The 143141-nt window shown below is 35.9% G+C and overlaps 9 protein-coding genes and 1 pseudogene across 19 annotated transcripts; 8 read left to right on the top strand and 2 right to left on the bottom strand.

Annotated features, from left to right (window-relative positions):
- LOC109728055 (calmodulin-binding protein 60 D-like) lies at positions 16344-25069 on the top strand. 3 transcript variants are annotated; one of them, XM_020258332.1, is made up of 12 exons: positions 16344-16518; positions 16617-16683; positions 18003-18055; positions 18896-19377; positions 20876-21036; positions 21519-21725; positions 22129-22300; positions 22676-22812; positions 23521-23614; positions 23702-23778; positions 24241-24352; positions 24461-25069. In XM_020258332.1, exons 1-12 carry the CDS (start codon positions 16430-16432, stop codon positions 24781-24783), a joined length of 1974 nt encoding a protein of 657 aa, XP_020113921.1. In that variant the 5' UTR covers positions 16344-16429; the 3' UTR covers positions 24784-25069. The 3 variants fall into 3 exon arrangements, with proteins under 3 accessions (XP_020113921.1, XP_020113920.1, XP_020113922.1); XM_020258331.1 differs by having other exon boundaries at positions 16345-16518; positions 24241-24361; XM_020258333.1 differs by having other exon boundaries at positions 16347-16518; positions 22688-22812; positions 24241-24361.
- On the top strand, positions 39322-48789 carry LOC109728056 (calmodulin-binding protein 60 D-like). Of its 2 annotated transcripts, XM_020258335.1 has the most exons (8): positions 43735-43874; positions 44337-44533; positions 44934-45105; positions 45501-45610; positions 47223-47316; positions 47407-47483; positions 48015-48093; positions 48202-48789. In XM_020258335.1, the coding sequence occupies exons 2-8, from the start codon at positions 44414-44416 to the stop codon at positions 48534-48536; spliced, it is 987 nt and encodes a 328-aa protein (XP_020113924.1). In that variant the 5' UTR covers positions 43735-43874; positions 44337-44413; the 3' UTR covers positions 48537-48789. The 2 variants fall into 2 exon arrangements, with proteins under 2 accessions (XP_020113925.1, XP_020113924.1); XM_020258336.1 differs by lacking the exons at positions 45501-45610; positions 47223-47316; positions 47407-47483; positions 48015-48093; positions 48202-48789 and adding exons at positions 39322-39495; positions 39629-39698; positions 41002-41054; positions 41901-42385 and having other exon boundaries at positions 43714-43874; positions 44934-45067.
- On the bottom strand, positions 50591-59005 carry LOC109728168. 3 transcript variants are annotated; one of them, XM_020258516.1, is made up of 5 exons: positions 58687-59005; positions 54608-56295; positions 53814-54189; positions 52114-52912; positions 50591-50881 (listed from the first exon to the last, which is right to left on the bottom strand). In XM_020258516.1, exons 2-4 carry the CDS (start codon positions 56292-56294, stop codon positions 52582-52584), a joined length of 2394 nt encoding a protein of 797 aa, XP_020114105.1. In that variant the 5' UTR covers position 56295; positions 58687-59005; the 3' UTR covers positions 50591-50881; positions 52114-52581. The 3 variants fall into 3 exon arrangements, with proteins under 3 accessions (XP_020114105.1, XP_020114106.1, XP_020114107.1); XM_020258517.1 differs by lacking the exon at positions 50591-50881 and adding an exon at positions 56519-56725 and having other exon boundaries at positions 52451-52912; XM_020258518.1 differs by lacking the exon at positions 50591-50881 and having other exon boundaries at positions 52643-52827.
- LOC109727957 (heparan-alpha-glucosaminide N-acetyltransferase-like) lies at positions 75464-85209 on the top strand. Of its 3 annotated transcripts, XR_002220875.1 has the most exons (17): positions 75464-75902; positions 75984-76121; positions 76669-76750; positions 76937-77013; positions 77554-77660; positions 78144-78276; positions 79501-79617; positions 79709-79800; positions 80553-80619; positions 80706-80784; positions 80904-80995; positions 81496-81639; positions 83200-83288; positions 83394-83442; positions 84505-84729; positions 84821-85099; positions 85148-85209. XR_002220875.1 is itself a non-coding variant. In XM_020258194.1 (16 exons), the coding sequence occupies exons 1-16, from the start codon at positions 75600-75602 to the stop codon at positions 85046-85048; spliced, it is 2022 nt and encodes a 673-aa protein (XP_020113783.1). In that variant the 5' UTR covers positions 75464-75599; the 3' UTR covers positions 85049-85204. The 3 variants fall into 3 exon arrangements, 1 of the variants encoding a protein (XP_020113783.1); XM_020258194.1 differs by having other exon boundaries at positions 84821-85204; XR_002220876.1 differs by lacking the exons at positions 84821-85099; positions 85148-85209 and adding an exon at positions 84299-84405 and having other exon boundaries at positions 75469-75902; positions 84505-84632.
- On the top strand, positions 88039-91531 carry LOC109727961 (transcription initiation factor TFIID subunit 13). The gene is made up of 5 exons (XM_020258202.1): positions 88039-88351; positions 88991-89028; positions 89854-89913; positions 90746-90820; positions 91071-91531. Exons 1-5 carry the CDS (start codon positions 88183-88185, stop codon positions 91179-91181), a joined length of 453 nt encoding a protein of 150 aa, XP_020113791.1. The 5' UTR covers positions 88039-88182; the 3' UTR covers positions 91182-91531.
- Positions 92728-120003, bottom strand: LOC109727959 (dnaJ protein ERDJ3B). 2 transcript variants are annotated; one of them, XM_020258198.1, is made up of 11 exons: positions 119989-120003; positions 98855-99030; positions 98597-98745; positions 98367-98493; positions 97550-97664; positions 96859-96975; positions 95894-95980; positions 94998-95057; positions 94825-94902; positions 93656-93727; positions 92728-93258 (listed from the first exon to the last, which is right to left on the bottom strand). In XM_020258198.1, exons 2-11 carry the CDS (start codon positions 98923-98925, stop codon positions 93100-93102), a joined length of 1035 nt encoding a protein of 344 aa, XP_020113787.1. In that variant the 5' UTR covers positions 98926-99030; positions 119989-120003; the 3' UTR covers positions 92728-93099. The 2 variants fall into 2 exon arrangements, with proteins under 2 accessions (XP_020113787.1, XP_020113786.1); XM_020258197.1 differs by lacking the exon at positions 119989-120003 and having other exon boundaries at positions 98855-99057.
- Positions 104128-112861, top strand: LOC109727958 (AMSH-like ubiquitin thioesterase 3). The gene is made up of 14 exons (XM_020258196.1): positions 104128-104411; positions 105857-105921; positions 106107-106182; positions 106376-106540; positions 106961-107064; positions 107866-107971; positions 108056-108102; positions 108474-108798; positions 109001-109090; positions 109171-109233; positions 109680-109754; positions 111453-111515; positions 111763-111815; positions 112403-112861. The coding sequence occupies exons 1-14, from the start codon at positions 104298-104300 to the stop codon at positions 112581-112583; spliced, it is 1527 nt and encodes a 508-aa protein (XP_020113785.1). The 5' UTR covers positions 104128-104297; the 3' UTR covers positions 112584-112861.
- Positions 117499-123009, top strand: LOC109727960 (craniofacial development protein 1-like). Of its 3 annotated transcripts, none has more exons than XM_020258200.1 (5): positions 117499-117618; positions 120280-120369; positions 120605-120726; positions 121249-121431; positions 122422-123009. In XM_020258200.1, the coding sequence occupies exons 1-5, from the start codon at positions 117615-117617 to the stop codon at positions 122788-122790; spliced, it is 768 nt and encodes a 255-aa protein (XP_020113789.1). In that variant the 5' UTR covers positions 117499-117614; the 3' UTR covers positions 122791-123009. The 3 variants fall into 3 exon arrangements, with proteins under 3 accessions (XP_020113789.1, XP_020113790.1, XP_020113788.1); XM_020258201.1 differs by having other exon boundaries at positions 120602-120708; XM_020258199.1 differs by having other exon boundaries at positions 117500-117618; positions 120602-120726.
- On the top strand, positions 126290-132869 carry LOC109727760 (ABC transporter I family member 6, chloroplastic-like). Its single transcript, XM_020257939.1, has 6 exons — positions 126290-126647; positions 126750-126800; positions 128741-128962; positions 129606-129728; positions 130671-130847; positions 132602-132869. The coding sequence occupies exons 1-6, from the start codon at positions 126330-126332 to the stop codon at positions 132689-132691; spliced, it is 981 nt and encodes a 326-aa protein (XP_020113528.1). The 5' UTR covers positions 126290-126329; the 3' UTR covers positions 132692-132869.
- On the top strand, positions 136088-136743 carry LOC109728376 (annotated as a pseudogene).

Genomic DNA, 143141 nt, shown 5'->3' with positions numbered 1-143141 from the left:
GAAATTGTTTATATATAAATAAATGTCTATTAATTTTATCACATTTTTTTAAAAGTTAAAAAACTAAAAAAGAATAAGTTTTAAATCCTTGGATGAGTGGGTGTGAAAGGTACACCCCATTTTTGGATATCAAAATAACATTTATTTTTTTGGGACAATTGCTTGTATATCCCTAAAAAGTTTCTGGCTTTCTAATTTATCTCTCTTAGAAAACTAATATTGAAAATATTTTTTTTATGTTCTAATCTATTTTAAATATATCCCTAAAGTTAAATTCTATTAATAAACTGTTAGCAATATATATTATCTATATAAAATTACTATTTTGCCCTTTTAAATATACTCTTCCACCATGACCGCCGACTTTTCTTATTTCCCCTTAAGTTAGGGATACAAAAAGTATTTTAATTTTTGGTCTTTGCAAATATACCTTTCTGCCATTACGAACATTTATTATTTGCCCTTAAGTTAAGGGCAAAAAAGTAATTTTGATATATATTTTTTTAATTCTTGTAGATATTTAACTAATGTTTAACCTAAGTTAACTTAACGGGTGGTAATTGTAAGGGTATTTTGGAATAACGAAGAAACATATGAGGAATATTTTGAAAAGAAAATAAAAAATATGAGTAAATAAAATATTTTTGAAGTTTTGAGGGGCATATAGACAATTATTTCTTTTTTTTCCTTTTATAGGACTCTAAAATTAAACAACAAGAGCAATGATACCTGTACCTCCAAAAGTGATGTAAATTTTATACTGTACCGATCCAAAGATTATACATAGTCAAACCACAACTCTAAATTTTTTAATTTTTAATTTTTTTAAAAAAAAATGTTTGGACTCTTGAATCAGCGAGTTGTAAGATTTATGCATCTCTTTTCTCCTTTCAGTGTACATATAAGCATTTTCTCAAATAACAAAAGACTGTAAAGTGGCTATACTATCTGTACACCTAAAAAACCAGGTGTAAATCTGCGACCTTTTCATCAAAAAACTGTTTTTGTTACACTAGTCTTATCAATCTTTATTTTTTATATTAACAATTCAAAGAGGCATCTAAACTCTTGGACTAGAAAGTGTAAGACTTGCGCTTATTTTTTAGATATATAAGTAGCATTTCTCTCCTAAAATTGAAATTAAGGGGAGCACATATGTTTTTACAGTTTATTATAATGTGAGCAGTACTATCTGTACATAATAAAAAAAAAAGTAAAACTATCAATTTTTTTAGCCTAAAATTTTTTAAAAATTTCTAAACCCTCGAATGAGAGTGGGTACGAGTTTTAAACCGCTTTTTGGGTGTACAGATAATATTTTTCTTATAACATTGACTTCTAGGATTATAATAATATTATATATAGACTATGAAATTTAATAAAGAGTAGGTTCCTAAAAAATCGACTTCTCTACTACAGCAATAAAGCTTCAGTGGGAGCTCCCCAACAATGCCTTGTTTGTGAACCCCAATCATCTGTCGGTCTGTCACGTATTATTAGTTTTGCCTTTGTCTAATAGTTTATTGATATTATTTAATATTAAAATTCAAGAAAAAATTTTAAACCACAAAGGAAAATATTACATTTTTGTCTATCAAGGGAAGGGAGGCTTTTTTTTTTTAGTTTTGCTTAGATTCGAGATGGGTTTCAAAACCCGAACCCGACTACTAAATCCGAACCCAAATTTGACGTATTTTAAAAAATTCATATCTAAATCTGAATCCGTCTAAAAATTTAAAATTCAAACCCGAATCCAAAAATTCAAACCCGAAATAATTATTTCTCTTTATAATATTTCAAAATAAATTATATTAACTTTTAAAATACAAATTTAAATACAATATCAAATATTTATATACGTATATATATATTACATAATGTAAATTTTATTCAGGCTCAGATCGGGTTCGGAATTTGGTTAAGGTTCATAGAGGGTAAAATATAAATTTTAAAAAATTAGGAAGAGAAAAAAGTGAAAAAAAAAATATACTTATAGAGAGATTTTCGTAATTTAGTCTATATTATAAGTTTACCAAATAACATATATTATAGGGAAAACTTCAAAAACCCCCCTTGTGGTTTCACATTTTTTCACTTTAGTATCATGTGGTTTAAAATGTATCAAGTTAGTACCCCGTGGTTTCTCACTTTATCACTTAAGTACCCTGTGGTTTAAAGTGTATCAAGCTAGTACCCTGTGGTTTTGCACTTTATCACTTTAGTACCCTGTGGTTTTAATTTTGTATCAAGTTAGTACCCTATAGTTTTTTAAATCACAAGGTACTAAAGTGATAAAGTGTGAAACCATAGGGTACTAAAGTGATAAAGTGCAAAACCACAGGGTACTAGCTTGATACATTTTAAACCACAGGGTACTAAAGTAATAAAGTGAGAAACCACATGGTACTAACTTGATTCACTTAAAACCACATGGTACTAAAATGAAAAAGTGTGAAACCACAGGGGGGTTTTTGAAGTTTTCCCTATATTATATATATAGATATATTGAGAAAGAGTGGGGTCTACAGTGGACCTCTCTCTTACGCGGTCCATGACGTGACTTTCAGCTCATGGACCGCGTAGTTCTTCGCTTCTCATAATATGTAAATATATTTTCGTTAAATGTTTTTTTTAATGCTGAATCAAATATTTTACAAATTATTTTTGGACTGAAAAATAATTTGAGTCTATTTTTATATTAAACTAAACACATCTGAATGAAAATGCGAGTTTTCTCTAAAATATATAAAACTCTCTTCATCATATTTCAAAATATATTACATTAAAAGCTAAATCACAAAAAACTCCCTTATAAATATTCGGTTTTTCACTTTTCCTCCCTAACCTGCAAAAATTTATATTTTACCTCCTCGACATTTCAAATTGTTGCATTTAGGCCCCTTCCATCAAGGTTATATTGCTATTCCGTCTATTTTTTATAATTTATACTAAAAATGCTCTTCAAAATAATATAAATATATTAAAAAATATTTTTTTCTTCGGTCATTTTGTGCTCTCCATAGATGACGTACTCCCTGAAAATATTTTAAAAAGTTTAAGGAGGCAAAATATAGATTTTAAAATATCAAAGAGAAAAAGTGAAAAAATGAATATTTATAAAGAGATTTTGTATAATTTAACCTACATATTAAACTTAAATTTTCAACATACAAATTCAAAGATAACACCCAATATTTATATACACATTATGTAATATAAAATCAATCTGGATTCTGGTCGGATGTGGGTTCGAATCGAGTACAGATAAAATTCATATCCGAATTCAAATCAGTCGAATTTTTATTTTTATATTCATTTAGTATAGAATAAGTTCGTACATACAAATTTAAATTTAAATAAAAATTTTAAATTTTTAAATAAAATTTAAATATCTCGATCCGTTGACCCATCACAAGTGGGAAGGCACGCTGAGAGGTGCACTCTCCACGTAACTACCGTCGGGCAAAAAGTAACCCAATAGTTTGTTTTGCTTCTAGGCCCCTCAAAATTTATTTTTTTATAAATAGGTCCATAAAATTTATATTTATAAAATTGACTCTGTTCTCGCCACGCAAGCGCCACGTAGACGTAATGACTGATTAAGTTGAATACTGTAAATCATTCACTGTATTTGAATAGAGTAAATGATTCATCGTATTCTTTCTGAAACTAAAATTTCAAATATCATATAATATTATGATAAGAAAATAACGGAATACGGTAAATCATTTACTTTGTCTAAATACGGTGAATAAATTAGTTCACCGTGTTCAACTTAACCTATACCACCGTTCATGCTCGCGTGATGCTCGTGTGACGAAAACAGTGTCAATTTTACAAATATAAATTTTATAAGACTATTTACAAAAAAAATTTTCGAGAGGCTAAATGCAAAAAAAAAAAAAAAAAAAAAAAAAAACCCCAAAACTAACTCTTTTTTAGTCATGCTAACTGCCACGTGTCACCCCAAGGACACCAATATATTTGGGGAGAACAACAATAATAATATTGCACAGCTTACCCAAAATGTACCCCAAAAGCCCCAACATCACAATGATGGGGCGATCTCAGTTATTTATCTAGATTCTGTTTAGATGCATGAATATCATGTTTGGTATATCTCTTTGATTTATTTAGGAGATTTATATTTGAACGTAGAGAAGTGCGTACAAATGTTTAAAATGAATTATCATAACTGACCTTTAAATATATATTTTTTGGAATAAAAAAAAAATATCTCGTAAGCAACATATACTATTATATTGAATTATCGATAACAAGAGGAGCCTTTAAAGAAATAAAAATCAAACTCTTTAGTTACAATCATATTAAAAAATTCACATACCAAATAAATTATATCCGGATAACTTATTCTAACATTCAAATAGGACCTTAGGTAAAAATATATAAAGCTTGCCTGAAATTGCAAATAATTTGGATTTGAATCAACCTTTCAATTTATAAGATTTAAGTAATTTGATGACTATTTAGATACAAAATTTAATCTAATTATTTATTTTAATAAATATAAAATATGCTAATAAAATCCATAAAAATAAACATGCATTCAAAATTTGAAATTAAAAAATCACTAATTGGCTTAAATAAAAAATTAAAAATAAAAGATCAAATGGTAAAATCAAAATTTTAAAATATTAAATCCAAAAAGGTGGTAGTTGAGATAAGTTTTATTTGTTTTTACCAATAATTTAAAGAAGATGAGTTTGATAATTCTTGAAAAAAAATATGCATCATTTCTTAATTCTTGTAAATTACAAGTTTTATTGAATTTTTTTGTATTCAGTATTACACTATATATATATATAGTCCGGATGGGTACTATCGATAGCACTAAGGATTTGGTGTTATCGAGTTTTCCACCGTTAGATTTAACCTTTTGATTACTTTTACCCGTTAGATTATACAATTCAACCAACTACTCACTCAATCCTAGGAGACCCACATCATCCTAACCATCTATTTATCAATCCAAGGGCTAAAAAATCAATAGCACCAATAACTTTGTGTTATTGATAGTATTCCAGATATTTTTATATAATATATATATTAATATATATAATATATATAATATATATATATATATATATATATATATATATATATATATATATATATAGTATATATATATAGTCCGGCTGGATACTATCGATAGAACGGAGCATTTGTGCTATCAAGTTTTCTGCCGTTAGATTTACCTCTTTTTATCATTTTCATCCGTGTACGCCCCGGGGTCCTTTCAGTTTAAAGATAGCGGAAAGGCGTCGAAATTTTTTTTTTTTTTTATATTATCTGACCCCAGGTATTGCCAGATCCACCACAAATAACAGGAGACCATTGTTCACACGGACAGAGTCTCCCCTGTATTTGCACGGCGTCGCACACAGTCAAGAGTACAACCATGATACAATCACAACTAGAGAAGTATAAGATAACTATACATTCATACATTCACCATTCACATCACAGTTTTACATTCAATGTTTAAATAGAAATCCAAAAAATCTTTTGAAAACTGTTTCCTACACGGAAACCTTTATTCTTTAGAAATGCTACACGACGGGGTAGAAAACCTTTTAGTTTCCAAAACCAGAAATCCTTTATTACATTCACTGAAAATCCACATTTTCAAATGTAAATAAATACTGACCATACAAGCTATCTTGCCATAAAACAGAATATAAGGGTAGAAACTAAACCAAACAACCTGGGTCGAAAGATCTATCGACGCTACGTACGTATCTCGCGTCTCGTCCCAATACACAACCGCTGCGATACCTGAAAAATGGATGGGGGAGATGAGAAATGTAAACATGTCTCCCCTTCCAAGTGGGTTACCGCAAGCTGAAGAAGGCGAGGAGTACTCACCGATCAGGAAGAGCTATACAACAACACGGGTCAGTGGAAATACAGTAGGAACAATAGTAAGCGAAAGAGATGTATGAGTAATGAGCAGATATACTAAATACAGTAGCAATACTGAACAGAAAGTAAGAACTAGACTGAACAACGGCTACCGCTACTGTAACTGGAACCGAAAGCATACATGAATATCTACTATAGTAGCATGACAACTATAAAAGTAAGAACTGTAAATATGCATGCACGACTGTACTATAGACATATGCGTCAACTGACGATAATCTCAAAAGTACCCAATCTTCGTTGCCCTATTGGTCGACAAGACGCGAGGCCCATGCCACATATTCAACCTGTTCCTGACCGTGCAATGAAGCGCCAGGTCAGAAGCATAGTACTGACCCTCGCCAATGAAGCCCTTGGGTCAGAAGCATATAACCCTCGCAATAAAGCCCCTGGGCTCACGGGTTGGCAATCCAACCACTTTTCCGGAAAGAACACACTCTTGCGGTGGATCAGACGCTGGTGTTCGTGAAATGCGTACCTGCAGTGGCGATCAATGTAGTAATGCTCAAAGATCTTCCATCGGCAACTTAGCCGACAATGCCAGACCCTCAGGGCACACCGACCGTATAGGCTATCAACAACTAGTCAGCTACGTATGTCAAGATAGAACTGTAACAACTCGACCCGAATAGGTCATAGATATCAAAATAGGGGAACCGCCCGCAACCAAATCACAGATATAGTGAACAGATAAGTCGACTCTACTCGTAAGCATGATATCAACAATGGAACCATCGACCGCATGGGTCATCATGTAACCAAAGACCAACCAGGTCACAAGTATAGCGTATGAACTCGAACATCATGTCACACAGTATAGGATATGAACTCGACAATCATGTTACACAGATATAGGATATGAACTCGACCAATCATGTCCAGATATCATATGCTGATGAAATCTACTCTACTCCTACACAAGATACTAAACATGGAAACAACCGAGTAGAGTAAATATGGATAATACGGGTGCAAGGCTCAATATGTATATGCACACAGATAGTAGAAGGGCAAGGGTAGAGAACCATCACCGAACGTGCACCACTACCGACGTCGCGATCGAAGTAACCCCCTGTACAACTGTCGCGCCTGTCTCCTGAATGCAAAAGAACGTCAACCGGACCTAAGGAGGGTCCACTGGGTTAGTGGTCTAACCCACAACTAAGAAACCCTAAAGCACAACCCACAAATAAACCATGAGAATCGATTTCCCAAAACGATTCCGAACAAGACGAAAGTCCCGAAAACCGCACCGGAACTTCACCGTCGCTCACCGTCGTTTCCAAACCACACAACGATCGCGTGGACCAGCCAACAAGGCTTAGCGATGAAACAAAATGATCCCCAAGTACGTCGTAAGAATCGAATCGAACGCATTCTATCGGCGGATTTCCCAAAAACGCTCCGGAAATGCATTCGGTCATCGCAAAGGTCCGGGGCCTTGGACAATCAGTCCGGAGGGTTATCCTCAACCCATACTTGCTGCCAACAGCAGCCACGACGGACAAAAGTTGATAAAAGCCCATTCGAATACCCGAAATCACTTAATTTTATGTGTTTCGGCGCTTTTATGGTCCGTCCCGCAAACCAGAGGTCAATCAGCGAGCCAGATACCCACCGACAGGTTTCGACGTGCCGGAGGCCATGCTCACCTTCGAGCAATATCGACCACTGTGGGACGCGCACGAGCAACACGAAGTTCAACGAAACAGCGCACGTGAAACTAAAACACATGTAAATAACTCATCCGGAGCTCGCTGACCCTACGTGAGGTGAGCATTGTGATCAGGACTGATGACGATCACCGTGCTCACCTCCGGGGGCACGGAACAGCCCGGGTCGCCGGAACAGTGATCTCAATAGGAGGACTAATGCACAGAAAGGCTGAAATCAAGCTTACCGGCCAAGGGAGAGCTAGGGCTGCACGACGGCTGCGGACGGCGGGAGCTCCGGCGGCAGAGGGTTCAGGCGATGCAGGAGGCCAAGGTGCATCACGGTCGGGACGCGGCGGCGACGGCAGGCATTGATGCCTAGTCACCAACCGAGGAAGGCATCTGCCTAGTTCGGCCGACAGGAAGCTCCGGCGGCGGGGGCGCGGCGGCGGACGAGTGCGGCCTGCCAGGCAGAGCCGCGTGCTCGCGCGGACGGCGGCGGAAGGCGGGCGCGGCATGCCGGACCAAACGAGCCCACACGGGTTCACACCGGGCTCCAAAGGTAGCAGCGGACCATCGCGGCGCGGAGGAAGGTCGGCGGGCACGGCGGCACGTCGCCGGAGGTCGAGGAAGCGCGCGCACCATGCTTCGGTGCGGCGACGCGGGAGCGGTGGTCGAGAAGACCAGCGTCTCGGCCCGTTCAAGTTGGCGCCGCAGAGAGGGAGAGCGGCGGCCGGCGGGGTCGGGAGCGGCGGCGATGGCGCGCGGGGGCACGCCGGAGGTCACCGGAGGGCGGCGCGACCGATGGGGAACGGCGGTGGCGCGCGGAGGCAGGGATCACCCAGGCTCGACCTGGGTGACTGCTGCTGGCCGCAGGGAGTTCGGGCAGCTCCGGCGTGGCACGGGGACGGCGGAGGCCGGCGGGGACTGCGCCGGGAAAGGGTCTCGGCCGAGGGAAAGGCTTCCTAGGGTGTCTTGGACCTTCTCTGATGTCGAAGGCCGAAGGGGTGGTGGCAAGGTGGAGGAAAGAGGTTGACCAAGCAATTCCGGCGGCCGGGGAAGCTCGCCGACGGCCGGGGTGCGCACACTGCTAGAGCATGGGCCTGCAGATGGCGGCTAGGGCACAGATGGGGCGCTGGGTCGAGTAGATCTTGGGTTTCATGCATAGAAACCCTAGATGCACATTGTATACAGAGTGCAATTTTGCACAAAAGTCCACCGAAGCTTGGTATTTCATACCTAGCCCTTCATAGTGGGTAACAATCGCGTATTCGCACCTCCATATTCGATCTCGTGCAATTCGGTACATAAAATAATACGACTTTTGCGAATTTCCCGATTTTCCACTCTCGACCCCTTAGCGAACTTATTGCAATTCCCAAAGATCCGTCCATCGGATTTCCGATCGGATCACGCCAACGCGTTCAGCACGTCGAGGCATCGAATCTAGCATTTCGTTTCGTCAGATTTGATCTCCGATTCACGACGAAATCCATTCTCTCTCCAAAAGGCCAAAATGATGCACAATTACATAAGAAACATGTAATTTTAGATTTTCTCGAAAACCGTACATCAGATCTAAAATCCGTCAGTGCCATTGGTTCCAGAATAGCTAAACCGTTCAAAACGAGCTATTGGATCGCTATGAACGGAGTCCGATACGCGCCGAAAGCCAACTCTACTCCTTGGCTTCTCCGGAAAATCGGAGTTACTATTCACTTAAGTGAAACTAATAATCGCGTAACTTCTCCATTCTAGCTCATATTCTCCTGAAACTTGACGAGTGCTTATGTAATTAAATTACACACATAAACATCATCAACAGAGAGTTTAATTGCACTGTCAAAATCTCAGTCCCTACAATCCGTTTGATTATACTGTTCAACCAACCACCCTGTAGTGTTTCTGAGCTTCGGATAGGATTGGCTTCAGTATTAGTGACTGGTCGACACATCTGGAGAGTGTCGGAGTGAGTCGGAATCGTTTTTGCGCGAAATGGATGCAGAAATGGACTTGGCGCACTCAAATAAGCAAAACTGGAGTTTTGCCATATTCGGGCGCCCAGAACTGGTCTTGGGTCGCCTAGAAGTTGAGTGCAGATTTGATCAGAACTGGAAGCCAATTCGGGTCCATGTTTCGGGCGTCCGGATGAGGGTCCGAAAGTTCACCTCGTGTGTATCGTTTGCGCTGACACGTGGCTGGAGGTAGGTGAGGTCCGCCGGAGCCGGTTACGGGCGCAGCGCACCACGGGCTGAGGAGCCGAGGGGGGCTTTTGTGTAGCCAGGAGGATTCGAAAGCCCAGAAATAAGTTTTGGGCGCCCGAAAGTGGAGACTTCTGCAGGGGTACCAGCTTTACAGCAATTGTTCCTGAGGGTTATCTGACCGCTCCAGCACCCTATAAATACCTAGTATATGTCTCCTTTGAGCTCTTTTCACCTATTCTTCACAGAGATCCTATATCTTGCATCATAATCTCTCCAAATTACTCCATTTGCATCAAAATTCCACAACTCCAAGATTTCAAGGTGCAGATTCTACAGTTTCCCAGCGACAATCTTCAGTGTTTTGGCTCATGCGCGACGTAGGGAGGTCGGATTGCGACGAAACTTGGTTTGCTGGATTCTAGACTTCAAGAGGAATCCACGAAATCTAATTTTGCAGATTTTGGTTGAGGTTAGTATGGTCGAATTAATATTTTTCTCGACTGTTGGTAACCTTGAGCTGAAAATCTATTTTCTTGGGTTTTCTTGATGCTATTCTTGAAAGGAGCTGGATTTTGGACCTAAGATTGATACTTCATCATTATTCACTGGATTTGGAACTTGCCTCATCTGAATTGGAGATTATTAGTTGAGTTTTGACATTGGAATTGAGACAACTAAGCTTTAGTGCTGAAATAGTGATAATTGATGGAATTCAATATGTAGAGCTTGGAGATAGCTTGATTTCTGGTCTTGGAGGATTTCGGTTGATCCGGCAGGGATTAGCATTGGTTCGAGACCCTTCTTTGCTGCCAGGATTAGCAATTAAGGTGGGTCTTTCATTGGGTTACTTCTAAGTGCATATATAGTCGACGTGTATGATTTTCGTTTTATCTACTGTTCAGTTTGATTGAATTCATCGATTAGCTTTGGACTGAAATCTGAATCGTAAAGCATGCTGAATGAGTTAATAAATTATACATGTTGGACTTGAAATTTTGACTTAGGAGAAAATTAGTGTTTTGACCCGTCATATGATTCTACTATCTGATTTAGCTCTAGGAGCCGTGTTTGATTGTATCACCGCTGTTTCACCACGGTTGATACTCGGTGTAGTTTAGAATGCATTTACGCTCGTGCTGAGATGCCGAGCTTATTTTTACAGCAGAGTCTAGGCTGTTTCAGATTGTCAGGTGCCGTCGGGGTGGACGATGGACCCAGATTCCTGTTTATGGTCTCAGATTGTGCCGAGGGCACGTGGGTTTGGTTTCTCGACCTGTTTTGACCCTAGCTACTTGTCTTTGGCTTGTTAGAGCCTGATTGAGCTCGACAGAGATACGCTTGCATACTCGGTTGGGTAGCGTCCACGAGTGCCACTCCAGAGTTGGGCTTAGTGCGTTTGCGTTAGTGTCGTTCGTGCAGATTTGATTTGCTCTCCACGGATTGGTTAGTGTGGAGGTAGCTGTATAGTCGCGACCGGGCGGGACGGGTGTGTTCACAGTCTCAGGGACGGGTATGACTACAGTCCTTATTTGAGATTGGGTCTGAGTTGAAACTGTTCTACAGATGGTTAGATTTAGAGCATGATAGTATAGTGGCATATAGCTGTAGATTTGTTTCAGCTTTCTCTACTATTCCTGCTGATCCCTGTAGACTTAGTGGGTGGACCGATGAGTTAAGGGCGGTACTCACTAAGAACTACTTCTTTTATAGTAGTTCTCACGCCCAGTTGTTACCCTGTTTTTGCAGAGCCTTCTGTTCCGGTTGCTGCTTCTACCGAGACTGATCGTGGCAAGGGTGTCGCGAGTTAGAGCCCTTCCAGTCGAGTCACAGAGCTAGAGAAGCACCAGCTACAGGTAGTTGTAGTTTTTGGGTCTTTACATACAGTTGTTATTTCTCGCCAGAGCGAGTATTTGTATACTTGGATGACATGTATGTATTGAACCACAGTTTATATATTTAGTTATTTTCATAGCTGCTCTATACTACTGTTTGTGGTATTGTATGATTATAGATACTTCTACTTTTTCGCTTCGTATACAGGAGAAATACCTATGTATATGGCGGGTCTGTTAGCGAGCCTGGGGAAACGAGTAATCCGGGGCGTGACACACCCACTCAACCCTAGGGGGCTCACATCATCATAACCGCACATCTTTTAATCCAAGGGCAGAAAACTTAATAGCACCAATTCATTGGTGCTATTAATAGTATACCAGCCTAGTTCATATATATATATATATATATATATATATATATATATATATTAATATAATATAATATATATATATAATTAGGCTGGAATACTATTAATAGTAAATACTCTATAATATATATATAATTAGCGTGGATACTATTAATAGTAAAACGCTTTTTGTATCAATTTTTAACCATTGGATGAAAAATTATAGGTCAGGATGATATTAGTTGGTTAGAGTTGAGTGGCCCCCCTAGGGTTGACTGGTCCCACTTGGGTTACAGTATTTAATCCAATGGTTAGAAATAATGAAAAGAGTTAATCCAAAGGCTAAAAAACTGGTTGCAACAATGGATTTGCTACTAATATACCCAGCCCAACTATATATATATATATATATATATATATATATATATATATATATATATATAGTTTGACTGGGCTACTATCGGTAGTAAACTTCTCGGTTTACTACCGATTTGTTTTTGATGATAGAGCTTCCAAATCGACGATTGGCACCGTTGAACATGATCTAGACCATTTAAATTATCTATAAATCAAATTTCATGATTTTTCGGCGTCACTAACTGAACGATCAAAGGGTCACAAAATCTATAATTTTAATGGCCGATATGGTGTGTTTGCTCGTTTAACAGTATAGAAGAGTTCAAATCAGCTAAATTTTTATTAAAAAATTCTTTAAACTATATAAAATAAGATCTAGACTCTAGATCTCAAATATAAAAATTGTAGCATCACTTTTTGAAGGAAATTCATTTCCAGCCGTTCATTTTTCTGTTCACTTGATGGACAAGAGAACAATATCGAAAATGTGTGAAATTTGATTTCCCGATAGTTTAAATAGTTAAGATCATATTTAACGGTGCCGATCATCAATTTGGAAGCTCTATCATCGAAAATAAATCGGCAGTAAACCGAGCCGTTTACTACCGATAGTATTATAGCAAAACTCTCTCTCNGTTAAATGATATTATTCAACCAACCATACACTCAACTCTAGAATAGCATTTGGTTTGGGCTTGGAGGGGAATAACGGGTTATCCCCTTTTATCTCCAAACACTTATTTTGGGCAAACCCCACCTTTAACGGGTTATTTGATAACCCGTTAAGGGTGGGGTTAGCTAACCCCACCCCCCCTTGGAATAAGGTGGAATTAGTTAATACCACCCCTATTTAATATTTAAATTAAAATTTAAAATTTAAAATTTAAATTTAAAATTTCAATAATTTATAATTTATAATCTTAAAATTAATATTTAAAATTTAAATTTTAAATTTTAAAATTGTTATTTTTAGTTATATAAAATTTAAATTTAATATTTTATATTTGTAAGTTTACATTTAATTTAAAATTATAACTTTAAATTTTTAAATTTGTGATTTAAAAATTTAGATTTTAAATTTTGCAATTTTCTATTTTAAAGTTATATATTTAAATTTGAAATTTTTAAATACAAAATAAAAAAATTTAAATTTAAATATAATAATTGGAGCAATATCATTATTTTCTATTTATAACTACCCACTATTCTTCTTCTTCCATTTTAGCTGTCCAAACCCTATTTTTTTTATTCCCGAAAACAGCTTAATTTTTATCAAAACGCAAAATTAGTTTATTCCAGATTTACACTTGAACTTATATCTATTTCTGGAATAACTAATTCTTACTTAATCCCGAACGAAACAAAGCCTAGGGGATCACTATCATTTTAACCGGATATCCCTTTATCTAACTGCTGAAAATTTATTAGTACAAAGAGGCTTTATATTCATAAGAATATAATAATCTCAATATATATATACACACACTATAACTTGTATATTTTGAGGGCGTGTTTGGTTCGAAGTCGGAGTCGGAATCGGAATCGGAATCAAAATAAGCTGGAATCGGAATCGGAATGACTCATTACCTAATTCTGTTTGGTTCATCACCTGAATAGGAATCGGAATAAATCATTCCCATTATCAGTGTTTGGTTCAGGTGGATATAAAAAACGTAATCAAATTAATATACTAACATTATCTTTATAATATATTAATTTAAATTCAAATTAAAAATTAAATATTAAAAATTTACATCAAAATTTTGAAATAATGTCAAAATTTTAAATCTATTTTTTTTAAAAAAAAAATAAACTTTGAAGTTGAGTGGATAATTCAAAATATGAAACTAAATTTTAATTTATTCAAATTCAAACTTAAAATTACAATTTAAATTTTAATTTGAATCCATAAATTTAATTTAAGTTTGAAATAAAATTTGAATAAAACTTTATATAAATTAAAATTTAATTTAAATTCAAATTCATAAGTTAGATTCGACATACTTGATTAAATTTTAATTTTTAATTTATGTTTAATTTAAAATTTAAAATTATATATTTATTTTTTTAATTTTAACTCATATTTTAATTAAAAAACTTAAAAAAATAAATTTAATCCGAATAAATATCCATTCCGTCCGGATTCAACTTTCAATCCGGCCTCCTAGGCCGGATTGAAAAAGAGATGATTGGGGGATTCCCATTCCACTCGGGAATTGGAATCGGAATGGGACTCCCGCGTACCAAACACCCACAAATGAATTTATCCATTCCGATTCTGATTCCAGGGTGAAAAAAAAGCGAACCAAACAGGCCCTGAGATCAGTGGTAATGGGTTAGTCGATTTAACAAGACAAATTGGCTCACGGAATTGACGAGAATCTTATGATAGGGGACCCCCATGTTATAGCAGGGTGGGGCCCTCCATCTAACCACTCTCACCAATTTCCATGCGCCAATTGGAAATAAAAAAAAATCTTTTTTTTTTTAATTATGTAAGTAGTCAATTGGCTCACGCGCCAATTGGCTCACGGAATTGCACTTAACAATATTGTGGTTTTATTTTATGTTAACAAAAAAAAATGTGTCGTCAAATGAGAAATAACATAAAGTATCTTGAAAATTACGGGGTGGTATCGTGTCTAAGTGTCTAACAATAGATTTTTACAGTAAAATAAAAAATACCATGAAAAAGGCAAAGTAAAACACATTATATATCGTATAATATTTAAGGGTAACTTTTTTGAGCAGCAAGTGACAAAGTTAAAATACTGTTGATTTACTTAAATCAAATAAATTAATAAATTGGATAGTAAAATAAATTTTTAAAAGCTGAGTAACTAAATAAAATTGTTTATAGTTCAAGTAAGTACTGTACATTCTTATCTTGTAATTAGGGCCGGCAAGTTAGCTCGACATTCACAAACCAGCTTGTGTTCAACTCTTTTATTAAATGAGCGAGTGGAAGACGAGTTGAACTTTCTAGTTAGCAAGCCGACACAAGTTAGGGTCAACTCACTTGTGTTCGGTTCGATATAATTTGAATATATATATATATTTCAAATTTTTAGGGTTAACCTGCTTGTGTTCGGCTCGATATAACTTAAATATATATATTTTTAAAATTTTTACTATTTAGATTTTAGGTCAACCCAAATATAAAGAGACTTATATATTTTATGAAATTTCAATCATTAGATTCAAATTTCCTATTTTAAAAATCTTTTTTTTTTCAATTTTACGCCCGGTAATAGGACTGGCAATCTAATTTGCTATTCGCGAGCTAGCTCGTGTTTGGCTCATCAATAAATAAACAGAATACGAGTTGAATTTTTTAGCTCGATATTTTAGTGACCCGCTCATTGTTCGACTTGTTTAGTAAATGGGCGAATATTAGTCAACTTTAGCTCCCGATGACAATCCTACTTACAAGTTACAACTAAGGAAAAAAAAGAAAAGAAAAGAAAAGAAAACTTCATATCATCCTTGTGGTTTCATACGTTCTCACTTTAGTACTATGTGGTTTAAAATGTATCACTATTGTACCTTGTGGTTTTATTTCTCTTTTTTTTATCACCTTCACCATTTTTTTTTCGTTAAATCAGTGACAAAATTAGAACTAAAGAGTATTAAAGCGAATATTCGATAAACTATAGGTGGGGAATCTGAAGTCTTTTGTATATAATTTAAGTAAAAGTTAACGAAAGCACCGACGAAAAGAGAAAAATGAAACCACAGGGTATTAAATTGATACACTTTAAATTACATGATACTACAATGAGAAATTGTGAAACTACAGGAATAGTATTTGAAGTTTACCCAAAAAAAAAAAAAAAATTGAAGGGTCCATTTCAAATAGGCGTATAGTTGAGGGGTTTTCCATACTCTTTTTTTTTTAAAAAGCGAAGACTTAACTTGTTTATTTATTTATTTTTCCATGCGAACTTTCCCTTCAACTTCCCTCCATTTTCTCTTTTTATTCTTCCTGTTCCTCTTCCTCCACTTTACTCGCTCTCTCTCTCTCTCTCTCTCTCTCTCTCTCTCTCGCTCGCTCGCTCGCTATAAATGTCTCCTTTTCCTCCGCATTCCCCATGGCTACACCTCCCACTTCGCCCCCCTCGCCTCCTCCCTCGGAGATCGGCGAGATCTCGCTGCGGCGGTGGCGGCGTCCCATCCTCCCGTGAGTGCGATTGGGGTTAGGGTTAGGGTTTTACTCGCTTCTTGAGGCTGATTGCGAGTTTTTTGTTTTTTTTAATCCTCACTTCTCGTTGGTCGCAGGGAGATGATGATGGGAGAGGGGTTTCGGCGGATCGGTTCACAGTTCGAATCGATGGCTCGGAGAGTGGTAAGAGCTCGGTTGCGTTCTCTCGATCGTAAATTTTTATGGGTTGAGATCAAATAACTGCTTTTTTATATAGCACTTCTCCACACCAGTGCCCTGTGGTTTCATTTGTGTTGCTTAGGTGCTTTACGGCTTATGCTTTTGTGCTAGCGTCGAACAATGGCTCTTTGTTGTAGAGCAACTTCACGTCGGTTCTCTGTGATTTCCTTTTGAGTTACGTAGGTGATTTAAGGTTGATCTAGTTATCAAGATTCTAAATTTTAATGGGTTGAGATCAAAATATGACTCTTTGCTATAGCTCATTTTCACGTCGATGCCTTGTAGTCGAGTTATTTGGTGCTTTAAAGTTTATCTCGTTATCAAGATTGCAAATTAGTATGTGTTAGCGTCGAACAATGGCTCTTTGTTGTAGAGCAACTTCATGTCGGTTCTCTGTGATTTCCTTTTGAGTTACGCAGGTGATTTAAGGTTGATCTAGTTATCAAGATTATAAATTTTAATGGGTTGAGATTAAAATATGGCTCTTTACTATAGCTCATTTTCACATCGATGCCCTGCAGTTGAGTTAGGTGCTTTAAGGTTTATCTCGTTATCAAGATTGTAAATTCTTATGTGTCAACATCAAAAAATTCTCTCTAGGGTGTATAGCATCTTCACACCGATTCCCTGTGATCTCATTTGAGTTACCTAGGCGATTACGGTTGATCTCGCTGTCAAGATTCTAAATTTTTATGGAAAAACACCTAAAATTGGCTCTTTGCTATAGCTCCATTTCACGTCGATGCCCTGTAGTTGAGTTACTTAGGTGCCTTAAAATTTTTCTTATTGTCCAGATTGTAAATTTGTATGTGTTAGCATAAAAAAAGGCTCTTTGGTATATAGCATCTTCACGCTGGTTCACTGTGATTTCATTTGAGTTACCTAGGCGATGAAGGTTGATCTTGCTATCAAGATTCTAAATTTTTATGGGATAACACATAAAAATGGCTCTTTGCTACTCATTTTCACGTCGATGCCCTGTAGTTGAGTTATTTAGGTGCTTTAAGATTTATCTTGTTATCCAGATTGTAAATTTGTATGTGTTAGCATAAAAAAAGGGTCTTTGGTATAGAGCATCTTCATGCTAGTTCACTGTGATTTCATTTGAGTTACCTAGGCGATTTAAGGTTGATCTCGTTATCAAGATTCTAAATATTTTATGGGATAATGCCAAAAAATGGCTCTTTGCTATAGCTCATATTCATAATTTTAGCTACTGATATAACTCAACTATCGTAACTCGTCAGAGACGTACTTAATTGTCATATTATTTTCTGTAACAGGTACGTCAAGAGCTGGAAAAGAGACTTCACAACGACATAAACCCAATTCCCAGGCATAGTATTTGCTTTAATAATTGCTGCTTCTGACTGTTGATTTCATTACAGAGATTTCATTACAGAATATAATATATCTTCTTGCATATTGATGTGTAAAATAACCTTTTCGTTGCTATGAATTCAAAGTTCACTGCATTTTAGTATGCTGAGCTGGCTACTGCTGTTCAAATGCTTTATTAATACAATATTTGGTGAATAGCAATCTATCTTGTTTTATGTATGGAGAAAGTATAGCATAATTTCCAACCATAATAGGGGAAACAAATTTCACATTTAAAGCAGCTGTTAATTGCTTTAATTTTTGCTGGCCTTGTAAATATAAGGGAAACTTCAAAACAACCGCCTCAGGTATAGGACATTTGCAGTTTACTATCCGGTGGTTCAAAGAGTAGTACTTGTTAACTCGCATTTTGTATTTCTGTTTTCTGTAGGGACTTGCTGTTTACATGTGGCAGCAAAGTGCTTCTTTTACAAACCACAGGGCTTTAAGTGTAAATTGTGGGATGTAGTCTGTAAAATGCTGTACTTTGCTACCCTATTTAATGGCAAATCCTTACAGGAAACAAAAACCAAAATCACAGGGTGGCAAAATGCTATTATTTGAAGTTTTTCCTTGGTATAATTTTCTACTTCTTCGTCAATCTCGACTATACTTTTATGTTTCTTTCTTGTTGTAGACTATTTAGTTGGCAGGGCTGATTCTGAAGCTCTCCTTCAGTATACTTTTTTACTTTTTCGTCAATGTCAATTGGATGTTAATTGTACTCTTATTATTTTTTTCTTTCTTATGCCGTTTGGCACATTATGTTTAATTGTTTCCTATGTTCTTCTTATAGGCAACTAGTTGGCGGAGCTCAGCATGCCAGATATCATCTAGAATTCCAGAACGAGATATGTCATCCTCTTCATACTTGTAGAAATATAAAAGGAAAGGCGGGGAGTGATGTCGAAATAGCTTTATTTGATAATGATAAAAAAGTTGTCACATCTGGTCCTCTTTCTTCAATTAAGGTTGAGATTGTTGTCCTTAATGGTGACTTTAATAATGACGATCGAGAGACTTGGAGCGAGGAGGAGTTTAATAGAAGAATAGCACTTCCACGAGATAACAAAGGACAATTACTCAAAGGAGAACGATTTATCAAGCTGAATAATGGGATTGGTTCTGTTGGGAATATCGCTTTTACAGATAATTCCAGTTCTCGAAAAACTAAAACATTTAGGCTTGGGGTGAGATATGCTCAAAGTGCGCCAAATGGAGAAAGAATTCAAGAAGGAATAACTGAACCTTTCAGGGTGAAGGATCGCCGAGTAGAATGTAAGTTTAATTTGAATTTTCTATATTTTGCTTTCCAATTCATTGGTTTATTGACATTAGTATGATTGATCAACACTGATTATGAGGACTGAGTGATTATTGCCTGAACCTGGGTCACCACATTATTTGTGGACTGCCTATCTTACCTCGCTCGATCCCTTTAATACTTCCAACCCAACCAACCAATTTACATTTTACAAAAAGTAGTTTTTTTAGTCAAGAAAAGGTGGTGAATCGACAATAGGGATTAAAAATAAAGGGATTGGTTGGAGGGAGATTGGATGAGTGGTCCATGACCGATGTGGTGGCCTAGGTCCAGGCAATTGTTTCTTGTTCTTGAGTACAACCGGGCAGTCAATTTAAATCTCTATTTTATTTATTATTTTGCGGACTAACTCATGGATGAGACCTTGCTCACAGGACAAAACACAGAAAAGACATATAAATATATAATCAACACCAACATGACACCGACCGTCCCTATAGCAAATGGCAAAGGGCTTGGTGGTTGGTACCCGAGACCCAAGTTTGAATCCTAGTTGATTCACATTTCCAGCTAAGTTTATTTCTAAATGAAATAAACGAAGCCGGTAGCGTGCTACCTATCTCTCAAAAAAAAAAAACACCAACATGACAATAAGAGCTTGATCCTTTTGCAAATCCTTATTTCATATTGATTTCTGAAAACTATTCTATCTTATGTGAAGATAATCTCTTACTATTCTTTAGAATGCAATGTAGTAATATAGAGACTGGTATTGATTACTGAAGGGCTACTGTCCGATGCTACAATTTGGCGGTGAAAAATCAGTCTATTTTTCTTTTATGCTACTTCGTCTAATTGATTTTAAGAGACTTTTTTTGAAAAGGTAGCAAAAGAAACTTGTTATCTACTATTTGTTGATAGACTCCTTGTGATTGTTGATTTACATTAAAAAGATTTTCGTATGAAACTATTCTTTGTACAACAGTATTTAGACATTGTGGAATTAATTGCTACTTTATACTGTGTAGATCTCTCTATACCTAATAGAAGCACAGCACATATATTTAGAAAATGGAGAATATTGAAAATTTGTTTAATCTGGATCTCATCTCTCTTGTTCTTATGCGATACTTTTAGCTGAATTTCCTTCACGAAACTCTAAATAAATGATATTAAATTATATGGAGACAATTTCTTCAATTGTAGAAACTTTTTTTTTTTTTTTCGAGAGAAAGATGGCATGCTATCTACTTCGTATATATATATTTTTTTGAAATGAACTCAGCTAGAAATGTGAAGCAATTAGGCTTCAACTTGGGATCCGGGGTACCAACCATCAAGTCTTTAGCCAACTGCGCTAGGTATGGTTGGTTCAATTGTAGAATCCATTGAGCAAAAGAGACTCTACATATTTTGATTTTTGGTACTGCATTGTTGTTTAACAGAAGCACATACTGCTGTAATTTCTTCTTTACTCTTGGTACCTGAGCCTATTGGTTTCAATATGTTCAGCGTCTCAAAAGCATCCTACTCCTTCATTGAATGACGAAGTTTGGCGGCTTAAACACATTAGGAATGGTGGCAAATTTCACGAGAAGCTTCAAGGACATGATATCAAAACTGTGCAGGACCTCTTGAGATATTACAATATGGAGAAAGGCAATCTGCGAAAGGTAAGTTATGAGTTTGGCGTGTACTATTTTGTCTTGCTAGCAAGGCAAGAATTTACCAACACCATCTCAAGTATAGGTCATTCGAAAACAGGACACTGAACTGTAGCTTTTTGGATTTGAGCCCCACAACTAACGTTTCAATTAATTTTAGAAAATCCCATCTGGTCAGATACTGTAAGATCTTAATGCTTCTGCCAAAATAGTTATGGAATATTCCATCAAGTAATGCAATATTCATTAATTACAAATATCCCGTGAAAAATTAAAAGGATCTTTATGTTCTATACGAATCTTTGAAAACATGCTAGTTGAGGGGTTCAAATCTGAGAAAAAGATAAGTTAAAGGTCCTGTTTACAAATGACCTCTTAGTGGGACTAGAGATATGTCTGTATGTTTTTGCCTACTATCAACTAATAGAAACTTCCATACTGAGGAAAGAGAAATACTAATGGAAACGTACTTTTTGTCGCCCTATTTACAGAATCTCAGGATGGCAGAAACTTACTGGAAAGAGATTGTTAAACATGCAAAGGAATGTGATCCAGGAGACGGGCTCTTTTCTTATTCCATGAGAGAGAAGAACACTGTTGTTCCTATTGTACTTTTCTTCAACTCTGTTTATCATCTTGTTGGTGTGAAATTTGGTGACTGTTATACCACCCTTGATAATCTCGACGCATCCCGACAGGTGTTTATTTTTTTCCTTAAAACCCAGCTTATGATTTACTTATCTTTTTTCTTTTTTTAACTTTTTGAGAAAAAGGGGTATAACCTGTTTATGATTTACTAGCATTTTGATAGAATGCTCGGTCAAAGAGCTGGACAGAAAGGGCTTTCTCATCATTAAGACGATGCATGCATTCATTCACACTTTCTAGAAATTGATGTTTTCAGATTTTAGTTGTGAAGCATGTGTATGTTCTGTTTATATTTGGTTACATGTTCAAGGAGTGCTGAATCTGGTGATGCTAACAACTAACAACCAAATTCTTGAAATTAAAGAGTCCCCCGTTTTTTCATCAAGAATAGCTTATTATATTCTGTCATAGAAGCTGGTATGCGGACAAATAATTCTGTTCATTTGGTTGCAGGATTCAGTGGAATCATGGAAAAATCTAGCATATAGAAACATAAATGGCATGCAACTTGATCATAGAATGATTAACGGCCATCCTATGCCTCTCCTTTTGAGTGATGTTACTTCCTTCCCCGGATCAAGTACACTGCCACCTCATATTTCCAACTCCCAGATAAGAAATTCTGGTAAATTCCTCTTCACTGTTTGATGACTTAATGTTAGATTTTCTTTTTTTTTACCCCCTTAAATACATTATGCTATTAATCCATTTAAATTTTACATATATAATGCTATAAAATTTGAATTTTCACAGTAGCCTTATTTTACCTTAGTGCAATCTCTTACAATAGTAGCCTTATTTTACGTTAGGGTATCATTTAATTTATGTGGAAATTGATTTTTCTTTAGAAAATGTATGTTTTTGTAAGTGAAACAGTGTATATGCAAGACGTTATGTCTTTGTAGGGCATATATAAAAATTGCGATTTTGCAGGGATATATATTTATGTAAAAGTGGCTTTCTTTTAACTATCCCATGCTATGTTCTATCATTAACACAGCGATTTTAGCAGATCAAGTAGATTCTCAAGTTGGTCTTCTGCAAGAAACCTCTGTAGCAAGTGTGGATTCACTTAATTTACTCATGGAACACCCTTATATTGATGTGGATAATCATCAACCTTCATATGCAACAAGCGTAAGTTGATTTCTGTTTGAAAACATTCCCAAAGTTCATTTTGACTTTTAACAATGAGCAACATGATGTAGGGAGTTATCGGGTTTCAGTTTTTTCAAGTATGACCGAACAAAATGGGTTCTTTTTTCATATGTATCTCTGCAACTATGGGGCATTCACTCAGATAACTTTGTAAAGTTGGTATTTTGTATACATGCCCCTAAAAGCTATATTTATATGCATTAATATAAAGAAAGTGGATAATGAGGATAATTGAAGAAAAAAAGGAAATCTCAGGTATATGTTATTTGAGACTGAAGAGAAGATAAGAAAAACGAGGAAGATGAGGAGAGCAGTTATTTAGGTTTCAGTTATTTTTTGCTTCTGAAGCTTACAATATATTAACAAACTCTTTTTTAAAGCTTAATGGTATTCTTAACTTTTTGGATGGAGTATACCATAACCTACCATAATATTTTATTGCTTTTTTGATGGAAATTGTTAAGTTTTCACATAAATCGATGGGATATTTTGAAATCAAAACTATCAAAAAGCTGGTACTTTGAATCAAAAATATTTTGAGCGCAAGCACCCATTTCAGAATTCATCTAGTTCTACAAGGTTGAGTCTGCTTTTACCTCTTAACCTATTTCCTTATTTTATCTTCTTATTATTACATAGACTCTTTGATACATACTGAAAAGTAATAATCTCTTTCTCATGCTGCAGAATCTCCCATTGGAGATGGGAAACTCATCATTTAACAATATCTCAACTGCTGCTCCAAATTCAGAGTTTCCTGGTCTACCAGTCACACATTATGGTAATTGGATTTAGCAATTTTTTGTACTAAATTAATAATTACCTTATTATATATTGTGATGCTTTACTAATCTGAAAATTTTGGCAGCTTCAGAAGCATGTTTCAGGACACAGCCTTATTCACTGGGCAATGAATTACTAGAGCAATCCCGAACTACTGTAAAGGTAATTCATATAGATCAGTTTTTGTCTCTTCCGACAGGAAGGGCTACCGTTTAAACATTATCGTTCTTCAGATCATCAAGTTCATTTAAACCCTCGGCAAGAGTTTGATAATTTGACATGAGGGTGATAATAGCATTATGTGGTAATAAAAGCTGCTAATTATGTTCTCAGTTTCGGGGAGTGTATAAATAGTCTGCTACGAGAAGAACTGTGATTTTTTGCTCTGAGGTTATTTCTTATTCGGAATAAGACCTTTTCTATGACGCAAGCATAATATGCTAATATCTTTAGTTACATACAAAAAGAGGCTTATATTGAAATACATGTTTAACATCTATATGGTGATACAAACTTCACCTATTACGAATTTGTAAATCCAAGCTTCTGAAAAAGTTATTATTACAAAGTTACTGCATTTGCCTGACCCATATAATTTCCTTCTTTCTAATCTTTTTTGATCAGGATGTCTCGTTTGAAAGAGATAATTCTCTGGATTTCACCTTTCCAATGGAAACTGCACCTCCTGAAGATACTTCTTACCCTCAGAGCATGGAGTGCCTGCTGGCGAACTATGGTACTTCATGTTCGATTATAACCCAATTATCAAATATGAATTAATATCTTTTCTTTGGTCTTTTCTCTTGTTATTACATAATTCTTGATCGAAGTTTTAACTCCACAGATGAACAAGCTACTCCAGTGTGTCCTCAGAATCAAGTTGAGTCGTCCCCATTCGTGGAGTCTCCGACAGCTCACTCCACTATCTTGCGAATGAGCAGGTTGGACTCGATCTCCTGGTTGGACTCGATCTCCTGCGAAGGGCCGATCCAGACTTTCATAAGTAATTTTTCTACCTCATCGGGTGGTGAAACTAGTCGTAGCGTCGCCCCACTGTCATCGCCGCCTACGTGGGCTAAGCTTCTTGCACCGATCAAATGGGTGCGCTTCGCCAAGAAGGTAAGGGCTAGGATTTTGGTTCGCCAAACCCTCGTTGCAACAGTGTGAACTAACTTATGACCCAACTTATATCAAGGATGTATCTGTCAGACGTGATATAGAACAGAATAGCATTTCTTTGTAAGTTATACTACGTAGATATGCATTTAGAATTACAGTATAGTGTTAGTGTCTGGACAATTCTGCAATGAAGAACTTTATTATTTGTATGTCTTGGCGTTCGTGTGATCTTAAATATGGTGGACAAAAGAGTGTTATGTAACTTGGAAGTGAGATGAATTGATGCATTTTCATATATGCTACTACCTTGCTTGTGTTTGTATATTTATGCTAAATTGCAATTCTTAAATTAATTTTGAAACAAGGAACACCAATTTGATTGCCTATTTGAATATGAAATTTTAGCAAACTTCATACATTGGTTTGGAGATATGTTGCATCAATTTCTCTAAAAAGAGTAATAGCTTCTTTTCTTTTTTTTTTTAAAAAAAGAGGGGCAATCTTGCGTCTTTTTGATGCCTCTCTGCTTGTTTTTGATCAAGATGATTATAATCCAACATCTAGATGTGATATTAAACTAGATGAGGTATAAAGTTTGTATTTCAGTTCATAGTTTTTTTTTTTAAAAAAAAATTTGAAATTTTGATTTTTGATACCTTTGCAGACAAGCTCTCTCTATTTCATCTAATACTTTCAATCGAGTCATCTGAATTTTAACTAGAAAGAAGGGTTGCAATACTACTGAGTGATACTAGAAACCACTTCCTATAAATCTAAAACCGGGGCTCGAGCTCGGATTTAAGAATATGCGAAGGTTCGGAACTCTGATTTTAAGATTGGCTTCAGAAGACCTTATCATTAGGCTAAAGATATTACTTAATGTGCTTGCAAATTCAAAAAAATTATATGTATTCAAATGATTTGAGCTAAAAGCAAATAAACAAGAACTGGTTTTGTTATTTTTTTTTTTTAAGAATGTCTAATGCAATTTGGTAGTGCACAAACAAAATACAAGAAGATGAGCCTGAAGTTGAAAATTTTTCCAAAATTGTATGACATGGTAGCTAAGGATCCCTAAGAACAATGTCATCCATCAAAGACCCAACAACCAATTAACAATGAACTGAAAAATATTTCAATGCAAACAAGCTTTGTTCTGAGCATTGTATTTGTAAACACTGAATCGAGTTAGGAAGAGCACAATAAGACAATTGGCATGTAAACAAGATTTCACCTCACCTCCAATTCACATTTGAGAAAACAAATCAACATTCTTAAACTGAGGAAACAGTAACCAAAAAATTAACAAGAAAGTCATAGCAATGCTTTTAGCGAAGATTCGTTGTATTAAAAAGGGCTAATGATAGCAAAGCTTTTTGAAGGATGTGTAATGCAATTTGGATGGTTTATTAAACATATATGAGAAGATGAGCCTGAAGATGCTATTTATCCAAAATCGGAAGCCATCAGCAACTAGGGGCTCAAAGGCTGTGTTAGGTTCAGGTATAAATAAGAACTGCTTATTTCAGGCGTAGGTACAAATTCAGATATAAACAAGAACATAGGCATGAAAGGGCTAAAAATTAATTAGAACTAATTCGAGAATTATCCTATCCAAAGAGCCAATTTTATTCGTAACAGTTGAAACTACAAAGCATTATAAGAGATTAACCTGTAAAGAAGATTTCTTTCTTATACAATTCACATTTAAGAAAAACAAGTCAACCTACTTAACTGAGGGAACAGCCAACAAGAAAGTCATTAAGGATGCCATCAGGCTAATCCAGAAAGTCATTAAAAAAGTGAAGCTTCGTCATACTAAAAATTCTGCAGAAATTTAAGACAACAATCTTTCTTGCAAGTTAAGACAACAATGTCAAAGTCATTGAATCGATGATAAGCAATTTAGTGCGCCATTCTCTTGAAATTTGAATTGCTCGTGCATCAAGTAAAGTTGAGTTTTTTACATTAAGCGGTGGGCCTTACTGAAATAAAAACAAATAGTTGAAACTAGCTATTATTACTTCCAAATTTGTTTACATGACTATTGTGTATTCTTTCATACTTTTCGTTAATTTTCTTTATATTTCATACTAATTATGTGATGGTATAACAATCTTTATATCCATCGGCAAGTGTCATAATTATTGGCTTAAAAAAAAAAAAAACTGATTTGGATCAGGAAAGAAAAGAGGATGGATGATGATTAGTTAAATCTGAATTTGAGACAATTCAATTTGCTTTTCGTTACTTATTATTCTTCTTTCACAAAATTTCAAATATATTCTTAAAATATCTATGCACTAAATTTTCGTCTTCTATAGTTCTTTCTTTTCCTTCTCTTTTTTTGTTCTCTATTGAATTGTATTACTATTCTAAAAAATTTTAATATATGTTTACGTTTTTAACCTATCAAATGTGATTTTATCTTGCTGTGTTTTAATATATGTTTTACATTTTTAACTAATTAAATGTGGTTATATCGTGCTATTTTATCTTTACGTTTTTTTGGTTTATTTACTTCGCAATTTTTAACTATAACAATTTTATTTTTATTTATTTATATAATTCATAAATTTTTATTATAACAATTTCTATCCGCCGCATCGCGCAGGTCCCTACACTAGTGTTCATGAAATGTATTAATAATCCATTAATTTTCTTTGGTGATTTGAATTTAAAATTTTAGAATAGAATTTTTTAAAAAACATATAATTTAATTAAGTAAATTAAAAAAAAATTAGAATAGATTTTTTTAAAAAATAGTAAGGTAAAAAAAAAAGATTTCGTTGAGAGTCGAACTCAAGACCTCCCGCTTTTAATTAAGTAAATTAAAAGCAATTTTCTCAAATTTTGAAAATTTATTTATATAAATAAGTTTGTACTAATTTTATCAATTTTTTAAAAAGTTTAAAACTAAAAAAATAAGTTTTAAACCCTGTGAAGAGGTGGTGTGAGAAGTACACCCCATTTTTGGATGTAGAAATAGCATTTATTTATTTTTTTTATAAAAGTCTAAAATTAAACAACAAGAGCAATAATATCTGTACCTCTAAAGGTGATGTAAATTTTACACTACACTCATCTAAAGATGATACATAGTCATACTACAACTCTAAATTTTTAATATTTAAAACTTTTTTAAAAAATTATATGGACTCTTGAATCAGCGGGTTGTAAAATTTATGCATCTCTTTTCAATATACAGGTAAGCATTTTCTCAAATAATAAAAGACTGTACAGTGGCCATACTATCTGTACACCTAAAAAATCAGGTGTAAATCTTCAATCTTTCCATCAAAACACTGCTTTTGCTTACTAGTCTTATTAATCTTTATTTTTTATATTAAAAATTCAAAAAGGGCATCTAACCGTTTAGACTAGAAAGTGTAAGATTTACGCTTATTTTTTTGGTATATAAGTAGCATTTCACTCCTAAAATTGAAATTAAGGGTAGTACTTATGTAGTTATGTTTTTACGGTTTATTATAAGGTGAGTTACTACTACCCCTACACAAAAAAAAAGGGTAAAACTATCAATTTCTTTTTCTCCAAAATTTTTAAAAATTTTCTAAACGGTCAAATGAGTGGGTGCAAGTTTTATACCGCCTTTTGGATATACAAACAACAATTTTCTTATAACATTGACTTTTAAGATTATAATGATATTAAAGGATCCGCGCGTTGTGACACAATGATTCCGTAAAAATAAATAAATAAATAGTAAAAAAAAAAATCCAGAAATTATATATAAAAAAGTAACTAAAGAATAAGCAACTATTGCTACAATAACAATATAAAAATAAATTATAAGAAGGATTAAAAAATTAAAGGCAAAAACTATACGAATAATAAATTATATTTGTAGCAGCAATAAACATTGATGACTAAAATATAAGAGTTGAGCTAGAATACTATCAATAGCAAACCGGCACTTTTGCCACCCATTTGTTTTCGATGATGGAGCCTCGAAATTGATGATCGGCACTGTTGAACATTATCTATACCATTTGAAGTATTTAGAAATTAAATTTCATACATTTTCGATATTGCTCTCTTATCCATCGAGTTGACACAAAAATGAACGGCTGAAAATGAATATTCTTAAAAAAATGATGATAGGAGTCTTGTAATCAAGATCAAGAGTATAGATCTTGTTTTAAATAGTTTAAAGAATTTTCTAACAAAAATTCAATTGATTTGGATATCTTTATGCCGTTAAACGAGAAAACGGCTCATATCGACCATTAAAATTACAAATTTTGAAACCCTTTGATCATTAGGCAAATGATGTCGAAAAGATTTGAAATTTGATTTCTAAATACTTCAAGTGGTATAGATCATGTTCAACGGTGCCGATCGTCGATTTGGAGGCTCCATCATCGAAAACAAATAGATGGCAAAAGTGCCGGTTTGTTATCGATAGCATTCTAGCTAAACTCAAAATATAATATACATAATATTTCAAGTTAGAAATTGCAACTAATTAAAGTTTGAGTATAAAAGTGTCACATGCCTCATAGTTAAAATTATAACACATTAAAGTTCGAGAATTAAAGTATCACTCGTCTTATAGTTTTAAACTTGAATTCATCGCTTATATTTTATGCGATTTTCGCAACTAAATTTTGTAAAATATAAAATTAACTTAAACTCCATCAATCTTTTCTTTATTTTTTAATGTACAATCTATATCTAAATGCTCAATATTATAAAATTAAAATTTATATTTAATACAAATAGTCTAAACTATTTAAAAATTATTTATATAGTTTAAATTTTTATAATAACAAATAAAAAATTAGATTGGACTTTAAAAAAATTATAAATCTCCATCTCCATATATGAAAAGAGAAAAAAATTGAAGAGAGAGGGAAAAAAAAACTCCCTCTTCCCTCTCCTCCGGCTGGGCCTGACCCGATGTTGGTCCCACCCTACACGCAAGTGCCCATGTTGGCTCACGCCCGCACCCCGCGCACGCACCGCCCGCACCCCGCGCACGCACCTCTGCCTCCGCCCCTTGCTGCTACCTGGATCCGAACTGGGGATTTATATATTTATATAGATATATAAACTATAAAATCTAATAAGAGTGGGTTCCTAAAAAGTCGACTTCTCTACTATTGTGATAAAGGTTTAGTGGAAGCTCCCCGATAATGCCTTGTCACTGAATCGCAATGTACTCTCAGTCTGTCACGTATTACTTTTGTCTCCATTTAATAGTCCATTGGGTTTTTTTTTTTTAATATTAAAATTTAAGAAAAATATTTAAACCATAGAGGGAAAAATTACAACCGTTTGATAGAGATAAAAATTATATATGGTGACAAAATGACTCTCCTTAACGAGGCATCGTTTAGAAGCTCACTAAATTTTTTTTTTCTTCTACTATATTAAGAGCAAATTCCTTTTGGGCCTAAAAAGAGAAGGGAGGCCCGCCGTCTTTCGGTTTTGTTTCTCAGCGGGTTTTCGAAACGCAAACCCAAACCGAACCTGACTACGAAATCCGAAACTTTTACCCTAACCCAAATTCGGTGGATTTTAAAAAATTTATATATCTACCGATTAAAAATCCAAAATCCATACCCGAACCTGAAAATCCGAATCTGAAATAATTATTTCTCTTTATAATATTTTGAAACGTATTACATGAAATCTAAAATTTTAAATACGGATTGGGTTCAGATTCGGGTTCGGTTTGGATCTGGTACAGTCAAAATTCATACCCGAATCTAAATCCGTTAGATTTTTATTTTTTTATATTCGTATGTGAATTATATCTGTTTAGCATTGGGTAAGTCTGCTCCGTTCGGATCTGAATTTGGATAAAATTTTGGGTATCCGTACCATTAGCATTGCTAGTTCTTCTTTGGTGGTCCAACATCTGTTATTCTTTAGCTTCTCTCATAGTGGGTTGAACCTCTTTTGTTGGATTTTGTACGTTGTTACATTACTTTCACATTAATGACACATCCTTAATTAGTCAACTAAATTAAATTGTAAAAAATTAATTGTAATAATTTAAAAAAAATTAAGCTAAAAATTATATTAAAGTAAAGTTTGATGATCAAGCAGTTGACACTTTAAATTTTACGTAAGAGGCTGTTTGGTTCTATGTAAAATTATAAAAACTTATTTTTGATAAAAAAAGTTTGGAGGAAAAAAATTTTACGCTCCTTAGCGGTTTGTTGAAAAAAGAAAAATAAATTTTCAGTTATATTTATTTAGTTTGTACGGAAAAAAATGAATAAAAAAAAAAGTGGAATACAATAAATAATTTTATTCATAAAAAACTGAAACTACCGCTGGGCGAAAAAGTAATCTTTTAGCCCGCTCAGAAATTTGCTTTTCATAAGTACCTCCATAAAATTTATATTTATAAAATTTGCTTTATCTCTATCTTGCGAGCGTCACGTGAACGTGATAGCAGTTTAAGTTGAATATAATGAATCATTAACAGTGTTTGGATACGGTAAATTACACCGTATCCTTCCTAAATTCAAAATTTCAAATATTATATAATACTATGATAGAAAAATAATGGAATACAGTGAATCATTCACCATATGTTTCACTGTGTCCAAATACGATAAATAATTCACCGTGTTCAACTTAATACATACCGCTATCCATGATCGCATGACGCTCGTGTGGATTACAGTGAACCATTCACCATGTGGTTCATCGTGTCCAAATACGATAAATGATTCACCGTGTTCAACTTAACCTATATCGCCGTCTATGTTCGCGTAGCGCTTACATGATAAAAATAGCGTAAATATTGCAAATATAAATTTCATAAAACTATTTATAAATTTTTTTTTAAGCGGCTAAATACAAAAAAAAAGGCCTTTTCGCATAAAAAATTCACTTATTTTGGGCTTTTGCAAAATCGGGTCACCTTTTTCGTTTTTGCAGATTCGGTCCGCTTTTTCAGCAAACTGACCAAAATACCCTTATTACTTTTTCTCTTTTCTCTTTCTCTCTCCTCTTCGTTCTCTCGTTCTTTTTTTTTTTCGCGCGAAAAAAAAGCGAAGCGCCGGAGCAGCCGCCATGCGCTGCTTCTTCTCTTCTCTGCAGTGACAATTTTTTTTTTTCTTTCTTCTTTCTTCTCTTACTCCTGCCTACTGCGGAGGATTTTTTTCCCTCTTCTTCTTCTTCTTCTTGCTTTTTCTTTCTGTAAAGCAACGCGCCACCCAGCGACCGGCCTCCCCACAGCTCCCCGCCGCGTCGCCCGCACGCCCGCCGTGCTAAGGCCGGGGAAGCTCCGTCTTCGTCACCTCAACCCCCCGGCGCGACTCGGGCCCGCCACCGTCTCGCTTTTTCGCCCGCGCGAGGCGCAACCGGCGCCCGGGCGCCGCGCGCGATTTCTACTAGTTTCCGAGGAAGGCCGCCGCGTGCGGACCTACGAGCCCGATCCCTTGACCACCGACTGCACATGCCGCGACCCCCAAGCCGGGGAACTCTTACTTCTCCCCGTGCCTGACCCGAGCCCGACACCGCGGCGCGATTTCACCTTTACAACAATTAATGGTGGTAATGGGCACCAATTACACCATTACGAAAGAACCCGGCCAAGCCCGAGACTACGAGCGCCGCGCGAGACCGCGGTCGACGTGCGCCCTCCTTCGCGGCGACGGCTGACGGAGGGAGGAGGCGTGCGTGCAGGCGCCGAGTCTCGGAGGGGAGCTCGCCAAGCCTCGAACCGTCGCCTCGGCCGCCTCCGCTTGACAGCCCGACGCTCGCAGCGCTCGCGTGCGAACCGGCCGCCGTCGGCCTGCGGCGCCGCCGCGAGCTCCGCGGCAGAGCGCGGCTCGGGCGCGCTCGCGCGACGGCAGAAGATTCGTCCGCGCTGCTAGCGGGCCTGAAAGTGCACTGCGCAGGAACGAGGCACGGCGGGCCGCGTGGAGGGACATCGGAAATCGCTGAGGGGCATATGGTCGATGGGAGCGGCCGTGCGCGCGGCGTCGGCGTCGAGCGTATCCTCCTCCTCCTCAGTCCGTCATCCATCATCTATCATCAATCATCATCGAAACAAATTATCAAACTACATGCCTCGGCACTCAAATACAAAACTCGCAATACGACTATTTTTTATTTCTCAACAAAGCAGAGCTGGATAACCCATTTCATTTTCTATCTTCACCGTTTCCTTTTCACTCGAGACTAATCACACTCCATAGTATTCGATATACGCACACACAAAATAGAAAATCACGAAAAAAAAGGAAATTACAATCGCACTGCCGTTCGAGATCTCGGCACTAAGAACGGCTGAGATCGACTTTCACGCCTTCTCCTCCCATGCCCGCACTGACCTCGTGCATGACCCGCCTCAAACTCGGGCTCCCCCGCGACGCAAAGCCGCGCCAGCTTCCCGGATTCACCATCTCCGCGGCCTCGCTCCCACGTCGTACTCCGCGCCAAGCGCGTCCAACAAAACCCCAATTCCCGGCCAGCGTAGCCGCGGCCTCCGCGCAGCGCGGGGACCGCAATGCGGGCCGTCAGACCACTCCCCGAGAACCCTCGCGCGTCGCCGTCGCCATGTATAGGAGATCAGCGCTAAAGCTCTGCCTGCCAAGGCCAGCACGCAACACAGTGCGCAGGTCTCCCACGACGGTGAACAGAGTGGCCGTGTTCTGCGTACTGCCCCCCCAAGCCGAGCTCTACCCGCGAAGTCTCGGGGTGCAGCGCACGCACGGAGGGCCGTGCATCCGCGCGGCCTGCGGGCGTCGGGTCGACGAGGCGCGGGGGGTCCGGGGTCGGCTAGAACTCGAGTGCCGGTGCAACGCCAAGCCTCCCTGCTCGCATCTGCCGTCGCCGCGGAGGAGGCGGCAACGCAACAGCCGGCGGCTCCTCATGCGCAGCGCGCTCCGCTGTCGGCTTCGGCCGGTCCTTCGTAAAGGTGTAATGTGCACTATTAACCATTAATGGTGTATTCACGATAACTGGGTAATTGTGAATCGCGCGGCGGTGTCGGCTCGGGGCGGCGCGGGGAGGAATACAAGCCCCCGGTTGACGGGACTCGGGGTCCGAGACCGCGGGCTTCATCAGTCACGACAGCGGGGCCATTGCTCGGCAATAGTCGGGAAACGCGTGGCGCCGGCGCCGGCGCCGGTTGCGCCCTCGCGGCGATGGTCGGGCTCGGGGTCGGCGCGGGGGAGGTCGACGAGGAAGTAGAGCTTCCCCGGCTTGAGCGGGGCGTCGGGGTCGAGCGGTCGGGCTCTGTGGCGAGGCCGGAAGTCGCCGTGCGCGCTCCGTGCTCTTACAGGAAGAAAAAGAAGAAGAAGAAGAAGAAGAAGAAGAAGAAGAAGAGGGAAAAAAAAAAAGCTCCAGCAGTAGGAAAAAGAAGAAGAAAAAGAAAAAGAGAAAAAAAATTGCTCATGCAGGAAGAAGAAGAAGAAGAGCCCGCCTAGCGGTGCTCCGGCCTTCGCTTTTTTTTTTCGGCGGAAAAAAAAAAAGAACGAGAGAACGAAGAGAGGAGAGAGAAAGAGGAAAGAGAAAAAGTAATGAGGGTATTTTGGTCAGTTTGCTGAAAAAACGGACCGAATCTGCAAAAACGAAAAAGGTGACCCGATTTTACAAAAGCCCAAAATAAGTGGATTTTTTATGAAAAAGGCCAAAAAAAAGCCCAAAAATAACTTTTTTTGGTCACGTTGACTGCCACGTGTCACCTCAAGGAGTACTAATATATTTGCAGAGATCAACAATAATAATAATGCACAGCCTACCCCAAAATGTACCCCAAAAACCCCTAACATCACAATGATTGGGCCATCTCAGTTATTTATCAAGATTGTGTTTAGATGCATGAATAACATATTTGGTATATCTTTTTGATTTATTTAGGAGATTTATATTTTGAACGTGGAGAAGTGTGTACAAATGTTTAAAATGAATTATCAGTTAAAATGAATTATCATAACTGACCTTTAAATATATATTTTTTGGAATAAGAAAAATTATCTCGTAAGCAAAATATACTATTCTATCGAATTATCGATAACAAGAGGAACCTTTAAAGAAATAAAAATCAAATTCTTTAGTTACAATCATATTAAAAAATTCTCATACCAAATAAATTATATCCGGATAATTTATTCTAACATTCAAATAGGACCTTAGGTAAAAATCTATAAAGCTTGCCTGAAACTGCAAATAATTTGGATTTGAATCAACCTTTCAATTTATAAGATTTAAGTAATTTGATGACTATTTAGATAAAAAATTTAATATAATTATTTATTTTAATAAATATAAAATATGCTAATAGAATCCGTAAAAATAAACGATGCATTCAAAATTTGAAATTAAAAAATCACTAATTGGCTTAAATAAAAAAAAATAAAAGATCAAATGGTAAAATCAAAATTTTAAAATATTAAATCCAAAAAGGTGGTAGTTGAGATAAGTTTTATTTGTTTTTACCAATAATTTAAAGAAGATAAGTTTGATAATTCTTGAAAAAAAATATGCATCATTTCTTAATTCTTGTAAATTACAAGTTTTATTGAATTTTTTTGTATTCAGTATTTACACTATATATATATAGAGAGAGAGAGAGAGAGAGAGTGTGTGTCTGGCTACTATACTCTTATAAGTATAAATCTTTTATATTCATAAACTTTTGACTATTTTCATCCGTTAGATGATATTATTCAACCAACCATACACTCAACTCTAGAATAGCATTTGGTTTGGGCTTGGGGGGGATTAACGGGTTATCCCCTTTTATCTCCAAAACTTATTTTGGGCGAACCCCACCTTTAACGGGTTATTTGATAACCCGTTAAGGGTGGGGTTAGCTAACTCCACCCCCCTTGGAATAGGGTGGAATTAGCTAATCACACCCCTATTTAATATTTAAATTTAAATTTAAAAATTAAAAATTTATAATTTATAATCTTAAAATTAATATTTAAAAATTTAAATTTAAAATTTAAATTTTAAAATTGTTATTTTTAATTATTTAAAATTTAAATTTGATATTTTATATTTGTAAATTTATATTTAATTTAAAATTTATAACTTTAAATTTTTAAATTTGTGATTTAAAAATTTAGATTTTAAATTTTAAAATTTTCTAGTTTAAAGTTATCTATTTAAATTTGAAATTTTTAAATACAAAATAAAAAAATTTATGGTTTAAATATAATAATTAGAGCAGATATTATTATTTTTATTTAACTACCCACTATTCTTCTTCTTCCTTTTAGCCTATCCAACACTATTTTATTTTATTTCCGCGAACAGCTCAATTTTTACCAAGAGCAGAAATTACACCGTATTCCGGTGTTACACCTGAACTGTGTATACTATTTCTGGAATAATGTCTTACTATTAACCCCGAACCCAAACGAAGCTCTAGGGGTCACTATCGTCCTTAATCAGAGACTACTATCATTTGTAACCGGGATATCCCTTCATCTAGAACGGCCGAAAATTTATAGTACAAGATGTTAATATTCATAAGAAATATAATAACTCAGCATACGTATATATACGGTAGTAATATATTAGTATATATATAATATATTATTATATATAATGTATATATAGTATATAATATATAATATAGAGTTGTGGCTGGTTACGTAATGCGAAGCACGGGAGGCCTCCGTCGCTTTCAAGCTCGTTTTCGATATTCTGACTTTTTTCGAATCGTCGATCCCGTTAGAGTTGATCTAGGAGTATTTGAAGTACCTAGAAAATAATTTTGCGATTTTTCGAATATCATTTGCCTAGTGATCGCAGGGGCTCAAAATCAATAATTTTAACGGCCTTCGTGTGAGCCGGTTACAAGTTTAACGGGGTGTAGAAATATCCAAATCACATGAAATTTGATAGCAAAATCTTCTTTATACCATGTAAAACAAGATCAATACTTTGATCTAAAAATTTTATGTCATTCATCATTATTTTGTTGATTTTAGATTTATTTTTCAGCCGCTGATTTTGAGCCACTTCGATCACTATGCAAGTGGATATCGAAAAATCACAAAATTTATTTTCTACATACTTCAAATACTCTAGATCAAGTCTAACGGAGGCCGATCGTCGATTCGAAAAATCGAACATCGAAAATAAAATAGAAACACGAAACCCTCCGTACTTCTATAAGTATACTAGCCGCACTCTATATACTGTAACTTGTATAGTCAATTTAACAAGACAAATTGGCTCACGAATTGACCAGAATCTTATGATAGGGACCCCCGTGTTATAGCAGGGTGGGGCTAAGGGGTGTCAAACGGGGCCGGCGGCCCGCCCCGCCCGGCCCGGCACGAGAGTGGTCCGGGCAGCACGGCACGGAGTACTGTAGCGTGCCGTGCCGGCCGTCCGACCAATTGGAATCGGGTCGTGCTGGGCCTTGGTCCCGCGGCCCGATGGCCCGGCACGGCCGGCCACGACACGGCCTGGCCGCTGCGGGCCAGAGAGGGGTACCCGGCCCCGGCACGCACGGCACGGCCGGCCGTTGTGGCCCTGCCGGGCCATACACTGTAGCATGCCTTTATGGGCTGTTGCTTGGGGTCTTCCCAAGGATCTTTGGGCTTGGACTAAAATGTCCTTCCCAACAGTCAAAATTTTGACTGTTGGGAGGGTATTTTGCTCAAAAGATTTAAATTTTAATGATTTTTATAAATATCTTACTTTATGAATTTGAAATTTTAAAAATGTATTATTTTTTTAGAAATTCAATTTCTCTTAAATAATAAAAAAGTATTAAAAATATTTTTTTCTGAAAAAAAAAATTCTGGAAAAAAAAAACTGTGGAAAGGAGAAAAAAAGAAAGGGCCTGGTAGCCTGGCAGGCTGGCACGAAGCCCGGCCCGGCCCGGCACGGCCCGTGCTGGGCGGGCCCGGGGGCCGGGCCGGGTCTTCTACTTCATGGAAACGGGCCGGCACGGCACGGCCCGGATTAAGAACCGGGTCGGGCCGGGCCGACCAGTGGCCCGATTTGGCCCGAAAAATGTGGGCCGTGCCAGCCCGGCACGGCCCACATTACATCCCTAGGTGGGGCCCTCCATCTAACCACTCTCACCAATTTCCACGCGCCAATTGGAAAAAAGAAAAAACTTTTTTTTTTTAATTATGTAAGTAGTCAATTGGCTCACGCGCCAATTGGCTCACGGAATTGCACTTAACAATCTTGTGGTTTTATTTTATGTTAACAAAAAAGATGTGTCGTCAAATGAGAAATAACATAAAGTATCTTGAAAATTACGGGGTGGTATCCTGTTTAACAATAAATTTTTACAGCAAAATAAGCAATACAATCGCAGAATGTTTAGATGTAATTTTTAGAACCATGAAAGAAGCAAAGTAAAATGCACTATATATATCGTATAACAGTTAAGCGCAACTGTTTTGAGCAGCAAGTGGCAAAGTCAAAATACCGTTGATTTACTTAAATTGAATAAATTAATTGATTGGATAGTAAAATAAAATTTTAAAAGCTGAGTAACCAAATAAATGAGCAAGTGAAAGACGAGTAACCAGCTTGTGTTACTTTGGTGCTTTAACCGGCTTGTGTTCGGCTTTTTTATTAAATGAGCGAGTGGAAGACGAGTTGAACTTTCTAGTTAGCAAGCCGACACAAGTTAGGATCAACTCGCTTATGTTCGGCTCGATATAATTTGAATATATATATATATTTCAAATTTTTAGGGTTAACCTGCTCGTGTTTGGCTCGATATAACTTATATATATAGATTTTCCAAATTTTTGGGGTCAACCCGCTTATGTTCGGCTTGATATAACTTAAATATATATATTTTTTAAATTTTTACTATTTAGATTTTAGGTCAACCCAAATATAAAGAGACTTATATTTTATAAAATTTCAATCGTTAGATTCAAATTTTCTATTTTAATTTTTTTTTTTTTTTTAATTTTACGCCTGGCAATAGGACTGACAATCTAATCTGCTATTCGCAAACTAGCTCGTGTTTGGCTCATCGATAAACAAATAGAATACGAGTTGAATTTTTTAGCTCGATATTTTAGTGACCCACTCATTGTTTGACTTGTTTAGTAAATGGGCGAATATTAGTCAACTTTAGCTCATGGTTGACAATCCTACCTACAAGTTACAACTAAGCAAAAAAAGAAAAAAAAACTTAAAATACCACCTTGTGGTTTCGTACTTTCTCACTTTAGTATCCTATGGTTTAAAGTGTATCACTCTCGTACCTTGTTGTTTTATTTTTCTTTTTGTTATCCCCTCTATTAATTTTTTTTTTGTTAAATCAGTGATAAAGTTAAAACTAATAAAGGATACTAAAGCGGATATTCGATAAACTATAGGTGAGGCATCTGAAGTTTTTTGTATATGATTCAACTAAAAGTTAACGAAAGCGCTGACGAAGAGAGAAAAATGAGACCGCAGGGTACTAAATTGATACAATTTAAAATCACATGATACTAAAGTGAAAAAGTATGAAACTACATGGGTGGTATTTGAAGTTTACCCCGCATTAAAAAAAAAAAGAATAATTGAAGGGTCTATTTCAAATACGAGTATAGTTGAGGGTTCTCCATACTTTTTTTTTTTTTTTTTTTAAGGCGAAGACTTGTTTCCGTGCGAAATTTCCCGGGAACTTCCCTTCCCTCCATTTTCTCTTTTTCTTCTCTCTCTCTCTCTCTCTCTCTAAAAATATATAGCTCATTATAGCTCATTTTCCTCCACATTCCCCATGGCTACACCTCCCACTTCGCCCCCCTCGTCACCAACCTCGGAGCTCTGGCGGCGTCTCATCCTGTGAGTGCGATTAGGTTTAGGGTTAGGGTTAGGATTTTACTCGCTTCGGATCTTCACTGGAGCTCCTTCTTGAGGCTGATTGCGAGTTTTTTGTTTGTTTGTTTCTTTAATCCTCACTTATCGTTGGTCGCAGGGAGATGATGATGGGAGAGGAGTTTTGGCGGTTCCTTTCACAGAAGGTCGAATCGATGGTTCGGAGAGCGGTAAGAGCTCGATTGCATTCTCTCGATCGTAAATTTTTGTGGGTTGAGATCAAATAACGGCTTTTTTATTTAGCGCTTCTCCACACCAGTGCCTTGTGGTTTCATTTGTGTTGCTTAGGTGCTTTGCGATTTATGCTTTTGTGCTAGCGTCGAACAATGGCTCTTTGTTGTAGAGCAACTTCACGTCTGTTCTCTGTGATTTCCTTTTGAGTTACGTAGGTGATTTAAGGTTGATCTAGTTATCAAGATTCTAAATTTTAATGGGTTGAGATCAAAATATGTCTCTTTGCTATAGCTCATTTTCACGTCGATGCCCTGTAGTCGAGTTACTTTGGTGCTTTAAGGCTTATCTCGTTATCAAGATTGCAAATTAGTATGTGTTAGTATCGAAAGATGGCTCTTTGGTATAGAGCATCTTCATGCTGGTTTTTTGTGATCTCATTTGAGTTACGTAGGTGATTTAAGGTTGATCTAGTTATCAAGATTATAAATTTTAATGGGTTGAGATTAAAATATGGCTCTTTACTATAGCTCATTTTCACATCAATGCCCTGCAGTTGAGTTAGGTGCTTTAAGGCTTATCTCGTTATCAAGATTGTAAATTTTTATGTGTTAACATCAAAAAATTGTCTCTAGGGTGTATAGCATCTTCACGCCGATTCCCTGTGATCTCATTTGAATACCTGATCTCACTATCAAGATTCTAAATTTTTATGGAAAAACACCTAAAAATGGCTCTTTGCTATAGCTCTTATTCACGTCGATGCCCTGTAGTTGAGTTACTTAGGTGCCTTAAGATTTTTCTTATTGTCCAGATTGTAAATTTGTATGTGTTAGCATAAAAAAAGGCTCTTTGGTATATAGCATCTTCACGCTGGTTCACTGTGATTTCATTTGAGTTACCTAGGCGATTAAGGTTGATCTTGCTATCAAGATTCTAAATTTTTATGAGATAACACCTAAAAATGGCTCTTTGCTACTCATTTTCACGTCGAAGCCCTGTAGTTGAGTTATTTAGGTGCTTTTAGATTTATCTCGTTATCCCGATTGTAAATTTGTATGTGTTAGCATAAAAAAAAGGGTCTTTGGTATGAGCATCTTCATGCTAGTTCACTGTGATTTCATTTGAGTTACTTAGGCGATTTAAGGTTGATCTTGTTATCAAGATTCTAAATATTTTATGGGATAACGCCAAAAATGGCTCTTTGCTATAGCTCATCTTCATAACTTTAGCTACTGATATAACTCGACTATCGTAACTTGTCAGAGACATACTTAATTGTCATATTATTTTCTGTAACAGGTATGTCAAGAGCTGGAAAAGAGACTTCACAACTACATAAACCCAATTCCCAGGCATAGTATTTGCTTTAATAATTGCTGCTTCTGACTGTTGATTTCATTACAGAGATTTCATTATAGAATATAATATATCTTCTTGCATATTGATATGTAAAATAACCTTTTCGTTGCTATGAATTCGTAGTTCACTGCGTTTTAGTATGCTAAGCTGGCTACTGCTCTTCAAATGCTTCATTAATACAATATTTGGTGAATAGCAATCTATCTTGTTTTATGTATGGAGAAAGTATAGCATAATTTCCAACCATAATAGGGGAAACAAGTTTCACATTTAAAGCAGCTGTTAATTGCTTTACTTAATTTTTGCTGGCCTTGTAAATATAAGGGAAACTTCAAAACAACCGCCTCAGGTATAGGACATTTGCAGTTTACTATCCGGTGGTTCAAAGAGTAGTACTTGTTAACTCGCATTTTGTATTTCTGTTTTCTGTAGGGACTTGCTGTTTACATGTGGCAGCAAAGTGCTTCTTTTACAAACCACAGGGCTTTAAGTGTAAATTGTGGGATGTAGTCTGTAAAATGCTGTACTTTGCTACCCTATTTAATGGCAAATCCTTACAGGAAACAAAAACCAAAATCATAGGGTGGACAAAATGCTATTATTTGAAGTTTTTCCTCGGTATAATTTTCTACTTCTTCGTCAATCTCGACTATATGTTTATATTTCTTTCTTGTTGTAGACTATTTCGCTGGCAGGACTGATTTTGAAGCTTTCCTTCAGTATACTTTTTTACTTTTTCGTCAATGTCAATTGGATGTTAATTGTACTCTTATTATTTTTTTTCTTTCATATGCCGTTTGGCACATTATGTTTAATTGTTTCCTATGTTCTTCTTATAGACAACTAGTTGGTGGAGCTCAGCATGCCAGATATCATCTAAAATTCCAGAACAAGATATGTCGTTCTCTTCATACCTTCAGAAAAATAGAAGGAGAGACGGGGAGTGATGTCGAAATAGCTTTATTTGATACTGATAAAAAAGTAATTGTCACATCTGGTCCTCTTTCTTCAATTAAAGTTGAGATTGTTGTCCTTAATGGTGACTTCAATAATGACGATCGAGAGACTTGGAGCGAGGAGGAGTTTAATAGAAGAATAGCACTTCCACGAGATAACAAAGGACAATTACTCAAAGGAGAACGATTTATCAAGCTGAATAATGGGATTGGTTCTGTTGGGAATATCGCTTTTACAGATAATTCCAGTTCTCGAAAAACTAAAACATTTAGGCTTGGGGTGAGATATGCTCAAAGTGCGCCAAATGGAGAAAGAATTCTAGAAGGAATAACTGAACCTTTCAGGGTGAAGGAATGCCGAGTGGAATGTAAGTTTAATTTGAAGTTTCTATATTTGGCTTTCCAATTCATTGGTTTATTGACATTAGTATGATTGATCAACACTGATTGTGAGGACTGAGTGATTATTGCCTGAACCTGGACCACCACATTAGTTGTGGACTGCCTATCTTACCTCGCTCGATCCCTTTCATACTTCCAACCCAACCAACCAATTTACATTTTGCAAAAAGTTAGTTTTGAGTCAAGCAAAGGTGGTGAATCGACAATAGGGATTAAAAATAAAAGGATTGGTTGGAGGGAGATGGGATGAGTGGTCCACGACTGATGTAGTGGCGTAGGTACAGGCCATTGTTTCTTGTTCTTGAGTACAACAGGGCACTCAATTTAAATCTCTATTTTATTTATTATTTTGGGGACTGACTCATGGATGAGAACTTGCTCACAGGACAAAACAAAGAAAAGACATAAATATATAATCAACACCAACATGACAATAAGAGCTTGATCCTTTTGCAAATCCTTATTTCTTATTGATTTCTGAAAACTATTCTATCTTATGTGAAGATAATCTCTTAGTATTCTTTAGAATGCAATGTAGTAATATAGAGGCTGGTATTGATTACTGAAGGGCTATTGTCCGATGCTACAATTTGGCGGTGAAAAATCAGTCTATTTTTCTTTTATGCTACCTTGTCTAATTGATTTTAAGAGACCTTTTTTGAAAAGGTAGCAAAAGAAACTTGTTATGTACTATTTGTTGATAGACTCCTTGTGATTGTTGATTTACATTAAAAAGATTTTCATATGAAACTATTCTTTGTACAACAGTATCTGGACATTGTGGAATTAATTGCTACTTTATACTATGTAGATCTCTCTATACCTAATAGAAGCACAGCACATATATTTAGAAAATGGAGAATATTGAAAATTTGTTTAATCTAGATCTCATCTCTCTTGTTTCTTATGCCATACTTTTAGCTGAATTTCCTTCACGAAACTCTAAATAAATGATATTAAATTATATGGAGACAATTTCTTCAATTGTAGAAACTTTTTTTTTTTTTTTCGAGAGAAAGATGGCATGCTATCTACTTCGTATATATATATTTTTTTGAAATGAACTCAGCTAGAAATGTGAAGCAATTAGGCTTCAACTTGGGATCCGGGGTACCAACCATCAAGTCTTTAGCCAACTGCGCTAGGTATGGTTGGTTCAATTGTAGAATCCATTGAGCACAAGAGACTACATATTTTGATTTCTGATACTGCATTGTTGTTTAACGGAAGCACATACTGCTGTAATTTCTTCTTTACTCTTGGTATCTGAGCCTATTGGTTTCAATATGTTCAGCGTCTCAAAAGCGTCATACTCCTTCATTGGATGACGAAGTTTGGCGGCTTAAACACATTTCGAATGGTGGTAAATTTCACGAGACTTTTCAACGACATGGTATCAAAACTGTGCAGGACTTCTTGAGATATTACAATATGGAGAAAGGCAAGCTGCGAGATGTAAGCTATGAGTTTGGTGTGTACTATTTTGTCTTGCTAGCAAGGCAAGAATTTACCAACACCCTCTCAAGTATAGGTCATTCGAAAACAGGACACTGAACTGTAGCTTTTTGGATTTTGAGCCCCACAACTAACATTTTAATTTCAGATACTGTAAGATCTTAATGCTTCTGCCAAAATAGTTATGGAATATTCCATCAAGTAGTGCAATGTTCATTAATTACAAATATCCCGTGAAAAATTAAAAGGATCGCTATGTTCTGTACGAATTTTTGAAAACATGCTACTTGAGGGGTTCAAATCTGAGAAAAAGATTAAGTTAAAGGTCCTGTTTACAAATGACCTCTTAGTGGGACTAGAGATATGTCTGTATGTTTTTGCCTACTATCAACTAATAGTAACTTTCATACTGAGGAAAGGAAAATACTAATGGAAACATACTTTTTGTCGCCCTATTTGCAGATTCTTGGTAGTAGGATGTCAGAAGGTTGCTGGAAAGAGATTTATGTGATCCAGGAGACAAGCTCTATTCTTATTCCATGAGAGAGAATAGCACTGTTGTACCTGTTGTACTTTTCTTCAACTCTATTTATCATCTTGTTGGTGTGAAATTTGGTGACTGTTATACCACCCTTGATAATCTCGACACATCCCAACAGGTGCTTAATTTTTTTTTTCCTTAGAACCCAGCTCATGAATTACTTTATCCTTTTTCTTTTTTTTAATTTTTTGAGGAAAAGGGGTATACCCTGTTTATGATTTACAAACATTTTTATTGAATGCTCGGTCAAAGAGCTGGGCAGAAAGGGCTTTCTCATCATTAAGACAATGCATTCATTCACATTTTCCAGAAATTGTTGTTTAAAGATTTTAATTGTGAAGCTGTATATGTTCTGTTTATATTTGGTTACATGTTCTACTGAAGTTGGTGATGCCAACAACTAACAACCAAATTCTTTAAATTAAAGAGTCCCCTGTTTTTTCATCAAGAATAGCTTGTTATTTTCTACATCATAGAAGCTGATATGCTGACAAATAATCCCATTTATTTGGTTGCAGGGTTCAGTGGAATCATGGAAAAATCTAGCATATAGAAACATAAATGGCATAAAATTTGATCATAGATTGATTAACGGCCGTCCTATGCCTCTCCTTTCGAGTGATGTTACTTGCATACCAGGATCAAGTTCACTGTCACTGCATATTTCCAACTTCCAGATAAGAAATTCTGGTAAATTCCTATTCACTGCTTGATGACTTAATGTTATATATAAATATTTTTTACCTCCCCCAAATACATTCTGGAATCAATCCATTTAAATTTTTTACATATATAATGCTGTCAAATTTGAGTTTTCACAATAGCCTTATTTTACCTCCCTTAGTGCAATTTCTTACAATAGTAGCCTTATTTTACGTTAGGGTATCATCCAATTTATGTGGAAATTGATTTTTCTTTAGAAAATGTATGTTTTTGTAAGTGAAACGGTGTATATGCAAGACATTTATGTTTTTGTAGGGCATATATAAAAATTGAGATTTTCCAGGGGGATATATATATGTAAAAGTAGCTTTCTTTTAACTGTCCCATGATATGTTCTATCACTAACACAGCGATTTCGGCAGATCAAGTAGATTCTGCAAGCGGGGCTTCACATTATTTATTTATAGAAGACACTTCTATTGATCTGGATAATCATCAAACAGAACAATACACTTCATTTGCAGAAACAAATGTAAGTTGATTTCTGTTTGGAAATATTCCGAAAGTTCGTTTTGGCTTTTAACAATGAGCAACATAACGTATCCGGTTTTAGTTTGTTCAAGTATGACCGAACAAAAAGGACTCTCTTTTCACATGTATCCGTGCAAGTATGCGGCATTCACTAGATACCTTTGTAAAGTTGGTATTTGTATACGTGCCGCTAAAAGCTGTACTTATTTGCATTCATGCCCCTCTGGGGGTATATATGCATTTTATTTGCATGGATATCTCGGCAGGGACGTGCGTGCAAATAAGCCTAATTTTTAGGAGGTAGCACACAAGTCAACTGCCGGGGATATTTGCACAATTTCACATATTTAAAAGGTGTATATGCAATAAAAAAGGTCTTCATTAAATATTGCAATCTTTGTAATTTCCATCTCGCATAATGATATTTTACTTGTCAAACAGCTACTTACTGTTAAAAGAGCCAAACTATTTAAACTGCCTCTTCAAATGTACTCAGATCTAATTGATTTTTCACTACTTTCATATATGTTAACGGCTTAACGCACGTGAAACCAAGTGTTCCCAATGGGAAAGTCAAGATGTGGTGCAGAGCTAACTCTTTTTAAGGACGTACTATACGGGATATAAGATATTGATTGATGTAGCAAATCCAACTTCTGATTGATTATTGTTTCATTATTTTCAAAGAGGAATACAGCAAATATTTCAGATTTTCTGTTCAATCAAAGTGGCAATCCTGTTTTGTCAATATAACAAAACCATAGGATAGAAGGACTCGAGCCAAGAATTTTCTGGATTTTAAGTCCTTGTAATCCTTCATGTGTACTTTTCTGACTGGTGACTACATGTCCAGGAAATACCAATGCCACACTATCTCAATTTGAGTGCTTCAGAGTAAAAAGAAATGTCTAAGTTTTCTAAAGAAATTAAATGAAACACAGAACAAACTTGATGTTATAATAAACTTGTTCAATAAGTAGATATTGCATTTCAAATTGATGCATCGGATAGTGAGAGGATCACTTTACATTCAAATGTTTTGCTTTATATAGACTCACAAAAAACTGACTACTAATATTTGGATACTGCGTTTTGATTGGATGGAAGGGCTGAAGACTATATAACTGGTATTTATATAAAGAAGATAATGTGGATAGCGAGGGTAATTGGAGGTCAAAGGAAATCTCAGACATTTGTTAGTTGAGACTGAAGATTAAAAAAAGGAAGATGAGGAGAGCAGTTATTTAGGCTTCAGTATATTTTTTTTCTTCCTAAGCTTAGAATATGTTAAAGTGGCTCTTTGTTGAAGCCTAATGTTATTTTTTACTTTTTTGATGGAGTATACTCTAAGCTAATATAATGCTCTATTACTTTTGTGTCGGAAATTGTAAAGTTTTAACATAACTTGGCGGAATATTTTGAAATCATCAAAACTGTCACAAAGTTATCACTAAAATCAAAGTTTTGAAATTGCTATTACCTATTTCAGAATGCACTTAGCTCGGTAAGGTCTGTCTGCTTTTTAACTTTAACCTATTTCCTTTGTTTCCTTATTTTTTTCAGAGTTTCGTTGATATTTACTGGAAAGTAATTCTCTTTTTTTCATGCTGCAGAACCTCCCACTAGAGATGGGTAACTCATCATTCGACAATATCTCAACGCTTGTGCCGAATTCAGAGTTTCCCAACCTACTAGCCACACATTATGGTAAATGGTTTTAGCAATTTTTTTGTATTCAGTTAAATAATTAGCTTATAATATGTTATGATGCTGAAGTAATGCCGAAACTTTTGGCAGCTTCAGAAGCATGTTACGAGAGTCAGCCTCATGCACTAGGCATTGAATCACTAAAGCACTCCCAGTCTATTGTAAAGGTAATTTTTGTTGATCAGTTTGTCTTTCAATAAGAAAAGTTACACTTTAAACGTTATCGTAATAGACTCTGTTTTCTACATACAATCAAGTTCATTTAACCTTAAATTTGGTGTTATGGCTAGGGAAAATTTCGATATTTTGACATGTGGTTTAATAAGAGCATTACATTGTAATGAAAGCTGCAAACTTGATTCTCTCTTTCAAAAAGTCTATATGACAGTCAGCTGCCTTTTGATTTGAGGTTATCAGGAATAAGTCTTTAGCATTTTCGGCTTTAAAAATGGATAGAGAATTTGCTACATTACAATCTCAAGTCCTTATATATGATCCATGCACCATTTGTAATATACTAACGTCTTTTTTTAGTTACATAAAAAAGGCTTCTATTAATATACGAATTTAACATCTATATGGTGATACAAACTTGGCATAGTATGAATTTGTACATCCAAGAATTGGAAAAGTTACTACAAAGTTGCTGCATTCGCCTGACCCATAGAATTTCCTTCTTTCTAATCTTTTTTGATCAGGATGCCTGGCTTGGAAGAGATAATTCTCTGGATTTCACCATTCCAATGGAAACTGCACCTATCCAGCCGGCAAATTGTGGTGCTTTATGCTCGATAACAACTCGACCATGAAATATGATTTTTTTTTTTTCCTCGAGTCTTAGCTTGTATTATTACGTGATTCCTAATCGAAGTTTAAACACCACAGATGAACAAGCTACTCAAGCGGGCTTTCAGAATCAAGCTGAGTCACCACCATTCATGGATCCTTTGAGAGTTGAATCCACTTTCTCGCGATTGTGCAGCTTTGATATGAGCTTCTTCGATGGGCCGATCTCTTTCTCGCGAATGAGCAGCTTTGGCATGAACAACTTCGATGGGCTGATCCCTGCCTCAGCGGGTGGTGAAACTAGTCGTAGCATCGCCACACCGTCGCCGCACCCTAGGTGGGTTAAGCTTCTTGCACCGATCAAATGGGTGCACTTCACTAAGAAGAGAAGGGCTCGGATTTTGATTCACCAAACCCTCGTCGCAGCAGTGTGAACTAACTTATGAACCAACTTATATCAAGGATGTATCTGTCAGATGTGATATAGAATAAAACAGCATTCTTTGTTACGTCGTACCATGTAGAAATGCATGTAGAGTTACAGTATAGTAGTTGTGTGGATAATTCTATAATGAAAAACTTGAATTATTTGTGTGTTTAGGCTTTTCTGTGATCTTGAATATGTTAAAAATAGGTTGGACAAAAGAGTATTATGCAACTTGGAAGTGAGATGGCTGCATTTTCCTAGATGCTACTGCTTAGCTTGTGTTTGTATATTTATGCTAAATTGCATTCCTTAAATATATCTTGAAACAATGAAGGCCAATTTGATGGCCTATTTGAATATGGAATTTTAGCAAATTTCATACATTGGATAGGAGATATGTTACATCAATGCCTCAAAAAAAAAAAATATAGTGATAGTTGAAAGAAAATAAAAAAGCCAATATAGGCATCTCTTTGATGCCTCACCTGCTTGTTTTTGATCAAGATGACTATAATCCAACATCTAGATGTGACATTAAACTAGAAGAGGTTTAAATAAAGTATGTATTTCATCTTCTGATGCCCCACCCTCTTGTTTTTGATCAAGATGAGATTATAATCCAACATCAAGATGTGACATTAAACTAGAAGAGGTTTAAAGTTTGTATTTCAGTTCATAGCTTTGTTTTTGTTTTTTTTTTTTTTTTTGAAATTTTGATTTTGACACCTTACGGTCAAGCTCTCTTTCAGTCAAACCATCTAAATTTTAACTAGAAGAAAGGTTGCAATACTACTACTGAGTGATAAAGATTGTCTTTTTTCTCACATTATTTGTAGGCCTTGTACCCATCTAAAGCCAAGGCTCAAGCCCAGATTTGAGCGTATACAAAGGTTTGAACTTCTGACCTCAAACTTAGCTACAGAAGACCTAATCACTAGACTGCAAATTTAAAACAATTATATATATACTTATTCCTACAAAAGGTTTTGTAATAACTGAGCTAAAAGCGAACAAACAAGAAATGGTTTTGAAAGCCTTTTCAAGAATGTGTAATGCAGTTTAGATTGTAGACAATCAAAATACAAGAAATAAGCCTGGAGCATAAAACTCTTCCAAAATTGGATGAGATGGTGGATAAGGATCCCAAAGAACAATGGCATCAAAGACCCAACAATCAATCAACAATGAACTGAGAAATATTTCAAATGTAAGCAAGCTTTATTCTGAGAATTGCATTTGTAAACACTGAAACTACTTCGGAAAAAGCATCACAAAACAATTAACATGTACTTCCTCAAGAACAAATGACAGGTAAATAAGATTTCTTTCTTCTACAATTCACATTTGAGCAAAACAAATCAACCTTCCTAACTGAGGGAACAGAAACCAAAAGATCAACAGGAAAGTCATAAAGGATAGCATCAGGCAGTTCCAGAAACTTTAGGTGAAGATTCGTTGCGATGAAAATGCCAGTGAATGCAAAGCTTATTGAAGGATGTGTAATGCAATTTGGATTTTGTACTCACCAAATATAAGATGATGAGCCTGAAGATGTAGTTTATCCAAAATTGGAAGCCATGGCAGCTAAGGACTCGAAGATCAAAGGCATCAAAGAGCTAAATAATTACTATGAATCAATTCGAGAATTATCCTTTCCAAGCAAGCTTTATTTACCCCTGAATAAACTATCATCTGCGAAAAATTTCGTGTAGATGGAAGGGAAAAGCATCATAAGACATTAACAGTAAAGAAGATTTCTTTCTCATACAATTCACATTTAAGAAAAACAAGTCAACCTACTTAACTGAGGGAGCAGTGAACAATAAAGTCATCAAGGATAGCGTCAGCCAATTCCAGAAACTTGAAGTGAAGATTTGTCATACTACAAATGCTGCTTTAGTGCACCATTCTCCTGAAAGTAGGATTGCTCGTCCTTCAAGTAAATTTGCAGGCACAAGTTTATCATGCCCAGTTGCATAAAATATTCGGAGCAAAACTTTATTTGGACAAACTATGTTTACTTAAAAAAAGTGAAGAAATAGCAAAAAGTTATTCAGCTGATTGAATAGAGCATAGATCAAGGATGAAACTTTTGTGATTGACGGAGTAAATATCAAGTTCTGACCTCGAAACAAGTACATTTGAGTTTCAAACTTGAGATCAAACAAGAAAACAGCTAAGCAATTTGACTGTAACAGGGAATCAGCTTCATTCGTGCTCTAGCTTGTGTTCAGTTTTTCTTCCAGCAGTGCTCAAAAGTCCAGCTTCAATTCTGGAATAGCAAAGAAGCCCCAGACATCTCAGGTGTTCAACTCCTCAACACAATGCGCTTTGGTGTAGACGATTCCTTTTCTATGCATAGTAAAATGTTACAAAAGGCAAATATGAGCATGCAAAAAGGTGGTATGAGGCACATATTCCTCATTAAATGCTCAATTTCTTCAAACATTCCAAAGTAGCCTGTTAAACAAGATTAAGTAAATGAACAACTTAACACAATAATTCCCCACAGGAAGGCTAGAATACTTCTGGAAGTAACCGAGGCTGTTTACTTATGCACTGTTTCCACCAATGGGGCATCTGAATCAATGATTGACACAGTTAAATATGTTCTAGGATATTTGAGCTTTGTAGATTTCAAATTTTATAATTTTTTGATATCATTTGCCTAGTCTTCAAGTGGTTAAAATATTGAAAAATTTTTAATGGCTAATATAAGATGAATTTGACACCGTTTGATCACTAGGCAAGTGAAATTGTAAAATCATGAAATTTAGTTTCTAGGAAGTTTAAATAGCCTAGGTCATATTTAACGGAGCCGATTGTTAATGCAGATGTCCTATCGCCGAAAACGATGTGGAAGTAAGCAGCTTTATTTACTTCTAAAAGTATTCTAGCTTTCTCTTTCTCTCTCTCTCTCTCTCTCNGAGAGAGCTAAAATACTTTCAAAAGCATATATATATATATATATATATAGAGAGAGAGAGAGAGAGAGAGAGAGAGAGAGAGAGAGCTAAAATACTTTCAAAAGCACATGAATAATATTTGCTCTCAACTTTTTAATCCCTGGAAGTATGCACTATTCATGTGCTTTTGAAAGCACCCGAGATGGACCGTATGTGTGTGTGATTTAGCAACCATCTGTCATTAAGTGGACAACTTCCATGTATAAACACTACCATCTTCTAGCCAGTTAACCTTACATGAATCGGAATCAAATGCCTTTCTTTCTTTATACCAACTCATACAACTCAGAACCCTTCTCCCATGCAAGAATTAAAACCAGTATTCGATAATTACTTTATCTTCTATTCCCACACACAATTAATCTCAACGAAGTTCATATGAACTTGATTAATTAATGTGAGTTTTGAACTTGAATCTAAAATGCTAACTCGCAAAATTAAAACCCTCCTGAATAAAGTAATAAAGAAATCGTCATGGAAAAATTGCTAATGTGAAAAGCATATTAGCAAATAGATGAGTTCCAATCAAATCATCTCCAACACACATCAAGTTTTCAGTAGTCCATTCTTCATGAAATATAACAATCAAGCATGTGCAGAAATAGGCTGCATACTTACCTCCTGTGGATAAGACTGCCTACTCAGAAAGGTTTTGTACGATCTTCAAACTGGGAGTGCCCTGAATAATGTTAACCAAGGAAAAAAAAGGAAAGAATAGGAATATTACCTTGACATTTAGGGAGGGCAGTTATATGAATATACTCATATAGTGGTGCACCAATCCAACGCCAGTAAGTTGTCTTTTTCCTAGTAATCTTCCCGAGTAAACTCAGAAGTTTGAAGTTAATAATAGAAACATAAGTATCTCAAATTCTTTGGGGAAAAGATAACTATGCTATAAATAATTGACTGAAAATACAGGATAAAACATAAGGAAATTGCAACAGCAAATCTCTTACTTTAATCACAGCTCATTTACCAGAGAAAAGGATATGCACGAGAGAATAATGTGGTATTTCATTTCTATTGGAATCATAAGCAAAAATGACCTGCAGTAGTTTAGATGGTTTTTCAAGCATTTTTACGCTACAAGAACTTTTTCGTCTTTCCCTTCGGATCAATTCTACAAGAAGCACCACCACCTCGAACTCTTCCTCCTTTCCCACCACTCGGACGTATCAAACTAGTGGCATGACTTTGGTCGCCGGATTGATTATTTTCTGATGGGACGCCCTCAATAATCCGAATAAGTTCTTGTAACGGGTTGTAGGTGAGGGAAGACTGTTTCAAAGAATCCTCGTCATCAAGACCCAAAAAGCACAAATCCTCCAGCTGCAAAGCGCACTCATCCATAAGGGGAATCTCTGGATTAACATCCCATTTTCTATAGGGCCCATGCTTATAGTTTGAATTACACCTAAACACATACAAGTTGACAGCATAAGAAACTACAAAGAGAAAAATTGCTTTACCTAGAGGGACATGAAGATGCCTATTTACATATATACCCAGATAAAATTTGAATTTTCATATATGTTTTTTGAAAAACTTAATAAGTTCCGTGCATACTCTAGAAGTTACAACCAAAAAAAATAAAAAAAATAAAAAACTCGTTTTTGAAAAACACCTAAGGACTAGTTTGGTTCGCAGTATTTAAATTCCCATAATAAATTAAACTCCTAGGAATTATTATCCCAGATTAAATTCCAACATTGTAGGAATATTTTTGTTTGGTATCTTAAAATACCTTGGATTATACAATTTCGGTGCTTGGTTCAACATGGGAATAACTAAGGCATATGAAGAAGCTTACTATATTGCCCTTATTAATACAGATTTATATTATACATTACTTCATATCAAATAGGATGATAAATATCATTATTCGAAAGGGGTATTTTAGTCCAATAAAATGCCATGCGGGTTTTTGAATTCTCACATTTTGTGGGATTAGGAGATGCTATGAAAATCGTAAATTCCTGGCACGCCAGATTCCTGTCGCAAACCAAACATGGTAATTCTCAACTCCTAACCCACAATACTGGGAATCTTAGAAAATACTGTGAACTAAACAAGTCCTAATACAAAACCAACTTCCCTCATATATTAGATGACTCGCCAACTTAAGATTTTAGGATATTTAAGTCGAAAAAGACTTTGAGGTTGTAGATGAAAATTCTGACTCTCATATATATATATATATATATAATATACAATAATGATTTTGCAGGGATGTATAAGTAAAAGCCCATATTAAATATATGTCATCAATAGAATGCATAATTAAAAAAAAAAAAGAAAAGAGAAAGAAAGTACACCTGGATAGTAATCGTAAATTTGTGTGTATAAATAAAAGATCATCAGCGCAACTTGAGTTTAATCTATTTCGCTTTGCATTGTGGATATAGCTATAGGTACTCCATGGTCTCTCGAGAGATGAACTGCTGATTGGCTGCGCTAATACTTTAAATGCAACATCTCTCAACTCTTTCGTATCCCCTCCATGGAACTTCCACCATTGTAATACATTAATTTTAGGGTTTCTGGCATCTCTTTTGGCTGTAGCAGTTGAAAATTTCCCCCTCCTTTCGGTAAAAGCCAAAAATTGTAAACGAATAGTATCTGATTGCTCAATATTTTGGTGCATCTTGCAAATAGCAGCGGTGGCAGTATCGAAAATATCATCATCCTGTGCTGTCGAGATAAGGAAATGTATCATCAGCACCTTGAAGCCATATATCTAGATGTGAGTGATCATCAAACAAATAAATTAAAGATAATAACAACAATTGGGTGCTTGCAAAGAAAATAAACAAACAAATAAATAAATAAATATTTTATTTTCAAGTTCCATCCATTTTTCTCAATTTGCAATTACGGATCATATCTCATTCACGTAACGGAATAACCCTAGCACTCGTGACAAACATATTCATCAGAGATGTGAGTGCGGAATTTTGGTCCATAAAAGTATTTTGGTTCAAAGTTGCAAAAAAGTGAAAAAAAGTGAAGGTTGAAATTGCAAATTGGGAAACAGTTGTATCGTTTTGCAGAACAGCCGTAACTAAAAGGCGAATGCAGCATATTCCAAAGAAGATATGGGAAAAATTACCCGGGTGGCATCTCTGCCTGCCGCCAGGTGCAGGAATTTGGAGATATTCTTCATCATAATACTTCGGTGTGAGCGCATAAGCTAAGCAATGCAGTGGGAAATTCTTTTTGTCCCACCAAGTGAAGACCTTTTGTTGCAGAACCATAAAAATTTCCTCTCGACCCCTGAAATTTTCTTTAATCTCCCCCAGCATGTTCTCCATTCGCTCGCAAACTTCCCCAATAATGGGCCCATCTTGATCGGTGAACTTGATCATTTTGTATATAGGTTTAATTATAAATAGAGCCAATTGAACTGCTTCCCAAAAATCCTCTGACATGACTGCTACTTTAACAGCTTGTCCGGAAAGCTTTACTTTCTCATCTAATTTAGGAAAGCTTGACCATCGCTCCCAATTATCAGATAAAACAGCGGCTTTTAGAGTTTCTCTCAAATCAAGTAGAAGACGAAGAGTAATATAGTGCGAGGCATATCCTTTTGCTGCAACTTTCAACAATTCCAACCTCGAATAACTCTCGAAAATTTCGACAGCTTCGAAATGATATAATATATAGTTCACTACATTTTTGGCCGTCAAGTAAGTATTTTCGAGCCAAGGGAGATACCTAATAGAATCTTTTAAGATCATATTCAAAGTGTGAACCATGCAAGGGCTCCAAAATATGAAAGGGTATGACTTCTCCACCTCCTCACTTGCTTCTTTACACTCGATGGCATTTTCTGTTACCAACTGAACCACGTTAGATGGCCCCACTTTCTCAATAGCGTCCATTAAATAGTCTGAAATGCTTTTCTGGGACTTCTCGACCGCTAAGAAGTCAAAAGCGTGTAAGAACATGGACCCGAACTGGTTTGAGGCCACAACATTAATCAAAGGTTGGGTTTTTATGTCAGCCCAACCATTCGAAAGAATCGAAATTCCGTATTGCGGCCACTTTTGCCTGAAATCGTCGAATTCCCTTTCAACCCTGTTCCTTTCGTTTTCTAACAAAATGGTTTGTGCTCTTTCGAGCGTTGGACACTTATAACCCAATTCCCTACTAATTGCCAACACCATTTCTTCCCAATATGGAGATTTCAACACACTGAAAGGAATGCCATTAGCACATAAACACCGCATCACTTTAGAATCCACCTCCTCCCTATTCTGCATTGAATAATCTTTCTCATATGGGCCGACATACGACAAAGCTAAAGATGGGCCTTGGGAGCCCATTCCTGAACTCAGGGTTAGCTTTGACTTTTTCAACGGTACGATGTTGGGCGAACTCTCGACCTGCTCAACCTCTCTTTTTATTTGCATTTGTAAGTTTTTATCAGCCTTCACCGCGGAACAATAACCGATTCCTTTGCTCTCACCTTTCTTATGGCCCATTAAATGGGCGTAAACGCGCGTGTAGGTACCATGATATACCTTCTGACAATGCTTACATTTAAATATATGAGAACCACCATGAGCGCTTCCGCATTTTTTACCTTTAACAACGTGTTTCCACAACACGGTCGCACTTACATCAGTTTGACTTTCTTCCGCTAGCTGTATCTCGAGCTCATGCTGGACATGGTCTTCATCGTTGTAAACCAGGTTCTTGTCTTCAAAAACAAAGTGCCCATCCCCGATTGAAGGGAAGTCAATAGCTCCGTCATTTGCTCCAGTATGCTCATCAAAGGGAGAGCTATGTGACATTCTGAAGTAGAAGATCAAGCACCAAAAATTGAAATGTTAGAAGAACGAGCCAACAAATAGAAACTACAAAATATTTTATAGTTTACACAGAAAAAAGAAACTATGGCATTCTACTGAAAGAGAGCTAAACAATCGCCAGAAACAAATTAAAAGACACATCTCTGTTATCATAATCGATAAAAAATTTGACCATCAACTTAAAATACAAAACCATTGAGTAGTACCTTTCGTAACTTTCATAGGCTCAATGGAAGGGGGCAAGATCTTTCATCTACATCAAGTTCAGATTCAGAAAAACCAAAGACGTGCCTATATGGTTTAGGAATCGCCCCTGAATGGACGCGCAGAAATCGCAGACCACAGCAGAGGTTCTCTAGACTAATTTCAGAATGCTTAAGCAGGCTAAAATGTCCGAAAGCTGTTGTATGATTCTGCGTTAAAAATTTCCAATTGAAAGTGATGAAATTTCCAAAGTCTAACCATACAGTAAATTGTAGCGCAACTATCAATAGAAGCATCTTAATATTATAGAAACATTAAAAGCATAAAACATAAAAAGAGAAAGAATAGAAGGTTGGTATTTGAAGTTCTTTATATAACAATCAACAATACATTCCATTGAAGCCATTTTGAGCACTTAATCTTGAGAGACATTCTCGAGTACAAACTTTAATGGACACCGTCAGAATATGGTCATGTTGTATAGTTCTTCAGAACAGTTTTAGCTGCAAACTTAATAGACATGATAGACTATGATACTTTTATACATTATTTAGCTTCATATTGTTTACCAATTCTTCCACTGCATACTGAACTCTCCAAGAATGATCTTTCAAAACTAAATAAACTAACTTACCCTGTTTTACCAACAATGTCAATGCTACAGTAGCTTTAGAAACACTTTGTCTTCACAAACACAGTTAGCGGAATATATAAGTTGCAACCGCTGTTATGAACACTGTTTGCAATTGACAAAGCTGGTACACTGAAGCTAGCCACAGTTCAGATAGCAAAATTGACCATTGTTCATTGTACTTGCATTAATATCACCGACCTAATTTACCGGAGAACTGGAAGAATGTAGCATGAAGAACGTCCCATTGCCCTCATGCCTCAGTCTACCAAGTTTATCTAAACAAGCCTCCCAACTGATGATTGATATAGTTTTATCTTTAACTCAATCTTCCAAGAGAGAGAAACTAAAATGCTGAAACACCAACTATAGAAATGAACACACCTTTGAAAACTATTATTTCAACATCTACACTTCAAAAAAGTCTTCTTTGTAAAAGTTATAACACTTAGGATTTTTCCCAAATCAATTGTACTATGCCGAGTGAGATAGAATATGGTAATTACACATTGAAATGATGCTTAACTCCAAGGATATAAGTGCCCACCTGCACGGGCCGTATTCACCATACCGTATCGTACCAACAGGATATCAGCACGATACAGTCCCTGTGGTGATGACACGGCTTAAAACTCTATTTTTCTTAAATTAGTAAGTAATTTTCTCAATAATTGCTAGAGAAGGTAAATATTTCATATCATTATGTGTCGGCACACATGTATTTTTTTGGTGACCTGCATGCATCGGCACGATCCAGCAGACTAGCACGCATCGTGCCATACCATGCCGAAAAGTTTTCGGCATGACCCCCTGCCACGGCTGTGGTCCTAGTTTGATTTTTTTCTTTTCTCGTACTTTTATGTAATGTAGAGACAGCTCATTGGCCACTTCAATTCTTACATAGAATAACTGTGACAGAGAAGACTTTTACATTGATCCTGAGAACAAATTGGTGCCACGGCTAGATTTATGGATGCCAGGGTGCAGGCAATAGCTTGTTATAACCATTAAATGAGTTAAATCAAACAAACTGAAAGGTTAGTCAATAAAAACAAATTTTTAAAGATTGAGTAGCCTTTTTAAAGGACTGCTTGGTATTGAGGACCATCTTATGTTATAAGAAAAACTCGTGTTAGACACAAAAGCATAAAAGGATATGCCTTCTCATTTTTCAGTAGGACCACCGAAAATATATCATAATCGACTGACAGTAGTATGCACAATATAATATAACGCATAGAAAAAATAAGATATTTTTCAATCGTAAGTTCTCACCGCACGCAACGCAATATTCCAGCAATCCCAAATAGAGCCTAAATAAACCAATGCGCCAACGTTGGAATTAGTTCAAGTACATTTTTTGCCCCTTTTTTTTTTGTTTCCGCTCAAGTTAAACCTATCATTCACATAATTAAGTGGAGAGAGCTAATGTGAAGTGAAATACAACGCATAAAAACTAATAAAAGAAGAAATGAACAGTGAGACAAGCATAAACTAGCGCTCAAAAGCTCAGAAAAAAGAATCCTTAAAAAATCGCACCTTTAATGCAATCACCTCCCCCAATCTTCGACTCCCCGAAGCTCGAACCCTACTCCCTATCAAACACAATGGTGGAAACGACCAAAAAATCGCCCAAAAACCCTCCAAAATTCCCCAAAATTCGTCGAAATGGGGGGCGAAGATCCGTGGAAATGCTCAGAGTCTAAGCCATGGGGGTCGAGGAGAGAGGGAATCGAGGAAACGAGGGCCTCGGCGTTTCCCCTCCACGGGAAACGGCAGGGGGAAACGCGGTCGATGGTGCGGGGGGGACGCCGGGTGGTGGGAAACGGCTGAGGCGAGGTCGGGGGGGAATCGAGTGACGAGGGTTCGGAGAGCACGACAAAGAAAGAGGTGGAAATTTTGCTGGCAGGCCCCTCCACTATACGAAATTTGAAATTAGGACTATAGAGGTTTCTATTTTTTAAAAGGGAAAACTTCAAATACCACTCCTGTGGTTTCACACATTCTCACTTTTGTATCCTGCGGTTTAAAGCGTATCAATTTAGTACCATGTGGTTTCATTTTTATCTTTTTATTATCGATTCCACTAATTTTTTTCGTTAAATTAGTGACAAAATTAAAATTAAAGGATACTAAAGTAAATATTTGATAAACCTAGGTAGGGTATGTGAAGTTTTTTGTATATAATTTAACGAAATATTAACGAAGAAGTTGGTGAAAAGATAAAAATGAAATCATATGACACTAACTTGATACACTTTAAACCACAGGATACTAAAATGAGAAAGTGCAAAACCACAGGGGAGTATTTGAAGTTTACCCTTTAAAAAAAATTATTTTGCACAATTCTGCGCTTATGCTCTAAGGGGGTGTTTGGTTCAAATTATCCTGACAGGACTAGAGGCAATCCTACCAGGATTACCGTGTTTGGTTCATCCGCTATATTATCTAATCGTTAATATAGCATTACATATCGAGCAGGATTACACCGAAAATATTAACGAGAGAAGGGTCGTGTATCTTGCATTACTGAAAACCGGTAAAACTGCATATTATGTAAAATGACAATTTTACTTTCTAACTCTCGAAACCCTTTCAATACGTTATTTTTAAAAAATTAATTTAAAATTTTGAATTGTCAACTTTTAATTTTTAATTTTTAATTTTTAATTTTCAAATTTAAATTTTTTAATTTTTAATTTTTAATTTTTAATTATTAAAATTTAAATTTTAAATTTTAAATTTTTAAATTTGAATTTTAAATTTTAAATTTTAAAATACAAATTTGTATTTTAAATTCTGAATTTTAAATTTAGATTTTAATTTTTTATTTTATATATGTTTATATTTATTTTTTAGATTTTAAATTTAGAAATTTCATATTTAAATTTTAAATTAAAATATTAAATTTATATTTTTGCTAAAATTTAAATTTTATATTTTTGTTAAAATTTAAAATTAAAAAATTAAAAAATTAAATTATTTAAAATAAAATTTGGTAAAAAAATATTATTTGTCAACAGTAAAAAAAAATTTACGAAATATAACTGAGGACAATTTTGAAATAGACTATACTTTATTGTTTAGATTACTAAATTTTATAGACAGAACCAAACATAGGAACGCTCGCTATAAACACTGCAATCCAGTATTACATTATTGTATTAAACCAAACGCACTAATGCAGCATCAGTAGTAATCTCATTTAGAAATCCAAGATACCTGGATATATCGAAATATTCTGTTATATAACATAACTCGAACCAAACGCGCCCTAAACTTCAAATACCACCTATGTGGTTTCGTACTTTCTCACTCTAATATTCTATATTTTAAAGTGTATCAATTTAGTATCTTATATTTTATTTTTTTTTTTTAACTTTTCATTAAATAATATACAAAAAATTTCAGATGCCCCACCTATAGTTTAATTGAATATTCACTTTAGTACCTTTAGTTTTAACTTTATCATTGATTTAACGAAAAAAATTAATGGAAGGAAATAACAAAAAGAAAAAAATAAAATCATAGGTGCGAAAGTGATATATTTTAAATCAGTGTACTAAATTGAGAAAGCGAAACCGCATGGGTAGTATTTGAAGTTTTTTTTTAAAAAAAGTATATATATAAGTGTAAATTTTACATCTATGTACCTCTTGTGACTCATATTAATCTATTTGTCTTTTAAATTATTACTAGTGGAAGACCCGCGTGATGCTGCGGATATAAAAATACTTTAATAATAAATTTTAGTTTTTATTTTTATTTTTTATATAATTTTATTAGTCTAATTATTAATTAAATAAAGTTATATTAAAATAATTTAATAATTAAATATATGTAAATAAAAATAACTTAAATTGGTATATGTGCAACATAAATTATATAGCAGCTTATTAGTAATTATATTACTTAGTATTTGAATTATCTTATAAAGACTTATTTGAAAAATATTTGGAAAAAAAATCTATTTAAATAAATCAATAAATAGAAGAGAAATAAAATAGTAGGAAGAAATATTTCATGCACCATGTTCATGAATAAATCTTATACACAAAATTTTAAAAATTTTATTATAAAAATCTAAACTTTGTAATATTGATCAGATTGATCAGATTAGTCTATTTATATAATTTATTATGTAATTTATTAATAAAATTATATATATATATAGAGAGAGAGAGAGAGAGAGAGAGAGAGTTGAGCTAGAATGCTATCGATAGCAAATGGGCTCCGTTGCCACCCATTTGTTTTCGATGATAGAGCCTCTAAATCGACGATCGGTACCGTTGAACATGATCTATACCACTTGAAGTGTTTAGAAATCAAATTTCAAATCTTTTTGACTTCATTTGACTAATGATCAAATGGTTTCAGAATTTGTAATTTTAATGGTCGATATGATACGTTTTCTCGTTTAACGGCGTAAAGATATCCAAATCAATTGAATTTTTGTTAGAAAATTCTTTAAACTATTTAAAACAAGATCTATACTCTTGATCTTGATTACAAGACTCCTATCATCATTTTTTAAAGAATATTCATTTTCAACCGTTCATTTTTGTATCCACTCGATGGATAAGAGAACAATATCGAAAATATATGAAATTTGATTTCTAAACACTTCAAATGGTATAGATTATGTTCAACGGTGCCGATCATCGATTTGGAGACTCTATCATCGAAAACAAATGGGTGGCAATGGAGCCCGTTTGCTATCGATAGTATTCAAGCTCAACTCTATATATATATATATATATATATATATATATAGAGTTGAGCTTGAATACTATCGATAGCAAACGGGCTCCATTGCCACCCATTTGTTTTCGATGATAGAGTCTCCAAATCGATGATCGGCACCGTTGAACATAATCTATACCATTTGAAGTGTTTAGAAATCAAATTTCATATATTTTCGATATTGTTCTCTTATCCATCGAGTGGATACAAAAATGAACGGTTGAAAATGAATATTCTTTAAAAAATGATGATAGGAGTCTTGTAATCAAGATCAAGAGTATAGATCTTGTTTTAAATAGTTTAAAGAATTTTCTAACAAAAATTCAATTGATTTGGATATCTTTACGCCGTTAAACGAGAAAACGTATCATATCGACCATTAAAATTACAAATTCTGAAACCATTTGATCATTAGTCAAATGAAGTCAAAAAGATTTGAAATTTGATTTCTAAACACTTCNAAAAAGAAAAGATAAAAAAGAAGAATTTAAATATCATTACGTATTCATTTCCAACGGTTTTTATTCTTATCCTTATATTTCTATTTAAAGTTATCCATTAGAGAAAATAAAAGAAATTCTTATACTTATTCCAACATTTCTATTTAAAGTTATCCATTAGAGAAAATGGAGAATTTAAATATCATTATGTATTTATTCCGAACGGTTCCTATTCTTATCCTTATATTTTTATTTAAAGTTATCCGTTAGAGAAGAATGGGGAATTTAAATATCATTATGTATTTATACCGAACGGTTTCTATTCTTATCCTTATATTTCTATTTTTAAAATCGGTCTATCGATAAATCGAAATTTGAAATACGTGCTTTTATATATAGTATACATATATATCTACATGTGTGGATTGGCTTTTTTTGCATTTAGCCCATTCCGAATTTTTTTTTTTTTACAAATAGCCCTATAAAATTTATATTTACAAGATTGCCCCTATTTCTGCCATGCAAACACCACGCGAGTGTCACGTGGGCGTCGCTAGCATAGGTTAAGTTGAACATGATGAATCATTTACCGTATTTGGACACGGTAAATGATTCACTGTATCCTTTTGATATACATTACTTAAAAGGACACGTTGAACTATTTTTCTTCGGTTTTAAATAATATATCAAAAGGACACTGTGAAAAACATGGTGAATGATTCACCTAGTTCAACTTAACCCCCCAGCCATGCCCATGTGGCATTTGCATGGCGGGAATAGAGCCAATCTTGCAAATATAAATTTTGTGGGGCTATTTATAACTTTTTTTTGAGATGGCTAAATGCAAAAAAAAAAACCTGTGTATATATATATGTAGAGAAGAGGAGGGTTAGGGGACACGTGTCACCATGAGGTTGCCCTAACCTTCCTTTAATGTGGTAGAAATAAATTATTTTTCATTAATAAATATTCTATCGCCTTCTAGATATGGGGTGAAAGATGTACATAATATTTTTTATTTAATTATAAAATTAATTGCAGATGTATCCTACAAATCAATAAAGTTGTATACATATAATCCGGCTACTATACTATCGATGGACCTGACGTTATCGAGTTTTTCTCCTTTGGATCTACTCCTTTAACTATTGCCACTTATTAGATTATACTATTCAACCAATCGCCTACTCAACTCCAGCACCCTATTTGGTTCAGGTCCAAAGGGAGAATAACGCCTTATTCCCCCCTTTTGTACCCAAACAAGAAATGTGAGAGGTGGGAACAATATTGACAAATTATTCCAAAATTTGTTAGAGTTATTACATTTTTTATTTCATTTGGATCAAAACCGCATAATTTAAACTCAATAGAATTTATAACAGTACATCTAAACAAAGCATCACAACTTTAAAAAGCCATAAGAACTATAGCATTGTGGGACACAGAAAGCCACTATAGGTAATCAAAGGTGGCTTTATACGGTGCTGTAATATCGAATCAGACCTACAATGATGGGGCATTCACCAACTATTTTTGTGGCTTTTGATGAAGCGTTAATACTTATTTTTGCAGCTTTTCTAAAAGGTGTTATAGGAATCCTCAAAAGCTGCCTTTAATATTAAATATAAATAGGTTATCAAAGGCGGCTTTATACAGTGCTACAATATCAAATCAGACCTATAATGATGGAGCATTCATCGACTATTTTTGCGGCTTTTGGTGAAGCGTTAATACTTATTTTTACAGCTTTTCTAACCGATGTATAAGAACCCTCAAAAGCTACCTTTAATATAAAATATAAAATATTTTATCTCCTAAAATTTAGATTGGCCCTCAATTTAGCAAATCTCTATTAGTTAGGTTTATCTATTAAGTGTTGATTAATTTATTAAAATTATTATTTTAGAGAACAAATTTATTCTCACTAGTATAAGACCCGTGGTTTGCTGCAAATAATTTTTTTTATAATTTTAATAAGTTAAAAAAGTATAAAAATTTAATAAACCACTAAATCCTAAATTCTAAGTCCTAAACTCTACATCAATTTATATAATAAAGCATATTGCAAAAGCTAAAAGAAATGTTCACAAATTTTTCCACTAAAAAAAAAGCATAAAAAGAAAATAAAACATATAACATATCTTTTAGGGTATATAAAGAACCAGTGAAGAGAGAAAAAAGTAGTAGAAAAATAAAATTACTTTCATTTATTTAGACAAATTTGCTATCTAAGAAAAAAAGAAAATAGGAAAGAAAATATTTTTTTTCAAAAATGAATAAAAAGAGAAAGAAAATAATATTATCAAAAATACATTTTGTTCTTCTTTTTAATGGAGAGAATAATTTTTTTTTCTATCTTTTTTTTTAAAAAAAAAAATCTACTTTTTTTTCATCATCTAAGAGAATTGTTGCACCTTTTTTTTGCTCTCGAAGTGACGAAGGTGTGCTAAATTAGCGTCGAATGTCGGTGTGGCGGCAGTAAAGCCCACTCGTCTCCTCTCTTCTTCTTCTTCTTCTTCTTCCTACTTTATTCTATTTTTTTGGATGTGCTGTGAGTGGTAGTTGGTTATAGGTGGCGTTTGGTGTATGTACGTGTGTTGGTTTTGTGAGAGTCCGCCATCGCCTCTCTCCCTAGTCAGCTGCTCTTCCCTTTTCTTTTATGGGAGAGGACCAAATCTTGGATCTCCACCAGTGATTGATGATGTAGGATGTGAAGTAGGATTTGGGCGATAGGCTTGGGATCTGCGTGTACAGTTGACGAGATTGTCGAGATTGCGGGATCGATAGGATATGATGTGCAACAGTGTGGGTCATGGCAATTCGATGGAGAGGCTAATAGGATTGCTTTTCTTCACCAATTTTCACCCGAAGATGGACATGTACATGGAACGGGTAAACACTTTGCTGGGGGGAGTACCTACAGTACTATGTTAGTACCGGCTAGAAGAATTGGGTATATCACCTTGATGTTGCCCAGTTTTTCTATAATTTGCGACATCATGACTCAATAGGTTGTAGTCCCTTCGAGCTAGCAACTGGGCGACAATCGCTCACTCCACACATAGCTGTTGCGGAAGAGTAGTATCGCAGCCCTTTAGCTCACTAATTCACTTCTAACCTGTAGGAAAAGGTGAGATTGCGAGAACTAGCTTGGAGAAAGCGGCCCGACGAATGAAGAAATAGAAATTACTATCTTTGAAGTTTGTCGAGGGGGATTGAGGATGGTCAAGCTATAATTGTAGTGGTTCAAGGTCCTGCACAAGATGCACAAGGCGCTGCTTCACAAGTATAAAGGCCTATTTCCCACCGTCAAGCGAGTGGGCAAGGCTGCCTATAAGCTAAAGCTACTTGCAAATCTTCGAATTCACCAAGTCTTTCATGTTAGCCAGTTGAAAGGTGTATCATGAAGACGCAGAGGACCCAAACCGTAGCGTGTCGCAACGCGCTCCGGCGACCATGACTATGTTATTCGAAAAAGAAGCAGAGTCCATCCTGGACACTTAGATCATTCGGCGTTGCGGAGTTTTGCTAAATCCTAAGTACTTGCTAAAGTGAAAAAAATCTCCCATATGGCGAGATTAGTTAAGAGAAGGCTAACACAGTTTGACAGTACCAAGCACTTATTTACAAGTTTAAGCAACAGTGCACAACAGGATGCCTGCATCTTAGGTGGGGGAACAATGCTAGGGACTTGAAAAATTTTGGCCCATGTCTCTGACCATCTTCGCAAACCAAAAGAGGACAATAGAAGAGGCATCGTGGAAGATGAAGCATCACTTAACTGTAGGAATTAAAGCTTTAGAAACTGTCCTGTGGAAGTTGAAATGTCATAGGCAACTTAATAATTCTCTTTATGGTTATTTAGTCTATTTAGTGGGTGTATTTGATATATTACAAAGGCCTATAAACAGTGGATAAGGCTCTCTCGTAGAGCATGTTAGTTTGAGCTAACAAATTGAGAGCAAGGCTTCGTACTTACTTTATAGGATTAATTGTATACAGCTCTCTATAAACATATCGAACACAGATATCTCCTTACAAAGTTCAACTTTTTATATTTATCCTTACAAAAGTCCTAACATTTTCAAATATATCCATGTTGTTAGGATCCGTTAGAAAAATATAGTTAACCATAGACAAAATATTTAATCCTAGTTAGTAAATAAGGTAAATTGATTTTTTTACCCCTCTTATATTGTTTGTGATGGTAGAAGAAAAGAAGATGACCATTTTGGGATGATATATCTGCATAATTTTAATAGTTTAGACTTTTGGAGGGGCATATTTGTGATGGCAAAAATATCATTTCACTTATTTTTGGTTAAAAAATAACTAATAAAAATATAAAAAGTTAAATTTTATAAAAAATATATTTGCTATTCGATGTACGGAGCTGTATGAAATTAGAATCGTGCTATTATATTATCGATAGTACCAAACGCTTGGTGCTATCAAGTTTTCAACCGTTGGATGAAAGGATGTGCAGTTAAGATGATAGTGGTCACCTGAGGTTGAGTGGATGGTTGGTTGAATAGTATAATCTAACGGATGGAAACGATAAAAAAGGTAGATCTAACAGCAGAAAACTTGATAATACCAAAAACTTGGTACTATCGATAGTATAGTAGTCGAACTCTATGAGGGTGTTTGGTCGGGGGATAAAATGGGGATAAAGGGTTATCCCCTCTTATATCCAAATATAAAAAAAGGGGGCAGGATAGTTATCCCACGTTTTGTATGGGAATAGGGGTGGTAACAGTCATTCCCACCCTTATTTAATTTTTTTAAAATTTAAATTTAAATTTTAAAATTTTAAAAAATTTATAATTTGTAATTTTAAAATTAAAATTCTATAATTTTAAATTCTAAATTTTTGAATTTAAAATTTGATATTTTAGATTTTTAAATTTAGATTTAATCTTAAATATAAAATTTAAAATTTAAAATTTAGAACTTTGAATTTTTAAATTTGAGATCTAAAAATTTAAATTTAAAATTTAAATTTTTAAAATTTAAAATTTATATATATTTAAATTTTAAAATTTAAAATTTAAAGATTTAAATTTAAATATAATATAAGGATTAATTATCACGTCCCGGATTACTCGTTTCTCCGGACACGCCGACAAATCCGCCATATATATAGGAATTTTCTCTGTATACAAAGCGAAACTGTAACTGATCCTGTAAACAACAACATTACAACCAGTAGTATAGAGCTGCTAGGAAAAAGAACAGGAGTATAAAAATAAAAATTCACTATACATACATCCAATCCAGGTGTATAAAAGGCTCGCGCAGCGAGATACAACAAAAGTATATATATGAACTCAAAAACTACAACTACTTGAAACTGGTGATCCTCTAGCTCAGCGACTCGTCTGGAAGGGCTCTAGCTCGCAACGCCCTTGCCACGATCGGTCTCGGAAGATGCAGCAGCTCGAATAGAAGGCTCTGCAAAAGAGGGGTAACAACTGGGCGTGAGAACTACTGTAAAAACAAGTAGTTCTCAGTGGGTACCGCCCTCAAAATCCTTGGTTCACCCACCAAGTCTACAGAAGTACACAAGTATAGTGAGAAAGCTGGAGTAAATCTACAGCTATATGCACCTATACTACCTCGGTCGAACACCAATACTCTGTAGGAAATAGTAAAGCCTGACCCAATCTCACTAGGGACTGTGAACACACCCGTCTCGCCTGTCGAAGCTATACAATCTGACACCAACCAGGTCGTCAGTGGAGAGCAAGTCCAACCAGGACCAAACGACACCAACGCAAAGCACAAAGCCCACTTGTGGGCGTTACCCAACCGAGTATGCAAGCGTATCTCTGTCGAGCTCAATCAAGCTCTTACAGGCTATAGTCAAGTAAACAGGGTCTAACAACTGAACTCACGTGCCCTCGGCACAATCGGATGCAACAACAACAATCTGGGCCCACCGTCAACCCCAACTGCACCCAACAATCCAGAACAGCCTAAACACTGCTGTAAAAATACACTCCGCACCTCAGCACGAGCGTAAATACATTCTAAACTACCCTGGGTATCCACCGCTTGGATACTGCGGTGATACAAACAAACCACGGCTTCTAGAGTTAAATCAGGTAGTTTAAGCATGTGACATGGTAGAATCGCAGGTTTCTCCTAAATCATATCCAAGTCCAACATGTGCAAGTATATATAGTCAAGTACTAGGCTCCAATTCAGATTTTGTAGATAAATAAGCCAAATCCATGAATCGAGCAATTTCAATATGCGAAACAACACAACGAACACATGTCAACTATATATACACTTAGAAGGTAAACCAACGATTAACCCACCTCAAAAGCTACTCCCAATCAGGCGTGAAGTCGAAACAGCGGAACCACACGCTCGCCCGGTCTCCCCGCGACGCTACCACGATGAACGCGTGCTCGAACGGCACCGCGGCTCCCCGGCGCGACGTCGGCGTCGATCCGAGCTGTAACCGGGTTCTCCTCCTCCTTGCGTACGGCCAAGCAACAATCTGGGCCCACCGTCAACCCCAACGGCACCCGACAATCTAGAACAGCCTAAACACTGCTGTAAAAATACACTCCGCACCTCAGCACGAGCGTAAATATATTCTAAACTACCCTGGGTATCCACCGCTCGGATACTGCGGTGATACAAACAAACAACGGCTCCTAGAGCTAAATCAGGTAGTTTAAGCATATGACATGGTAGAATCGCGGGTTTTCTCCTAAATCATATCTAAGTCCAACATATGCAAGTATANTTTCACTGTATACGAAGCGAAGCTGTAACTGATCCTGTAAACAACAACACTACAACCAGTAGTATAGAGCTGCTAGGAAAAAGAACAGGAGTATAAAAACAAAAGTTCACTATACATATATCCAATCTAGGTGTATAAAAGGCTCACGCAGCGAGATACAACAAAAGTATATATATGAACTCAAAAACTACAACTACCTGAAGCTCGTGATCCTGTAGCTCAGCGACTCGTCTGGAAGGGCTCTAGCTCACAACGCCCTTGCCACGATCGGTCTCGGAAGATGCAGCAGCCCGAACAGAAGGCTCTGCAAAAGAGGGGTAACAACTGGGCGTGAGAACTACTGTAAAAACAAGTAGTCCTCAGTGGGTACCGCCCTCAAAATCATCGATTCACCCACCAAGTCTACAGAAGTATACAAGTATAGTGAGAAAGTTGGAGTAAATCTATAGCTATATGCACCTATACTATCTCGGTCGAACACCAACACTTTGTAGGAAATAGTAAAGCTTGACCCAATCTCACTAGGGACTGAACACACCCGTCCCGCCTGTCGAAGCTATACAATCTGACACCAACCGGGTCGTCAGTGGAGAGCAAGTCCAACCAGGACCAAACGACACCAACGCAACAGCACAAAGCCCACTCGTGGGCGCTACCCAACCGAGTATGCAAGCGTATCTCTGTCGAGCTCAATCAGGCTCTCACAGGCTATAGTCAAGTAGATAGGGTCTAACAACTGAACTCATGTGCCCTTGGCACAATCAGATGCAACAACAACAATCTAGGCCTAACGTCAACCCCAACGGCACCTGACAATCCAGAACAGCCTAAACACTACTGTAAAAATACACTTCACACCTCAGCACGAGCGTAAATACATTCTAAACTACCTTGGGTATCCACCGCTCGGATACTGCGGTGATACAAACAAATCACAGCTCCTAGAGTTAAATCAGGTAGTTTAAGCATGTGACATGGTAGAATCGCGGGTTTTCTCCTAAGTCATATCCAAGTCCAACATGTGCAAGTATATATAGTCAAGTACTAGGCTCCAATTCAGATTTTGTAGATAAATAAGCCAAATCCATGAATCGAGCAATTTCAATATGCGAAACAACACAACGAACACATGTCAACTACATATACACTTAGAAGGTAAACCCATGATTAACCCACCTCAAAAGCTACTCCCAATCAGGCACGGAACCGCACGCTCGCCGGGTCTCCCCGCGACGCTACCACGATGAACGCGCGCTCGAACAGCACCGCGGCTCCCCGGCGTGACGTCGGCGTCGATCCGAGCTCTAACCGTGTTCTCCTCCTCCTTGCGTACGGCCAAGCATAAGAGAGAGAGAGAGAGCACAGCATGCAAACCCCCCCCCCTCAGCTCCTCTATACGTATATAAAGAGAGGGGGTATGGGTGAAGACAACGAGGCAGCCAAAAGACCAAACAACCCCTCACCTACCCTGGTGTACCGGTACAACATCGATGTTGTACCGGTACACGCAGCAAAGATGGCAAACCCGAGAGCAGTTGTGCAGGAAAATTTATACTGGGTATCGGTACGCCCCTGGGTTGTACCGGTAAAACATGCTGAAAATATGAAATTTGCAGATTTCAGTGCTAACTCCCTGCTCCCGCGTCGCACTGAGTCCGCTTTGCGTCTATTTCGCGCCAACGCAACTCGGGCTTGTCCCGACACTCTCCCGACGTGTCGACAAGCCGCAGATGCTGCCTTCCAGGGATACTACAGTAATATTATTATTTTCTATTTATAACTACCCACTATTCTTCTTATTCTATTTTTTTCTATTCAAAAATTTTTATTTATATTTAAATTTATATTTGTTTTTTGAAATAGACAGTTTTTACTTGTACCCGAACGAAAGGAAGCCTATGAAATTAACCCGTACCAGTTTGGAGAATACTTTAGTAATTAAAGCAAGGAAGGAAGAAAAGAACAAAAGTAAAGCAAAAATATGAGTAAAGCTGAACAACTAATATTAGGCCAACACCTATTTTTTCCCTAAATATGTAAAAAAATAGATGGAATCCTACCTGACTCGCTGCTTTATCACATTTCAGCATGTAGAAGTATGCTTATTTTTCTTTCGGCAACATCAAATCACAACATCGCAAGACCACAAAAATATCAGCAGGAAATAGAACTTAAAGTAAGGAAACATGTTGCATGTTACCAATGGACACTCCCACCACAAATTTACATTTAACTGAAGTTTTAGAGAAGACACCAACAAATAACCTAAAGACTAAAGGAAGAAGTAGGAGTTTTAAAGCAGCACATAGTTTTAAACCCACCACAAATTTACAATGATCAAAATACACCTCTAACTAAAGCAGCACATAGTTTTAAGTCCAAATACAAATCCAAAATGAGCGACGCGTAGTTTTCGACAGGACAACAAAAAGATCATGCGTGCATGCACGATCAGATACAAAAGCAGCAGTAGCAAAACATTTCGTTTTTTCCTTTGAACCTTCGACACTTAACCCAAGAAAGCCGAAGTACTATATGATGAATTAGTTTCTGCAATAGGGGGAAGAGGAACCAAGCGGTTAATTATAGTATAGCATTCTTCAATGGCACGGCGTATCTGGACCCGCTCAGTCACAACCTCATTTATCTGTGCAAGAGTAGTGACATAGCAATCCTTCACCAAGAAGCAAGTTGGCGTAGTGTGCAAATAGCACAGCAAACTTTGTGGTTAGATGATTGTGTAGATTTTTATAAAAGATACTATCATCGTAATTCACATCTTTAACTTGCAAATCATATTCTTCAACCATCTAGAGCAGCATCTGTTCAGCTGCAGCAGATGTGGAGGATTGCGCCCCCCAACATCGCACCATTTCAACTATAGATTCATCCCGTGAAATTGGAAGATCTATATATGCATCATAAGTCCCCTCTGTAGCAGGAGTCATGACACACTGCAGTGTTTCCATTTGAAGTTGTTCGTAAATCTCGCGCTATAATCTAAGGTAAGAAAGTTGGACGATCGTCATAGAAAAAGCTGCGAAAGAAAAATAGGAAAAAAAAAGTAGGAATGAGAGGTAAAGGAGTAGTCATTAAAAGTGTAGAGAACAAAATGATAAAATATTTTATAAATATTATTAATAAAGTAAGTCTGGAATAAGAAAAATTTATAATATATCCATAATAGACAAGGCAAAAATTAATAAAGTAAAGGAAAAGGCTTTACTTTAGCAATGAGAACATTTGAAGAAACATTAAACTGTTAAGGAAGTAAGGAGCTAAAACATTAAACCAGGAGAAAAGTAATTTTTGAAATGAAAACATATAAAAAGTAAAAGCAAGAAAAACCAGCAAGACTTAAGTAATATAGGCAAGTCATTTATGCATGGAAAGAGGCATATGGCAGGATTTAAGAATAGCAAGCGGTTGCCTATGATAAGCGTCGCCAAACTTTTATTACCAATTTTGCACCTTTTAAAAAGAGAATTTTCAAACTTTTATTTCTACTTGCCTATCATTGTTGCATTACGCCATGGAAAGAGGCATGTAACAGTCATTGAGATAAAGAAGTGCCTCGCCAAACTTTTATTACAAATTTTGCACCTTTTAAAAAGACAATTTTCAAACTTTTATTCCTGCTTGCCTATCATTGTTGCATCACGCGATCGAAAGAGGCATGCAACAGTCCTTGAGATAAAGAAGTACTTCGAAGCCAATAAATTTAAAAATAGCAAGTGGTTGCCTATGATAAGACCCTCCAAACTTGCTATTCAATATTTGTAGAAAACCAATTTAAAAACAGAAAGCAGTTGCTTATGGCAAGGCCGTCCAATCTTGCTATTCAATATTGTTTCTGCTTGCCTATTATCATCGTCTAGAAGGCTGGCAGAAAATGAAATAGCAGGCGGCGCAAGTTGGAAAAAACACACATAGAGGGAAAAAGGCATGCTAAGTAACACAGAAAGAAAGAACAAAGTATTCAAAATTGGAGTAAGAAATATACAATTAGTAGAGTTTAGCTGTGACGCCCCGACTTCCCAGGAGGTCACCCATCCTAGGACTACTCCCGTCCTAGCACGCTTAACTCTCTTAACCTCTTGGGTCTAGCAACCACCCAAAATACTTAAGCCGGGTTAAGAGTTTAGCACTATTATATCTTATATATAGGACTATTTGGGGTCTTGCAATCTCCCCTCCTTTAAGCCCTGACGTCTTCGTCAAGCTCAGACTCACAAGTACCAGGCGATGTGAGACTCGTCTCGCTAGCCCGTCATTCAGACCTTGGCTCAGTCGAGACTCATCTCACACTTCCGGCTGGTAATTGGCTCTGATACCATCTGTGACGCCCCGACTTCCCAGGGGGTCACCCATCCTAGGACTACTCCCGTCCTAGCACGCTTAACTCTCTTAACCTCTTGGGTCTAGCCACCACCCAAAATGCTTAAGCCGGGTTAAGAGTTTAGCACTATTATATCTTACATATAGGACTATCTGGGGTCTCGCATTAGCAGAAAAACAAAAGCCAAAAATCATCCATACAAATACATAACTTGATCAATAGAAATCAATAGAAATCAATAGAAATCAATCAAAAAACAGTAAGGTGGAGCCTAGTTGGTTTCTCGCAAGAGACCACATTAGCCTAGAATGAAATCTTCTAGGCACCTAAGAAACAGTGGCAATAAATTTTTAAAAGGGGTCCAAAAGGTACTAAAGAATATCAACCTTTTGTGAGTATGCAGTAAATTGTAGAGTAATGTAGGGACCTACAAAATAGTACAACTATTAGTAGGACTTTGTCACAGTTAATACCAATGAATATTCTGTCACAGTAAAGTGGAAGGTATACCCTTTTTAGTTTGAGGATAAAACAGCACCATGCATGAAGCAATAAAGCCAGCTATAAACCATGTATTTATAATAAAAATCTAAGGTAAGCTTTTGCCTATCACAGAAACAAAGAGAGAATGAAAGAGGGCAAAGAATAGGGATAGGGCTATAGGCATTATGGGGAATATGCGGTGCGCCTTGAAATGATCTAGGAAATCTTTTGAAAATGTAAAGATATCTGTAAAGATACTCCCAGAGTGCCTATTTGTATAGGGGCAGGTTTATATTATATATTATTGATATTTTATTTTATATAAAAATCGGGAAATGAGTAGAGATCTGTAAAAACCTGCAAAAACCATAGCAGTAGGCTAGGTTTAGGGCAACATATAAGAGTCACATAGTAAAACAAATTGATGAACAAAGAAGTATTTTTTTAAAAAAAAATCAACACAGATTGCAAAAATCGAAAACAATTGAATACAAATCTTTTGAAACTGTCACCATATCCATCCATATATCAAGAGAGGGAAAAATATCTAGAAAACAATGAATAAAAATCTGTAAAAACCCTAGCAGTAGGCTAGGTTTAACCCATGATATAAGAGTCACATAGTAAAACAAATTGGAGAAGAAAGAAGTTTTTTTTTTTTTGAATTATCAACGTATAAAAAACAATCCACATAGAAAGAAAAAAATCGAAAATCCATACATAAAGAAAAAATCAAAAATAATGAGTACAAATTTTTTGAAACGGTCACCAGATCAATCCATATATCAAGAGAGGGAAAATAATAAATATAGATAGAGATAGAGAAAAAAAATCTCACCAGATCTATAAACAACCTATAAAAAATCTTATAAGATCTGTAAAGAACCAGCAAAAACCATCGAAGTAGGGTAGATTTAGGCTCAGGAAGAACCGTCCAATAGGCGGGCTTATCCCACCCGCGGCCGAATCGCCCGACGGAGCGATCGAGAGAAACGGCAACCGCCCAATTAATGGACGGGTTCATCCCATCTGCGAGCGAATCGAGCGAAGGAGCGATCCAGAAAGGCTCGAGGTAGGAGGATAGGGCACTCATCAGCGAGGCCACCCGCGACCGAATCGCCCGACGGAGCGATCGAGAGGAACGGCAACCGCCCAATAGATGGACTCATTCCATCTGCGAGCGAATCGAACGAAGGAGCGATCGAGAGAGGCCTCGAGGTAGGAGGATAGGGCACTCATTAGCGAGGCATTAGAGGTTTGAGAGAGAAAGGGCATAGGAGAGAGAGAGGCGTTGGAACAGAGGTACAGAGAGGAGAGAGCGGCAGAGAAAGGGGAGAAGAGAGAGATAGAGGAGAAGAGAGAGAGAGAGAGACCTAGGGAGAAGAGAGAGATAAATAGATCTAGGATAGAAAAGAGAGGGGCACAGAAAAATAAAGAGAAAAAGGTGCAAGTAAACATGAAAGTACAAAAAATTATTAGGTATGTCTTAATAAACTATTTATATGAATTTTATATGTGAGAGTTGAGACACAGCAGCTGTCAGCCTTTCCTTCCGCACGAACACAACCCCGCGCGAACTGTCGGGAGTCAACTCATCCCCGTCCGCTCTTCCTCAAACTCTCTCTCTCCGTCTCTCTCTCTCCATCTCCTCCGTCCTCCCTCTCCGCCCGCATAAACCCAAAAAATGGACTCCGACGTCGTCCGCGTCCGTCACGTAGAAGAAGAAGAAGACGACGACGAAGACGAAGAAAATCGCTCTCCTCTCCTCTCCTCTCCCCCTCCTCCCCCCTCTCCTCCTCCTCCCTCTCCTCCTCCTCTTCCTCCTTTACCGGAGCTCGACGAGATCCATCCATGGCGGCCACTCTCCGATCCCCTCCTCTCCCCTCCGCCTCCTCCTCCTCCGCTGAAGCCCCCCTCCTCCGCCGCCGAATCCGCCCCGTCCCCGCGCCTCGCCTCCCTCGACGTTTTCCGTGGCCTCACCGTCGCGGTAAACCCTTCCTCCCCAACGAATTGCTGTTCCTAGGATTCGGAATCCCCGTTGATCTCTAACCCTGACGAGATTTCGCAGCTGATGATCCTGGTGGACGACGCCGGGGGAGCGTTCCCGGCGATTAACCACGCGCCGTGGTTCGGCGTCACGCTCGCCGACTTCGTGATGCCCTTCTTTCTCTTCATCATCGGCGTGTCGGTCGCGCTTGTGTTTAAGGTATCAAATAGGGTCCTTTTAGCCCTAGGTCATATTTGAAATTGATCGTTTCTTGCTTTTTCTGGGGTTTTATTGTTTTTTCACTTTACTCGCTAGTCCTTCATTTCACTATTTAGTGTAAAAGTTTGATTTTTCTGCTTGTTGTAGGTTATAGATTTCAAATTTGTCTTGGTATAATACTAATCATTTTTGTCTATCTTTTTGTTGTCACATTTATCGCCGTTATCACGTGGCAGTTCATAGCTAGAGCATTAGGATGATAAAGATACTTTTTTTTTACTATAATTCCTTGCAATTTGAATTACCAAATCAGTTGAATTCACAAGATTTGTACTTTCTCCTATATCTGTTAGGGACATATCGGCTATAGTCAATCTTTTTGAGGCTTAGGGATGTTGATTTCTTTCTTATTTGGAGCTGCAAGTGGATTCCTTCGTGTTTCGACTCTTTCGGAGTTAGCCTGAGAGTTATTTTCATCTACTACTTGTAAAATCTCTTTGGTAATTAAGTAGGTTAACTCTTCATTTTGTTGGGTGATGCTTTGCAGAAATCTTCAAATAAAGCAGCCGCTACGAAAAAGGTCATAATGAGGACAATTAAGCTCTTTGTCTTGGGTGTAATTTTGCAAGGTTCTGTTGGAGTTTCTTACATTTTTTAAAAATTTTAATGAATTACATGTAGAATAGAATCCATCTTAATTTTGTTGGCTATATTAGTTTTGCTCGACTTTTCTGCATATGTATATATACGAAGATTTTTTTCATTCACAACCTTGTTGGAATCTTGATTCTGTCGTTACTATTGGTTGGTTGCAGGTGGATACTTTCATGGCCGTAATAACTTAACCTACGGGGTCGATTTAGACCGTATTCGGTGGCTAGGTGTATTACAGGTTATGTGGATCTAATTTAATGATTTTGTGATTCTAATGACTCTTATCATATTTTTGTTATATGATGTGAACTTCTTTTTTAGATTCGCATTTATAAAATAATTCCAGTGACCTATAGTTGTTGTCTATAAGTTGTTGTTTTTGTTGTATCTTGACCTCCACTTGCAGTGCTTTCATGAAAAATAATGATCAAAAGAACATTGTATGCTAGTTCTTTTAGCTGAAAATTGCTCACACTTGTGAGATGCCATGCGTGGTGCTTATATTTTGATTCGGTGATGCATTTTGTCTTAGTTGTAGGTCTATTTATCTGATGGTTTTCTTTGCTGGACAAAGCCCATTGTGAGAAAATATTCTTTAAAATACAATGCGCACTTTATATTTGAAGTTTGAAAAGCTGAATTTGTTCCTTTTAGGACTGCTATTCTTCAAAGTTGTCTTTAGCGTTCAAATAGCATCTGGAAATTGGAACTATTGTTGTTTCTCGTGTTGTTTATTTAGTAATTTCTTGTCATCTGATTGTGCTTTTACATATCTTAGAGGATATCCATTGGATATTTTTTAGCAGCAATGTCAGAGATTTGGCTCATCAGTGACATCACAGTGGATTCTCCTGCATCATTTGTGAGGAAATACTACACTGAATGGTCAGTCATATTGACAACTCTCAAGTTTCAATGGTTTGTACTGCAAAGTTTTAACAGCATTTAGAGTATGTTTGGTTCACGATTGGAAACAGAATCAGAAAAGGAATCTGAATGATAATGACCGGTTCCATTTGTGCATTTGGTCAACTGGAATAGTAATTGGAATTAGTGATTCATATTTTACTTTGAATTGAGACTTCACTCCCCTCTCCTTAGCTGGATTGAAGATATGAGGCCTGTTCCACCAAGGAATGGTAATGGGAAAACGACTCCTCTAACCAAAAGGTCAAAATGGGACTGAATCATTCTAGTGTCCATTTCAAACCCAAGTTTGCCTGACCAAAAGATACCTTGCAATATATCCCTTCCATTTCGTGCTTAGTAAATGATTCCTCTGCATCATGTGTAAAGTAGATTCATGTATCCACTGTTTTTGATGTTGAAGTAACTGGATTTAATCTAATATCTGCTATTCACCTGAAGGATCGCCACCATACTACTTTCTGCACTATATGTTGGCTTGCTTTTTGGTCTCTATGTTCCTAGCTGGGAGTTTGAACTTTCAAGCAGAAATTCTACCTCTTCAAGCCCAAATTATCAGATCAGCATTGAAACAGTAAGTTCATAACTGACTCTTACTATCTAGTGATTGGTTCTTAAGTGAAGTTGTATTCTGTAACTAGTAAACTTGCCTGTGTAAGTAATTTCACTGAAATATCTTTGCTGGGAAGAGGCATGCCAACCATGTAAGGGTCAGATTATTTACCAAGGGCATGTGTCGTTTGATTTCAAGGTGATACTGTGGCACATTAGATCCATATTAAGCATTACAGAGTCATAATTCCTTCTATGGGGAATTGGGAAGTATCTTTTTCATCGCGTAGTAAATTAATGTTTCCACTATGTTGGTTGTTATGCACAAATAATCTGAATCATCAATACTTGGAGTCTTGGATTAGTAAATTTAGTTTAAGGTCTTTATTATCCGAGAATTAAGAATTTATAATTAGCTATCAGCTATCAAGCTTTTGGATTATTGAACATCACAAAGTTGTCAATCACATTTTGATGTTATTTCTTTTCTTGCCTTAACTATTTTTTTTGGTTTGGCATGCACCAATTGTCAATTCATTGATTATCCTGCATGCCACAAGCCAATATATGTTATGATAGGATGATACTCCATGTGGTGCGCTTTCTAAAGCTCCAATATTTAATGAACAACCATTATTTGGGAAAAAACCATACTTGGTGTTGCAGATTTTCATTTCTTGTCCTTTATAGCACATTCAATATCCCTAGATTTTTCCTTTGGTCCTAACTTAATACTTCATGGTCCCTTCTGTGTTTTATTTACTTAGATCATCTAATTAGGGCCATTTTCAGTAGTCATGTACTTCTATATCTTGTTTGTCGCTTTGCTTCTTTGAGCATCTATCAGCTTATTGTTCAAACTTAAAAGGGCTTGGCTAAAGTTGAGCAAACTGTTTACCGGCTGTATTTTAGCATTATCTTTTCATGTTCCAGCTAAAGATCTGTGGTGTAGCTACAGTGGGAGCTTGATATTTGGAAGCAAAATTTCGCCTTTCTAAGAGCAACTGTTGAAACCTGTCATTTGTGTAATACATTAACCTAGTATAGATTCTTCTTTAATCGTACGAAAATGCTATTTCATCCCAAACAGCATGATCTGTTTCAGATGAGTGACTTGGTGCTCCAACTGATGGGGGCCCTTTGATTGATCGGGCCCTTGATTTTACCCGTATTTATAGCGGTTATGGGAAAGAACTTGTTTACTGGCTACTCACTGTTTGTCCGCAAATGTTTTCATAATTGGCAGGTCCAATGTGGAGTGAGAGGTAGCCTGGGACCTCCTTGCAATGTTGTTGGATTGGTAGATCGACTTTTTCTTGGTGAAAACCACCTTTACCAGCGCCCAGTTTATAAAAGGACTAAGGTTCTTTAGTTGAATTGTCAATTTATTGTTTATTTCTCTTATTACCTTTGTCTTTTACTCCTAATGGGAAATAAATTATGTCATCTCACAGGAATGCAGTGTGAACTCCCCTGATTATGGTCCCCTCCCACCAAATTCACCTAATTGGTGCTTGGCTCCATTTGATCCTGAGGGTCTATTAAGGTGATTCTCTCTCATCTGTGAATTCTGTTCGCTTCCGTCAATTTTACGAATCCTGAAATCAGAAAGTTAGTAATTTTACTCTGCTTGTTTGCTTTACTGCATAGTATGTCTTTTATGTGTGTAGCCATGTGCATGAATTTGAAGTGATATCCTTCTGGCTGAACTAGGGCCTTATTTATAATTTTGAAATGAAGACCTCTAAAAAAAAACATTTTTGGAGATGATCTTACAGAGGTAAAGCACCTAGATGCCAAAAGTTGATGTGAAAAGTTTATTACCTGTACAAAAGCAGATAATGTGAGGGGTGCAGGCCGAGCTACATTCTAAAGTTTATCATAAACCATTTCAAGTGTAAATTAAAGTAATAGATTCTCTTTTAAATTTTGTAATGGTACTGATGATTGACGAAAGTTTGTCAGATCTGTATGCTTCTAGATCATAAGATAAAAACTTCACCAGACCATTTAGATTGATTTAGTGGGGCCAGTTGATGATGTTACATTATCGTCTTAGGTTGTCGTTGGCTTTCTATGTACGATTTGAGTTTAAAATTTGTGAATATTTTATTGGAATTTCCAACAATTAATTTGCTAACATGGATTAAGATTGTGATAAATTAAATTTCTGGATGTTTTCCCTCTTTTTGGGCTTTTTTCAAGATTTTGCATTGTTTTGGTCATCAAGATGGTTGGTTTCTTAATATTTTAGACTAGTGGACACTAATTAGTTTTTCTTGCTTGATTTACATGTAGTACTCTAATGGCAGCAGTGACATGCTTTGTTGGCTTGCATTTTGGGCATATAATCGTGCACTTTAAGGTACAATCTATAATTTTGGTTGCACCTTCCATCAAACTTTGCTCTTTGTTGATTCAGTTGCTAATTATTAGTTTTTTCTTCTGTAGAACAATGGCCAGAGAATGATTCTATGGTCCTTAACTTCCTTGGCACTTCTTGTTTGTGGATTCATAGTATGGTTGTCAGGTAATATAATTTAGTGAAGATTATGTCAACTCTATATTTAGTCACATTTACTCAGTTGTTTCCTAATTTACTTGCTCTTCTCTTTTGTTTAGTCACATTTATTTCATCTTTTTTTCCAGGTATGCCTTTCAGCAAGCCATTGTACACTATGAGCTACATGTTTCTTACAGCAGGCGTATCTGGCTTTCTCCTCACTCTGATGTATTATGTGGTTAGTTGATATTCTTTTCATTTATGCATGATATCAGATAATTATCTATCCAAGCAATCATAACCTGTAGTATTTTTATATTGCATATTAATTAATTATTGTGGTTTACTACTCTTTTATAGGTAGTTTTATATTTATTCCCAGAATTTCTCATTTGAAAGATCGCAATGAGGTGAAGTAGAGTTTCTGATCAAGTTTAAGGTTGAGCAGTTTGAGTATTCTTGTGAACATTCAATGTTCCTTTTTTCACCTGTGATCAAATATTACATTTAGTCCATTTCGATAAGTGTCAATTTTTGACTGCTTTATGTTTGAACTCATTAAACTTCATGTCATGCCAAGTTTTGTGAATTCTTTGTTAGTTTGTTCAAGGTCTCTAGAATGCCTCTGCTCACGCCATTGGGTTGGCTTGTTCTAGAATTTTCAAGGCCCTGCAGTAATTCATTTGTAAATGCAGTTAATGTGTTCTATCCCACTGTTAAGCTTTATGATCTATGCAGGTTGATGTCACTGGGTTCAGGAAACCATTTGTTCTGTTCCAATGGATGGGCATGAATGCGCTTATTGTGTATGTTTTGGCTGCTTGCAGGCTGTTTACGATATTTTTACAAGGATTTTATTGGCGCTCACCTAAATATAACCTGGTATATCTCTTTCTTCATTGTCTTGTTTTAGCCCCCTCTATAATAGAATTGGTATATATTGAAACCAGGGTTTAAAGTGCCGCCCCGTGCCGTACGGCATGGGGCGGAAGGGGGCACGATACGGGGGGGGTCTCGGACTCTCCCTCCGTGCTGCGGCACGTGACGCTGTACCGCACGAGACAGAGCGGCACGCCGCAGTGTGCCACAGCACAATGTAGTGCCGGCACTGCTATTTTATTTTTTTTTTTTGCTTTCTTTTTTCTTTTCGTTTTGTTCTTTGGAGTATCCGAAGCATTTTGGGTACCCCACACCCAAAAAATATTGCAAATTAAAAATTTACTTATTAGGTAAGTCAAAAAAATTATAATTTAATTTTTTTTGTTTAATCAATATACGGACAAAAGATTTGTCCAAGCCCTCCGCTTCTGCCACATACATCCTTTTTTTCTTCATAAATTATTTTATCAAAATTTGTTGCACCGCAAAATTTTTGGCAAATTAGAGGAACAAAATCGAATTCAATAAACAAATTTTGAGGCACATCAAATAAAAAATTTTATTTTTGCGCTAAAAGATTGAAAATGCTGATAAAATTAAAAACTATATTAAATCAATTGATACTTAAATTTATTTAATTTATTTGTTATATAATTTATTGCTTAATTTTTTTGATAGATCTACTAATTTTTTGAAAAATTAATTTTTCAAATACTTTTTACATTAATTTTTAAAATTATTTTTTTGTATTTTATAAAAGAAATACTGTAATATTGTCAAAAAAAAAAAAGAAAGATGTCTTTGCATTTTAAAAATTTTAACCTGTAAAAATTTTTATTCTGCATCAGATATAGTTGTACTTTACATATAAAAAAGTTTACAAATATGTTAATTGATGAGTATAGTAAGCTATACATAACAAATATTCATAATTATTTGATTAAAATTTTCAAAATAACATTATAAGAGTTTATTGGAACCAAAAAAATTGAAATAAATTCGGGCCAAAGCGTGTCAGTAGGAGGTCATGTGTATTCATCGGCACGCAAGCGTACCATACGTCGGCACGGAAGCGTGCCGGTGCCGTACCATGCCAGGCAGACAGCGGCACGCTCCCATGCCAGGACACTTTAAACCTTGATTGAAACAATGTTCTTATCCTTATTCAATTTAGTTTTACTTATGCCTATCGGTCTGGCTTCTTGAATAAATAGTTCGGAGTTTTCGCTGCGCTTGAAATTAAAATGAGTTTTGGACCCTAATATTAGAAGCTCTAATATGAAGCTTCTATTTTTGCTGTAACAAGAAGTTAATGCTTCTTCAAATTAACTCAAACAACACCTACACGAAAGTATGTCGGACCAAACGGGCACTTAGCCACAAAGCACTATGGAGGAGCGATATTTGATGAATTCTTCCTAATGAATTACATGTTAATTTGACTCCTCTGCATTTGGTGTTTTCTCTCTCTCTTTTTTTTTTAACACCCCCAAATGCAATTTCCTGATGGTATTATGAAGAATCGAAGAACCTGCCATTGGTACTAAATAAATTACATTGCAGGTTAACGCGACAGAGTATCTACTCCAAACCAACTTCCATTCCGAAAGGTGGGGAACACTTGGATTTGTTCTGTTGGAAATCTTATTCTGGTGTCTTGCATCAGGGCTCTTGCACATGAAAGGGATATACATCAAAATGTAGTTTCTGGAACAGTGGGGAACACTTGGATTTGTTCTGTTGGAGATCTTATTCTGGTGTCTTGCATCAGGGCTCTTGCACATGAAAAGGGATTTAAATCAAAATGTAGTTTCTTCCTAGCCAATCTGTTTATTCAGTAAATTGCACCACGGTTCCGGAGACTTTCAGCTATGTTTCATCTTGGTGCTCGGACTTCTAATTTCGACATCAATGGTTTCTAAACTCTTAAAAAAGTTTCATTTTAGTTATTACATATATTTATTTATTCGAGGAAAAATTATTGCTTACACCCAGTTCACCTGTATATCTATACACCATGCGTCTATTAACTATTCTTTCCATCATATATTTCAACCACGACAATCATCGAGTTACATCCTTTTTTTAATATAAAAAATAGATATATGAATTGAAAGAATGAGATGGATGGATAAACGATGCATTCGGGTGTACGAACAAGCAGATGAACTAGATGCAACAAGTAATAATTGTTAATCTGTGGTAAGGAGTAAAACAAAACACTTTTGAAAGTTTAGGGACGAAATTGAAACTTTACTAAAAGTTCAAAGTCTTGCGTGTCGAAATCAGTAGTTTGAGGACCAAGATGAATCTTTGACTCAAAGTTTGGGGACTACAAGTACAATTTACTCCTTTTTATCCTATTTGCCAGCTACATTGCATTATACTTGTACCTATTCTTGCATATCAGTTGGATTATATGTTGTACTATTTGTATAATATTCAATCATTTTCAAGTGAAAATGAAAGTGGGTCCCTGTACTATTCAAAGTGACAAAATTCTTGTGCCATGTTAGTAAAATTGAGCAAAATTGAGCACGTCACAATCACGTGATGTATAGGATACCAATGAAGTACGAAAATTTATGTATGAGTAAGTAATTACATCTTTACTTATGGTATTTTTGAGTAGTGATGTGATTGTTACATGTTCATTTCCAAGTGTTGCATTTTATTCAAAGGAGACTGCGACGGAATCAGGTAAAACCATGCATGGGAGTGCGTGGAGAGTTTTGCTTCTTATAACTGCGAATATTCGAAAGGTTGCAGGTGTGTCCATGAATCATAATCATTTTAGGGGACCCTGCATCTTGCTGTGCTGTTCAACATTCCAAGATTCACATTTGTGACCCACTTTTGCCTTTTCAGATCACTTTGGGCTTCGAAGATCGGCGGCAAATGATCCAAATTCATCCGCAAAACAAGGTAGTGGAGGACGGCGACAACACGAAAGATTCTTCTCTTGTTTTTCCAGAAAGGAAGAAGAAAGAAAGAAAAGATCGGCCCCGCAGCCGACCCTTCAGCATAACACTTTCTTATCTTGCAAGATGTGCAAAGGATACCCTCTCTCTTGCCCTTTCGGCACATGCTGGGGTTTGTTTTTTCCTATCCTGCTTTTTTTTTTTTTTCTTTTTCACTTGATGCTATAAGAAGCAACAGAATTCACATCTTCTTGTTCAAATAGAGAACACCTCCAAGAGATGGAGGGCGAAAAACCCGCCGCCAATGGGTGCCAGAACGATCAGAAGGCGGCCAACAAGGAGCGGACGCGGCCTTTTGCCGGTGCGGTGGCGCACAGGGCTGTGTACGGGTCGAACCGGTGGGGGTACGGCGGTCGGAAGGTGGGCGGGAAAGAGGGAAAGCAGGGGCCGAGCAGGTTGAGCAAGATGTCTTCTTCTTCTCCTCCTGCTGATAACTCACAGCAAGCTCATTTCAGTGTCAACTGAAAATACTAGTAATGGTAGTAACCTTTCTTTGCACTAGAATTTAGTTATGGATGTTGTCACTTGGTTAGTGTAAATTGTAATGTGTTGAGATTGTAAATTAATTGAATATGCTTATGAGAGTTTCTTAGCGGTTGTTTGGTACTGCTTTTGCTTTTCGCCTAAAAGCCAAAATAAGACAAGTTAGGTTTTAAAAAAAAAATTTTAAGAAAAATGCTTTTATTGCGTTTTACTGTATAGGTAAAAAAGACGGGTATTTGTTAAATTATGGGCATTTTGGACAACTTACGGATATCTTCGGATACCTGTTTATATAATTTTTTAAAATTTTTACAGAAATAAAATAGTAAATAGTCTGTTCTTAAAATTCTAACACTAATTTCTCCTAGCGTCATTTTTTCATTATTATTTATTATATATTGTGATATTTTAAACAATAAATTTTTTTTAAAAAAATAATATAATATCATTTGTATTTAAAAATATAAAAATAGAAAGAAAAATAAAAATTACTTTGTGGGTATTCCCATATACCCGCCCGCTCGAGCGGGCGTTTGGTTCGGCGTAAAATAAATCAAAAAATTATTTTTAGTATGAAAGATACTTTTCCGTTTGTTTGGTTCTATGTAAATAATTTTTTCATAAAAATATTTTTAGGGATTTAAGAAAAAAAATTAAACTTTTCGGTGGAAAACAAAAACTCCCTTATTTAGCCTCTCTTTCTCATTATATTAATATACTATTATATAATATTTTATTTTTAAATATATATNTGGTATAATTTTGATATATCTATAGATGATGATGATGATAATAATAATACATATAGATATAAATTTTAATTATAATATATATAATATGGTAGCTATTTATATGAATAATATATAATATTTAATAGAAAAAAATTATATAAAATCTTTTTCATTCAAAATTTTTCTTTCAACCAAACAAGTATAACTGGAAAGCTATTATTCTTTTTTTACGAATCAAACATTAAAAAATGTAAAAAAAAAAAAAAAATTTCATCAAGAATTATTTTTTATAGTTTTACGTTGAACCAAACTGACCCTCACTAAGCGAACTGACCCTCACTCACGAGCGAGTATAAATAAAGATAATGACTATCTAAAATTTTGCAGATAAATTCTATCCATATCCGCATAATTTGCGAGACTAAAAAAAAAATCAGTGTTGCACCAGACCATTTATTACAGGCAAGGTTAGAAAGATTAAGTAACTCATATTTAGGGGAAAATATACAGGACCATCCAAACTTTAGCTCTTTTGCGAACGGACACCTAAACTTTCAAATTTTATCAAATAGTTCAATAAGCATGTGCATTTTGATCGCATGTTTCACATATAATCTTATAAAACTACAAAATATAAATAAATTTATTTTTTTCTATTCTGACGTATAGCAAAACAACGAAAATCTAAGGCAGATTCACCCTATTATTCAATCTGAATGCTCAGTTATTAAGTTTGAAAGAGAGAGAAATAAATTTTGTACATTTTAAAGTCTTGTAAGATTATTCGCGCGACATATGATCTAAATAACTATGTATTTAGTAACTTCAATTGAGGAGAGAGGCTTCTTGAATTATTTGATAAAGTTAAGAAGGTTTAATTGCTTAATATGTCTAAAAATTTAAAATAATTGGCACATTTGGCTGTAAACAAAATTTACTAAAATGAGCGACATGTCACGTTGTTCTACTTATATAAAAAGATATATTTTATTTTATAAATACAATCAAAATTGATAATTTATTGAACAATTAAATTTATTATACGATTCTTACTCCATTAATTATAACTAACTTTACCTTCCAACTTGTTTTTGCAAATTTTTCACAGCCAAATTTAATAATTATTCTAAAAGTTTGAACCTGTTTGAAATTATGGCAAAGTGCAGGGAGTAACGGGCGTAATTTTTAAATGGAGGGGCAAAGTGAGCGCGTGCCTAAAGTACAAGGGGTCTTTTGTAATTAAGCCTCGTTTTTTACACATTTACGCCCCAACTGGGCTTTTTTATAAAATAACCTTCTGAAAAATTATAATTGGCAAAATAACCATGTGAAAATTTTATTTGTAAAACTAACCCTCCTTTCGCCACGTAGGCGCCACGTCAGGATTTTCTTATAAAGACGGTGAATCGTTCGCCGTTTTCTCTTATTTCTTTTAAAGGCGGTGAATCGTTCACCGCTTTCTCCCATTTCTTTTAAAAACGGTAAATCATTCACCGCCTTTCATTTATTTACTGTTTCTTTCTATATCTCATAAAATCTTAACAACTTTTAAATCCTAATAATTTATCCATATAATTTCATATAAAGGCAGTTAAGATTATATGAAATTATATAGATAAATTATTAGGATTTAAAAATTGTTAAGATTATATGTAATTTGTTAGAATCATATAATCTCAACAACTTTTAAATCCTAATAATTTATCCATATAATTTCATATAAAGGCAGTTAAGACTATATGAAATTATATAGATAAATTATTAGGATTTAAAAGTTGTTAAGATTATATGTAATTTGTTAGAATTTTTATGTGATTGTCAGTATTATATATGGAATATAAAAAATAATAATAAATAAGTTATGGGAGAAAGCGGTGAATGATTCACCGTCTTTAAAAGAAATAGGAGAAGACGGTGAACGATTCACCGTCTTTAAAAGAAATGGGAAAACGCGGTGAACGATTCACCGCCTTTAAAAAAAATTCAAACGTGGCGAAAAGAGGGTTAGTTTTACAAATAAAATTTTGAGCGGGTTATTTTGCAAATTTTAAAATTTTAGAGGGTTGTTTTATAAAAAAGTCCCCCCAACTCCTATAAGCGTCGAAACCCACCCCCTTGCTTCTCCCAACCCCACCAATTCTCGTCGCCGTGTCGCCGTCGCCGTCGCCGTCGCCGCCACCGCCGCCGTCGCCGCCACCGCCACCGCCGCCGCCTCCGTCGCCGCCGCCGCCTTTGTTTCAGCTTATTAATCCAACAACTACAACAACAACATCTTCTTCCCCTTCTTCTTCTTCTTCGTCGTCGTCGTCGTCTTCGTCTTGTTGTTGATTTGTGGGGCGATTTGTTAGGGAATGCATAACAACAGCAGCAGCAGCAACAACAACAACAACATCAACTCGACCTCGGCGGGGATCCCCCCCTCCGCCTCCTCCTCGGGGAAGGCGAAGGCCGGGGGTTCGTCGTCGCAGCCCGCCGAGTCCTCCTCCTTCAAGCGCAAGCGCGGAATCTTCCAGAAGGATCGTAAGGAAAACCTAACCCTAACCCTAACCCTAACCCTACCCTACCATACCATCATCATCATCATCACTCCTTTCTGTTCTTCTTTGTTGTTAAAAAAGTTTTGATCCAATTCCTTTTGATTCTTCGTTCTTTTGATTGGAGAGGATTTTCATTTTCTTTTCTTTTCTTTTCTTTTTCTTCTTTTTTTTTTCTGTAATATTTTAGATGAACTAGCGAAAATTGGGTTGTAGAATCTATGGAATATACATCTCAACTAGTTTTGTCAATTAAAGTGGGGCTTTTGTTTGAATTTAGTGCTAAAAAAGCTTCTGAATAGCTAAAAGGCTACTAATTTCTGTTAAAAGTTTGATATTGGACTCGAAATACTATTACTTTAATGTCCTCGAATGCGATCGCAACATTACTTATCTTTTTTACGTCTCATCTGCTCTTCCTTCAAAGTCATTTAGTTAAAATAGTGATTCTTATTTGTGGCATAGGTAGGGTTTTTCTCAGAAAATCGAGATGAGCGATGATTTGTACTGGGAGAGTTGTGTTTCGTGATATTGATCTTATGCTGTAAAAGATGTTCGTAACTTTTATGATTTATGATAAAGTTTCATTCTTGATAGTTGCTTTATGTCTCTCTGTTTGTCGCAGTGCAACACATGATGTATGGCTTTGGCGACGATCAGAATGTAAGTTACTTTTTCCTGATTAACTAGCATTCTCTATTGGTTTGGCTTAACACTGCTTAGCAATTTTCTGAATTTGAGCCTGTTGTTGAATAATTCACATTCGTAATTTATGAACCTATCCAAATAACGACAGTAGTAGCTGAACAAATGATGTTTTGGTGGCTAAAACACAATGAGAAATGACAATAGCATGATCAAGGTCCTGTTTGGCTCAGCCAAGCATCCACCAAACAAGAAGTCCGGAGCTCGAGGAGTTGAACTGGGATTCTTATGGACAATTCTTAGGGCTTGTTTGGCTCTACTGTACGATGTAGTGCTGATTGGTGCAGTATCGGCTGAGGATTGGAGCTTTTTTGCTTTTTGGCCTCGAAATGATACTTTTGATTCTTGCTACAATAGATGCTACAGACTTTTTCAGAATCCCAAATGCTTTGTTGCTGGCAGCTGCTGCTGAAAGCAAAAGCAGGGCCAAACAGGTCCTAAGAGGACTAGCAATCTCAGTGGGCTAATGGGGCTTAGTGAGGAGGAATGATTAGATCGGCAAAACAATAACCTGTTATATGTGAACCACAGTCCACAGCATAGGCAGTTTCTTAACTGGTTCAATAGAGTGGGTTAATTGTTTCAATAAAATAAATGGTCTCCCACGAAAGTTTAGATTTGATGGTTGTATATTATACAGTAAGGCAACACTTGAATGGCCGTCATTTTGTTTTTTGCTTTAATCCGTAGTTTTCTAGTGCTAGCAGTGTATTAGCTATTCTACAATTATCTTCGTTTTGTCTCATAAAAGTAGAGCCTCAGAGTCTCCTGTTGGTTTTGCAGCCACTTCCAGAAACTGTCGCGCTAGTGGAGGACATTGTTGTGGAGTATGTCACTGATCTGGTATTGTTTACCTGCCTTTGTTTACTTTGGCAATTGGATTTTTCTCGTTGGCAATAAAATTCATTTTAAGTTTTGTTTCAACCGTGTTAGTTTCAACATAGAAAAAGCTCCACTTGTCGCATGATAGTCTGCAATTCTACAGTCTTGAAAACTACATTCTTGTGATTTCTTGCCATATGATTAATGTGGTACTCAATATCAGATATATTTTATTTTGCAATGGCTCCATATTAGGAGTTAGGATAGAGATAGCACCAATATCTTGGAATTATGAGGAAAACATACAGAAATCAAACATCTTTCATCTTCACAGCTGAAAAAGCTCCAAACTTATCGACAGATTCCCTAGGACCTGCTATCTTCTGCCATTTACCTTTATGAAATTGGTGCCAGAAACTGGCAATAATGAATTAGGAACAAGAGAGGTGTTTTGGAGCTAGAAGGCTTAGAGTGCCTGAACTACCTTACTGGTTGTACTGTTGTAGTTCAGTTTCATGACTTCAATGCGATTCAATAAAAAAAAATCTTTGATTACTTTGCACATATTGGAGGGGAAAGAGGACAACTTTCTTTCTAGAGATTTGTCGTCTTTTCTGATCATCAATTAGTCAAAGAACCAAATGAAGCTCAATTATATTGGTGGGAAGTGTTGATAGCATGGAACTTGCTTACGACTGGACCTGCTCAATATAATGTCATGGCCACTATGTATATCACATATTTTTACTTCTCTGGCGTGGTTTCAATATGTGAAAATTACTTTGTCATTACTCTGTATTTGATAGTTTCTTCTTTTTTTTTTCCCTCCCCTTCTTGCATTAACTTTTGCCAGGTGCATAATGCACAAAATGTTGCATCGAAGAGGGGGAAGCTCTTGACTGACGATTTTCTCTATCTGATCCGTAAGGTATGTTTATTCTCATGTTCTTGTCATGATAATGGATGTTACACATTCAAGTACTCTCTGCGTATCTGGATCATGTCATGCGAATTAGACTTCCCTTTTGGAGCGACAAGATCTACTTAACACAAACTGTGTAGATGAATATATGCTTTCCGCCGTTTCTTTTGATGCTGCCTAAGTCTCTTTTTCGCGCGATGATCCTTTTGTTTTCGTTTTGAGATGTTAATTCCTTTTATGTACTCTAATGAAACAGGATTCACGAAAACTCCACCGCTGCACCGAATTGCTGTCCATGAACGAGGAGCTTAAGCAGGCGAGGAAAGCTTTCGACGTGAATGAAGAGACGCTGGTAAATCCTGAATGAAAGGATGACTCGAAAAGTCTCAGAATTGAAATTCTGTGATGGTGGATTAAAATCGAAAATGTAGGGGTGGGGGGACTGTTTGAAAAATATTGATATTGCTAACAACTGTAAAGGAAGAGAACCTACATATTCAATGATTTCAATGTGAACACTCTCCAAATCAACCCTCTACGGAAATCTCCATTTGACCGCGCCTCTTTTCGTGTATTCAGAAACTTCCTATATTTGCAATTCTGTGATGGGCTCAGTATCTCGCGAGGAAACTCTTCCTGTTGATTATGAATGATGTATATTGTTGCTTGCTTGAGTAAAATTTCTTCAAATTGATCCCCAATTTGACATGTTTTTTTAGTTTTTTTTTTGTCCTTTTACTTTTGTGAAACGCCTAGTTAAGTTTTGCATGTTGCAATTTGAGTTATTCTCATCAGTTGACTTGGAATTCTGACTTCTAATGGATTCTGCCAAATTTCACACCTGTTCTGTTCTTTTCGGCTGACAGAATTTCAGGTTCAGTTGACGGTTGATGGCCGTCAGCGAATGTTTGGTTCCCCGAAAAATTATCTCAGAAAATAGTTTTTGGGTTGGAAAAATAGTTTCTGTTCATTTGGTTTTCCGAAAATTTTAGTTTTTCTGAATTTTTTTTTTGTCAGATTTTATAGAAAAGTCCGTTTATTTTTGTTTTTCAGTTTTTTTAATTCGGAAAATGATAACTGTGGTAAGGGGTTTTTCTTTTTCTTTTTCTTTTTTTTTGCGGGCAATAGCTTTTCGCGATTTTTTCAAGTAACCAAATGCCTCAATTGGAGGGCGGTTGCGTTTTCATGGATTGTGCATTTCTATGATTCTACACATGAATATAAAGTTTAATCAAGTGAGCAAAAGTTAAGGCTCTACCTAGCTAAGGGTATGACCTGTTCTTTTTGTCGAAAAAAGTTAAGTGAATAGAAGAAAGTTTAAGCAATTGAAGGCATCATCTTTTGTTAGCTTTTTATCCACGATTAAAGTATAACGATATTACTGTACCACACCGTACCAGCAAAATATCAATACGATATAGCTTTCATGCCGATAACATAACTCAAAACTCTTAATTCTTGAAGTTAATAAGTAATTTTTTCAATAAAATTCAAAAGATTTGATAAAAATATATAATAAATAATTGACATATTTTATTGCTAAAAAAATATATATATTTCATGTCATTACGTGTCGGCACAGATTTATTTTTTGTGATCGGCAAACATCGACACGATCCAATATGCACCATGCCATAATAAGTTTACAGCACGATCCCATGTCCTCGCACTTAAATCCTTATGCATCATTGGATGTGAAAAATAGACTAGCAAGAACAAAGAAATTACTAGATATGTGTTTTTTTCCTTTTCTTTTTCCAAACAAATATCCAAATTTATATTAGATTGCAAACAATCTGCACCCTAAATCCTAAATCCTAAATCCCAGATCTGTAGCTTGGCATCTATTTGTGCTACTAGAGAGAATTTAGATGGAAAAGCCAATCACAGATTTTCAAGAAGCACTTTTCCACCACTCAAAACAGCAAAAATTCACTTTTTAAAGAAGCTCTACCAACTCAAGAGACAGACGGAGAACTGAGCATCATTCTATAAACTACATTTCCCTATCTCCCTCAATTATAGGAAAATAATCAGAACTATGTCTCCAATTAACCAGTTTCGGTTTCTAAATTACATTTCGCTGTAAGAGAAAGGGAACGGAAAAAAAAAAATATTATGTCAGACTAAACACCCCATGGAAGCAGGGAACACGAAAAAGATAAGACCGTAAGACATAATTCCCAAACGAGCTCCTCCAAAAATCGCCAGGGGGTGTACACTTTCTAAAAGAGGCAGTCACGATACAAAAAAGGGTGAGAACTTGCGACCGCCTTTTTTTTCTTTCAGGAAAGAACTGCCTTAATCTTGGCCTTTTGATCTTCACTTAGTGATTTCGGGAACTGAACCTCGAAGGCGACATACAAATCTCCTTTCTTTGTGCTTTGGTAGAGCGGCATCCCTTCTCCTTTGAACTTCCTCACCTCTTTAGGTTTCGTGATACCCTAAGAGTTTCCCATTGGTCGATAAGAAGTAAGAGATTATTAGGGCAGAAAAATAGAAAGAAGAAAAATAGACTTACGCGTAAAATTGGTAAAACCTAACACACGTCACCAGACCTAAGAGCGCATTTGAAATAGGTACCTAAACTTTTAAAGTTTTGATTCTTGTGATACTTCTACTGGTGCATCACATAATGTAATCTAGTGGAATGTTCTGTTACGATACATGATATTCTGCCAAACATGTTATAAATATTGCGAGGTCAAATAGTAGAATATGACCTTTTGAAGTTTCATGTACCTATTTGAGGGGTCAAAAGGTGCGCAATAGTTCTAGTACGGTCCATGCGATTTTTTACCTGTAAAATTAACGGAACAGAAGAACGAAAAGCAAACTAACCTTGGTGCCAATCTCCACAGGATGTTCGTCGAGATGCTTAATGGATTTCTCGAAACCTACAAGAGCTTGTAGCTATAAAAGAAAAGAGAGAGACATGAGATCAAGTCGCTGTGTACTAACAGGAACTGAAGCAATAAAGAAGAATAATAAGTTTGGTTTAATAGTTAGACGATCGAAGAAGAATAAGAATTTCAGAGTTTAATAAATAGTTAAACCTCGTTCTTACTATTGTTGTTCCAAGTGAGATAGCAGTGAAAGCAGCTTTACATATTGTTGCTCTCAATTTAGCGTCACGACAGGGAAAAACTATGAAATGCTTAGACTCAGGTGATATAATTTCATAGCCACTTCTATTTAAGATTCGAGGCAGCACTCAACACAAAATTTTGAACTAAAGAAGAATAAGTCTTCATAAAATGAAAAATAAAGTAAAATAAAACGACTTGCACAGTTGCACTATTATTCCCCAAAATTTTAGTCAAGTGTTTGGTTCCAATTCCTCGAATTTCCAAATACACTGAACTTAAGGAAGTATTTCACTTTAGTCATTGTCATCATCTACCATTGAAGGAACAGTTTTTGCCTACACCAATGTATCGGCCCTCGATCTCATCATATATTTGTACGTAAACAAACCATACAATTGCGGTCTTTTCTTTACTTAAGAAGCTAAATGGCTGGATTGAAAACACGATAGATCAAGAGCTGATGGATTAATAATGCATAGATACACAGATGAACCATAAGCAGGCAACTATTTTTATCTAACCAAAAGAGATGGCAGAGTTAAAGAGAAAAGGAGAAATTATAAGCTGGGGTGTTCATTGTCGAACTTTTAAGCTTCGAGGACCAAACTGAAACTTTGACTGGAAGTTCAGAGACTAATAGTGCAATTTACACAATGAAAATACTATTAAGAAAGAAACAAAGCAAAACCAAGCATATCCTGGATCTATGCATTCCAGAAGGCAAATCAAATATAAAAGAAACAAAGCAAAACCAATCATTGTCAACATTAGTTTCTGAAATGAAATTAGAGACTACATGGTTTTTCATCAGAACAAGGAATAGAATTAAATATTTAGTCGTATTTCATCATTGGAGAAACCTCGTAGATCCTGACTGTCTAACTAAAGTTGAAACAGAAATTGGGAATGAAAGAATATTACCAGTGAAATTGTCACCGTAGTATGCAGGTCATTGCCTTCTCTCCGGAAGCGTTGATGCGGTGCAGTTCTGATTCTAAACTGCTCAGAAAGATGGTTTTTATTTCAATAACAATATTCATGATCTAACAAGTAAAATTCATTTTAACAGATAAAGAGGGAAAAAAGTGTAGAACCTTCAGATCACCAGCTTCTCCATCAATTTTAGGCTCGCCATCCTCATAAAATAGCACCTCCTACAAAACGTGCCGACAATTTTAAGTTACAGACTTATAAATAGAAATTGATCACCAGATTCATAAAACATGTGGTCTCACGTCATAGCTAGAACAAAAAAATTGCAAGAGGTAACAAAACATTAGCTTGTGGATGTCAAACGGTTTTAATGGATGTTACATACACAATGTAACGTTTGTCATGCTAGATATAAAAAATTACTTTGTCAATGCCCTGAGAACAAGGAGAAGAAACACATCTCAGTCCTGACATCTAAAAGCAATTTCTAGGAACATACAAAACAAAGTCAAATAAGTAGGAGCGTCAGGAAATCTTAGCGTAAAAATTAAGATAAAAGATGGAGAAGAAAAGGAAAAACAAAAGAGTTCAGCTCCAGTCTACACAAAATAGCCATATATCCTGGTCTCAATTATTGCGAGTAGAAAAAACACATGGAATATGATTCTGGATGTTAAAGGGCGGTCAGATCTTTTGCATGTTTTATTGCCTCCTAAAAGGACACAGGTGTACAATCATGCATGAGCTAAAGAAGATATCAGAACAGTTTCTCGCATAAAAAGCAGCAGTCAAACACTAGCCAGTGATTATAAGCATCTTTACATGGCTAGTTTAAAATATTTAAGAAACAAAAAAAAAAAATCGGCATATCATTAGCCACAAAGATCTTATACTAGGCCAAGAAACCTTAAAACAATAAGTAGGAGGTCGAATTCGACTTCGCAACCAAACTCTTGCTGTAAGCCAAAGAAAGCTACAGTGGACATACAAGTCTCGTAGAAAACCAATTTTATCATGAAATATATACAAGGCTTGAGTTCAGAAGATGAAGTCTTACTTGTCCATCTTGCATCCCTTTCTCAATATCAACAGTTATAAAATAACCTTCCCGTTCGTATTTCACATTTGGACATTGTTCACAGACCTGAAACAGAACATGTTTTCATAATATAGAAAAAAAAAAAAAAAAAACTTGTCTGACCTTCTTAAACTATAAACAAGTATGCTGAAACCACAAAAGAATGAAACTTATCAATTTTACTTGACAACAAGGATTGCCTGTGCCACCGGTGCCAGCACGTGGCAGTGGGTCATGCCAACACTGTATCAACATAATGGGTTTCTTTACATATTTTAGGATCATGTTTTAAAAGTAAAAATTTATAAAAAAGTCTTTTCAGAGTTAACATATGTAGATCTTGTAAATATACCAACATTTGGAGCAATTAGTTAGTTCCATTGCATTATAAGACCAATTTTTAGCGAACAAATAGAAAGATTTTCTCCACTTCTTTTCTATCAATCTAAATCCAGTAATTCTATCCATGATGGTGCCTTCCTATATATATTTTTTAATCCATTATGACTTTGGCTTTAGTTTCATGCATATATACTTTCATAATAATATAAAATGATTTTTTGTAGTTATTAAGATGATTATGACTCTATTCTTACTTAATTGTGTGAAACATAATATATAAACCATTTTTATAGGTTTTAGTGATACTAAAGTACTCTCAAAAACTAATATTCATGAAAATTAAGTTTAAAAAACCATGTCAATGCATGCCAAGCCACTAGCATTTTTNTTTTTTTTGAGGGGGTGGGGATGGTGCTGCAACATCGGCGGACCCCATGCCGCCCGCACATCGGCGTGGGCCATACCAATGACTTGGTAATCCTTGCTTGACAAACAATTATCATATAGAAATTGATCGCATAAGACTAAAGAGAGAAACTGCTGCTAAAAAAAAATTGTGCCGCATCTTAGATAGTAATCATTGAAATAGCAACAAACTATACCTGCTCTGTCATCTGTTGGAACATTCCTGGGCCAATTTGTCTATGATAAACTTCATTCCTACAGTTACAGCGCCTCTTGCCAGGAGCTGGCTTTATAACATTTTTCTCCCTCCAAACCTGTGGTTCAACATAAAGAACATTAAGGTATAAGATAAATTGTCAAAAGCACGTTGTTCCACTTGAATCTGAACTATTCCATCATGTGTGAAGCTAGCCTAGAAAGATTGCAGTACAGTAAGAATTTATGTATATATAGAAGCAAAACCTTTCATTAACCCTGAAAAACCACACTACAGACATGAAAGATAGTTGATAGAATCATAGAAGTAGATGGAACAATTATTTGAAAACAGTACCTAAAGCGTGTTTGAGAAGATGTTTTAAAGAAGCAATAATAGATTTTCCATTCAACTCCACTAGCTGTTTTCCAAAAAAGTGAAACTGAAGTCTCAAATTAGACCGGTGATTTGGGGGACAAGCTCATTTCAGCTACCCTCCAAAACATGAAGCTAGAGAATATTTGTTTGCAAAAAAATAGCTTTTTAGAGTAGAAAAGGTATTCGCAAGTTCAAAGCCAACAAGCATCTGCTACCGAATAATGACCTCATAGATGCTATCTAGACTGTTTAGCTTGAAAAGGACGGTTCATGACATTAAACAAGAGAACTAAATTTGGCAATAGCTGTATTACCTTCAATGATCCTCCCATGTACAAATCTTCTAGCGTAGCATCTAATTCAACTATTACATCATCACCTTTAACGACGACATCTTCCTCCTCTTCTCCCCCACCACCTCCGAAGAAACTGGAGGAAAGAAAAAAAAAAAAAAAACAGATAGAAATGATATAATTTTGTTGCTTGATTCATATTTTAGCAGATAGTTAACAGATGCTTCCTTTTTCAGAAAAAATTGAACCAGATACACCTGCATTCTTCACTAACCATAACCAAATTACGTATCACCATAATTTTTCCTCGTGACAAGGGTAATGAGAAGCAAACAGCATAGTGGTGGTTAAGAAAATTCTCCAATCATTGGAAAACAGCATATGAGCAGGTCCAATCCAGAGATGATGTCTTAGACACGATGTCAAAGAATAATTTGCATATAGCCCTGTTTAAGGGCCCAAGAGGTGTGCGGTTTACACTGGGTTGGACGCAAGGTGAGAACTTCACTGTTTGTTTCAGAAAAATAACCATGCATCATGCAGATCATGCCAAGCAGTTAGTGTGATAACTGTGATAGGCCCTTGGACAGGAGAAGCATATTTCCATATACTTTCAAATAGTCCATTTCTCTCACAAATTCTATTGGTAAAAAAAACTAGCCCTTATGTCGTTGTGGTGTTTGAGAAATCTGTTTCGAAATTGCGGAAAAGAAATGTATAAATGCAAGTATCTATTAGACAAGGCTATTGGTTACATCATATCTTGTCTGATCCGCTGACAACATAATAGACCAGATCCAGGAAATAAATTTATTGATAATATAGATCATGTTCTCACCTGGAAAAGATGTCTTGGATGTTCATCCCAGGACCCCTTCCCCCGCCGGCGGCGAACTGCTTCAGACCCTCTTCGCCGTACCGATCGTAGATCTTCCTCTTCTCCTGATCCGCCAACACCTCGTATGCTAACAAAACCATCAAGAAATCCGATAAATCGGATCCAAATCACAAAGAAAATTCACAAAAAATATAAACAAAATCATTTCAGATACCATGATTTGTACATACCATTGTTGATATCGGCGAATTTCTTGTTCGCCTCCTCGTTCCCAGGGTTCTTATCGGGGTGATACTGCAACGCGAGCTTCCTATAAGCCCTCTTGATCTGCTCCTCCGACGCCCCCTTCGACACGCCGAGAACCTCGTAGTAGCTCTTCCTAAAACCCCAAAAAAATCCCCAAAAAATCAGAAAAAAAAAACCTAAAATTCCCCCGAAGAAGTCCAAAACCTGTTGAAGAAGGAGACGAATTAGGCTCGCGATCGCACCCTTCGAGGCCCAAAAACGCGTGCGATAGGAGCACGGCGAGGAGCAGCAGCGCCGATCCCCGCAGCGCCATTGGAGCTCTCGGCCCCGATCGGAGGAGCGATCGAGGGGGAATGTGGGGATCGAAGCTAGGGTTTTCGATTCGGGGATTAGGGTTCGGAGAGAGAGAGAGAGAGAGCGAGAGCGCTTTTTCCCCCGCGAACGGAGATTTGTATCGGAATCGGGGGGAGTCGACTCCGCGGTGTTTGTGTAAACGTGTAATTTCGGAGACGGACCAATGAGAGCCTCGGAGCTCGGTGTTCGAGCCAATAGATTTACGCCACGTGGCGTAAGACCCTTCGTCGTCGTTGCACCTCCACGTCGTTTTTTTTAAGGTAATTTGGAGTTTTTTTTTTCACTTTCTTTGCACCATCATAATTTTTTCTTTTCACAAATAACCCTCTAAATTTATAATTATAAAATTAGTCATATTTTCGTTACGTTCGTATCACATCAGCGCGACTGAGGTCAAAAATTAAGTTGAATACGGTGAATTGTTCGCTGTATCCAATTTGCTCAGAAGAACTCAATTATCCCAACCAACCCGCCTGGCAGTATAAAAGTCCGTATTTCGTTTAAACACGATGAACAGTTTACCGCGTCCAAACACGGTTAATGATTCATTGTATTTGACTTATGATTTTTTTTCTAGCGGGCCGCTCACGTGGCGCTTCTGTGGTACTTGTGTGGCTGAATAGAACTAGCTTTGCAATTATAAATTTACGGTATTATTTATGAAAAAAAATTATAAGGGTGCTAAATGCAAATAAAAAAAGCCCGTTCTACCTTGAACATTTTTTTCGGTGTAACGCTTACATATATCGATCTTGTGAGAATGCCATGTAGGGCTAAGGATGGCAATCTAGCTCGCTGTTCGCGAACCAGCTCATGTTCGGCTCAAAATGAGCTCGAAATCGGCTCGCTCGTTTAGTAAACAAGCTGAACACGAGCTGGATTTTTCAGCTCGTTTAATAAACGAGCCAAACACAAGCTAGGTGGTCAGCTCGCTCGTATTCGGCTCGATAACAGCTCGATTATATTTATTTTATATTAATATAATTTTATATTATATATATAATTATATTTGTATCATAAATATATAATACAGATTATTAATTTTAAATATTTAGCCCAACTTAAAAAAAAATCAGCTTATTTATAAAAGAGGCCCATATGCCCATTTATATTTTAAATTTTTTTTCACTCCTGGCCCATAGGCCCATGGAAAAAGTTTCACTCTTTCCATTCCTAACCCTAATTACTTTTCCCACATTTTTTTTTCATACTACCGCACACTGCACACACAGCCACCTCTCTCTCTTTCTCTCTCTCTTTCTCTCTCTCCGCCGCTCTCTTTTTCTCTCTTTTTCTCTCTTTCTCAGTCTCGCACAGGCACACATCCGTCTCCTTTCTCTCAGTCTCACACAGGCACACACATCTGCCTCTTTCTTTCTCTCTCTCTCTCTCTCTCTGTCACACAACCACACGACACAACCCTAGTTGTCTTTGTTATTCGCACACCCTCGGCAGGGCATTCTTCGCCGTTCGCAAACCCCTGGCAGCGAACTTCAGCGGCGACACTTTCAACCGGTTCTCCTATTAATCTTCATCTTTCTTCTTTTTTTTTTCTTTTTCTTATGATATTTTTTAAGGAAATGGGAGGGGATTGTATAATCGAGCTAACGAGCCGAACACGAGCCGTCTCGATTAAGTTTCGAGCTGATCACGAGTCGGAGTTTTCGAGCTCGTCACGAGCTCGAGCCGAACACGAGCTGACCTTGAAACATTCGAGCCGAGCTCGAACTGGCTCCAGCTCGCTCGAGTTCGACTCGTTTACAGCCCTATGCGGGGCCCACATGAGACCTAATCATCTGCTGCCCATCATGCTTGTAGCACGAATCTCATAGCACAATTGAATCTATTTCTATATTCTATATTCTTTTTCTATACATTATTTCTTATAAACTTTGACACGTGGTAATGCTTTCTATGCTCTTTCCTTATCCCATCTTCCTAATGATTGAATTTATTATCTTTCATCACCGCGTGATATTTTGTCTTCTCACCTGCCCACTTTCTAATTAATATGTTCACATTATTCATTATCATTTAAACAAATCAATTGTACAAAATATATACCTTTATACCCATATACACCTATATATACCTATATACCTATACCTACCTATATATTATTCCTCATAAAGTTTGCCACACGGCAATGCCTCCTTCACCATTGCGTTCTTCTCTCTTCATAATAATTGAATTTATTATCTTTCATCAGATGTTTCGTCTTCTTGCCTACCCATTTCCTAATTAATGTGTTCACATTATTCATTATCAGCTAAACAAATCAATTTTACAAAAGAAATAAGTTTTTTTTTCCCTTTTTTTAGAGGGGACACAAAAAGGATTCATATTTTATAATTTTCTTATTTTTTTAAAAAAAATTGGGTAGGGATGAAATTAGGGTTATCAGGATCGTGGTGCGACACGATGGGAGGAAGGCCTATACATTATTCCTTATAAACTTTGCAACATGACAATACCTCCATCATCCTTTCGTTCTCCTCTATTCCTAATAATTGAATTTATTATCTTTCATCACCGCCCGATGTTTCATCTTTTCACCTGCCCACTTTCTAATTAATATGTTCATTTTTTTTTCTTATTTTAGAGAGGACACAAAAATGATTCATATTTTATAATTTTCTTAATTTATTCTCTTTCTTTAAATTGAGTTGGGATGAAATTAGGGTTATGAGGATCGTGGCACGACACGGTGGGAGGAAATAGCGATGAATTTGGAGTCAGTGAAGAGGAAGAAACGGTTGGTCTGGAGAGACCTGTACGGGATCGACATTGTCGTAACCAAGGATTAGCTACGCTGACAATAGCGACAAATACGACATGGAGATCAGGGTTCACTTCCCCGATATTGGTAGTAGGATTAAGATACGTATAGAGTAGTGTTCTATTGCCGTTTCTTTTATTATTGTTATGTGTAATTTATTTGTTGAAATTATAAATTTTGCTATATTTGTTTCATATTTTTTATTTGTATTTATTGGTTTCTCATAACAAGTTAAAAAATTTTAAAATTTTTTACTTTGTCAACTTTTTGTCTTTTATAGAATTAGCCCGCCGCAATGCACAGAAAATTTCACTAGTTTTTTAATATTACACCAGCATTAACCTCGTATTATCTATTAAAAATTATCAATTAAATTTCTTTAAAAAATATAAAGGTAAATAATATTAAAAAATTATAAACTTTTATTTTTGTAAAAAATAAATAGCTTAAATCATATTTCAAGTTCTTTAAATTTGTTAGGAATTGAATTTTATGATTTAGGCTTAATTACACTGTATTATATTATATTTTAATAATATTTTTTATTTACTATATTATGCTCTCTTCTTTTTTTTTTCAAAGACAACAATTTTTCCTACCATCTTTTTGTTATTGTTAACTGAACCTTATTTACGCAAATTTAATAATTTTATTAAACATTACTAATAAATAGTAGAAAAAAATATTAAGAATCCTTATAATATACTCATTAAATGCTTCTATCAATTTTTTTTATTATTATATATTTTATTATTCTTTATGTCAAATTTGATATGCTACATCACTTTTAACCATAATTTAATAATTTTTATAAAAACAATATATGTTATTCTTTTAGTGCGGAGTTGAATAAAAATTAAGTATAGTGAGCGGTAACTTAAAAATAAAGTATAATATAAAATTGAAAAAAATTTATAAAGTACAGTTAGGATAGTGTAATTAAGTTAATTTTATATGAAGTTGTTAAAATATACTAATATAAAAATGATAGAGCATAAATTGAGCTTATTTTGATATAAAAATAATAAAATATATGAAAACAATAAAAATAATTTGATAGAAGCTTTCATTGAATCTTTCATAAAGATTTATTTAATATTTTTTCACTATTTATCTTTTAATAAAATTATTAAATTTTGTCTAAAATAATAGATTTGTTACCAACAAAGTAGAGATTGGGATAAAAAATAATTTAGTAATATTTAGGAAAAAAAGTATACGATAGAAAAATAAAAAAAATTAAAAGTATACTATAAAATTAATAAAATATTGTAATATAATAGTATTTTTGAAAAAAAAAAATTAGTGCTAAATAAAAATAACCATTGGAAATAAAAAAAATAATAAAGTTGGGGGCAGGTCATAATATATAGTTGGGGGTTTCCATGCATGTTATCTTAAAGGAAATGGGACTTTTTCTGCATTAGCCCCTATTAAAAAAGAAATTTACAAGTGACTACAACAAATTTATATTTATATATATAGTTCTCTTCTTATCATGCGAGTAAATTGGACACGGTGAATGAATCACCGTGCTTACGCTTTACACATGGTAATTGAATATTTGAATCACCGTATTTAAATACGATGATTGAATTACCGTATTCATATCCATACGCTAGTTCCTCTTTTTTTTTACTTAGGACAAAAAATAATACAAAAAAAAATATCACTGTGTTTAAACATAGTGATTAAATTATCGTGTTCAACTTAAAAATGCCATCTAAATGCCTGCGTGGGCTTTTTTTGCATTTGGCCCTCTCAAAAATATTATTTTCACAAATATCTCTACTAATTTTATAATTATAATTTTGCTTCTATCCTTGTTACGCAGGCGACACGCTAGCGCCATGCGAATACGAATGGTGGTTGTTGAATAAGTTGAACACGATGAATGATTCACCGTATCTAGATTCGGTAATCCATTCATCGTGTCTAGACACGTGAATGAATCACCGTGTCTGGCATATTATATTACTTAAGCGCGGGATCAATATATTCACCGAATACGATAAATCATTCACCGTGTTTAGGCACGGTGAATGGATTCTCGTGTTCAACTTACTATATATCCTCCATTTCTGCTCGCGTGGCGCTGACGTAATGTCTGTATAGCGAAAAACTAAAATTATAATTATAAAATTAGTGGGGCTATTTGTAAAATAACTTTTTTAGGGGGGCCAAATGCAAAAAAACCCTACTTGTTTGCGTGGGAAAAAGAGAATTATTTATGCAAATATAAATTTTTAGAGCTATTTGTAAAAAACTTTTGAGCGGGCTAAATGCTAAAAAAAGTTCTAAAAAGGACAAATCAAGGCCTGGTTTGTAATCTATTATAGCTGAGGGGCCTCCGTGCATTTTCACTACCCAGCTGCTTCTCCGCACAGCGAAAGCCCCTTCGCCCCTCCCTCGAACAAAATTTCCCTTGCGAACGAAGCATCGGCGCTGTAGAGCGAAGCCGCTTCGAAGAAGCCGAAGAAGACGAAGCGAGCTCCGGCGATTTTGCCGCCGCACTTCTCGCCGGAGACGCCGCCGCCGGCGACGACGACGCGATGAGGCCCCCGATGAGGGCGATCAACATCAACGCCTGCGCGCGACCCGTGGAGGTCGACCACCGCATCTCCCTCCACTACTACTATCGCATCGCCGATAATCTCCTCAAACAGGTCCCTTTCCCCTTTCTTGCTTAGGCATCAATTTTGCGTTCGAAAGATACGATGTTGGGGGTATTTGATCGTAGTCATGCTATTTTTGATGATAACGCAGGTCGTCCATTCCCCATTTTTTGTTTAAATTTGATATTAGGGTTCAATTTTGTGTTCGAAGGATACGGATTTGGCGGTGTTTGATCGTAGCTATGGTCGCTTTGTTAAGAAAACGTTCCCGTGTCACAGTTCATTTTTTTTTAAATGTCAGTATTCAATTTTTCGTTCGAAAGGAACGATTTGGGGTGTTTGATCGATTATGTTCATTTTGTTGATAATTTGAGGGAACGTGGGAGCTGAGATGTCAAATTGGGTGCAAACTTGAGGAAAATTCCTAGAGAATTTAGGAGATGTTGTCGATTGGGGAATATAATAGAATTTTTAGGGTCGAGGGTTTCTAATGATTGGTATTTGCAAGATTTTTACATGATTAATAGTGTCATAAACAAAATATTGAATTGTAGTTTAATCCTAACGCGAGTAACGTGATGTTACGTACGGAAGCAAACATGATATATTTTTTTTACCGTACTTTTTCTTCACACGAAATGCAATCTTCTTGGAATCCCAAACGAACCCTTAGTCTATTTCCTGTTGGAAAACTTGATTTGGGATGTTTGATTGTCGTCATGCCTACTTTTGTTGAGAAAATTATTAGAGACATAAGAGATTATGGCCCTGTTTGGATGCATAAATATCTTGTTCGGTATATGTCCATGATTTATTCGGAAGTGTGTATATTTGGTAGAGTTGAGAAGTGTTATCAAAGTCTGGAATTGGATACTATATCCAGCCTTCAAGTTATTATTTTTTAATGAGATAAATCACCTTGTAGATGAGATATACTATCCTACTAAATCATAGGTATCAAGACCTTTCAAGGAGTAAAAAGCAAACTCCTTTCTTATAATCACAGTAAAAAATTCTTCTACCATATAAGTTATCCTCAGATAACTTATTTTGACTTGCAAACAGGCCTTTATACTCTGGAAATGCAGTTTTGAGCGATTGAAAAGTTTTGATCATCTTGGTTTAACATATTAAATAAGCTAAATCTATTGAATTGCGGTTGAGTCCTTCTGGTTCTTATAAAATGCAATTAAAGGAAGAGAAAATCCTGATGAGATTGACAACCGCATCTTCTACACTTTTACTCTCTAATTGCTGATAATCCTGATGATTTTTAGAGGGATTAAACTTTGTTGTGTTGTTTGATCTATCGTACTGATTAATAAGTAATGTCGCCATATTCAACTTGTTCAAAACACTCGTATTTGAGACAGCTATACTGGATATTGTTTGAAACTATAGTGTAGTATGTTGATAGCATTATTATATCTAGCTGAACACAATGCTAGTTGTAGATCATGCTCTCTAAATATAGTGGTGTTTCATCTTATGTTCAGGCCAGTATTTATCGCGAGGAGAAGAATCTCATTGACTTGTATATCATACTTCTGCGTTTTTCGAGGTAAGAAAAGACTTTTAGTTCGCATAGTACCTTATTTTTTACTTATTTCAGCATATCTATCTTGATGGTCTTTCTATTATTCTAAATGTAATTTTCCAATCTCAGTAGCCATTAGTATAATTTGTTAAAGTGAAATATTAAAATCCAGTTAAAACACCTGTGAAAAAATGCCTTTTCTTCTGTAGTTTGATGTGCGAGACGATACCTTCCCATCGTGATTACCAGGCTTTCAATCTAAAAGAAAAGGCCATTTTCAAGAAGGTATGTTGATTCATTCCCTTCGTCTAGTTACATCTATGAACTTAAGTTTATACTTGATGAATTTCGGGAAAAAGGTCTTTAAAGGAGGTTTTACCATGAGTTACTGTTTAATTTTGCTGTTATTTCTAGAAACTATGTGATGTCATCAATGAGCTAGAAAAACTATACTGTTTAATTTTGCTGTTATTTCTAGAAACTATGGGATGTCATCAATGAGCTAGAAAAACTAAAGCCAGAAGTTCAACGTCAAGTAGATGAACTCAACAAAGTGCATAGCTTTCAATCTGATGGTCCAGAAGGAACCTACAGCTTGTCTCCTGTAACGAAGCAGATCTTTCCGGGCCCCCAAGTGGAACAGGTATGTTTGACCAGATACATTGCAGAACATACATTAAAAAGGGCTAGGCTCTATATGTGCTGGCTGGAGCTTGTGTAGAAGTGATATCCTGTAAAGCTGTTTGAAAAAGCATTAGCAGTTTTCACCGGTTTCCTCTACAACAGCTTTTGTGAGTTTGGAAGTGCAAAACTTCTAGACTTTTTGTTTGTCAAACACTAGCTACTGCTAGTTTTGAGAGTAAAGAAACTGTTGCAAAAGCTAGGCCAAACAGGCACTTAGCTCATGTTACTGCCTGCCCAATCCGCCCTGCGATCAAGGGCAGGCTTTTCATAATGGTACAAAGCTCATACATGTCATTATATTGTTGTTGTTTCCATTATTTTCTCTTAATTTTAGGTTTCTATGTAATTGATCTTATATTGTCTTTTGTTATAAATGCAGATACGTACTGGAAGTATGTCTGCACTCTCGCAGAAGCCATCAAGTGGGCGAAGTCACGTTGTGCCGTTGGACCATGTACAGCCTGAGAGACAATTTCAGAAACTGTATGTTTACGTATAGATCACTTGAGTAGCTTTGTAGCTGAGTCCTGGCATATATATTGAGTGAGTTTCAGAAAATGAATCAGAGTGTAGTTCTTTTCCTAAGAAAGAGAATGTGAAATGTGGAAAAATTTTGCAGCTAAACTCTCTATTCTTCAATTCTAAGCCTGCCACATATAAACTAACAGAAGATTATCATGTTGAAAATGTTCCACTCACCTTGAGTTAGGAGATTATTTCACTAAAGTCTTCCAACACAAATTTAATGTGTTCTAAATTACATCTTTAGATTAGTAACAATGTACAATAAGAGTTTGATTGAAATTTATTTAAAGTGATTTTGATGTAAGCGATCTTGGTTTCATTTTGTCATCTGCTCAAATTATACTAGGTTGTTCAGATCGTGGTTTGGACGTCTCTTATGTGTTGTTATTCCAAATGTTTACTTGATGACTACAAATTTAAGAGTAACATCTATATGTATCCCCAAGAACAATTCTATGAATCACTATATTAATGAATCGTAAACTAATTGTATTGTGTTTTTTTTCCGGCACTTTACCCAATCTTGATCAGTGAGGGAAGATCTTGTTGTAGATACCTTGTAGTGCAGTTTAGTTGATTCCATATTCTATGGTTACAAAGCCAATGCAAGTTATTTGCTGTTTGTTTCTTTAAACAGTCTCTGCAAAAATCTTCAATTCCTATGAACTTTACCAGTTAATTCCAGTAGCGTGCTACGAAATTTATAGTGTCAAAATTTTATTCAAAGAATGAAAATAATTTTTAAAATGTACGATGCAGATCTATCAGTCTGCCTTATCCAAAAGAAGAAACCCTATCAAGACACTCCATATTGGGGCCCAATGGTCTACAAGGGCAATGGAGAGGACCCGTGACTGGTATTAGGGTAAATTATTCTTTGATTCTTGGCAACTTATTTGACTTTTAGTTCAGCTGTTGTAACAGCTATTTCTTACTGCGACTTATACAGGTTCAGTACCCCAGCAGTGCTGACATGACCCAAAATGAGATTTCAGGGTGAGGACCTCAAGCAATGCTAAAAGCTTCCGAGGATAGATTTACTATATTAAAATGCTTGATTGGTTTATTTTTCCTAATCTAGAGCATTCCGGTTTTTTTTTTCCCGTTAATATCCGTCTCTTCAGCTTCATACTGTTGGGAAAGCATAGGTTTTGCATTGGAGCTTTCGCTCTTGGAGCCCTCTGCTCTTGGGGCTTCAAGAAGCTCATTACAACTTTCCACTACTGCAAAAGGGCTAGATATTTTTGTTTGCTATCTGCCTGGTGCTTCTTAGAGTACAGAAGCCATTCCAAAAGCCAAGCCAAATAAGCCCTAAATGTAAATGTATGACAGTAATTTTTTCAACCTTCGCTGCTTTCTTTGCGCAGCTTACTCCCCGATAGCTTGAACCAGGATGTCCAGCGTAGTTCCAGTGCAGTTGATCAAAATGAGCTTGAAAAGAATAGTTATGATATGGAATCAGTTCTATCTCTTGATGATGGTAGATGGTCTACTCCATTAGAAGAACCTCATTCTTTGTCTGCCAGTGTTGTACTAGAGGAACCTCCCCCGTTGAGCATCAAGCAGCTATCTCCTCCACCTGTTCTGGCCCAGGTTCAGCCTGAGTACAAAGCGATTCCCCCATCAAAAGTAGCAGATCCAAGACCAGGGCCAGCTATGTCTGACTCTGGGCAGTTCCAAGATTTACATGTTGTAAGCTCAATAATTCTTACTTGCAATCTGAAGAATTTTAAACAACATTCAATATTTCTTTTATTTCCATACTCTAGTTATGTCCATTATTGAATGTGCATTGCAAACGGTAATATTGGATGCTGTCATAGGCTAGGGCTCCAATATACTTCTTATGTAGTTTGACATGGAAGTGCCTTCACCTTTTCCCCTTTTTTTTCAGCCTGTGAAGGTACTGGAATGTTTTCTGAGGGTTGCAGAGGTGAATACTGCAAAAAATTTGGAAACATGCGGCGTTCTTGCAGGTTCATTGGTAAGATTTTCAATCAAGAAGGTTGATTTTTTGTGGTCCTTACTTATATTTCTGATGCTCGCCCATGTTTTTTTTGGTAGAAAAACAGAATATTTTATGTGACGACACTAATAATTCCGAAGCAGAAGTCAACATCCGATTCTGTAAGTCATTACTAGCACTTTCATGTTTTAGATTTGTACACCTTTTCTTACTTTTTAAGTTGTTTCTTTCATGTTTTCCATATTTGTTTTTTATCCTGTTGGGCTTTATCCTGTTGGGACCCCCCCCCCCCCCCCACCACAAAACCCCCTTTAATTTTTTTGGCCTTCAGCACTTGTAGTTTGCTTAAATTGGTTTGAAAATTTTGAAGCCCAGCTATGTATGTTCTTTCCATGCTATTATTATTTATTAAGAGGAAAAAGGATCAGGGATTCTCTTTTCTCTGGGATAAGGAAGTTACAGTTAATCTATTTTTAGAACAACATAAATCAATTTATAACTGTTATACATTTTTCTCTATTTCTCATGTTTCATATGTGTGTTCTATCTTCTTTAGCTATTTTTATAGCTCAAGGCACTCGTTTACTAGACAGTAATTTTCTTTCAGTGCCAAGCTACAAATGAAGAAGAAATATTTGAAGTTCAAGACAAGCATTCACTTTTTACCCTTGGGTGGATTCATGTAAGTTTCTTTACTCTTCGAGATGTACATTAGCATTTTGTACCTTTGCTATTCATCATAGGAGCATATACGGGCAATGTTGAATTACCACAGAAAATTTACATACCAACATATACATGTACAAAGGTGAAGATATATAATCTTCAGCAATTCTAAACAATATAGGAAAAACTCTGCCTAGGTCTTTTGCAAGCACAATTTAACACAATATTGAGAAATTAAAAGAGAATGTGTTACTCTTGTGGGCTCTATTTTTTGACCATAATTTGAGCCTTTGGTGTGGATCTGGCATTTCATATCTTACGTAAATGAGTATTTTGTTTTGTAGAACATATTTGTTTTTTTTTTTGCTTTTGAAACAGATACCATTTATGAAATTGATGATTTTTTTTTTTTGAACTGTATTCTGTGAAAAGATGTAGAAAGTAAATGCCATTTATGTGAGCTAACTTATTTATGCTTCTTGTCATTTTTTGCTATTATGTTCCATCAGCTAAATTAAATTGTTGGCCCTACAGTTGATATTATATGGACTAACACAGACATTTTAAGTTTGACTTTGATTTCAGTCGTGTCCTCAGAGCAGCCGGGTGTTCAATTTTAGCAACTTTTTTCCTCAAGTTTGTCCATGAATAACTTCTGCTTTTAATGTTGAACTCTTAAGATGATATTGATGTGCCTTCTTTCGGCTAGACCAACCTATGGATTAAATTGTTATGCGGAGTGAAGTTTGAAACTCTGAGGATATAACTGAAATCAGGATCAAACTTATGGTACTAAATTTGTTACCCTATGGTAATTGTATGTAACTTTTGTTTACTTGGGCTAATATGGAGCTTTCTCATATGATTATATGCTATGGTGCGATGCCCCTTAATACAAAATTTATACAAAATTTATAATATTCTGCATACTTTCCCTTTTCTTTATTGATAAAACTGAAGAAGTTATCTATTAATTGAGGAGCAAAGGCCTTGCAATATATTTTGCTGGTGTATTTTAAGTGACTAAAAAATTTGGATCCATCATTATCCCTAAGGGCATGTTTGGTCCATCTATTTTGGACTATGGAATGGGAATGAGATTCATTGATTCCGATAGTTGTTTTTAATTTTACAGAAATCAAATTCTGATTCCTAATCCACTATGGAATGGAAATTGACAAATTCATTTATGGCCCAATTCGGCTTTGAATCCCTGATTCCAAAGTAAACTACTCAAAATCCTTTCTCACAAACACTTCCCCTTCCTCTCCCTTTGTCACTCTGCACTCCCTTAATCAAAACTCTCTCTCAAAAATCTTAGATTCTCATTCCAATTTGCATTCCAATTTCCAAATGAACTAAACATTTTTAGATGATTCGTCATTTCATTTCCCATTCCAAAGCAATCCAATTCTATTTTCCGTTCCTATTCTAATCATGAACCAAACATGCGCTACGAGTGTGCACTTAGCAAGTTCAATGATATTTTAGACATAAGACGTGCATTGCTTTTTCCGCCCTATATTAGGAAAAGGGAACTTTGCTTTGACAAAATGTATATATACTAGGGAGCTTCAATAAAATTGTTACTTGGTGAATATTTTGTTGTCTCTCAGTAAAACTTGCTCTCTCTTTTATTTTGATAGTAATGTTTTCTCTAACTTACTTTTATTGACTAATTTAACTGAAGTTAGTTGTCTTCTGTTTTCGGCAGACGCATCCAACACAGACATGCTTCATGTCATCAATTGATCTCCACAATCATTATTCATATCAGGTGATGTTGAAAGACATTGAACTTTCCCTTGCTTTCTTCTAATGGAATTGTTTTAGGAATCTCCGATAGCACATTTTCATTATTTAGTCTCTGTTTGATGGTAAAATACTACGAGTCAATCTGCTTCGATTGCAAGATATCATTTCTCTAGAATTATCAAGAATGCACATACTTTTGTTATTCGAGTTACATTTTTATGTGCAAACTTGTTAACTGCTCACCGGCCACTGCATTTGGCTTTTAACAGGTTATGTTACCAGAAGCAATTGCGATTGTTATGGCTCCAACTGACACATCCAGGTATGTTCTACTCGCTCGAATTCATGACTTGGAATTGGGAGAATAATATTTTCTTAGTCTTTTTTATGAAAGATCATGTTATTCATGGTTAACTCACTGCAAAACAAAAAGAAAAAAGGAAAAAAGAAGTTTGAAGTTCTGTAGCATTTTAAAACCACACATGCAGCATATTTGTGAAGAATGTGACTACTGATTGTTTCTCTTCCACTTTCTACGCTATTCAGGGAGAATTGGATTCATTATGATATTGATTATCCCTTAATTGCACTTTGAGAGTGCCTTTTTTGATTGGCCGTGTTCTTTGATAATTCCGGCGATGCATAGGGAAAACTTGCCTTCTCATGTTTTCAGCTTAAATTGCAGATCCCCTGTAAATCGAATGTTTTTAATGCTACCTCTGAAATTTTGAAATGTAACCGCTTTACGTAAAGATTTCATCACTTTGTTAGCATTTGATGAAGGGAAAGGTGAAAGTCGTGGTTTTCCTACAATGTTGCCTTCTGTTTGTGCATGAAATCATTCATTAGGAGTACTTTGTTTTTGGTTCAAATGATCTTTGAAAGAAAAACTACCTTATCTTTGCGCAGGAAACACGGTATATTCCATCTAACGGATCCTGGCGGTATGTCGGTGATGCATAACTGCCACGAGACGGGGTTTCATCCTCATGAGGAGCCAGCCGACGGCAGCCCGATCTATGAGCATTGTTCCCACGTCTACATGAACCCGAATGTGAAATTCGATGTTGTCGACCTCCGTAACCTGTGACTAACCTGACAGACCTCAATAACACATGATCTGTTATACAGCTGAGTTTGTTTATATGTCATTTTATGGTGCTCCGAAGAACTGTGGCTGCGAAAGTCAAGCATTTGTGTATAATTCCTGTTGCATCCAATGTGTTTTCCTCTCTGATGCTCTTTTGACTTAATAGGAAAAACACACATGGTAAGTATACGAAAACTAGCCATCTTTGCTCTCAATGTTTTTTTTGTACAGATGGATTTTGAGTTATTTTGTTATTTGAAAGAGCATATGGAATGTCATTTGTATTAGGGAAAAATGTACAAGCACCCCTTAAACAGTTTGGCTTTGACAAATAGGCCCCTAAACTTCTTTAAGTTTGGCGACGGATTTCTTAAATTTTATCGAATAGTTCAATGTGTCCTTCTTAAGACAACTTGCCTAATCTGGTGAAGCTTCAAAACATATTAAAATATATGTTTCTCATTCAAATGCTTGAAAAAAAAAATAAAAAATGAAGATGAATTTTGCTGATTGAACTATTTCATAATGTTTGGAGGCTCTAGTTGCTAAAATAAAAAGTTTATGGGGTCATTTGATAACGCTCTAAAGTTTGCAGGGGTGTTTATGCATTTATCATATATTAGGAAAAAAAAATACTACTTGGACACTCCATTTGGGGTGTACAAGTTACACCCCATCCATCTAAATTGGTGGGGTGTTAACTACTAGTCACATCAAGTGATTAGTGAAAACACTTCACCCATTAGATGGGTGGGGTGTAGGATATACACCCCATCCAGAGTGTGGGAGTATACATTTATCCCTTTATATTAGGAAAAGAAAAATGTTACTTGTACACCCCTATTTGGGGTGTATAATAGGGGTGTATATATACACCCCAAATAGGGGCGGTTGAGATTAAACAGAGTTTTAAGTTGGTTTTGTTCTTACCCTGTTTTTTTTCGTTCCACACCTTCTCTCAAGCTCTCTCGCACACTAGCTTTTTTTCATTCCACACCTTTCCTCATACTCTCTCCCTCTCTTTAAGAATCTCTAGTCGTCTTCTCTCAGTATCCAACTTTTTCAGAGTTTTCTCTCGCTCTCGCTTCTCTCAATTGGCGGGAGTTCGTCTCTCACGTTGGTTTTTTTTTTTTTTTTCATTCCACACCTTCCCTCAAGCACCCCCATCACGATGGCCCCAGTGCAAGACGATCAAAGGATAGCAGAAGAGAGAGACGAAGAGAAGATGGAGGAAAATAGAGAGAGGGAGAAGAGAGATCTGGAGGGAAAGAGAGAAACAGGAAAAAAGGGTGAAGCTAACAATTTTTTTGAATTAAAAAAATAAAAAAATTCTCAGCCGTTGTATTAGATTGGTGTGGGATGTACACTTTACCATGGGTACACCTGTAGCACTTCTTTGGTCGGTATTCCAACAACCTCCTTAGGACTCGTACCGACTAATTCATTAAGACCGTGTTTCGTTCGGGGGATAAGCGGAGATAACGAAAGTTATCCCCGCTATTCCGCCAAACGGGGTGATTTTTTGCCGGGATATTTTATTCCGGTCAAACCTTGCTATTCCCGGTTATTTCGGAATATCTTGAGATTTACTATTCCACCATTTTGGTGGAATAGTGCTATTCCAATGCTTAATTTCAAACTTAATTAAAATTATAAATTGAATTAAAAATAAATTATATAAATATAATATGTTATATATCATGATACATTATTTTTATTATAAAATTATTAATTATAATATATTAATACATATTATTTATATTTAAATATTATAATAAATTATTTTATTAAATTTAAGTTTAAATAGAATTTTTAAAAAAATTATAAATTTAATAAAAATTTTATTTTTATCAAATTTATAAATTTATTATAATAAATTATTTTTATTAATTGTTCCCACCCTTATTCTTATTTTAAAAATTTAAAAATTTAAAATTTATAATCTCAAATTAAAGTTTATAATTTTAAATTCCAAATTTTAAATTTTAAATTTAAATTTTAATATTTTAAATTTTGAAATTTAAAAATTTGATATTTTTATATTTTCAAATTTAAATTTGATCTTAAATTTAAAGTTTGAAATTTAAAATTAAAATTTGAGATTTTTTAAAATTTAAAAGTTTATATTTTAAATTCTAAAATATAAATATAAAATATAAAAAATAATAATTCAAATTCTAATATAAAGAAGGAATAATATTATTATTTTTTTATTTATAACTACCCACTTTAATTCTTATTCTATCTTACCTAATGAAACGCTATTTTTTTTATACCCAGGAATACTCCAATTTTCATCCAAATGCAAAATTGATCTAATCTCCGCTTATATCTCAATTTATACCTATTCATGGAATAATCACTTTTTGCTTATCCCCAAACCAAACGATACCTAAGCGTTCCACTTTTATACAACCCCCTAAAGTAGACTTCCAATTTCGTGAAACACATCGAAGTCCTCCCTAACTCTGGCTGCTCCTGCTTTGAGAACCGCATCAGGTTTCGCTCCTCCATGTTTTTCATGACGCTCTAGTCTGTTGCATCACAGATCCGGATGTCGTCCTCCACTCCGGCTCCAGCGACCAGCATTCGAAGCGTGTTCGTCGTCCTTCCCTGACCAAGGTTGATCAAGTGTTCCGATCCTACTCCATCGGTTTTCGCCACCACCTCTCCCATCGCCTCATCTTCACTTTCGAGATGGCTTTTATCATGGATGCTATTTCTTTCTCCCCTCACATGCTCGTTATCATTATTATGACCATTCAGCAGGGGCATCGGTAGTTCGTCGGTCCCTCCATTCGCACTCCTCTCCTAGCTCTCCACATGAATCATAATCAAGAAAACTTCTTCCCTAGCACTATGGATAAATTTTGGGAAAATCTCTCTAGTGGATTAAGAGCAATCTAAGATCTGTCATCGCTTTAGTCACTTCATCAGCCTTGATAAAACCTTCCAAAATCACTCACTATTGTTGCCACCCTTGCCACTGTCCAGGTCTCAAAATGCATGTTGATCAATTGGATCCAAGAAGTGCAGCTAGCTTGTGGGGGGGAGCATTTCTATTCAGTCCCCAGGCATAGCATCTAAGCCTTTCAAGGGTAATTATCTCTATCCTTGTCAAGACCTCGCTCGAGACCTATTCTAGGAGAAAAAATCGCAAAATTCCGGTCCCTGTATCGCGCGACGAAGAAGTCTTTGGTATAACCACCAAATCGTTTTGCGAGTGCGCTCACAATAGTATGAAGTGGATCTTGGCCCAGATTCGCCAGTTGAATGATGTCCGTAAGCATTGCGTTGCAACGTAGGTTCCTTCTAAAAAATTTCTTATATAAGGCACATAAGTCTTTGAAAACGGGGTGCATTTGCTTTGAAGATAAGCTTTGTTCATCTCAACATTATCCTTCTGCGCTTTATCCTTGCAATGGAATGCTCAATGTGTTGGAGGAAAATTCAAAATCCTCATATTTTATTATTATTATTATTATTTTAACTTATTTTTATTTATTATTATTATTTAAGTTAGTTAATTATTTAATTTATTAATATTTAATTGTGTATTACGAGCTGTTATTACTTGCGGATATGGCCTCTCGTGTGCACATCCGTTCTGCACGAGGAGCGCACTTCGTGCACCCCTCCCAACGTTTTGAGAGGAACGTTGGAAACAACTCTTAATTCCAATATATATATATATATATATATATGCTTGTATTCTTGGACATCTAATGATCCAAGATGCATGTAATTTTGGAGATTCAATTTTCTTTAACAAAATTATATTGGAGAGTTGATTATTTTGATACTTTCTTCTATTTTGTTCGATTCATTTATCGCCGGGTGTTGAAAGAGTTTCCATTAACTTTTTCCACGTTTGTGCTCATAGGAGGAGGAATTCCGGTCGTACCTTGGGGCGGTGTTTTCGATTAATTCCGCACGAAGAACGGGAATACGCCTTAGGGCAGTGCCTCGCATGCTTCCGGATCAATTGTTTGATATTTTTTTTTCACAATTTCTTGTTTGGAATTTCACGATCTTCTGTAAGTTAAATTTATTTATTTTCATCACAAAACTAGTTAGATTCTAATCACAATCGAATTTTCGTTATAGTTTTCCCCAACACAATGTCCCAGTCTTCAGACAGTTAAAGCGTTTGATTGGGTCACGACACTCCACAGTTCTGTGGTCCAAGGCGAAGCACCTGAAGAACTTTCCCTTAATACTTCGGCTCACCAGGACACTTAGACCTACAGAGTAGAGTACTCTCTTTTCGAAGAGGAGTAAATTATTGTGTCTGTGAGTTCGTCTTCCTCGGTACCATCTTTTTATAAGAGCCACGATCAGGACCTGAGAAGTTAATGCAACCACCAATTGTCTCTCGAATGCTCACCCATCTGGATTCTTATAGTGAGATTCTCTTCTTTCATTTTTGTTGAAAACTATTAAGATCTCCTCAGAATCTCATTTAGAGACCTTACTGAAATCAGTCTGGGTTCACATTGTCGTCTAAGCTTATATTCCAATAAATCTCTTCCCACCTTATCAGCCCAAGCCACACGTTTCAAAATCTTCTTCTGCTTCCTGTCAAATTATTGGATATCCCCATTCACCCTAAGATTTGTCACAGATGCATTTCCTGTAAAGTAATCGTTAGATACCCTCATTACTTTTAGATTTACAATAAATACATTTGTGGAGAGTTCTTCTTGAATCCCTTAGATCACCTCTCTTTCTCGCATAAGCCATATTTCACCTGGTTTTTAAAAAATTAGTTTTACAGGCAAAATGCTAGGCGAGGGGCAAGTTAAACAACGAGGCTAAGTGCAAGGGGTGGTTTGCAATTTAGCCATAGAATTATGCTTAGACCCGACCCGACCCGACCCGACCCCGATCCGGCCCGAACCAATAACAATTCTTGCTCTCTCTCTGAGTCTCTGTCTCTCTCTCTCTCTTTTCATCTCGTCCCTCTTTTCTAGGGTTTCGCTCTCCTCCGACGAAAGCTCGCCCGTTACCCCATCGCCCCGATCGACAAAGATGAGTAAGTAGCTCGATCTCTTTCTTTTTCATCGAAAATCTCTATCTCCAGTATCTGTTGTTATCGATTTCGTCGTCACTGAGTTCGAATCGATTGAACTTTTGGCAAGATCTGCTTTTGCTTAAGATCCAATCTCGGTTTCTGTTGATCTATACTATTGTTTCATGCAATTGGAAGTTAGGGTTTCGTGTAGATCTTTGTTCCCTCTCTTGAGCTTGGTTGATCTAATTTTAGGTTTTTCCTGCTACTGCACTCTAATTTGCTTGAACTGTTCCTTTTGATATAAGATGTGTGGATAGCCCCTGTACTGTAGTGATACTGTAACATGGTCCCTGTACTTTTCGCTTAATTACTTTAATCAGTGAACTTTTACATTTATTGTGCACTTTAGTTGCCGACCGCCTAAAATTTTGATTTTTAATGTGGAATGATCTTTTTAACTCAATTTGGATTAAACTGGAATAAGTAGTCATTTTACGGAAGTAAAATGATCATTTTATAAGAAAAATTGGATTTTGTCAAGTGTCAAGGATTGGTAGATTATACATCTCGAGGTTAAGGTGACTTCGTGCTTGAAGTGAGTGATCGTAGACCATCGAATCATTTTCTCGGAATGTCATTAGCCAATATAACAAGCGAGAATACTCGCCCTCTTTAGACATGACAGTTCACTGTGATATTTAAAGATGCAGATAAAGCTAATTTTATGTCATTTCAGTTCGGCTGCAAGGATCTCTGTTACTGAATTTTATAGTCGTTCTTAAAAGAGAGAGGCGAAGAAAGACTAAATATCAAATTGCCGTAAAATAATCAATAAGAGAGAACTCGGCCATATAGTTTTCTAAAGTTAAGAGCCAACCCTGAACCCTCCATCCTTTAGTCTTTAGTCCACTATGAGGTGCTTCATGACTAGCTAAATTATTTGAAATTCTATTTATAGAGTCCGGCTATTATACTCTTATGAGTATAACCCTTTTGTACTCATAAGTTCTCGACCATTAGATCTACCCCTTTGACTATTTTCACATGTTAGATCATACTATTCAACCAACCATCTACTTAACCCTAGGAGATCACCATCATCCTAACCGCACATCCCTTCATCCAATGGCCGAAAACTTATAAGTACAAAGAGGTCTATACTCATAAGAGTATAATAGCCCTACTCTCTCTCTCTCATCTTCTCTCTCTTCTCTCTCTCTACATATATTATATATATATATAATTATATATATATATTAGAGCTAGTCTCCTATACTATCTATAGTATCGGGGCTTCAGTACTATAGTCCGTTTTCGATCTTAGAGTGTTCAAATCAACGATCCACACCGTTAAAACTGATCTAGGGGTATTTAAAGTTTTTATAAATAAATTTTATACTATTTAACAGTGTGGATCGTTAATTTGAACACCCTAAGATCGAAAACAAAACTATAGTACTGGAGCTCGGTACTATAGATAGTATGGTAGCCTAATTCTATATATACATATATATATAATATAGAATTGAGCTAGAATACTTTTAGAAGCACAACCCCTTGGTGCTTCTAAGTTTCTAGCTCTTGGATCTACGTCCTAATGTACTAACATACCCCTTGGATCAAACACTATTCCACCTACCACCACCTACCACCATCATCTCAACCCTACATCTCTCCATCCAATGGCTAAAAACTCAAAAGCACCAACCCCTTGGTGCTTTTGAGAGTATTCTAGCTCAACTCTCTCTCTCTCTCTCTCTCTCTCTCTATATATATATATATATATATATATATATATATATTAGTAGGGATATTATGCTATTATGAGTACGGAGGTTTCGTGCTCATAAGTAGTTTTCGATGATAGAGCTTCTGAATCGAAGATCCATACTGTTAAACATGATCTAGAGCATTTGATACATCTAGAAAACGAATTTCGTAGTTTCTAAAATTATAATAAAGTCCATCGAGTGGACATAAAATGAACGGTCCAAATCAAATGGCCTGCTAAAAATAGATGATCCAATTCTTCAATTTAAGATTGGAGTTATTGATTTTTATCTAGATAGTGAATAAAATTTGCTATCAAGAATTTAATCAATTATGATTTTTTTTACACCGTTAAATTAGCAAGCATCCCATATTGGCTATTAAAAATTATGACTTTTAAGATTTCTTGATCATAAGGTAAATGATGTCGAAAAATTATGAAATTTAGTTTTCAGAAATTTTAAATGCTCTATATTACCTTTAATGATGAGGATTGTTGATTCGGAAGCTCTATCATCAAAACTACTTATGAGTATGAAGGTGATCATCCTCGTAGAGTAAAGAAGCTTGATATATGTGTGTGTGTGTGTGTGTTTTTATTTACATTGAAGAGAGAGAGAGAGAGAGAGAGAGAGAGAGAGAGAGGAGGTAAGTTCATATAAATTACTCTTTCAATCCATGCGAGTATTTCCTAAGCGGGGGGAATCTATCAAACAGTTCATCATAATAGACGTTTAGGAAATATATGACGTGTGCTTGTGTATGGTTTTCTAATGCAATTACAAATGATAGAATTATGGTGAGCATCAAATTCTGGCAGGACAATCGATTTTATCATCTCGAAATATTACTGCTGATATGTAGTTGTTTACCCTATATATTGGACAATTTAAAATTTATCTCATCATGTAGGTAATGAATGGGATAAAGGTGGGGCATCAGATGGAGTTACTCAAGAGGCTAAAAATACTCCTGATTTAATGGAACAGTTTGAGGAGTATGGTAAGCAAATGCTGGTTAATTCATTTGCTTAATCTGAATGATCGGTGAACTGATCTTTTGTTGTACACTTGTACTCTGATTTTAAGTCTGGCAATTGCTTAGCTGTTAATCTCCATTTAATGTGTGCCGTATTGGTGATCTTTTATTGGAACTTAAATATCACTGATGTTTCTCAATATTTCTAGTTCGTCCAACGGTTAATCTTTGACTCTAAACCATTTGGTTGTTATAGAAGCTAAAGCACGAGTAGAGGATTTTTGGAAGAAAATGAATACTGGGTTGCCTGCTAAGACGCCGAAGTTTCCAATGAATAAGCCCAGTCCAACAGTGAAACAAAAAGCAAGAAAAAAAACCCCTGTAAGTATCTTTATATAAACTGGTTTGATATGAAAGTGGATTAAAATCTGATAAATTAATTGAGAATTATTTAAAGTAAAAATACATGGAGACCTCTCAACCGTAATCCGTTTTAGAATAGAGCTTGTGGTTTTGCTTTGTCTCTTGGATATCCCTCAACTTATTGTTCGTTTTGATTTGAGTTGCTTTTGTCAGTTATGTTTTCGATTTTGGTAAATCACCCTTAGATGTTAGTAATTCACACATGTTTTAGCCAAGGGAACCGCAGGTTTCATTATTGGCTGACGATTGATAGTTAAAGGAGCTGCTAACTTGGAAGGAATCGCAGTTCAACTTATGAAACAGTTTGTATCAAAATCAAGTGGAAGTTGAGGACTTGTCAATAGAAAATAATTTTAAAAAAGAAAAAAGAAAAAAAAATGGGGGCTACTTTTGAAAATGGCCAATACTTAAAGAGGATTTTAATGCATTCTACGTTGTTTAACAGGGAGTTTAATTGTCTCTCGGACTAATTTTGTCTAGGAATGGATGATTGCACTCGGCCTTGCACCAAAGAAAGCATCAAACAGTGAGGAAATTCTTAAAAAAAGGCCAGATTGTACACAAAATGGAACAAGTGAGGAAGCTAAAAAGCTTGCAGCTGCCGCTCTTGCTGCGGTTAGGGATGCCACATTTGCCTCTACTGCTGGAAAGGGGAAAGTTGAAGTAAGCCTTAGATCAATTAATGTTATTCCTTATAGTTTTTTTTGCGATCGTCAGTTTATTTTTTTGTTCTTTTCTTTTGTGAAAATTGCTGGATCCAATATCACCGTGGAAATTGTAAGTCAGGATTACAAGTTATACCATTTCTTTTTTCTTCACTTTGTATCTTTATTCTTTTAATGCTGTTGTTTAAACTAAAATTGTTCTCTCTGTTGGTTTTGTGTGATTTGGTGAATCGAATATACCACCAACTCGAAATTTCAAGTCCTCTTTTGTCATATTATTTCAATTGCGCCGCGTATTAGGACTTCTCATGTAATGACATAAAAAATTATTTAGTTTGGTCGAGCTGAAATGAGCTTCTCAGTCCCCAAAGCTGAAGCTTGAAATTGAAGCTTCTGCTTCAGCTGCAGCAGAGGGTGATTTCAGCGAATATGTGTTAGTACTTACTTTGAACAACTCTTCTTCAGAAGCCCCAGCCTAGCTAAAGATGGCCTTAGATTATACATGCTGACCCAGAATAAGAGTTTGGTTTACGCCAACTACACAGGTTGAATTTGTAGAGCTACATGTGTAGGACGAAGGGCGTTGTTGCAAACTTTATTCGCCTACTACTGAAGCCTTCTTAAATTTTTTGCATGCATTTTCAGTATACTTAGTGCAGAAACTTTCCGCATTATAATTGATCATCTTTAGCAAAGTACTTTGCAAACACCGTTTCTGTTGTTACAGTTCCTCTTCAATATTCTCTCCCCCTTTTCCTTTCGGTTCATTAATGTTACTCCACTCCGCTTCTTCCAGTCTGCCATGCCGTGGTTATGACAGCAGCAGTGTACTGCCTTGAGTTTGCTATTCTAGCTGTGGGCATGGAAGCCTGCATATAAATTTACGCGCTCTATCTTAATCATATGAAATCGGTGCTGTAGCAGTTACCACTGTAACCTCAGGGCGGTGAAGTGGTACTCACCTTTCATTTCCCTTTTGATGAAACAGATAACCGAGGTCCGAGACTTTGCTGGTCAGGAGATCGAAGTGAAGAAGCTCGTAGACGCGGACTCGAAGGAGGCAGCCGAGAAGGCCCAGTCGGCAGGGGTCGCGCCCACTGCCTTAGATGCGATTTTAGAACAGATAAAGAAGAAGCAGAAGCTGACTGTTCTCGACAAAACCAAAAAAGACTGGGGGGAGTTTAAAGAAGAGAATAAAGGGATGGAAGAGGAGTTGGATGCTTACAAGAAGAGCTCAAACCAGTACTTAGACAAGGTTTCGTTCTTGCAGAGGGCCGATCTACGAGAATTCGAGCGTGAGAGAGATGCGCGATTAGCGTCACAGGCGAAGCGACGGACGGATATGAGGGAGGACTGACTTTTAGGCCTCGACTTGCGTTGCTCTAACAACTGATCTTTTTGTTTTCTTTTTAGCTCAATTGCCTCAGCTAACAAATTGTTGTAATTTAATGTTGGGCTTATCTTTTGAGAACCTTGTGAACTTAATACTGTTAAGAATCTAAGTGGAAATGCATTTTCAGGAATTGAAGTTGCCACAGTTCTGTAATGCGCACCAATTATTGTATTTCTCAGCAAATTTTCTTCCTACTATATATGTTCTTCTTTTTTTTTTGGTAAATTTGTATGGATAATACCTTAACTATAGCCCATTTTGAATTCCTCTTCAACTTTCAGTATTTTTAATGCCAAAATGGAAAAAATCTCTTTATAAATTTCTGCTTTTGCATTTTACCTCATTATCTTTAAATAGCCTCTGCGTTGCTCCATGAATATTTGAAGTTGTATCATTTAATCCAATGTTGTTTGTTACTATTCTGTGTAAAAATTGTGTGATCTACTATTTGGTTGCGACGCCATGTGCACCTCGAACTAACTGGTTCTTTTTCTGTACTGATGCATGCTTGCTTATTTTGCACGTTTTGGTGTTTCCTATAATGCGGTTTATTACTGGCATCGATAATACGACGGAAGTTGTTTGGATGCATGTTGTGGCTCATTGAGGGTGCATTGCGTTGTAAGGTAATAAGGTAGCTTATATTTGGTACTATCTTTCTCCCTAGTTGTCTTTGTGTATGTTTCTTGTTAAATTGGATTTTGTGTTCCTTGCATACTTTCGATATTTAGCATTTAGTTTTTGGTGTAACTATGACGATGATTTTTGTTACGGTTTGTTTTCATGAATTGCTTCGCGATGTGTGTTGATGTTTTTCTCCTGCAATGCCGAAATACGGTGTCTCTGTTGAAAACGAACTAGTGTTGATTAGTGATTATGTTATGTGGAGGTTGGTAGAGAAGATGTTGTGATGGAGTCTGTAAGATTTTGGAGTGTGCTGGGAATATTGATCAAGTCGAGGAAGATGCCGCACGTTGGTCTATTGGAAAGTTGCGAGATGATTTAGCCTTTGAAGTTAGGGATATTAATTTGGAGGAAAAAAAAATCTACGAAAATTTGTATGAGTGACTTTTCACAGACCACAACGTGCTTAAGAAAAAGTATAAATGGCTTAAAAGTGACTACAACCTTCTGCTTGCGAAGGATTGTTATGTTGTTGAATAGAGGGAGATAAAAGCTTCCCTTTGGCCGATTTTTTGTGTGTGTGTGTGTGTGTGTATTGTACTGTTGTTGCTTCAATTTGATTTGTTACTAAACTTGAAGAGTGTTTTTTCAGATGGGTGAGTGATTTGGAGAGTATGGTGGAGGGTGGGATTTAGAGAGAAGGGCCAAAGGACTAGCAGCAAATGAAGCACTCGAGAGAGTGAGAGTCGAGTTTAACGCCGATCGCTTCAATCTTCTCCTTTCGACGAGCCTCCTCCTCTTTGACCCCTCTTGCTCTCTCCCCTTCTGCCGCTGCTGCCGATGACGACCTTCATCCGTCTCCGCCACCTCCACCACTGTCGTTGTGCTTGCATTTATGGGGAATGTCCTTCCTTGCATTCCCTTCCTTGACTAAGGAGGGCTTCGTCATGCGCTCGGAATTGCAAACAAATCAAATCCATCCTAATTGCAAACAAGCTCAGATGGATTCTTATTCTTTTTTTTATCATTTTGAGCCGTTTCTTTTTCTTATTCTGTAGAAAAATGTCGTACTACTATTTTTTTAGAATAATTCCGTTTGTAAAAAGAACCATTTACATATATATAAAGAAGCTTCACTGCTTAGTTGTAACTTAATTAGTCTCAAGCAATGCAATTTAGTTTTAAGTGATGCAATTTCTGTCTTATATAGTGCAACTCAGTCTCAAATGATTTTAAATAGCGCAACTTTTATTCAAATAGTATAATTTTCATCACAAATAGTATAATTTTCGCTCAAACAGTACAACTTTCGTTCAAAGAATATAATTTTGTCTCACAGAGTATAATTTTCGTCTTAAAATGTGCAACTTACATATCAAACAGTGCAGCTTTTTTTGAAATAGTATAATTTTATCTTAACAGTACAACTTCATATTCTTCTTCTTCTTCTTTGGTTTTTAGCCATTTCTATAGAACTGATGATACATAATAATTTTTCAAGGAGAAAAAAAATATTTTTCTTTATATTTTTCTTTATATTTTTTATTCTTTTTTTCCTATCCTCGCATCTTCTTTCGCTATTGCGCCCTCTCCATTTCGCTTTGTCGCAGCCGCCGCCCTCACCAGATGTGCTCTCCCGCCTAATCGTCCTTAAATCCTTCAATACTCTTGTCGCCGTCGCTATCCACCAGCTCAAATCCAAATAGCAAGCGCATCTACTATGGCCGGCTGAACGATATGCTCCTTAAAGAAACACAGGCGCATGTTAGTTTTCACCCTCACGGGAGACAACAAGCCCAGCCTCGGTAATAACCTCATTGCCTTAAAAGATGCAACTTCTGTTTTATGTAGTGTGACTTAATTTTAAATAGTTTTATGTGATAAAACTTTTATTCAAACAGTGTAATTTTTGCTTAAATAGTACAACTTTTGTTCAAATAACATAATTTTCGTTCCAATCAATATAATTTTAGTTTCAAACAATATAAATATCGCATCCTCTCCCTCACCCTCTGCCAGAGCCCTCGCTCCCACCCCTGCCCCCGCCGCTGCCCCTACCCCCAACGGATTTGCTATTTCGCCCCGTCATTCTTAAATCCTTTGATATCCTTGTCACTGTCTATGTGCTCCACTGCAAGCTCACCTTTGCGATCTATACAAAATCCGAGCCGACATCGGCGGAAGTGTAGGCGACGTAAGAGAGTGGAGCACTGTGTGAATGTTGGGGCGGTGGAAGAGAAGAAGAAAGAAGAGAAAGTGGAAGGAAAAGAAGAGAAAGAAATGGGAAGGAAGAAGATAAATCAGGAGGAGAGAAAAACGAACATGACAAAAAAAAAAGGGGGGGAGAGCAAAAGAAATAAGGATATTTTGGTCCTCATCCTCACGGTCGACAGCGAGCACCATCTCGACCATGACCTTATCGCCTTCGTTTGCTCCGCCCTTACCTGCGCCCGCTCCAAGTCCTCCCCCTTCAGCGCTAGTGCCAGCATTGGTAGAGGCGGAGTCGGAGGAAGAAGAGGTGTCGGCGGAGGTAGAGGCGAAGGAAGAGGATGTGTCGCCATCTTTATCACCCTCTGCTAGGGCCGTGGAGGCCGTGGAGACTGCGATGCGGGTCAGAAGGAAAAAAGAAAAGAAAAAAAAGAAAGAGAAAAAAAATAAAAATATCACGTAACAAAAATTCGAACTTTATCTGCACAATCTAAAATAATTTCTCAATTTTATATTTTACTTATAAAATTTTTATATAAAAAATTTTATTTTATGCACAGTAATTTTGTGCCACGCGGAACTACAGGTAGTAATGACCCAACAAATTTCAGAGCCCATTTTTCGAAAAGATCAGTAATTGTTGGGACAAACCCTCGCAAACGCTCATCGCCATGTCTCCCGCCGCCGCCGCCGCCGCCGCCGCCGCAGCAGCCGCCGTGGCCGCGGCGTCTTCTCGCTTATCTCCGCCCCACCTCCGCATCTCCCCTTCGGTCTCTCCCTCCATCCTAGCCTCCTCCTCCGCTCCGCGCCGCGTACGCCTCCCCCCCGGCCCCCGCCGCGGCGCCGCGGCGGCGGCGGCGGCGGGAGGCGGCGCCGCCGCCGGAGGCCCCGCGAGGGTCCTCCTCGAGGTGCGGGATCTCAAGGCCGTGGTCAAGGAGTCGGGGAAGGAGCTCCTCCATGGAGTCGACCTCACCATCAACGAGGGAGAGGTGCTTTTACCCTTTTGCTCTTTTGGCGGGGGCGTTTGAACTGGTTGTTGATTTGGTTTTGGGGTTTACCTTTCGCTTCATTTTGAGCTCGGATTTGTGTAGGTTCATGCCATTATGGGCAGGAACGGTTCCGGAAAGAGCACCTTGTCTAAGGTGAATCTGATAATTTCTTCTTCTTCTTTTTTCTTTCTATAATTTCATAGTTATAGAACTAATTTTGTATGAATTTGGATTCCTTCTTTTCTTCTACTGATTTTGGGATGAATCCAGTATTATAATTGTACTTAATTGTATTCACCTCTCATTACTTGCTCATTTGTCATGATAATGGACAAACTTTGAGAATCAATGAGCTGATACTGGTTATTTGTAGATCATTTAGAACAACAAGTATCGAAAATTATGATTTTGTAATTTTTAATGCAACTTATAATTTTTCTGAGAATTCACACTAGATTACTTCTTACAATGCCAGTGTAGCAAAGGAAGTATGAATGGAAAGTCAACTAGACTTTTTAGGTAAGAAAGGTCATGAGAAGGGTGTGAGAAAAGTGTAATGGGTTGTGAACAAAATTTTTTATTATGTTAGCAAGAATTCTTCCCGTCAAAGCTATTTCCTGTTCACTTTAGAAATGCACAACTTGTGCTTTGGCTGTTTGTGCACATTTCATCAGTAGGAATTAGCTTTGTCTGACCTTGACCATAGGGTTTAATCTCAACAATTTTGAGGCGTTTTGTGATTATTTCCTTACCTTACATCCTTTATAATGGTTAGATCGTTGTAATTCATTTAACAAGTTCTATAGTGCATTCTTATGCTATATTTTCCGGCTTTTAGAGTCTTCCTACAGAATGTGGAAGTCAGCTTTAAGCCCTTAAATATCGTTAAGTGGTCCATCTCTGAGCCCTACTAGCTTTTCTTAAGGGAAATGATGTTTAATTTCTAGCCTAGAGTCCCTTACTTAAGACCCCTTTAGGAGTCCTATAATGATTATAGTTGGCATTCCACACAAGTGTAAACTCTAAATAAAATTTTACTGGTCATCCATGAATGGAAAGACTTCTAAATTCTTCGATGTTTTTTCTTTGAATTATAAAGAAAATCATAAAAACATGACTATATCAGGTGAAAGTTTGGATTTGAGATAAGGTCAAATGGGTCTTTTTATTTTCCTCCTTGTTTAGTCAGATTTGTACCTTGGTTGGATCACTAAAAAGAGTGGTCTGTAAGTGGTTTGTAATAGATGTACCCCAATGCTACCCATTTATTTTTCTGTTCTCTAAGGTCACCCTTTATTTAGTTATACATAGCTCACCACACATTATTCTATCCAGTATACACCACTATTAAGTTTTGAGTTGTTATCCTTGGTACATCTTCTGTCTTATCTTGTGCATTTTTGAAGTTTTTATTGTATGCATATGTCGTGGCAATCCAAGTGCCTCCTAGTCGTAAATCTTGAGTCTGCATTTCCACTGCAAACATTTAAAGTTACTTTTTCACCATCTTGTCAAGAAAATTATTTATGAAACCTTACAGCTACATTTGAATTTATCTTGTAGAAAGTGTGTCTGGGAGCTCCCTTTATTAACACTTAGCAAATGTGATAGCCAAAGGGATTGGTTGTGAACATGATCTCATCTCTCCCTCCACGTTTTCTTGTTTTATTCTTAGTATTTGAGCTCCAATAATTGTTTTGATAGTCACTTAACTTTCTGGTGCTCTATGGATTCCTGCGCACTACTTTTCTTCCTCTTGCCGTTTCCAAGTAGTTCTCTCCAGCAGATGCAATGCACTGATAACATATCTGCTATTGCACAATTATCCTTGCAAAGTTTGTTTTATATGCATGCTCCTTGAGACTATCTTTATTTGCATTTATGCCCTTGTGAGGGTTATATATACGGCAACCATTTCTGCATAACCTCGACAGGGACAGACATGTAACAAAGGTTGTCAGGTGCATGCGCAAAATACCTACTTTGCTAGGGTATTATGCAATTCGGCATATTTGATGGGGTTTATATGCAGAAAACAGTTTCTATATGTCATTGATTACAATTTTTTTCAGTAATATTTTAATGATTTCTAGGTTCTTGTCGGCCATCCTGATTATGAAGTAACTGGAGGTACTGTTCTCTTTAAAGGTGAGAGCTTGCTGGAAAAAGAACCAGAGGAAAGATCTCTTGCAGGACTTTTCATGAGTTTCCAAACACCTATTGAGATACCAGGTGTGAGCAACTATGATTTTCTGCTCATGGCCCTTAATGCACGACGAGAGAAGCAAGGTTTACCTGCACTTGGGCCTATTGAGGTCTGCATCCTTCTATAAATATTTTCTTCAGGTTGCTGCAGCTTTGGGTTTCATGCCACTTATCATACCTGTGTGATATTTTCCTTGAGAAATTTTCATGCATCCCTGTGATAACGAAATTTTCATATGTGCCGTTCAAAAGCTTGATTTCTTACTTTTGTACCCTTGTACTTAGTGAAACACTCTCTTTAGGATACATATTTGGATACAAAATTAATGTCCCCTCAGTTTTTAAACGATTCCCCAAGTTAAGATAGGGTTATTGTATTTATAAGAAACTGCTTTTCTGAGGGGCATCTGTGAACTTTCAAAATAAAAGGGGAAATGTGTAAATAGATGGTTTACAGGGATATATATATAATTATATATGTAAAGGCTCTCTTTCTTTCAAATCTTGACCATTTAGATATGTGTTTCAGGATGTAAACGATATTTGTTTTTTTAACCCTAAATATAAGTGAATCTATTCCGTAACAGCCCAGAATAATCCATTACTGCTCTTTTCTCTTATCTGTATATCATGAGGGAGAAAGGTCACATGTACATGGTGCTGCTTTTCTTCTTATGGATAAAATTGCTTGCCATTTTATTAGATGTTTATAGTCTGAAGTCCACTAATGGTTAGCATGCCTTATTTTTGCAGTTCTATCCATACTTGTCTTCCAAAGTCACTGCTTTAAAAATGGACCCGAAATTTCTAGACAGAAATGTCAATGAAGGGTTTAGTGGAGGGGAAAAGAAGCGGAATGAAATTTTGCAACTTGCGGTAGGAATTCTTGTATCATTTTGCTTTACACTAACATGCCTAGATATTTTGTTTGAAATTTCTTTTCCCTAGTTCATAGGACTTGTTTGCCCTATTTTTGTGTCTATTAGTAAATTTCATTCTTGGACAGCAGCTTGCATGGCCATTGGTTGCCCCCTACTGTGTTGGATGCCTGCGGGCCACGGGTTAATCTCTTTAAATTTTTAATGAACCAGGCATTTTTAATTTCTAACTATACCATTTAGTTATTTCAAACTACTTATGTTTATATTTACCTCTCTAAGTGGTGCAACATAGAATTAGAAGTGCTATTTAATAGGTTTTGCGTGGATGATTGGATGGTTTTTCATTTTTCTTTTTCTAGATCTAGAGAAATTATTGGATGGGATAATTTCAATAGCAAATACTCAAGGACATTAGCGGAATCAGTTTAATTACTTAAACCTTTATCTCAAGATTAATGTGTGTGTTTTTTTTCCTGTTTTGATGTTATCAATTGATAAGAAGCTTTCCATAAAGATTTTGTCTTTGTTCACCAATCCTATGTAGATGGTTTTTCTCATAAGAACTTAAGAAGTGAAAAAGGTGATATCTTTGTTGTGGTTTTATTGGTCCTGATTAGGTTTTTTACCTAAATATATATCGGGCCCATCAAATACTGAAGAAAAATTTGCATGCATGTATTAATGTTCTTTCTTCCAGAGAATCTTGATAATGATTCAATTATATAATAATAATGAAAAGCACTTAGATTTGCTTCTTCTTTTGTTTTACTTCTATATCTTGTCTCTTCTGGTATACTGATTACATCTTGTTTGTTTTGCTTTTTTTTTTTGTGCAAATCTAATGTGTCAAATGTTCATTGATAGACATATATATATATATATAGCGTATTTGGAGATCAAAGGTTTTACCTTTCTCTCTGTATTTTTATAATATCAGGTTCTCGAGGCAGATTTGGCTATTCTAGACGAAATTGATTCGGGTTTAGATGTTGATGCACTCGAAGATGTAGCAAATACCGTGAATGGGCTCCTAAAACCTGGCAATTCTATTTTGATGATTACTCACTATCAGCGTCTGTTGGATTACATCAAGCCCACCTTCGTTCATATAATGGTAACATTTTTTTTTATTTAACGTGAAAAGTACTTCCTGATAATTGTAGACTGTGCCTGCCATGTATTGTAATTTGTCTTAGTACTTGCGAAAAATGTATGGAGACCCCGAACTATAGGCCATTTTGGAAGAATGATGCTATGCCCGCTCCTATAGTAAATGAGAGTAAAATTTGAACTAGAGTGAGTGGTTTCTTTGGGCAGTGTGTGGCGCCCACCACCTCTTGATTTATGTAAATCTCTTGGAGATTACTTAGTTTGAAATTGACCCTGAACGTTAATTTTTTAAATCGACACACCCCCAACTTATGTTTGATTTGATTTGAGCTCCTTTCTTCAAATGAACTTTGGATTTTGTTAAATGAACTATTCCTTCAGCTAATTACCTGAATTATTAACTTAATTTGCAGTTTCATCAGCTGTAAAGTAGGTGTGGCCTTTAAATTCACGAAATCGTCGCAAATATGATTAAATCCCTAATGTATAAATTGAAATAACAAAATCGGAACAAGCAAAACGATGAGGGCTGTCAATAAAAAAAGATGAGGTTTAGGGGCCTATTTTTGAAAGGTCTGTCTTTTACAGGGTCTCCATCACATTTTTTACCTATTTAATATTACTGTTATGTTTACTTGTTTACTTTGGAGTATATGAGGATTCTATGTGAAGAAATAGACTAATACTGTTTTCCGGCTGTAATGGACTCATTGGAATTGAACTTTTCAAGGATCGATTTGAGCCGAAAACAACATGCTTAGTTCACATTTCATAAAGGAACTCATTGGAATTGAACTCATGGAACGATTTGAGCCGAAATAACATGCTCAGTTCACATTTCATATAGTTATGTTCTCTTATATATATATATATATATATATATATATATATATAGGGTCCGGCTATAGTAGCCATGACCTATATATATATATATATATTTATTTATTTATTTCCTGTACTTCTCTTTGTTTTTCGTCAAGTTCTATGTAGTTAGAGAGCAAAGACACTATTTTCTACAAATAAAGGACTTGTTTGTTATTGTTACCCTTTTATGGGTTTTATTTAACAACAAAATACAAAAACTTAGGTGTCGCTTGATTAAACACCAATTCCATATAATTTGATGTGTTGGTAGGAAAGCTTTTCTTTTGTTGTTATAGTTGGCTAGCTTACAATTCATTGTGTCAAGTGGCAGATGATAACTTGTTTAAAAGAAATTTAAAAAATTGTTTTTGGGTTCTTATATTTTGTTGCCAGATAAATACTTTGGATGGAATAATTGCAAGCAATTTACTATCCACTTCTACACCTTTTGATATACAAAATCCTAATTTTTTTTAAAAAAAAAAACAAACACGATACCAAACGGGGGTCTCGATAAGATGTCTTTTGGCATACGGCTGGGTTGCAATGTAAGCTCGCCGACAATGACAAGAGTAGGAAAGTCCGCTCGCCAGCACATCGAAACCATCGAATTTTCATTTATGTAAACAGAAAAGAAACAACAGCGCCAAACCAGGCCTAAGTAAGTTCATTTTGAGGTGGCCTTAAACCGCATAGATCTCAGGGAGAAGGCAAATAAGAAAACACAAACTGCCTAACACGCTAGATATCTGCTTCGTGTTTTAATTGTCGTAATTATTTTGTATTGTTATAAATTTGGTTATATCTCATATTCAGTTTTCTTGTTCTAGGAACCTGTTTGTAAAGATTATTTTCGCGAATTAATCGATCTCATATTTTTATTCTTGTTCACAGGAAGAGGGGAAAATCGTTAGGACTGGTGATATTTCGCTGGCTAAGCAACTGGAAAAGGGAGGCTACAAAGCGATCTCCGGCGTTAGCTAAGAAGATCGCAACCACTTAAATGTTTTTTCTTTCGACTTTTTTTTTTTTTCATTTATTTTCTGTAATTCTATCAGCAAAAACTGTGGTGTAATTTTTCTCCTGTCTCTTTGTAAAGAGGATTGCAAAATTTTGGCAATTAAAGGAATAGAATTATCAAAGATTGCAAACATTTGGCAAATCTGCCTCTTGCAGTTGCAGTGTACTGTATCCAGAAGGTGCTGTAAAATGGGGAATGAGCTTGCCCTGTAAATAAGTTTAGGGTAAATCGCACGTATGGTCCTCAAACTTTAATTTGTTGTAATTGTTGACTCAAAACTTTCAAATTTGTTGCAATTAAATTTCACAATCTAATTTAGCTGGTTAAATATTGGCAAATTATAAATATAAAAGTTATATGAAAGCATTGTGATTGTTGATTTGACACTAATTAAGATGCTACATCTATGTTGTGTCAATATTTAGCCAATTAACTTAGGATGTAAGATTTGTTTACAACAATTTTGAAAGTTGGAGGCAAAAATTTTAATAAATTAAAGTTTGAGGACTAGCGTCACCTAGCTTATAGTTTTGAGGACCAAACGTGCAATTTACCCCTCTAAGTTTAATAAAGTAAAAGGAAACTTTTAGGTTCAACCAAACTTATATAAAGGATTGTTAGCGTGGTACACTTTGTCTGTGTGGAGCGAATAGCAGAGTGGATCAAAGTCATAATTGAAATATGTAGATGTAGAAAAGTAATTTTTCAGAAGTAATTTTAGAAAGCTATTTGATAATTTTTTTTTTACTGAATTGATTTGCAATGCAGTTTAACATCAATAATTATTAATACTAATATTACATACTAATATTTGTATTAAAAAAGTGTGTGCTAATTAAAAAAGAGTATTGCTAATCTATATAACCTCTATTAATCCCCGTATTAGTCATCCACGTGTCATCTTATGTTTAATCCATTCTTAAGTTTTTGTACATGTGGACCCGTTATGGGTCCCACCCGTAGTTGTTTCGTGCTTTCTATGCCTTTGACCGGTTCTTCAATCCCACGTTACCAAGCCACCTGAGATCCTGTTGGTTCCTTCACCCCCGCCGATTCAATCCCTCGCCTCTTCGATCCCTGCCCCGCCTCTTCGATCCCTCCCTCATTCCCGCCGCTTTGATCCTTGCCCAGCCTCTTTGATCCCTCCTCTTTCCCATCTCTTCATCCTCACCAACTTCCTTTACTCTCCCCTACTCTCTCCCTCATTCTCATTCTTCTCCATCTTTCAATTCACCATTTGATTTTATTTTGTTACTCTCAATTCTTATCTCTGATCCCTAAAATAAGGTTTCTTTTGACAAGATTACTACAAATGGACAATTGAGATATTTTATAGCATTTCAGCTAATGTACAGGTGGAAATCATCAATTAATTTGATTTTTATATTAAGTAGAACATGAGGATTCATATAAAAAATCTCTTTATTTTATCCCATTTTGTATGCAGGTAATGAAAGCAACTATAAAAGAAATGGGAAAATTACTTGAGGTATCAATTGGTGTCGCCATACAAATCTTCAAATTCACAAAAATGACAACTGTTACATTTATCAATGATTCAGAAGCTGTTGATTGGTAAGAAGTGAAAAGGATCTTCTATTTGTGAACACAGAAAAAAATTTCACCGAAGAAAATCTAACTATTTGAGCTCATATTCAGGTACTCACACTTCCCCCAAACACCCCCCCGGTCTTCCTTTCCCTTCTACTACATTGCTTCTATAGGCACATGTCTATTTTTACAACAGAGTGTTCTTGATTTATTTATATATCAGGAATTTGTATTCAAGCCAACCCACATGAAGTGTACCGACGTCAAATTGCCTTTTTTTTTGGTTTTTGCCTTATTTGCTTTTGCAACATTCACACATTCAAATAATTTGATGTTTTCCTTGCTAACTTACAAATTTCATTATTTTCTTATAATTGTTAAATTTGTTCTTGCTATTTTATTATTATACTTATTGGTTTTCTAACTAGATGGCTTTCTAGCTCTCTACTCTTAAAAAAATTTGTTATGAATTTGATAAGCAGTTTGTCCTGCCAATATATTTTGCCACAGTTAGAACATAACTTTTTGCATGAAAATTGTATGTGGTCTAATTTATCAAAAAGAATGTAAGACTTAAGCAAAGCACAATTTGACTTAATTAATTCGAACAAGTTAGTATTTGCTGGGTGAATGTAAAGACCTAGCCCACTGGCAATAATAACTCGTTGGGCCCAACCACCGGCCCAAAATGCTTAAGCTCAGTTATTATTACTAGTGTCTAAATCTCTTATAAACCCAATAACAACCCCATTCCCGTTAAAGCCCTGACGTCCTCGTCAGTCCAACACACACAGCCCAAGATCAGGGGATGTGCGACTCGTCTCGCTAGCCTGTCATCCAGACCCTGGCTCAGCCGAGACTCGCCACACATTTTCGGCTGGTGAACCGGCTCTGATACCAAATGTAAAGACCCAGCCCACTAGCAATAATAACTCGTTGGGCCTAACCATCGGCCCAAAATGCTTAAGCCCAGTTATTATTACTAGTGTCTAAGTCTCTTATAAACCCAATAACAACCCCATTCCCATCCGATGTGGGACTATTGGGGTGTCACAGTGAATAAGTTGGATTTTTTTTTCTTCTATTTTTTTTTTATCATATTTTCTTCCAAATGCAGTTACTCTTTTGTTATTGTCGGATTGATCGTTTTTGTTTAACTGTTCCTTCGCAAGTTTGGTTACTTTTTCTTGAATTATTTGCTTTGTGGTCACTGTTTTATCTCTCTTCTATTTGTCTTTGTTCTTTCATTTGATGGTTGATTATGAAAACATTCGTATTGTGAAATTATTTGGAATTTAGTCGCAAACTGTAATTATTTGGAATTGAGTTGCAGTATCGTATTTTAATTTTTGTGAAAATAATTGCATATTGTGAAAGGAAAAAAAACACAATACATATATAAGGGAACAACAAACATTGATGATTTGATATGTGCTGGCATGTCATCAGGTCCTACAAAATGATAACCCAACAATTAAGTGAAAAAGAAGTTCACATCCACCTCACACAGTCCATCAGATCCTGCACAATGGTTTTATGGGGGTGAATCGAAGAAAGAAAAGGAATAAACTAAAATTTCATAGAAAGTCTACAACCACAACATTTGGAGCAGAATAATTGGATAAACAAAGAATCGACAAAAAGCAGTAAAAAATGGCAAAAAAAAAATTACATCCACAAGTCACAATGCACAATTGAACACCTATATGTAAGACATACGGCATAGAAATGACCTGTTGAAATAGCAAGCAGACTGTGTCGTCTACTTTATATGAAAGGTATCAAGCTTTGGACTATTCCTGTACTAACATCTTGCTGCATCCAGAGGATATGAAGATATTGTTTCATTTCTCATTCGAGAAATGGCGGACATTAATCTTCCTGGTATATTCAACTTTTTCCCTTTTCTAATTGTTTCTATTCATTGGCGTTGATATGTACTATAAATATAATTGCTTTATGCTTCTATAATATAATAGCATATGCACATAATGATATATTCTTTATAATCAGATAAATTTGAAAAAACACCCTTGTTGGAGGCTATCAAGAGGGGACATGATCGAGTGGCTTATTACTTCACAAAGAAGGATCTGAATTAAATCTTAAAGATGCTGGTAGTCATCTTTGTACAACTGTTTTACGAGGTGATGCAGATTTTATCAAGAGGGCTATATCATATGGCCCTGATCCAAATTCAAAACATTATGATCACCGCACTCCCCTTCATATAGCTGCTGCTGAAGGGTTGTACTTGAATGCCAAACTGCCGATAGATGCTGGGGCTAGCGTTTTAGTTATGTACAGGTATTGTTGTGTGACAATTTGTTTGTTCTAAACTTCTAATTCAATAGATACTTTACATTTTGAAAGAGATTTAACTGAGCAAGATATCGTGAACTACTGGCATCTTTCCTTTTTATCGACCAGTAGTAATTACATGACGTTATGGTTTGTTGGAATATAAGGATGCAGTTATTTACCATTAGTTATAGAATTCTATAGGACTTACCTATTTCTTTATTAAAAAATAGAAAAAAATCTGAAAAATGAATCAACTAATGCCAAAACATTCAACATTAAAAAATGAATCAACTAGCTGCTCTGATGTAAAACCACTAAATGCAAGAGATGAAAATAATGCCCTCATATAATTCTAAGAGAAACTTCCATAGAAATTTAGAAGAACTACTAAATTCAGCATGACTATATTACAAATAATTGAATGTGATTACCATTTTGGAACTTTACTGTTCATTGCCAAATATGAAGCTTTTTCCAATAGCAATACCATATTGTGAGTTAGTTTGCTTATTGAGAAAGTAGCCTGTTTGAGCCGTTTGTAGTTGATTATTCACTTATATTTGGTTGTTTGCTTTTACTTGATGGATCCATAACAGTTTTGTTTGGAAAAATCAAATTGTTTGTTATTGATAAGTGGCATTTGTCTGGAACGATTAACTATGTTTGAAAGGTTCTTCTTTGATTTGAATTTGATGCTTTATTTGTTTACTCAGATTTTTCTACGTGGGATTCGATTCTTCCAATTTAAGAAATTTTTTTTTAGAATTTCTATATATTTTTAATATTTGTTTTCAGTATTTTGGTTACTATGTTATAAATTTTTATGTTTATTTTTATTTACAAATCATAATGCCTCAATTGTATAATGATTTGATTGTGTTGGAAATTTTGATGAATTTGTTTATATTAGGGTTTAGAATTTTTGAAATGATTAATTATTACGCAGCCTAACGCCATACTTAGCATAATCTGAAGGATATGTTGGAATTTGTTTGCTAAATATATTTTCTGCTGTTTTTGATTAAACCTACACGTCACTACCTATATAATAAGGCATCTATATAAAGTTGTCGGAAATAGATGTGGTTTGATACCTATCGTGATGCTTCAGTGTAAAAAATTGAAATGTTAAAAAAAAAACTTCATACTTTTCAATATAATTTAAAATTACTAAAACTTTTAAAGTAAATATGTTTTACTCTCTACAAAATAACTTATAGAAATATAAGGATCTAAAATTTAAATTTTAAATTTTAAAAAATTATAATATATCTACCCGCCGCATCGCGCGGGTCACTACACTAGTATTTATTAATAGATCTCAAGTTATCGACAACCATTTTGTAAATAATTTATCTAAGTGTCCTTATCAATGCGGCAATGCGATTGCGACTTTGGGTCATGATATAATCATATTTTACTCCACGATCATTTGGTATTGAAACGTTTGCATTACTTTCAGGTTCTTCCATGTTGGGTATATAATTCATATCTTTGACCACATTTGTTGAACTTACGTAAAACTCATTCTAATAAATTTATGAAGTGCTATAATTGTAGACAATTTTTTGATTGAGTTTGCACAGGATAGTCTTGCATCATTTGTAACATACACCGCCGTACTTTAAGTGTACCAAATGACAGTTTAACAACATTCCTCAAGAATGAGTGTGCATGATTGAACACCTTTTTATAACCCTGTAGTTGAGATCCCTATCTAATTCATGAATATGGTATCTCATATATTTCCGCATATGTAAGATCTTAAATATCATTTTATGTTCGGATACTTTGCATGTATAAGGCAATACTTACCTGTATATAAACAAAAGATAATTAAAATTATTTAGTTAATTACAATTTAAAAATATAACTCACTATTTAAAAAATAAAGCATATTAAAGTGACCTTTAGAAGGATGTGAAAATACATGTTTATAGTTATTGAAAGCAGTTGTGCAAATTTAACTGGCAGCGACAAATGTGAATACCATATTGAAATCACAAATAATCATCATATTTTGCAAAGCATTTTACCAATATATGAAATTTGATCTTCTTTAGATATAATGTTATGAAAAAGAGTCATATCGATTACACTAATAGCTCCTTCAAAGTGAGACCAGAAACTAGCATTGTCACAAATTTAAGGAGAAATTATAGCAAATGAAGAATTCGGTGGTTTAATCATGTTAACAGAAAATCGAACTGAACTATTAAGAATTTCATTAAATTTTTTACTAATTATTTTTTCAGAGTGCTTGAAATAGTTTTGAATATTACCATACGTTTCATTATGCCCACAAACCAAAAGAAATATCGTGAGTGCCTTCTGTGCATGTATTTGCTCTAGTTAGTTAACTGTAACTATTAGTAAGAAACAACAGTGATAGATCTATTGTTATCTTAGTAGGGTCTATTGATCCCACTGACATAACCAATAAGTAAGGCTTTATGCTTTTCTTTGACATATTGACCCTACTTTGGGTTCAAAGTTGATTCCATAGTGGGGTTAACAAATAGATAGATAATGACTTTCTCTCGCAAAAAAAGGGGGGCTTGAATTCAGTCGATCTGACATATAAGAATTTTATAAAGAATAAACTATATGTGTGATCAATTAATACATGATTATTTTGTGACTTATAAAAAAAATTCGACGATGATGCTATCTATATCATTTTCAAAGTATGAAAACACATTGAGAAAAATTATAAATAGAAATAGTTTCTTTTTATATAATATTATGAGTAGTTTACTCTTTTAGTTTATATTTTTATGTTTTCTCTTTATTATATACTAGCGTAGGGACCCGTGCGATGCGACGGGTAGGAATGTTTTAGTAAAAATCTACATACTACATATTTAACAAACAAATAAAAATGTTAAAAAAAATAAAAGAAATATTTGAAATAGTATGAAGGATAACAAATAATGAATGAGAAACTAAAGAGACTCAAATTCACATTTAACTAATCATATAAATATATTTATCTGTCCTATCATCTTTTCTAATCCAAATTAGATTTCTTTTAAAAGCCAATTATTATTGCATTTGCTTATGGACATCCAAATTGTCGTGCATCAAAAAATTAGTACGGAATATAAAGGAATGGAAGAAAAAGTATGAAGGAATATATGATAGTCATACAAATAAATTTAAAAATAATAATAGTTAGTTTTTATTTACCGTTAAATTGTAAAAGCCCACTTTTCATACATCTATAAGCCAACAATCTATATACTATGTTTAGTTTGTTGATGCGACATGCTAATTTAAATAGTTTTTTTTAAAAAAAATTTTACTCTATTAGTTTTTGTGTAACTCAAATGACTTATTCAGTAGTGTACAAAAAAAAAAAAAGAGAAATAATATTTTTAGAAGTTGTAGTCTCTATCTACGACTTAGATCAAAATAATAATTACTGCTCTCATAAATTTGTTAGAAAATTAATACACTAAAAAGAACACTTTTTGACAAAATGCTCAAAAGAACAACATCATTTGAATACGATGTCATTTGTATCTTAAAAAAAAAACAAATCTATTACTAAGAGTAATAAGTTTATACAATAAATTTATACGAAGTCAATTTCTATGACATATATTACCTCAATGACAAAGCTAAGATAAGCACAAATTTAGATGAACATTAAAAGGAAAAAAAAATTAAATTAATTGACAAACAAAATTCTGAAAAAGAGCACACAAATCGGTAAAAAGGCGACTGAGGAGGAAGGAGAAGAGGAGAGGGACGACAAAGGAGATAATAGGCGCGCATCGGCGCGAGGTCGGCCGCAAGGTGGCTGGCGAGGGAGGAGAGAGGAAGCGAGAAGAGGAGCGCGGTGTTTTTGTCCAAGTAAAGCTGGACCTCATTAATTTCCACCATTGATGTACTTGATGTGATCAAAAGCCCATGTAGGGACATAGTTCTTTTGGAATGACACATCTATTGGCTTCCTTGGTGCTGCTCCCATGGTGGTCTTAAGCACCAAACCAACAAAACAAAGCAAGAGAAGAGAAGCCAAAGTTGAAGAAGTCATTTTTTAATCTCTCTCTCTCTCTCTTTTTCTCTCTCTCTCTTTCTCTCAAGGAAAGGAGATAGAAAGAAGGGTTATTGTCACTGAATGGAAACTGCTACAGCTTGAGCTTTATATAGGGTGAGAGAGAGAGGTATGAGAGATGAGGGGTTTGGAGAGTGCCGCAGGGAGTTTGAGAAGGGGGGAGGAGGGGGGCAAAAATTTTATGGACATCATGTCCAAAATTTTTTTTTTGAGGACACTCTGGATAGGCGTCGCGTGGCACCCAAGCCATGCGGGCCTATCGGTCCCGTTGCTCTCCCAACAGGGAGAGCAGTTGGATTATTTTTTGTGCACCCGATGCACTAGTTTTGTTTTAAAATTTTATTTTTTTATCTTTTCATTATAATTTAATTATATATATATTATGATATTTTAAAAATATATAAAAATAATTTAGAATTTAAAGATTTAAAATTATTTTTTACATATATTTTTTAAATATAATAAAATAAATATTTATTATATTAAATTAAAATTAAAATTAAAATTTTAAAGTAAAAATAGTACACCGGGTGCACCAAAAAAAACCCGCTGCTCTCCTAAGAGGCAGAGCAGCGGGACGGTGTCCATAAAATTTTTGCCCGGAAGAGGGAGGGGTGGTGGGCGGTTTTGGGAGATGAGAAGTCTCAGGGGTTGGAAAATGAAAAGGGAGCAGTTTTGGGAGATGAGGCGATTTTGGGAGATGAAGATGGAGCGATTTTGGGAGATGAGTAGGGAGCGGTTTTGGGAGAAGGAGGTCACGCCACGTCAGCAGGATATTGGGAATTCATAGATTAGTATAGATTTGACTCCACTAGAAAATTTTTTTGGATCCGCCATTGATTAATGAAGCTAACCTTTTAAATGCTTCAGGTTCTATTCGAAATATTTTATAACTCTCTTCTGGAATTCGTAAGGTCTTTTGAATTCATTGCTTTTCAGAAAAAGTTTTGAAGTTCTCATATTCTGTTTCATGAGGTATGTGAAATCGTAATTAACACATATTATTACTCCTAGTGGCCATCATATAAATTTTTTTTTTTATTTTGTCCACTTCACAATTACGTAAAAAATACATAATAAATAACAATTACGCAAAATTTTGTTAATTTGAAGTCACTTTCATCTCCTACAGTATTAGAATCACTTATATTTGTGTTCATTTGTACATAAAACATACATAATAATAAATAACAAACTGTTATAAATAAATAATATAATACACAAAGCAACTTATTATTATATTATATAACAATATAATATATAAGTCACAAATATTTTGAATGCATTTAAAGTAACACACAATAAGCTATTAAGATGCACAATATTACTGATACAGTAATATAATTTTGGTTGAATTCAGCCAGAACTAGTCGAATTCAGCTTCGCCAAATTCAGGAGGGCCTAGTCGACGCGGCTCCGATTGGATCCAGGAGGGCATGAGCGATTCCTCATGTGTGGTCAGAAGAGATTCGCCGAAGAGAACTCCTTAGTTTGGGGAGAGAGGAAGGTGGGGGAGAGATAGAATAAGGGAAAGGTTGCGAAGAGACGAAGGTAGGAAAAAGTTTTAGTTAATTGTTGTTGGGGAGGGGTGGGTTGGGGAGAGTGTTTTCGCTATTAGATGGAAGAGGAGAGAGAGGCCAAATGAACTAAATAAAGCGGCAATTTCACCACTACCCCTCTCAAATATGTAAATATCGTAAATGCCCCTGCAAAGTTGAAAATATCATACATACCCTTTCAAATGCAAAAAAAATTTCACAATTACCCTTCCTTTCAACGGCAGTCATTGTAACCATGATTAAAGTTTGGTTAAACAAGGTTTGAGTTACAAAATGACTAATTTAGCCCTAAAAAGGTTAGGTATTATTTTGATAGCAAATAATTAACGGGCAATTTCATAAGTACCCTTCTAAATTTTAAAAATAATATCTATAGCACTAATTATTAGTGGGCAAAAAAATAAAGAAACCTCTCACCTATAGATCATTTTGAACTAGACCCTTTAAGTTTTATTTTTTAACATTAAGAGTCCTTGAACTATTAGTTTTTTTATTTGGACTTTACTTAGTTAAAAGTTTTTCAAGTGAGATCCCTCACATGAATTTGATAAAATTTTTATTTTTTTTTGGAAAAAACGCTCAATTGCTAAAATTAAAAAAAGAATACTTAGGTTGAGAGGGTATATATATAGAGTTTTGCTACAATTCTATCGGTAGTACAGCTCGGTTTTCTGCAATTTATGTTCAATGATAGAGCTTCCAAATTGACAATCGGCACCGTTAAACATGATCTAAACCATTTAAACTATCTGAAAAATAAATTTCACGCTTTTCCGAGTTAGGATCATATCGAAGTGGACTATATGTGAGAGGGTTTTCATAAAATTTTACTTTATTGTTAACAATAAATTTTCAATTAAAATTTTTTTGTTTGAACATATCATATAAGTAATACTCTAATATTAAGAATTTTGATATCAAAATATTTTTAGCGTG

The sequence above is a fragment of the Ananas comosus genome, linkage group 23 (assembly GCF_001540865.1).
Source record: "Ananas comosus cultivar F153 linkage group 23, ASM154086v1, whole genome shotgun sequence".
NCBI lineage: Eukaryota > Viridiplantae > Streptophyta > Magnoliopsida > Poales > Bromeliaceae > Ananas > Ananas comosus.
Note: the sequence above shows the minus strand (reverse complement) of the source record. Positions and strands in the feature narration are given on the sequence as shown.

What these genes read in the sequence shown, in the direction of transcription:
- LOC109728055 (XM_020258331.1), top strand. Translation starts at nt 16,430, where the DNA reads ATGGCTACACCTCCCACTTCGCCCCCCTCGCCTCCTCCCTCGGAGATC. An exon ending in GACATAAACCCAATTCCCAG is followed by an intron (nt 18,056 to 18,895) that starts GCATAGTATTTG and finishes TTCTTCTTATAG; the next exon opens with GCAACTAGTTGGCGGAGCTC. An exon ending in ATCTCGACGCATCCCGACAG is followed by an intron (nt 21,726 to 22,128) that starts GTGTTTATTTTT and finishes ATTTGGTTGCAG; the next exon opens with GATTCAGTGGAATCATGGAA.
- LOC109728056 (XM_020258335.1), top strand. Translation starts at nt 44,414, where the DNA reads ATGAGAGAGAATAGCACTGTTGTACCTGTTGTACTTTTCTTCAACTCT. An exon ending in CCTACTAGCCACACATTATG is followed by an intron (nt 47,317 to 47,406) that starts GTAAATGGTTTT and finishes AACTTTTGGCAG; the next exon opens with CTTCAGAAGCATGTTACGAG. An exon ending in TATCCAGCCGGCAAATTGTG is followed by an intron (nt 48,094 to 48,201) that starts GTGCTTTATGCT and finishes TAAACACCACAG; the next exon opens with ATGAACAAGCTACTCAAGCG.
- LOC109728168 (XM_020258516.1), bottom strand. Translation starts at nt 56,294, where the DNA reads ATGTCACATAGCTCTCCCTTTGATGAGCATACTGGAGCAAATGACGGA. An exon ending in CAGGCAGAGATGCCACCCGG is followed by an intron (nt 54,190 to 54,607) that starts GTAATTTTTCCC and finishes TTATCTCGACAG; the next exon opens with CACAGGATGATGATATTTTC. An exon ending in AATTTACGATTACTATCCAG is followed by an intron (nt 52,913 to 53,813) that starts GTGTACTTTCTT and finishes GTATGTGTTTAG; the next exon opens with GTGTAATTCAAACTATAAGC.
- LOC109727957 (XM_020258194.1), top strand. Translation starts at nt 75,600, where the DNA reads ATGGACTCCGACGTCGTCCGCGTCCGTCACGTAGAAGAAGAAGAAGAC. An exon ending in ATCAGATCAGCATTGAAACA is followed by an intron (nt 78,277 to 79,500) that starts GTAAGTTCATAA and finishes CATAATTGGCAG; the next exon opens with GTCCAATGTGGAGTGAGAGG. An exon ending in GATCCTGAGGGTCTATTAAG is followed by an intron (nt 79,801 to 80,552) that starts GTGATTCTCTCT and finishes ATTTACATGTAG; the next exon opens with TACTCTAATGGCAGCAGTGA.
- LOC109727961 (XM_020258202.1), top strand. Translation starts at nt 88,183, where the DNA reads ATGCATAACAACAGCAGCAGCAGCAACAACAACAACAACATCAACTCG. An exon ending in CGGAATCTTCCAGAAGGATC is followed by an intron (nt 88,352 to 88,990) that starts GTAAGGAAAACC and finishes TGTTTGTCGCAG; the next exon opens with TGCAACACATGATGTATGGC. An exon ending in TTCTCTATCTGATCCGTAAG is followed by an intron (nt 90,821 to 91,070) that starts GTATGTTTATTC and finishes CTAATGAAACAG; the next exon opens with GATTCACGAAAACTCCACCG.
- LOC109727959 (XM_020258198.1), bottom strand. Translation starts at nt 98,925, where the DNA reads ATGGCGCTGCGGGGATCGGCGCTGCTGCTCCTCGCCGTGCTCCTATCG. An exon ending in ATCCAAGACATCTTTTCCAG is followed by an intron (nt 97,665 to 98,366) that starts GTGAGAACATGA and finishes TCTTTCCTCCAG; the next exon opens with TTTCTTCGGAGGTGGTGGGG. An exon ending in AAGGGATGCAAGATGGACAA is followed by an intron (nt 95,058 to 95,893) that starts GTAAGACTTCAT and finishes CACGTTTTGTAG; the next exon opens with GAGGTGCTATTTTATGAGGA.
- LOC109727958 (XM_020258196.1), top strand. Translation starts at nt 104,298, where the DNA reads ATGAGGCCCCCGATGAGGGCGATCAACATCAACGCCTGCGCGCGACCC. An exon ending in ACCCAAAATGAGATTTCAGG is followed by an intron (nt 108,103 to 108,473) that starts GTGAGGACCTCA and finishes TTCTTTGCGCAG; the next exon opens with CTTACTCCCCGATAGCTTGA. An exon ending in TTACCCTTGGGTGGATTCAT is followed by an intron (nt 109,755 to 111,452) that starts GTAAGTTTCTTT and finishes TGTTTTCGGCAG; the next exon opens with ACGCATCCAACACAGACATG.
- LOC109727960 (XM_020258199.1), top strand. An exon ending in GGAACAGTTTGAGGAGTATG is followed by an intron (nt 120,370 to 120,601) that starts GTAAGCAAATGC and finishes TGGTTGTTATAG; the next exon opens with AAGCTAAAGCACGAGTAGAG. An exon ending in AAGCAAGAAAAAAAACCCCT is followed by an intron (nt 120,727 to 121,248) that starts GTAAGTATCTTT and finishes AATTTTGTCTAG; the next exon opens with GAATGGATGATTGCACTCGG.
- LOC109727760 (XM_020257939.1), top strand. Translation starts at nt 126,330, where the DNA reads ATGTCTCCCGCCGCCGCCGCCGCCGCCGCCGCCGCAGCAGCCGCCGTG. An exon ending in TCACCATCAACGAGGGAGAG is followed by an intron (nt 126,648 to 126,749) that starts GTGCTTTTACCC and finishes GGATTTGTGTAG; the next exon opens with GTTCATGCCATTATGGGCAG. An exon ending in GAAAGAGCACCTTGTCTAAG is followed by an intron (nt 126,801 to 128,740) that starts GTGAATCTGATA and finishes AATGATTTCTAG; the next exon opens with GTTCTTGTCGGCCATCCTGA.